Raw genomic sequence first — 136,818 nt, 5'->3', positions numbered from 1 at the left:
CAGAACCACTGGCTGCAGCACCCTCTGGGGAACACACCCAGCTCATGACACCCTTTGTATTCGTACAGCCCCAAACCCCGGCCAGAACGCTCAGGGGTCTGGGCCTCAGGCTGAAATATGAGCCCCTTTCCAATTGCGAACCACCAGCAAGCGCCGGGGAGCCCATTTACAAGGGAATGGGGGCCTGGAAGGGAAGGGGCTGAAGGATGGTCCAGTGGTTAGGCCTGGCATCAATTCCCTGCTGTGCCACAGACTTCCTGGGTGACCATGGGCAAGTCACTTACCACCTCTGCATCCGTCTGTACACTGGGGTTAAGAGCACCTCACCGGGGGGTGGATGGGTGGGAGGATAAATACATTAACAACGGTGATGTGGTTTGAGATCTACTGATGAAAAATGCCACATAAGAGCTAGATAATGTTATCATCAGGCCTGAGCCCCTGGGAGAAAACATAAGCTTTTAATGTGGGTTTTTAAAATGGGAAGGATGGGGGGGGGGGGCAGGGGGGATATTTCAGGGGCATCGGGTACCAGGCCTTAGGACCCATCACGGCCAAAATGTTGATGTTCACTGTGTCCCTAAACAAATTAACTCGACAATCGGTATCTTCTCACGAGGGGAAATAGCACTCAGTAGAAAAATGCAATTCAGGGATAGTGGAAATAAATTCAAGTCTTTAAAACTTTAGGACCAGATTTTCAAACTGTTTAGATGTACAACTGCTTGTGCAAAAGGTGCATCTAATTTGCATGCACAGTTACCGTGATTAGATGCACAGATTGGGCATGCTAATCCACACGCATTCTGCATGCCGTTGTGGTCCTAAATTCTATGACAAACCGGCCCGCTATTTCTCGTGCTGGGAACAGAAGCCAGCTTCACACACGAGGGAGCAAACCTCAAACTGCAGAGATGCTGGTCAGCAAATGTTGCCAGGACCAACAGGCTTAGGGGCTTTAGAACCAGTAATGCCAATTTACAGTCAATCTCTTCTTTAGAGGCGGGGCAGAAGACACAGGTGTTTCTGACAGGACACTACGGTTTTTCCAGCGAGTGGTCACGCCATTGCTTCTGGACAAGCTGCACGTGCCAGAGCCCTGCCGAGAGAGACCCCCAAGATTTGGACCCCGAGACTTAGTACCTTGGGGAGTTTGCCTTTGGGTTTGGGAAGCTTCATGCAGCAGGAGGCCAAGCCCGTATGAACCAGAAGCCAAAGGGCTGGCCCAAGCCTCCCGTGCCTGGCCCAGCTCTGATGTGGAGAGAGCTCATGCAGGCCTAGAGCTGCAGGAGGCAGCTGGCCAGAGATGCAAAGCGGGGTTCACAGGAATGACGTGGAATTAACCCTTTGTTTGTCCTCACCCGTCATTCGCCCCGTCAGCTCCTGCACAGCTAGGAGCCAACCGAACCCCAGCACCTCCCAGCACACTCAGCCTGGGCATCTGGCACATTTCCCTCCACCTTCCCCGGGGACGTCTCGGGCCCAGCTCCCGCTGCCTGGCACCTCGCGCCTGCGCTTCCGCCAGCACAGCCATTCTGCCCCGGCAGCAGCCGACACCCCCTTTGCAGGTGCATCAGCAGCTACGCCGGAGGGAAGGTGGGAGAATCAGCCCCAAGGGCCTAGCTTGGAGCATCCGCTCTGTGGGGAGCTGGGGGGGACAGGGAGTTGGGTCTGTCCGGAGTCACCCCCCAGAGTTTAAAATTGCCACATTTTGGAAAGAGAAGCCGACTCAAGCCCTTGCTTCCTCCCACAGCAGTTAACCCCCAGCTTGGGGGGGGGGGATTCCTTCCAGCTCCCAGGGGTGTTAAGCTCCTCCCTTGGCCACCTGATGAGCCAGTCAGCTTTCCACTGGGGAAGTCACCCTCAGCCCCTTACTGGCTGCTGACCCTGACCTCCCCTCTCCAGCCACAGCCCGACGGGAGCAGTGACCACAGTCTGCTGGGGACGTCACACAGTGGCCAGAGCAGCTCCCCAGAAAGCGAAAGTGGGGCCTGGTGGACGTAGGGTCCAGCAGGAGGGTCTGTCCCTGCAGCCCCGTCTCATGCGCCGGTGGGCATGGACACACAGCCGGCCGTAGATAACGGAAAGAAAATATCACGTTGCCTCTATACAAATCCATGGTACGCCCACATCTTGAATACTGCGTGCAGAAGTGGTCGCCCCATCTCAGAAAAGATGTATTGGAATTGGAAAAGGTTCAGAAAAGGGCAACAAAAATGATTTGGGGTGTGGAACGGCTTCCATCTGAGGAGAGATTAATAAGACTGGGACTGTTCAGCTTGGAAAAGAGACAACTAAGGGGTGGATCTGATTGAGGTCTATAAAATCATGACTGGTGTAGAGAAAGTAGATAAGGAACTGTTATTTACTCCTTCTCATAACACAAGAACTAGGGGTCACCAAATGAAATTAATGGGCAGCAGGTTTAAAACAAATAAAACAAAGTATTTCTTCACACAACGCACAGTCAACCTGTGGAACTCCTTGCCAGAGGATGTTGTGAAGGCCAAGACTATAACAGGGTTCAAAAAAGAACTAGATAAAAATTCATTGAAGGTAGGTCCTCAATGGCTATTAAACAGGATGGACAGGGATGGATGTTTGCCAGAGGCTAGGAATGAGCGACAGGGGATAGATCACTTGAGGATTCCCTGTTCTGTTCATTCCCTCTGGGGCACCTGGCACTGGCCATAGTCGGCAGACAGGATACTGGGCTAGATGGACCTTTGGTCTGACCCAGTAGGGCCGTTCTTATGTTCATACAAGTTCATTGTGGCATTTACAACAGCAATAGACCCTATAATAAATCGCTCCAGTCTATCAACAGAACCCACTTCACTGAAAAGGTAACCTCCCCCCCACCCACAGACAGCCCCTGTGATTGCCACGCCCCATGCACGCTCCCCTACCCGCCTCTCTGTTTCCCAGGTGTCCATCACCAGCAGCGTGGTCTCCTCCCCATCCACCGACAGGGTGCGTTCGTAGGCATCCTCTGAAACAAGCCAGATGCATCCAAGTCAGCCAGACTCCGCGTGCCCAGCAGGGCCTCCAGCCCAGGCCCAGGGCCGCTGAGCTCCGCAGAGGGAGAGTCTGCTGGCTGCTCAGGCTGGGAGGAGGCAGCACCCCAGGGTGGTGGGGCTAAACACAGGGCATGGAAAACACAACTGATCCTCTAGGCGAGGAACTAAAGCTACCAACCAGCCAGCACCATGGAAGGATGTGGGAAAGTGGTGAGGTCCAGGGCGATGCCCTGGCGGAAGCCTGGCTACTCTCCTGCCTTAGTGCTTGGAAGGAGGGGAAGGTGCTGGGGCATCTCACGGCTCTTCCCAGGTTCAGGACTCACTCACCCCCCTTGCCAGGTTATTTTTTGGCTTGTGGGGAGGCTCAAAGGTACCGAGGCTCCAGCAGGCAGCTGGACAACTGGCATTGACTGGACCCAGGCGGCTGACCCCTGATGCGTGTCAGAACAATCTCCCTCCCTCCCATGTTTCCATCTCAAACCCACTGAAATCCACAGCTAAGGACCCCCCAGTTTTCAAGGGGGTGCACAGTGTTACCTACAGTAGGTACATCAGAACTGAGCCACCGGTGGCTCTCAGCTGGCACTGTGCCCTGCTAACTTCCCCCTGCCCAGCCCCAGAGATGGGGAACGGCACTGGGGGCACGTTTCCCATGTTTGGCGGCACGCTCCTCGCTGCTAAGCAGTGGCTCTGCCCTGCTCCCAAGCAGTCAGTGCAGCCTCTCCACTGTGCCCCTTGGCTTGGGTTTACACAGGGCTTCTGCCCGCTGTGACCCACTCCCACACCCCAACCTCTGCCCCGCATGGCCCTCAAGAGCATTTCATTCCGCAGAGCCCCAGGAAGACCTGGGGCAGCCGGCTTGACACCCACGCTGCATTTCCCCCAGGGCAGGGCCCCTACCTCCTGGCTGTTCCGGCAGGTCCCGCTCTTGGATCCCGGCAAAGAGGTTCACCAAGCTGGTCTTGCCCACACCAGGGTCACCCAGCAGCACCACCCGATACAAGGATTCCCAGGAGCTGTCGGAGTCGGCCGAGTCCGATGACCAGCTGCTGCGCGGCATGACGGGAGCTTTGTCTCCAGGCTCGAAGGATGAGGAGTAGCCAAGTGGAGGGTGATGGGACTCACTGGGGTTAGGCCTCAGCTCACGCATCCCTGGCCTGGCCTGGTGGGAGAGGGGGACCGGGGTGCTGGCCCGTCTGCACACAGGGCCCTTGCCCCCTTGCTGCGTGTTCAGAGTCATCTTCTGCAAAACAGAAAAGGCCGAGCGACGGGCTTGTGGAAGGAAGTCTGGAGGCGAGCGCTGTGCTGGGGAGCTGGAGGTCCCTGTCTGCCTTTCCTCGCCCTGCTCTGCCTGGGATTCTCCAGGACTGGACCCGCCCCACCCCTGGGTGCCCTCGGAGTTTGATTACGTTCACCTTAGGTACAGAGGGGATCGTTTTCAGTTCCACTTCGGTTGGCTCCTGACTGGAGGCAGGCCCAGAAGAAACAAACATAAATCATCCCGGTCTCCTAACGCACTCCCCAGCCGCCCTGCGTTGTCTCAGCCAAACAACTTTTAAACTGGAAAAAAAAATCTGGAGCCAAAGACTCTTCAAAGCCCGGTGGATCCTGGGTGTTAGCCCGTCTCTGCTTCAGCTCCAGAGCAAGGAAGGCAAACGTGTGGGGGGAGGCAGGAGGGGGGTCTGATTGCTGCCCACACCCAGCGCCCTTTCACCCAGCTGGGATTGGGACACAAGTAGGGTCCCAGCAGCGTGGGAAGGGTTTTATTCAGGCCAGATGGAAGGAATAAAGGAGAGGCAGAAGGGCAAGGCGGCTGATCCATGGAGGAGAGGGATTGGAAATGTTCCCTTCGCCGATCTCACCTGCTGGGAAGGGGCTGGGTTTAGGGTGGGACCCACAGCTGCCAGCTTGGCACTGGCCCATGAAAGACCCTCGCCCCTCTGTGTCGGGTAAGGACAGGGAGGAAGCGCTGTCCCATGCGCTTTCCCGGCCTGGTTTCCCCACCCTATGAATTTCAGCCTGGCACCAAACCCCCAAGAGTCCCGATGCCATGGGGACAGCGGTGCCAACCTCCACCACATGGCACAGGCACCATTGTACCAGCCTGGGGAGCAGCGCACAGGAGGGGCAGGGAGGCGATCCCGACAGACACAGCGTCCTCCCACCCGGGCCAGGCAGCGCCAAGCGCCCGTTCTCCGCACCTGCCCCGGGTTCGAGGCTCCTCCAAGGAGTCCGGCCCCACCCGGGATGCGGCCCCAATTCCGGGGCTCGGAGGCTCCTTGCGCGGGTCCCGCTCCGGCCCTGGGAGCGGAGCCATTGGCGGCCGCGGGCGGCGCAGCCCGGAGCCCGGTCCTGCCGGGGAAAGGGCACCGCGCAGGAGGGCAGCCCGCTGGGGCAGGGGAGCCGAGCCAGGCAGCCGAGGGAGCGGGGAACGGCGCGCCCGGGGTGGAGAGTCTCCGGCCAAGGCTGAACGCCGGGAGGGGGCCAGGACAGCGCGGGCTGCCGGGGGGTCGCTGCGCTCCCGTGCGCCCCAGCTCTCGGCCCCCGCAGCGGAAAGTTTCTTCGCACAACTCAGCCCGCTCACCTCGGCGCCGGCCCCGCTGCTGCTCCGCGCTCCCCGGCTCACCGGAGCCGCTGTCCGGGGGCCCCCGACCGCCCGCAGCCCGCAGAACCCAACGCCCGGCCGCTGGAGCTCCCCTGCCTCATCGCGTAGCGCCGCAGCCGCCGAGCGCAGGGCTTTAAACCCTGGGAGGTGGAGCCCCCTTCGGCCGGTCCCGGGACCCTCCCCTGCCCGCCCGGTGCCGCTCAGAGCGGGCGGAGTTGGAATCCACTCCCCGAGCCCGGGCCAGCGCCGCGGGATCCACCCCTGCCCAAACCCAGCGCCTCCAAGGTCCGCCCCGCAATCCGCCAAGGGAGTCACTGGCCCAGCCCAAGGCTGTTCCCCCCAGGCCAGGGGTCTGAGCTCTGTGCCGGGGATCAGCTGCCCTAGCCCAGGGGCCAGGGGCCCACACCGGGCGATCAAGTTCTCCAGCACCCGAACACCCTGCCCCAGGCTTCAGAGGGGAGCCCTGGTAGTCTGTAGCCACAAAAACAACCAGGAGGCCGGTGGCACCTTAAAGACGAACGTTTATTTGCATCTGAAGAAGTGGGTTTCTTTACCCACGAAAGCTTATACCCAAATAAATCTGTTAGTCTTTAAGGTGCCACCGGCCTCCTCCTTGTTTCTGCCCCAGGCTGAATCCAATGCCCATCCCCTCCCCCAGCACCCACGGGTATATGCCCCCCCCCACCCCAGCCTGAGCCCCCTGACTTCCACACCCCCAGCTGGATCTCGTCACCAGGGCATCCACTCCACTGCAGCGCCCACAGCCCCTGCCTCAGGGACCTGCCCCTTCAGGCCTAATAATCTCAGGGCAGCATTCTAGACACCCCCCCCCCCCACATGACATGAGCGAAGATTATACCTCCAGCACCCAGCATAGCCCTGGACTATCCCTCTCCAGACCCTGTTGCCCCAGGCAATTAATACCATCCCTAGGACTGGGGTAACTTCCGCATCCCCGTAGGGGGCAAAGACAGAGCCAGCAAATGAAGTGGCCAGACAGGAGGATGATCCTTGGAAGGCTGCCTGAGCTGTTTCCCCAGCCAAGTGTGTGCCAGTCCCCTCGGTGGTCCTGGCACTCTGCTCCCCAGGGCTGGGTGGTCGTGTCGGTGATCCTGCCGTGTAACACGGGGCTGTAGATTTGACAGACTACTGCACGAAGAGCTGCTGTAACACATCAGAAGGCCTCCTGTCACCTTGGCTGCTACCACTCTAAGCACCTTCCTTCCTTCCTTTCCAGTCCTTAGTCGATTCGCATTCTCAGCCCAACACTGAGAGGTGTGTGGGTGAGGCTAGGGCACTGTCAACACACACCGTGATTCCTGTCTGGTCCCCGCTATGGTGGGGCCCAGCCAAGGGCTCTCACTTCAGCAGAGCTGGATCAGGCCCCCCAGGGACGAATCTGGGTGCAAAGGCCCCACTTTGGGTGCACTAGGGGCTGGTGTTGGGAAGCCAGCTCCTACTGTGGGTCTGGTTCAGGCTGCAGCCCCGGTCCAAGCTCCTGGGCTTTCCGATTCCTTACAGGGCAGCTTTCTCCAGGAGTGAAAAAATGGAGAAGGAACAACTCAGCAGGATTCTTCTTCAGCCTGCCACCCTTGGAGGAGATTCTCCTCCTGTGTTTGAAAGTCCATCCCCTATCAAAGGGCACTTCCCACCTTCCATGGGTGAGACAGCCCCTGTACCAGGCCTGCTCTCCAGGGCTCATTTTCTGCTAGTCGGCAGGGAAACCCCTTCCCCCAGCACTTTGGCTCTGGGAGTTTTCTATTAATCACTTGATATTCATATTTGATTTCTCCATCTGCTGAGCTGCTGCCAGGCTCCATCTAGTGGCAGACTGAATAGCGACAGAAGGTATGGTTATTTCACCAAGTAAGGAGTGGGACTCGTACACTGTAATACTCCTCCACCAATCCCAGAGCACTTGAGAGGAACGGGTACGTATCCCTGCCCTAGCCTCACCCACACACCTCCAGGAGTAAGGTTTTCAGAGGTGCACGTGAAATATCATTCTGATCATTACGGGAAGTGAGGCGGGCTCCCATCTTACAGGGATGGGGCTGGAGGAGAACCTAGCCAGCTAGTCTGGCTCTGTGTCAGCAAGGCTGTGAGGTTACATTTACTAGTGGCTGTAAAGCACTTTGAGATCCCGGCCTGATCCATACGACTGAAGTGAAAAGTGCTATTATTTTTGACAAATAATAAAAGGTGCCTGGAGATTTATTCTGACAGGATGAAACTTCAGTTACAAATGAAAGACCCACTTCATTTTTATTTCAAAACGTAGATTGAAAGTTGCAGGTTAAACATGCTACACAGTTATCCATCAACTGGTAGACTTCCCAGAGTGAATACTGTCAGAACCATTCAACCGTAAGCAAGACAGGGATGGGATGGGATGGACTCCACTACGGCCATAGGGCAAGCGACGCCGGCTGCTAGGAACGGCAAGCATTTGTACAGACACTGGAAGTGGAAGATCCTCATCCTGTGTCACCATTCTGTCCCCCTGACCTGACATTGCTATAGCTGATGGGGATGCAATTGTTCTGACAGGCAGCTGCTGGAGGGCACGTAGTGATAGCTGTTCATTGTTCCATTACTAAAGACCTCATCCTGGGTCCGGGCTTCAGCTCATCAGAAATCAAAATATTGATAAAAGTATCTTGTACAAAGGCGTTTTCCTGGGAAGGATAAAAAGGCCAAATTTGTTCGGATAGAACTCCCCTGGGCTTCAGGAATTAATCTGCCCACGTGGAACTGTGACGTTTTATCGGTAGGTGGCTGACACCAATGACACTCGGTAGCGCTGTAAGAATGTGAGATTGGGAAAGGGCTGTTGACAATAGTGACACCTCATCAACGATCCCGTTTGGGATCACACCTGGCTGCTTTAATAGAATTTTGCACCATATTCCTTCTAGCGAGATGGCCGTTTTCTGGCTTTTACCCAGCTTGGATCTGGCATGACGATGACACAATGAGTCCTGCATATTGTTCTGTGATGGAACTTGTTTGTCCTGACAAACCAAAAGCGGCACAGAGCAGAACTTCCTGAGAACTGGGATGGTTTGGAGAACTTGTCCATGAAGAGGGGGCGATTTGTTGTACAGCTCCTCATCCTGTTCTTGGCCCAGCTGCGTTCTATGATGACATAGCTCTGTGGGCAAGGCCTGGCCCATCCACCCACCTTTCCACTTCAGGTCCAAAGCTTCTGGGACTAAACGAAAACCTTCTCCTCTAAGGGGATATTGAGAACAATCTCTGTATCTGGCAGGCATCTGAGCAGAGAGAGGAGAGAGCAATAAGGAGAAAGTCAAACCATAGCCAAGGAAACAAGAACTCTGCCTCAGTTCAGATCAAGTGAGTCTTTGGGAGTGAGGTGGTGGGGAAGAGAAATCCTGGTACAATCAGGGCCAGAAACACATGGCCCTTCTCAGACATGCTGTACAGCCAAAACAGTAACTCAAGGGCCTGGACATCCTTTGTCCACCACTCATGCACCCTTCGCTATTGGAGGGTGGGAGGAGGGGTAGGACCAGAACCCCAGACTTGCTCAGAGGACAACAGCCCTTAAAAGCCATATTGGGTTCTCGTGCATGAGCCAGCGCCCAGACAGGCGACCCAGCCCACAGCAGCAGTGCCCAAGCAGTATTATACGTTAGCTCTGACTCACCCTGCGGAGCCCACTCTGGCATTAACCAGACTGGCCATCTCCTCTCTTCCTATGGGAAGATCACACATTGTAAATCAAAGTCTGAGCCCTGTTGCCTAGCTGTTCCCTAGACAGCATGCACAGGATAACCGAGCCCTAATCAGAGTCGGCAGTGGGTTTATGAAAACAGAACAATGTATTTAGCTGCGACTCTCCTTCAAGCCCAACAGACAAACGCAGAGGGGAAAAGCTTCACAGCGGCAGGGCCTTGTTAGTTACATCCACTCTCCAGCACACAGTGGGAGAAACGCAGTAAGATGAAATGTGACCACTAGTTTGTGTATCAACATCCTCATTAATTCTGGTTCTGTTCCGTGACACCTTCAATCCAGGCTTCTGTAACAGCTGGGAAAAGCTCAATGAATGACACCCCATGGCACTCAGAGGAGGTACATTTTTAAAGATGGGGAAACTGAAGCCCAGAGGGGTAAATCGCCTGATTTCCAGAAGGTCTGAACACCCACAATGCCCGTGGACTTCCCACACTGAGAAATCAGGCCCCACATGACTTGCCAAATGTCATACAATGAGTCCGTGGCAGAGCCAGGAATAGCTTCCCAAGTCTTCTGACTCCCAGCCATCTCTCACCTTCCTTGCTGACTAGGCTGCAATACTGATTCTGCACAAAAGGTGGACTTGTTCAGCTGTATTTCGGCAAAGCAGAGGCAGGGAACGGAGGGCGAGAGGAAAGAGGTAACGTGGTTTTGCTGCTTTGGCCACGCAGCAATTAGAAACAAAAATGAGTATGGAAAGGGAGGGACCCCCTCCAGCCTCTTGGCATCCCAGATCTCGTGTCCTGGGACACTATAGGCCTGTTCCGAAAAATCCAACCCTGTCTACGATCAGTTTCTGCTCTGCTGCTGCTAGTGGGGAGAGAGACTGAGCCCCTGCACCGCACTTTCCCCAACTCTCCCAGCTGAACATGGTCTGAACACAACTTTGTTTCTTCAGTGTCTCAGGGAAACCAATGGGCTAATCTCAGAAAACCAGCCCATTGCGAAGTCATGTGAAAAGTGTAAGGGAGGTCAGTGGGAAAGGTCTGTGGAGGAAACCGTGGTGATGGCTCTAGCAAAGGCGCCCAGCCTGGCAGGGCTGTGTAATCACCAAATGCCTGATTTATGATGCTGCAGAAACATTCCCACTTGGCCTTTCTTCTATTTTTAAACCTTTCCCAGTCACACGCAGTCACCCCAGCTCTACAATCTCTCAGGACTAATTAATTCTTCATTTTATCCTGCTTTTATCTGAAAAAAATTAAGTTAGACTAATATATCACCAGGCCGTTCAACTCTCCCCAACTTCCTGACATGTTGCAGGCGTTCCTTCTGCTTCACACCAGGCCTCCAAACTTCTGCAGTTGGACCAGGCCAAAGGACCGTCTTCTGCCTAAAACACGGGACTTGGAGTCAGGGAATCTGGCCCTATTTGCCTCTGTCACAGACTTATGGCCTGGGTTTATGGAAGACGTGGTTTTCATACAGTTCATGTGAATAATCTATGTATGCAAAATGGGGGGGAAACTGCAGGACTAATCTGCCTATAAAATTACTTTATGTGCAAAAATGGGGAAGCTAGAGGTGAAAAATCAGTGTGATTCACAGTTTGTTCACACACTCACTTTGCACACACAACTGCAATAAACGCACAGGCAAACAGCAAACGATTTCACATGCATTTTGCACACACACCTACAAGTTTAGACTGGCTGACATTCAAGACCTTAACCTCTTTGGGCCAAATGTGGCCCTGGCTTGCACCCTAACTGAAGTAAATAACCGATCAAGACCAATGGCCAGTTGTAACGTCACTTGACACTTGTTAATCAAGTTTCTATTTTAACCTGCATTACGTTTCCTTTAGATATTGTGGATCTGTGTTTATTTGGTGTGCAGTCAATCACAATCTGAGGTGTTATCACAATTGCTCTTTGCATCAACTGCACCCCAGTAGGTATTTGTGGGAGTAGTTTCAGGGCGTGTTAGTGCATCTCTCTCTGTTTTATGTTTTGAGCCCACACTCTTAGCCGAACCTTTTCCATTGTTCCTGGAAGTTAGAAGCCAGGATTTTTGTGAATGAGCTGGCAGGGCACCCTGCACATTGCTTTCAGCATTGAGTTTCTGTTCATCAATCAGCCACCAGTGAACTGGGGCCGGGGAGGGAGAAATGAGATTTGGCTTTTTGCAGCTCTCATCTGCCTTTGAAACCTCTTTAACATAGTAGGAAAATGGCCTACTTATCTTTTTTCACCCAGTATTTTGGGGGGGAATTTACTGTGGCTGTTCGAAAAGTGACTTTAGATAACCAGTGCATGCTCTGACAACTAGTCTTTTGGGACCAACATGGCTATGAATACACTACATACAATGAGTCTTTTGGGAAGGCCTGTTGGTCCCTTGGAGCCTTAGTTTTCCCAACTGGAAAATGAGAACAACAGAATACTTCCTTATTGTGCATCACAGGAGGCTTGTAAAGCTTTATTAATCCTCACAATCCCCTAGTGGGGAAACTGAGGCACAGGGCCGGGAAGTGACTTACCCAAGGTTGACAGTAAATCCGTATCAGTGCTAGGGCTAGCCTGTCCTAGTTCCTACTCCTGTGCTCAGGCCATTAGGCCATGCACGTCCCTTCCCCAATTGGATCTCAAGTAATGGTCTCAAGTTGCAGTGGGGGAGGTCTAGGTTGGATATTAGGAAACACTATTTCACTAGGAGGGTGGTGAAGCACTGGAATGGGTTATCTAGGGAGGTGGTGGAATCTCCTTCCTTAGAGGTTTTTAAGGTCAGGCTTGACAAAGCCCTGGCTGGGATGATTTACTTGGGGATTGGTCCTGCTTTGAGCAGGGGGTTGGACTAGAACCTCCTGAGGTCCCTTCCAACCCTGAGATTCTACGATCCAATATTATAATTAAGTTTACATTTTATGGTGAGGTGCATCGTTTACCTTTGAAGGCTGTGCAAATAGCTGGCTTGCGTTTCTTAACACCGAGGCGTTCTGAGTGGAGATTAACTCCCAGTGCACCAAGCAGAGGGTGACCTCTGAATACTCACGTTGAAGCTGGTGTCAGAAGGGCCTGTGGCTTGTCGGTCAATAAACTCTACTGCTTAGGAGATAAACGCAGGGACCTACTTGGGCCTGCGGAGCAGGACGTCGGCGAAGATCACCTCTCTAGGGTCTCTCACGCTCCAGCGAAGTGTCATAATGCTCTTTCGTAGCTCTGTGATGTCTTCCAACAGCTTGTGAATGAACTGAAAGAATTAAACCTGTGAGACTGCTCTTTAAAAACACCTAGATGACGAGAGCACGAAGGTACCAGAGAACTAGAAACATCAGAGGAGCTAGAGAAGACTGGCCAGGGCATCGGTCCATCCTCACAAAGCCAGGGCCGGAGTGTTCCCCACAGTACATTCTGCAGTGTGCCAGGGGAATCCCTGCTGTGCGCCTCAACATCCTAGGTGTACCCTAATAGTCCACTGGAAACTGAATGGCACAGCCACTGTACTGGAGGACCAGCAGCAAAGGGGTTAATACTCACTAGGCCAACACCCCTGCTGCTCCATGCGATTTCCTCCCAAACCTGCTCACCTTCTTTTGCATTTGGACTTCATTCCTGAGTATCCGATTGTTGACAGCCATCTGCTTCAGCCCCTCCTGATAGAGAAACGCCTTGTCCTGCACAGATAGAAAAAATAAACCAGCTGAAGTAAAAGACCAGACAGTAAATCCCAGTATGCATCTGGACCAGAAGAGAAGCAGAAAATAGCTGGGGAGGGCTGCAGCAATCACAAACATGATTGCTGTCCATGGCTCTCTTTGAGCTAACAGGCTCAGAAGAATGGGTTCACAGCTTCAATGGGAGGAAAAAGGGATATGGTCTCTCAGGGTTTTGGTTGTTCAAAAACCTGTACTTTAGAGCTGTCTGGGTATAATTTATTTCTACAATGCAACCCACAATGACAGACATGAAACCCTGCCACTTGCAGACCCTAGGGATGACCCAGTTGTATTTGCCATGTCTAGAATAACAGGTGAACTCCTCCTTTAAGGAATGCAGGCTGGGACAAATTCTGGGGGCCATCATCTGCTCAATACCCAATGAGATCATATTGTGCTGAATACAGGAATAGGAGTCAGTAATATTGGTGTTCTAATGCCAGGTGCCAACACAGACTAGCTATATGGCCTTGGGCAAGTCACATCACCCTTGCTTACAGATTCATCTGTGAAATGGGAATACTGATATTTTTCCACCTCACCAGGCTGTGGTGAGGGCTCCTTTACGTTTGCACAGAAGTCTTAAGTACTACCACATAAACAGCAATTGTACAACAGAAGTTTCCTATATCTTCTGAAGGGACAATAAAGTCTCATATTTTCAGTATTGTGTCTATTTGTGTGCTTAATGTGCTCATGCAATTACTGCAAATGTGTGTGCAATCTCAGTAATTGTGCAGACAAGTGACTAGTTAAACATCTATCTAAATAACATCAGTTCCATTTAATTCATTCCTTCTAATTGTGTGTGCAAATACCCATGTATGATTCTGAAAATATTGCAACATGCAAGGCTACAATTGCACACCAATGCGAAATCCAGCTCTGTACCTACAGCTCCCTGCTACTCCAAAGAAAAGCTCCAGGTAGCAACTAAGCTGGAGGCAGTAGTTCACTGTTACACCCTTGCATGTCCTCTGTACCACAGTGTCACTGGTGGGCCAAATCTGGAACCCCCTAGCCCTAGATGGCAGCTCCCAGTAGCAGTCTAGTTGGCAGGATAGTCCATTATCTTTCTCACTGACTTACAAGCATGCAAAGACAGATGCAATCCACTAACCTCTGCAACAGCCTGTAATATCTGCTCCTTCTCATCTTGCACCTTCTTTTCCAGTTGCTGCATTACTGTTTTGGCCAGATCTTCTATATCTTCCATTTCATCCTGAGAATCACAGGGATGGGTGGCAGGGAAACAACAGGATTATTAAGCAAGTGAACATCTGATTGCCTTGGTCATCCCTTCTCTTTACACACAGGGATAACAAAGGTTAGGAGAGGTTTCTTTACCTGCTGTTCTTCCTTCAGGTTTCGGATGTTGCGAAGCATAAAGGCTATCTGGACGGCTTTCACTGGGTACTCCTTGTCCATGTATGTTCGTAAAACATTGAGCTCTTCCTGGAGCATTTGCACCTTGGTGTTCATGTGATCCACCTGATGTTTCAGTTCTGATTAAAAGGCCAAGATAGAAAGTTAAGCCACAGAGACTCCTAAACCCCCTCTCTACTGAGTCTCCTGTTCAGTGGAGCCAAGGAAACTTTTGTTCTTCTGAAACAGAACCTTCTCTTTATGATGGTTAAATATTATGTTAGTCTAGTAGCCATGATTAGAAACACAGAAACTGCCAGACTGAATCAGACCAGTGGCCCATCTAATCCACTATCCTGTCGCTGACAGTGGCCAGTACCAGATATTTTCAAAGAAGGTGCAAGAATATGGAATAACTTGCTCATAGGGGAAGTCTCTTTCTAACCCCATCAGTTATGGTTGGTTCTGCCGTTGTAGGGTTTATAGCCCTTCCAAACATTTTTTACATGAGTTGACTGAGAGGGAATGTCCTGTGACAAGTATTGCAACTGCATGCAGTATCCCATGTTGTATTAAGTGTATGATTAGTTTGTGTATCACTGTGGGACAGGAATTGTGTGCAACTCCAGTAGGGAAAGGTTACTTTTAGCTCCGCCAGAAATTAAGAAGAAGTGGGGGAGAAGAATGATTAAGGTTTAAAATATATGGAGATATACCTATCTCATAGAACTGGAAGGGACCCCAAAAGGTCATCAAGTCCAGCCTCCTACCTTCACTAGCAGGACCAAGTTCTGATTTTTGCCCCAGATCCCTAAGTGGCTCCCTCAAGGATTGAACTCATAATCCTGGATTTAGCAGGCCAATGCTCAAACCACTGAGCTATCCCTCCCCCCTATCTGGAGGTTGTTAACACCTCCAGAGAGGTACCAACTGGGGAGGCTTGTCCATACTGGTTCAAACTGGGTTTTCCAGAGACCAACAGACAAAGAAAGGGCTTTTGGCATGAAAAGACTGTTTAAACTGACGCAGGGAAAGACTTTGGCCTACAAGGGCACCATAAGACTAATGGGTGACGCCTGGAATGTTTAAGGTGAGTTAAACGCTATTGATTGTTTTAATGATGTTTACTCTATAAATGCTTTTACTTGAAGAATAAATGTGCTTGCTTATGAGGAGCTGTGTAGTAACTTGTAACTGCTGGCAATGTACTGTTCATAGCCCACGGAGAGAAAGCAACACACAGGTGCTGGCCATCAGGCAGACTAGCTTGCTGGGGATATCACTGAGTAAGGCAAGGAACTGTGCAGCTTTAAAACCGAGTTAGAAGGGAGTGGAACAAAGGTCCCTAAGCCAGAGACAGGTAACAGCTGGAGTCCTGAGACCTGGCTGGGAACTCCTCGAGTGGCCCATGGAGGGGGAATACAGATGCAGTTACCCTGAAACTGTGACAGTCTCCATATACCAAAACTAATAGATTATCTTTAGGAAACCTAATCATTTGACGTTCACAACAACAATCTGGCATTTATAATCTAATGAAATGAGGAGTACTGGACAATGGGGTTACATGTACTATATTGACATTAGCTTAATGTAAACTATCCATTCTTACTCCTCAGGTTCTTTTCCACCATTTTTTCTGTTTCTTGGAGTTCTGCTCGTGCTACGCCAACTTGGTTCTGATTGGAGTCCCGAAGGGTCGAGATGACGGTCTACAGAGAGAGAAATCTAGTCACTGATTGCTGTACGCTACTGACAGACTATGAAGTGTCTAGCTGCAGGCTTCCTAATGCACCTCTCCCCATGGTATTTATTGATCCCACTAATAGCATGATGGAGTGAACTGCATGGTGCCAAGGCAGCACAGCTGCAAGCACAGGAGAGCTGCTCTTGGGAGTGACTTTGTGCTTCCCACCTCATGAGCCAGTCGAGGTCATGCACTTGATGGAGGGGACATGTTCAAGCTACTAGGAGAGGGTGACAGTTGTCACTTACTACACTATTGCTTCCTCATCAGAAAATCTTGCAGCAGCATTGCCTTTGGGATCGGCAAGGCAGCTGCTCCGCACACTCAGGGCTGTATCTGCATTAAGAGGAGGCAGCAGAATGCAGGTAGCTGGAGCATCTCTGGCTGCTGGGGGGCAGTGCCCAGTGGTATATAAACTGTGTAAACCAGAATGCTGCAGAGGAGCCTCAGGGCACAGGACTGTTCCCCCTTACCACTAGTGACGGGCTGTGTAATCACCACACAAGAGCTTGAACCTGCTCGGGTGGGATTAGAAGGAGCTGGGATTATGTTGGGATTCTGCCCATCTGACTTCACTGGCCACACCTAAGCCTCACCCCAAACATCTCATACTGCTGCAGCAGGTCTCTGGCATGCTTGGCAGTACTGGCATCTGTCTGTTGAATGTCCTGGGCTAGTCTCCCGTTGGTCTCCACAAGGGCGGCGCTGTGATGCTTCAGCTCATTTAGGGACTTTCTCTTCGACTTAGTCAGTTTCTGAAAGAATTTATGAATGAAAGATTTACAAATGTGTTCCACCTGCCATCCCAATGACATTTCTGTTAATTCATAAATAATGATATCGCCCTTGATTTACTTTGGCACCACAAAACCACCCAATAAACCTCCATCTTTTTGCTAAATTACATCACACCAATTCCCCCAACACATCCCTGCACCCACCTTCTTCACTGGCCAGCTGCTCTATCACTACACTCTTCCTCTAGTTCCTCCCAGCACCTGGGGCCTGATTCTCCATTGCTCAGCACCTTGTGGAGTCATCCGCGTGAGCACAATGGGAGTGTCAAATTGGTGCATGCCTCCAAATCAGAACAGCAGGCTTGGACATCCACTTTGCATGCATGCAAATGAGATAATCAGGCAACTCGTTTTTTTCCTCTCTTGGGACAACCCTGAATAACTTGAATGGTGTGCGCCAGCCTCCCTATAAATAAATCACAGCACTGGACATTTGCTTTACACACCTTAATAATTTTGATGTTCTCCAAGCTTTTAGTTACATCGGTCTCCTTTGCTGAGGTTTTCTGCTGAACAAATCTGGGACTCAGAGAGGATGCTGTCTTTGAAGGCAAGGATGAACTGGTACTGAATAGAACTGGTAAAACAGAAAATGCTCTGCACTTATTAAACTGTCCAGATTTAACACATGACAGGAATTGAATACACTTGCCATGTGTAGCTGAGAGATATGCTGTATAAGTAGGGACACTGCCAGCAGATCGAGGGACGTGATCATTCCCCTCTATTCGGCACTGGTGAGGCCTCATCTGGAGTACTGTGTCCAGTTTTGGGCCCCACACTACAAGAAGGATGTAGAAAAATTGGAAAGAGTCCAGCAGAGGGCAACAAAAATGATTAGGGGGCTGGAGCACATAATTTATGAGGAGAGGCTGAGGAAACTGGGATTATTTAGTCTGCAGAAGAGAAGAATGGGGGGGATTTGATAGCTCCTGTCAACTACCTGAAAGGGGGTTCCAAAGAGGATGGATCTAGACTGTTCTCAGTGGTAGCAGATGACAGAACAAGGAGTAATGGTCTTAAGTTGCAGTGGGGGAGGTTTAGGTTGGCTATTAGGACAAACTTTTTCACTAGGAGGGTGGTGAAGCACTGGAATGGGTTCCCTAGGGAGATGGTGGAATCTCCTTCCTTGGAGGTTTTTAAGGTCAGTCTTGACAAAGCCCTGGCTGGGATGATTTAGTTGGGGATTGGTCCTGCTTTGAGCAGGGGGTGGGACTAGATGACCTCCTGAGGTCCCTTCCAACCCTGATATTCTATGATTCTATGACATTTAGGAATGCCAGCCACAGGGAGTTTCTAATTCCTGCAGACCCAGGGCAAGTAACTTCAAGTAATGGTATAGGAGCACTGAATGGAAGCAGCTCACAGGTCTCCAGTCCTGACATTTTTCTTCTCAGCCTTTCCCAGAAGGAGTCACTGCAGAGAATGGCGAAGCTGTACTGGTTTTGGGGAAATTCTCAGCTCCTCTGGGCTCAAGCCGTCCCATCAGGAAGCACTGTTGGGACTGCAAGAGGGGACCCTGGTGGGCAGTGACATGCCATATGGTACAGAAATAGAATCGTTGCCAACCTGACCGCTTGCCTTTCTGGTGGCCAGCGGAGCTCCCTTCGCTTTTCTTGTCCTCACTTGGTGATGCGATAGGTGGCAAAGCTGGTTTGTGTGACACAGGTTTCTTCTTTTTTGCTTCTACCCGCTGCCACTTGCTGTAATCCTAAACTCAGCAGAAGGCACAAACAAGACGTTTACGGTGTCATGGGAGGTTTATGGGTGGTCTTCACTACAATTCGAACTTCCCCATCCTATTCCTCAAGGGAGTCTGGGAACCTCTCCACTGTGCCAGAGGGCTGGGCACCATTTGGGGAACACTCCCTTCAGGCCTTCTATCAGTGACAGTTTGCTAGCATATCTGACAGGGCCGGTCGAACATGTGCGTACATTCGAATGGCAGCCATCCACCTCCCAGTCCCCAGCCCTTCCTTCACCACAAGTGGCAAGGGGAGAGGCACTGTATAGGGTCTATTTATGCACTTCTAAAGCCCCCATCACCATGGTGTCCTGGCTCCAGCCCCCAGCCCCTCAGAGGAGTCCAGTTAAAGTGCCATTAGGGTAACTTACAATTGTCCCGTATTTATTTGTTATGTTTTGTGCCAGGGTGTTCAGGACCTTTGCAGCCATCTCTGGAGGCGGCTCTGGAAGAAAAGCAGGAGACGCTAGTCAGGTGGCTAACCCAAAGGTGACTTTATAATTACTGCAGAAGACCCTGGGCAAGTAACTTCAAGAAACGGTATAGGAGCACTGAATGTAAGCAGCTCACAGGTCTCCAGTCCCGGCTTATTTATTCTCAGGCTTTCCCAGCAGGAATCACTGCAGAGAATGGCGAAGCTGTACTGGCTTTGGGGAAACTCTCAGCTCCCCTGGGCTCAAGCCCTCCCAGCAGGAAGCACTGTTGGGACTGCAAGAGGGGACACTGGTGGGTGGGCAGTGACATGCCATATAGCCATGCAGACAAGTGAACGAGACACCATCCTGGGGTCCCCCCAGCACCTCCCAGGGGGAACCAGAGCCCATCCTGGGGTCCCCCCAGCACCCTCCCAGGAGTCAGAGCCCATCCTGGGGTCTCGCTAGCACCCGCCCAGGGGGAACCAGAGCCCATTTTGGGGTCCCCCCAGCACCCTCCCAGGAGCCAAAGCCCATCCTGGGGTCCCCCCAGCACCCTCCCAGGAGCCAGAGCCCATCCTGGGGTCCTCCCAGGGGGAACCAGAGCCCATCCTGGGGTCCCCCCAGCACCCTCCCAGGAGCCAGAGACTATCCTGGGGTCCCCCAGCCCCGCCCCCTCCGTGCCTGTCCTCGCCCCGGGCGCCCCCCCCGGCTGGTTCCTCCCCAGGGCTTCTGCTCCTGGTAGCAGCCGGGGCGGCGCGGAGCGGCGGGTCTCCATGGGAACGGGACGGAGGCGGCGTACGGAAGCCGGCTGGGGGGCGTGGCTCTCTAGTCCCGCCCCCCGGCGCTGTGCTCTGCGGGCCGGCCTGGCCGGGCGGACGTGGGGCGGGGCCACGGCTCTGCAGCGCCCCCTGGCGATCCCCAGTCGGCAGAGCGCTCCGGTCACTGCTGCAGCGTGCGCCCCGCAGGGGGCGGTTTGACTGAGCCCACACGGAGCCCCGTGTTACGCACGTGGCGCTGCGCTGGCCTGGGCTCTCTGTCCTGGTGTGGACATGGCCTAGGACAGGTTACAGGGTGACCAGATGTCCCAATTTTAGAGGGACAGTCCCGATTTTTGGGTCTTTTTCTTATATAGGTGCCTATTACCCCCCACCCCCTGTCCTGATTTTTCACACTTACTGTCTGGTCACCCTGCTTGAGGAACCTCGAGCTTGCAGAGTCAAGCGCCAAAGTTAGGAAAAGACCCAATGAAGCAGCAATTGCAGGGAACCTTCTGCCCAGCCCCCTGCAGCCCTGGGCTGGGGTGCAGCATCTTCAGAGGCTATGCCCCCTCCCGGGAAAGGTTAATTGAAATGGGCTTTAGAAAACCACGGGCCATGTATCAGAGGGGGAGCCGTGCTCGTCTGGTTCTGTAAAAAGCGACAAAGAGTCTGTGGCACCTTATAGACTAACAGACGTATTGGAGCATGAGCTTTCGTGGGTGAATACCCACTTCGTCAGACGCATGGAGCTGTGTGATTTGTGGGCATTGGACACAGGCTGTGTCCAATGCCACCCAAATCCATAGACAGTGTGTCTGTGTTTCCATAAAAACAACAAGGAGTCCGGGGGCACCTTAAAGATGAACAGATTTATTTGGGCATAAGCTTTCGTGGATAAAAAACCTCACTTCTTCAGATGCATTGTTTTTTACCCACGAAAGCTTATGCTCAAATAAATCTGTTAGTCTTTAAAATGCCACCGGACTCCTTGTTGTTTTTGTGGATACAGACTAACACGGCTACCCCCTAATTCTTGGCACCATGTGTTACCAGATTTACTGGATCGTGTGAATAACTTCAGTTACAAAGCCATTCATTTCTACACAGTTGGATTTATGAGTAATTTTTAAAAAATGTTAGAGCATTGTTAGAATCTAAACCTTTCCTGAGTGTCTGGTTTGTGTACAAGCGGAGGATTCATAGATTTTGAAGGCCAGAAAGGATTACGATTATCTACTCTGCCCTCTTAAATAAGACAGGCCAGGGAACTTGGCCCAATACTTTCCCAATTACCTGGGAGCTTTCTACACACAAACTTGCACCAGTTTAGTTAAACCAGTACATATCCTGGTGTGGACACCTTTACATCAGATTAAAACAGGTTATAATGGATTAGCTTGCCCCATAAAGACTTGTCTATGTGATAAATGGCACTGAAATAACAAAAGGGGTTGTAATTCACACCTGAGTTATTTCAGTTCAAATCTACATTTTACCAATATTGAAATAGGACTGGTGCTCTTACTCCGAAATGAGTGTGTCCACACACAGCCTTCCACTGAAATTATTAACGGTGTGAATTGTAACCCATTTACCTCATTCGGTGCCAGGTCAGGTCGCGTGTAGGCAAGCCCCAAATTGACACATTTTTAAGATTTAAAACGATTGAAGAGCATCTACACACAAGTGGCACCAGTTTAACTAAATCAGTTTAAAGTCACACCTGTCATTAAGCTGGTGCTACTTTGTTCATAAGCCTAACAAAACCTCTCTCAGATATAAATATGGGCTCTGTACTGCAGTCCTTATTCAGGCCCAACACTTAGGCCATGGCTACACTTGCAAATGTAGAGCGCTTTGGGTTAAACCCGCCTTCGGAGAGCGCACCAGGGAAAGCGCTCCAGTCTGTCCATACTGACAGCTAACAGCGCACTGGCATGGCTACATTTGCGGCACTTGAAGTGGCATTTGGAGTGGTGCATTATGGGCAGCTATCCCATAGAGCACCTCTTCCCATTCTGGCGCTGTGGCTTGTGGGAAGAGGGCGTGGGGCATTCTGGATCCTGTCCCAACGCCCCGTGATGCATCGCTTTGCATCTCAGCAATCCCTGTGCTTCCGTCCACATTTGGCGCCATCTTTCAACGGTTTCTGTGCAGAGCGCACTTTCTCTTCCCTTTCGGTCTGCGGGAATGGAGCCCGAACTGCATACCACCAGTGTGTGGTTTGCCTGAGGGAAAACCTCAGCATATGACAATTCAGCAGGGCCAAGAAACAGGACAGTCCCAGCAGTGGCCCAATCAGCACGTTGGTAATAACCTGTCCTGCGCCTTGGGCTGGAGAGGCTGCTCCCTTTGTCTTGCAAGAGGTCATTCGTAGCATTGGCTCCATCTAATCACTGCAGGGTTAGGCTGTGATCTCTTCTCACCTGTCTTCACACAGGATATCCTTTCCCTTTCCCCTTCCCATCCATGAGCACGTGAGCCTACCGGGCAGGAGATTAATCACATTTAGCTATATAGCATTTTATACCTTTAAAGGGCCTTACAACCCTTAGCTAAGGGCTTGCCTACAGGAGTAGTTATATTGGCATAATACCCATATAGTTAAATCACCGTAATTTCTGGTGTGGACACTTACTCTGGAATAAAAGTGGTTTTCTCCAGTTTAAACTAAACCACTTCCAAAGTGACATAAGCTAAACCAGGAAAAGGCCCTCTTTCCAGAACAAGAGTTATACAAGTACACACAAGGAGTTATACAAGTACAACTACAACTGGTCACTTTACACCAGTATAATTTCCTCTGTGAACAAGCCCTTAGTGATGATCTTCCACAGCCCTGTTGGTTGGTATGCAAATATTAGCCCCGGTTCTGTTACAGCACAGGGTGAGAATTACTTTCTGTTTAAATTTTATAGATGGGAAGCTGCGGCCCAGGCCCAGAGGCAAAGTGACTTGCCCAAGCCCAGAGAGGAGTCTGTGTCAGAGCTAGATTAGCCCCCAAGAAGTCTTAGCTCCCAGTTCTGTGCCCTCTCTGCTGTGAGTAGCTCACCCTAGGGTGACCAGATGTCCTGATTTTATAGGGACAGTCCCGATATTTGGGGCTTTTTCCTATATAGGTTCCTATACCCCCCCCCCCCCCCCCCCCCGGGTCCCAATTTTCACATTTGCTATCTGGTCACCCTAGCTCCCCCATGTCTGCTGCTGAAGCAGTGGGAGATTAAAGCCAAGCTAGCTAAGATAGTTATGCCCAGAGTTAGCACTTGGATCTCAGGCTCAGCTCAGGGGAGTTTCAGAGTTCACGGCCATGTGCTCGCTCGTTGTCCTTTGCAGAGCCCTGCTGGCTGCTGGGGTCGATCCTGCTCACCAGCTCCGTGACCAGTGGCTGCAGGGGGACAGCCCACGACCGGCTCACCTCCAGCACACCCTCGGGGTTGGCGCTCTCTTTGCTGTCGTACTCCTTCACCACCTTGGTGGTGGTCAGGGAGAGGCCAAAGACTCGCAGCCCACAATACTTTGTAAGGAGCATCTCGGGAGCAGTGCTCATTCCGGATTACCAAGGCAATCAGAGCTTCTGCGGTGTGACAGGGACTGAGTTTTGTGGGGGTCTCCTGGAGCATCCGGCCAGAGGGTCCTTTCACCAGCAGGGTCAGTCTGTCCAGCAGGGGAATGCAACCAGTGTGCCTAGGGCCCTGCACGAGGGATAGCTCTGTAGTTTGAGCATTGGTCTGCTGTTCTCTGCACTCACCCCCTCTGATCAAATACTTACCTGCGAGACACAGCGACCTGCCCGGTTCCGTCCAGCTCCTTCGCCTGGAGCTAGCCGGGCATCTCCTCGCGCTTCCTACAATTCTCGGGGTCTCAAGCAGCAAGGCTTGGCCCGTGCCCACCCCCTCCCACGCAGGCGTGGTACAGATACTGCCCTTCCCCCCACCCCGTGCAGAGATCCTCCCCTCACAGGAGCAGCCGGCAGGAGGATGGTGCATCAAGTGCTGCACTCAAGGCAGATTTGCCCAGGGCAGGCTCTGCAAAGCCCAGTCCCCCCAGGCCAATCCTCAGGGCCCCCGGGACACTGTTAGTGCCCGTTTACAGCAGGGCGGGGATCTTCAGGTGACTTGCGCCTCACCCCCCCAGCCCAGCCCTGGGACAGGAGAGATCATTAACCCTCTCTTGGCCTTTGTCTAGCAGGTGGGAGGAGCTTTCACACTCTCAGGTCCAGATGCCCTGGGCCCAGCTGGTGATGAGTTGAGCTCCAGGTTCTGCTTTATCAAAGCAGGGCAGCTGGCCCCCCCTCAGCTCCCAGATGCCCCTTAGCAAGAGCTTGTTTCTTCTCAGAAGTTGATGAATGACTTTTTGGGGCATGACACGGCCTGGGATCCGGGAAGGCTCCGAGTCTGAGACAGCCCTGGGTGCTGTGGGGTGGGGGTGGGGGGGTCCTCCCCCATCCGTTCAGCGCTGCCTTTGTTCCTTGGCTTTTTTACACATTAAAAAAAACCCTTTGTAGAATGGGGTGGGGGAGGGGATTGCAGCGATGAGCTGAATGGCTCCTTTGTTCCCTGGCCTGTCACTTACTGTCAGGTTAGTCGGGAAGAAGAGAGGGGGCGAGCCCTTAAGCAGCTGTTTGGGTGCGCTGACGTTTCCTTCTTCATGTTAATAGAGACTTTATTATAGTGCGGTGGGAGGGGGAGTGCCGGGGGCTGGGGCTGGGAAAGGGATTTTCACTCCACTCCTTTGCCTGCCGGGATTGGATTTGGTTCTTTTTTCTCTCCTCTCATTTGCAATGTGGCTGCCGATTCTTTGGCCCCTTTGTGATGAGTCTCTCTCCCGGGGCGGGAAATGGCAGAATGCTACAGTCTTCCTAGGCAGGTGTTTATGCCCCACTCAGCAGGATGGTAACCGAGTCTGGTCCTTCCCCTGACTTCCAAGTGAAGATGATGATGATCAGGATCAGTCATCAGGTGAGGGGGAAGAGGGGCACTTCCCCCTTCCTGAGCTCATCAGCGTGGGGCATCTGTTGCTGTAACGACCTGCAAATTGACACAAAGACATAAAGAGAGGACTGGGTGCAACCAGAATCCTTGCGAACAGTGACATGTTTCCAAGGTCAGACTCTGATTTACTATAGCAATTACTAACCAGGCACCAATCCCCAACAAGCAGGGCTGCAAGGAACACAGGGATATGGAAAGGACACGAGGGTGGGCCCAGACCGCAGGCTGTGATCAACGATCAGGCGTCCGCAAAGATCTCATCTTGCTCTGTGACCCTGCAGCTCTGAACTGTGCTGCAGCGTGAGAGACGACACGCCAACTGGGCCTTCCTCACTCCTGGAGCTAGAACGAGCCGGATTCTGATCTCCTGGCATTGCAGAGGTGCTGCAGGTTAGTCAGTGTCACTCGGAGCAGAATCCAGCCCAGGGTTTTACATCTAAACAGATACGAAAACAGAAAGGAGCAGCCCAAGTTCTCATTGTGGAGAAGAATGGGCCCAAGGAGTATCTGGGCAGAAGGGTGCCCTGCTTTCAATGCTTGAGCCACACAGGTTAGAAGAGGATGGTTTGAACCTGCCCTTGTTCACAATGGTGCAGAGTGAACGGTGCAGTTCTGCCCTCGCTGACACCCAGGCAAAAATGCCGTCTGTCCAAGTGACATCGGACTAGCTACTGTGCCGGGGCGTCTCACTTCTCACCTTGCTGCCACCTGTGTCTGCCAGCCCCTGCACCTTTCGCTAAAGAACTAGTGTGCAGGTAACCCGTGCCAAGGGGCTGTTAGCAGCTCCTCACGTAGAATAGCCTGAAATGCTTCTCCCCAAGCCATCTCTCCGTGCATACCCAGGCAGCTCTCCAAAGCAGCAAGCACCCCGACACAGCCTCTTCCCCAGCACGATACGAGGAGACCCTCATTCCTCTGCACTTGCTCACTCAATGGCACCAGCTTTATCCTTGTCCGGTTTTCATTCCGGGCAGCAGGCACTTTCCCATTGTCCTGCACCCTCGGCTTGGCAGGGTCTCCTTGGGTCGGGGGGGAGACAGAGGGAGGGCTAAAAGCAGGAGGATTTTGTTCTCTTTGTAAGAACCCTTCTCTCTCCTCTGGCTCTGGCTGCTCCAGGCCTGCTCCCAGGCAGCTGGTTGGTGCTGGCCTTATTTTCACCCATCTTCTCATTGCTCTCACCTGGCCTTCCAGCCAGCTGCTTCGCTGGGTCAGAAGTCAGCAGAGAGGCCAAGGATCCGAATGAGACGTGGAGGCCCAAGTGCCCTCCTGGCCCTTGAGAAGGTCTCTCCAGCTCAGGGCTGAAGCACGTTAATGAGGTGGCCTGGTGAGGGGAAGGCCAGGCTCAGCTGCTGCCGATGATGTTCCTGTTCTGTGGAGAAACGGCTCTCCAGGCTTTCCCAAGCACTGCCACCATCAGACACGCTCTCTCTAGCTGCCTGCTGCATCCTCTTATGCCACCTTGTTCGGCTGGTGACCTGGCTGTTCCGGGGCTTGAGGTTGATCTTACCATGACAGCAGTTTGACAGTCGTCCTGGAGCCGGTGCCTTGGGGTAGAGGGTTTCTTGGGCTTGGCTGATACACAGTTTCCATTGACTGCCCCTTGTTCTCTGAATCGGAGAGCCCCACTGATCTTCTCGGGACCAGTCACCAGTGTCGCTGCCTCTGTTATGGCCTCTCGCTATCTCCTCTGTCACCAAGGCAGACCTGGGGGAGACCCTCACCCCTGCTCCAGGCCCTTTATGCTGGGTAAGAAGTGAGGCTGCTGTAACTTGGAGAGGCCCCCAGGGCTAACTTCCACTAGGGCAGCCCAGCACTGGGAGGGTGCAAAGGTGGCTTAAAGCCCCATTCCGCCCTGCTCCCGTTCCCTCCCTCCGCCCCGCCTGTGATTTCTGTGCTGCGGCTCTCGCTCCTGGTGCTTTCACTCTCTCTTCACACAGGAGTCTGCCCAGCCCTACTCCTGCTGCATCCTCCTTCGGAGAGGGTCCCCGTGGGCGTGCCCAGCAGCAATCATTTCAGGGGACAGGAAACTGCTTCTTTTAACCGGGTCCTGATGAGACGTAATAGGACCAATCTGGGTGGCCAGTCTTGGTCTCAGTGGGGTGGCAGAGATGCTCTTTGGGCTCCACCTTGTCCAGAGACTGCAGGGAAAATTTTCGGTGACCATCCTCACTCCTAAGGATGGCGGCAGGCCCGGTGTGAGGATCCTCGCTTCTTGCCCTGGATGTGTCGGACTCTCCCTGCAGTGCTAGCCAAAGCACGGAGTTACCTTTTGGGTTTCTGGTGTCACTGCGGAGGGAGGGCCGTGCACTCCAAAGTCAGATGGCGAACAACGCGCCAGCTTCACTTATCCGCCACCCACCCAGCTCTGGTCAGATTTACCCCATCAGTTCGCTTCCTGCGGACGCCTGCAAAGCGCTGGCCTGGCCCTGCCGGATAAATGTATCCAGCCAGGGAATAGGCACCCTGCATAGCTGGGAGGAGAGAGCCTTGCTGCGTCAGGTCTGAGTTGAGGCGGGAGAGCTTGGTCAGAAAAACCTTGAAAAGAAGGTTTGCGTTTTCCACAGGTGGGGGGTGTCAGTGTCCCTGGCACAGCCCTGGGACCCGTTAATAAGCCCCCCGAGCCAGGGACTGAAGAAGACTATCGAGGGGGTTAAATTAATTAGCAGAGAAGCTGGGTCTCTCCCATCCTGAGATCTAGGTGTGTGTTCTCACTCACTCTCCCTCCAGATTGGGAGAATTTCTCTGTCCCAAGAGTCCCCCTGTCTCTGGGGATCTTGAGCCTCTCTCTCTCTCTCTCTCTCTCACACACACACACACACACACACACACACTCATTCTCTGTATGAGGCCAGCTGTTCTGTCCTGAGGCGATGTCTTCTACCTCCCACTATATTATCCTATGCCCTACGTGGACTAAACTCAAAGGAGATCATCTTTCCCTCAGGGCTCATTGCTGGGCCCTTTGCAGACCTGAACGCGCTGGAGTCGTTTTTCATCCTGGGTTTTTCCTCTGAAAAGCAAATTAGGGGAAAACTCCAATGGAGGCCTACACCCAGGGTTGACTTTGGCTCACGTCACTTTCACAGCCCTCTCTGCTCATTGCTCTGTCCCCTGTAATGTGCTATTTCCCCAGGCTTTGCGGCAGAGCGTGGACAGTCCAACACAACTCACTGGCTGCGTCTGCACAAGTGTTGTCCGGGAGATCGGGCGCCATCCTGCCGGTGGGAGCACAGACAGGGTGCTGGCGCTCTCATACCATCCTGCCTAACCCTGCTCAGAGCAGGGCAAGATGACACCCAGGGGAAAAGTAAAAGGTCCAGAGGGGCCTCTCAGGGTGCCAGCTACCCCTCCTCAATACAGACAGTGATCATCAGTCCACCCAGCACCCCTGCAACTTCTGTTCCAAGCCTTTACAAGCTTCAGCAAATGACCCTTCGCCACCCCTGCCCAGGTGGTACAGAGGGAAATGCCGCTGCCCCATTGTGCAGATGGCAGACAGAGGGTCAGACCCTCCAAAGTGGCCTCTACTACAGGCTGCTAAGGCCAGATTCTCCCGTCTGCAAAAGGACCTGCAAGCCGCCGGAGACTCTCCTGGTGCAGAGCGGCTCTCTGAAGCTGCACCAGCCATTCCCTCGCCTCTGGGATAAGGGGAGGGAGAGGTGCCCTGCGGGTGCCCTGTGGGGCAGAGCCTGGGCGTGATGGGAATGGAAGCGGGCATGGCAGAGAGCTTTGTTACCCCATATTCTCCACAGGCATAACGCGCCGGGGAAGTTAGAGCTACAGAAGGTCAACGAGCTGCCCCTGGGTCCTGCCATGTCACCACGTCACTGCTGTGGCAGGATCAGACGGGTGAAGAATCTGCACCCAGGGTCTGTCTGGCCAACTGCTGAGCCCCCACAACGGTCAGTGTAGGAAAGAGGAGCAGCAGGGGCTTGGCCCCTCTGCAAAACAGCTCATGGGGGCTGCAGATGGGCCTCCAAAATCCAGGGCTGCCAGACCTGGGGGCCGCTTTGGGAAAGGCAGCCCCGGACGCCTGGCCCCAGACTAGCACCACAGCCCAAGGAAGAAAGCAGGCGTTTGCGGTTTCTAGGCCTGTGACTGCTCACACCTCTCTCTGGGCCAACCCCCCAAGTCCTTGCTCCAGCCCCAGGCAGGTAAAACTCCATGAGCTAGGAGTGAGGGTGGAGTGGGACGGCCGGGTCTGCTGCTGGGAACGTAGCACGGCTTCATCTCGGAGCTGCTGGCACGAGCTGCAGGGCAGTGACCTCGCTGCAGCCCCCTCGCCCCGCTCACAGCCCTGGTCCCCCCTTTCTCTCGAGGTGTAAATCGAGGACAAGCCAGCAGAGGGCACCAGGCAACCAGCTCGGCTCCTGGTGACGGGTGTGAAATGGGAGAAGTCAGCAGAGGGCTCCAGTTCCCCACCTCGGGCCCTAGCAAGATGCATTAGGGCAGCAAAGCCGTGTGTCAAACCAGCCCCTCCTGACTCAACGTGTGCACTGCCTTTCCTCATTCCCCGGGGCCCGGGGGAGCTCACACAGCGATGGGAGAGGGAGGCCGGGGCTCCTCTACCCGGCTGTATTCCCGCCACAGCGCAGCTTCTCTGCCGGCTCCAAGGGCTCGCCCTGGAGATGGCACAAGCCAAGCCCCACTGCCCCCAAACGCCGAGGAAGTTTGGACCCAGGGCTGAACCTTGCAGCGGGCCGCAGCCTCAAAGCCAAGCCCCAGGTCCAGACAGCTGGGAGTTCCTGGTTACGTTCACATCCGGCCCTGAGCTTTAAGGCTTGGCCCCCATCTCCTGCTTGTGATGGTGCAATGGCAGCACTGCGAGGTCCCTGCAGGAGGGACGGGGCCGGGCCTGGGACGGGCCGCTGAGCTGAGCAGAGCAGCTCTCCCTTCTGCTGTCCAGATTCCCACCCACGCTAGCAATGACGCTGCAGTAGAACCCTTGCGCTTACAGGGCGCTTGGCGGCTGAAGCTCTCCAAGCACTTTGCAAGGGATCCCAGAAAGAGCCCAGCCAGCCCTAGCCGATGGGGCTCTACAACCATATTCGCTTTCCTCTCGTGACCCCACAGGACAGGGAGGAGATGAGACACTGCCAGGAACAGCCGCTGGAACTAGGATCCTGGACTGGGAAGAGAGTGACTGATCTGGCCCATCTGGAGCTGGGATCCCAGGAAGGAGCCCAGGAGCCAATGACCTGGAGATGGAATGCCCTTCGAGGAGAAGATTGTCACTCCGGAGTGGGGATCTCAGGGTCTGTGGGGGCGGACGGGAGAAACCCAGCCTCCAGGGGACTCCCAGCGCAGCAGGGAATCTGCAGTTCCCCACGTGGCCCGCAAATGGCCCATGAAATGAACCAACATTGCTCTTCCCCACTGCCCCAGTCTGCCCTGCTTTCTCCCAACTCACTGCCCCCGCCCCTGTCCCCAGCCCGCCCCCTCTCACTCCAGTCACACCCCTTCCCCAGCAGTGGTGGGAGCATGGAGCAGGACCAAGCCCAGGGAGAAGGCAGGAGAACCCAGCAAAAGTGGATGCAGGGGGCAGTGAAGGGGAACTTGGGGTTGGGTGCTGGAGGTGGGGATAGCAGTTGGAGATGGGGGGCTGAAGGACAGGGTGAGGGGGGCACAGGAGGGGGTGCAGCGGCTGGAGGAGCCTGTTCCCAGGGCAGGATGGGATGCAGAGAGAGGTCAGGACAGAGTATCTCAATCAAGGCAAGCAAATGTGGGATGCGGGAGGTACAGACACCCAAGAGCTGCCCAAGGACACGGTGTCTGGAGATGCATGAGTGCCCCAGGCCATGCCTCCCCTCCTTGGTGGAGTTGGGGGCATGTTGGGGAGCAGGGTAAGGCAGCCAGGATCCCAGGAGACCGCAGAATGACCCCTCCAGGGCTGTGGGGAGCTGGCACTCCCGGCTGAGCCATGCCAGCACTTCCCTGCCTCAGAATCAAGGCCCTGGTGGTAGCAATGCAACTAGTGTGAGCAGGACCTGGCGTGGCCATGCATGCCCAAGTCTGCAGGCAGGTGGAAACACACGGCTGGACTTACACTGGGGACAAGCTCAGACTGTTAGGGGCAGGAGAGTGAGGACGGTAACTGGGAAGCTTAACGACAGCACTGGCTGTTTCCTGGCTGACCGTATTAGCAGAAGGAGCCGGCTGGTTCCAGGGCTGTGGGTGACATTTCAGGAAGGCACCATGCGCACGCACACACTGCTGCTGGCTGGGGTCACAGCCAGGGACCCCAGGGGCAAGAGACCGGGCCAGCTGATGGAGGGGGAGCAGCATTTGAATGCTCAGCACTGGCGTTTGGTCTCCCCCTTCTGACTGGCATCGAAAGAACCAGGGAGGAAACCCCGCCAGTTCTTCCCTTGGTCCCCTGGCCAAGCGGCTTGTGTGCGGGTGGGGCTGGGGCCAGGCCCCCGCTCGCTTTGGAAGGCCCGTCAATCCGTGGCAGTGGGCGCGGAAGGCGCGATGACGGATTGAGGTTCTTGGCTGCTGCCTCGGAAAGTTTTGTCACGGGGCCTTGGCAGCGAAGTGCAAGGCACGAGCTCGCTGCTGCCCGCAGTGCAGGAGGGACCCCCGCCCGCCGCGCAGCCGGCCTGCAATTGGGGTCAGGCTGCTAGCCTCTCCCGGCAGGGAGGGGCTTCTGGTTGTCAGCCTCCCAGTACAGCAAGATGGTTGCCCAAACCTAGCCCTAGTGAGCGGAGGCTGCAGCTGGCTGGCTAGGGGGCGGCTTCCAATCACCTTTAACCCCTCGGTGGCCAGCCTGCAAGCTTCCCCTCTGCTGGGCCTTGGAAGATGGGGCTCTCTGTGCCCTGGTTTAGAGTTTCCCCCTCTACACACACACCAGTTTCTGCCTAGTAGCAACCCGGCTATGCCCTGCCCCGAGTGGCTCAGAACTCTTGGTTCTCAGGGATGGTCAGGCCCCCTCCTGGCATCGCTCAGAAGGTGCAGGGGGGCAGAGGGTGGGCCTACGGGTTACCCTGCAGCTTGGTGTGAGGCAGACATGGCTTGTGCTGAGCCCCTCGCCCCATGAGCTGAAAGGCTGGTTGTGATCCTCCCCGTGGCCCTCGGTGGGAGAGACGCCTCGGGTGGCTGGAGTCCCTGACCGTCACTGAGTCACGGTGCAGCTGCGGCTTCCCTGGAGCAGAGGTTTTCCGGAGCTGCATAAGGAGGTTGGATCCTCCGGTCCCACTCGTTCATGGGAATTGGGCACCTGAACCCCCGAGGGGTCACTGACAATTGCAAAAGCCTCCAGCTTCCCCTTCTGTACAATGCATGCAACGCTCTCTGGACTGCCGGGGGCGCAGTAATGGGCACACCCCAAACCTCAGGAGACAGGCAGATCAAGGGAACCCCAGTTAGTGCCAAGGCTTAGAAACCCTGCTCTTCAGAGAGCCAGGTACCATGCACCCCTGGCCTGGGGGCCCTCCCCAGGCTGTCTGATGCCCCTATAGGTACAGCCCAGGGTGGGGATGTTTGTGCCAGACCCCAGCTGCTAGTGACCTGTTGTCAGATGGGTGAGGGGTGTGCCCTGAAGAAGGTGGCCCTGAAACTGGGCTCCGCCTGGAGGGAGGTGGCCATGGGTGGAAGGTGGAGCAGCGCATCCCTCTCTCCTAGCCAGGGGAGGCTATGGGTGCATGGTTGGAGCAGCTTCAGAGGCAGAGCAGGAGGGAATGAGGAGGCCACAGTGGAAGGCAGAGGGCCAGGCAGGAGGTGGCGTTCCTCTGTTCAGAATGGAGAAACCCAGCACCTGTCCCCTCTACCTGCTCAGAACAAACCAACAAGCAGGCAGGGGGCCTGGTCCAGGCAGTGCCCTGGCCCTGAGCTGCAGCATGAAGCCTCTCCACACTCCTGCTGGCGTGGGCTCTGCGTGGATCCTGCGCGCTGGCCTCTGGGATCGGTGCTGAGAGGAGCCCTGGTCATATCTGTCCTCAGGTATCTAGCCCGCCTGCCGTTCCTCTCACTAAAATCAGGTGCCCTGCTGTGCCCGCCTTGCCCGTGGCTTGCATATTCCAGCTGTCCCAGTCTGGGCACAGCCCTGCTTGCGTCTCCAGCCTGACCATGTGCGTGTGTGATCACTGGCTGGAACCGCAGCACTTGTTCCTGTCCACTCTGCCGTTTCACACTTGAGTGCCCACAGACCCCTGCTTCAGAGGTGTGCTCTGCCCTCCCGATGGCACTGTGGCACTCACTGGTTTTTTGGGGGGAGAAACTGGAATATGGAAGACGAAGCTAATACTATGGCAGAGTCCCCCAGCCAGGCAAGGCAGGAGATCCAGCTGCAGGGGTGGCCTTGTGCTTAGCTCATCCTGCTGCTCAGAGGAGAGGGGGATTAAAGATGGAAAAGACCAGTCAGGTGCCATCCAGTCTCTCTCCCCAGGTTACAGGCTCATTGCTATAGGATCTCTGACGCTAGGGCAGAGCCTGCCATCTGGACCTGACCCAAATGGAACCTGACCAGACCCCTCAGGAGCAGATCGGACCCAAACAGAACCTGAGCGGTTTCTTTGGGTCCAAGGCATGAGGCCACATGATGTGAATGGGCCACGCAGGTCTCTATGGAACAAGGCTAATACGCAAGTGACTTTAAAGGGTGTGGGAAGCAGGACTCCTGGGTTCCATTCCCTGATCTGCCCCGCATTCACCGCATGATCCTTGAAGAGAGTCGCTCTGTCTGTCGGTGTCTCCATCTAGAGCATGGACCCAGCTCCCAGAGGGTCAATTACTGGTTGTGAGATGCTGGGAGAGGAGGTTCTGCAGAGGCCCCGAGGATTACGGCGCTTTGTAAACAAGCCAGCGGGCTGCCGGAGGGTCACTCGCTAGCAGGGCGGTCCAGGCGAAGTTTAAAGCAAGATCTCCCCCAAAGCCAGCTCTCCTCACTAGCACCACGGGCTCTTTGCGCAGACGCACCAGCCACCCCACTACAAGCCAGGAGAGCAGGTCTCGGCAGGTCATTTTGTTGATGAGGCACGAGGTAGAATAGAACCCAGCCTGCTCCTTCCTGCCTGGATCAGCCCAGTGGGGACGCCAGGGGTTAAACTGTGGTCATGCCAGTAGGTTAAGCCGTCAGGACTCAGGGCAAAGGGAGGGAGCAGCTACCTGGGGGGGGGAAGGAGAGGATCCATTCCGTTGGGCTGATTTACATAGTGCCCGGAATAAGAGGGGCTGTTTTTGCAGTCATTTTTCTGAGTGTAACTGTCTTTTTAAGGTGCCTCCCCGAGAGCAGGTGGAAATGGCGTGGTGGAGGGGAGGCGAGGGCAGGGCCTGGATACCCACTGGCTGCTGGGTGACACCACCGACAGCCAATCAGAGCATTGCAATTGTGACCTGGGTTCGAAAGCCTGGTGAGCAGGTGTCTCACAGGGTTACCCCCCGCTGCACAGGTTTACTTTGGGACGAGGCACCACCCAGCATCCCTGGCAGCCCGTTACCAGACACCCAGCAGGGCTGCGTCACATCCAGTCCCCATCCAGCTGTGCCAGCGGCAGCAGGATCTGGTGCATTCACACAGCTATGGTGGCAGCTCCACTGGTCTGAATAAACCCTGTGGGTTCTAAACTCCTCGGCTGCAGGTTGCTCTTGAGCTCTCCAAGGAGCACTGTGACCTGTCTCCCCCTCCCAGGTGCCAGCCTCCGCCAGGGAAAACACTGCCCCCTCCCTCTCTCCTGGACTAGGGTTCTGACCCAACCCGCTTCCGAGCTGCAAGGACCCTCCCCCTGTGCCAATAAGGGCCGGGCTCAGCATCAGAGAGAAGCTGGTTCAAGGTGCCCGCAGCCCAGCTGGTGGAAGGCAGATCCCAAAAGCACAGGAAAGCAGAGGAGAGGGTTTCAGAGCTGCTCACGCCAGCCCGCTGCCACTTTCTCTCTAGTTTAGAGGCTGCTCCCTTCCCCACCTCAGAGGGGATGCGCCTTCTCGGAGAACCTGCTTGCTTGCAGAGGCTGGCTCTGAACCGCAATGGAGCCAGTCCAGTGTCAGAGCAACTCTCTGAAGGCTGGCTTCCTGGGGAGGTTAAAAAGGGGTTGTAAACGAAGGGAAGGGCCCAGGGGCTGTTAATGAGCGGTGGTATTTTCATCACCAGGCCACCTGTTCAACTACACTGTTGGTCAGGAGCAGCTGGCAGTTACCTGAAGGCTGTTTGAGTTGTAGGTCCCTGGTCTGGTTCTTAGCAGGCAGGCGTCTACACCACCAAATCGCAGGACTGAGCCCCTTCAGCTTTGCTGAAACGCTCCTGCATGCTGCAGGTTTGGAGAGCGAGAATCCCAGAGCATGACAGCATCATCCCTGCCATGCAGCTCCGGGCACCTGAGCGAAGGATCCCCCGAAGGCTCTGGTCTAACAGCACCATCTCGGTCTTGCTCCTGCTCCTGCAACCCAAGGAACAAGGTTCATTTCCCTAGAGTGCGCCCGCATGCTGGCCCCAGCTCCGGTTCCCCCCAGTCCAGAGAGCAGGACTCCCGCACAACCCAGAACAATGGCTCCAGCTCTGTAGTCCCAGGAGCAGGACGTGCCAGTTTGCTCTGGGTGACAGCTCCATCTCTGTAGCTCCCTTGTTGCCTGCAGTCTGGAGGAGGAACGAGGTAGCAGTGACCTCCTGTCACCTCCATCAGAAGCCCTCTTATTTTTAAAACTGGACTTTGCCCTGGTGGGCATCAAGCAGGTGCCAGGGGAGAGCTTGCGTTTACACCGCTTACTCCAGAATGCCAGCTGGGGGCAGTCTGTGAGGCACCTGCTCAGAGCCATCACCCCGTAAAGCCCAGCTGTACACCTGGGGCATGGGGGTCCCTGGCGCTGTCCATGTGCTGGGTTATTTACTCTTACAGGGGACGACTTTGCACCCAGCTCTATGTGCAAGGTTTAGAAAATGCTAATGAGCATGTTAATTAAAATAATGCCAAATATATCAATTAGCCCTATCACATGACCTTGCTAGCCATGCTAGCAGGGCAGAGGTGGCTCGCGCTCTGGACTAATCTGCCTGTGCGGGATGAGCTCCAGAGAGCTGGAGTACAGCAGCAGACCCAGCCTGTGCCCCCCTCTGGCTCTGCTCCCTGCCCCCAATTCCAGGCGGTGTCTCTCTCATGCCATGCGATGCCCCCCTCTTGCACCACATGGCTTATCTAACCAATGACACCTGCGCCTGGGTCTTTCTGCCCAGGGCTGCCCAGAGGATTCAGGGGGCCTGGGGTCTTTGGCGGCAGGTCCCAGGGTGGAAGGACCCCCCACCGCAGGTCTTCGGGGCACTTCGGCGGCAGGTCCCAGAGCGGAAGGACCCCCCGCCGCCGAATTGCCACCGAAGACGTGGAGCGGAAGAAGCTCCGGGGGTCCGGGCCCCGCGAGTTTTCCGGGGCCCCCAGAGCGAGCGAAGGACCCCGCTCCAGGGGCCCCGAAAAACTCTTGTGGGGGCCCCTGCGGGGCCCAGGGCAAATTGCCCCACTTGCCCCCCCCTCTGGGCGGCCCTGTTTCTGCCTCTGAGTCTGGAGGACACGACCACGCCACACGCTGCTTGGGAGCCTGTGGCACCAGCCGCTCCGGGCTGCTGTACACTCCCCGCCCTGCGAGAGCAGGTGTCTGGCACTCCCCAGCCCCGAGTGGGGCAAGGCCACCAAGGAACGCCCAGCCCGCCCCACCCCCCAGATCTCCCAGCATTCCCAGGGGCTAAGGCAGCACCACGCAGCTTTGGCCCGTCCCCTCCATCGATGGAGACAGCGGGGTGGCCTGGCCTAACCTGACTGACACTGCGACCCTGTGCACCATGCCATCCTGTTTGGGGGCCCCCTCAAATGGGGTAACTGGGGCAAACGGCTCCCCCCCCCCCCATCTGGGCAGCCCTGCCTGGGGGAAATGGTCAGTTCAACCAGGACAGGGAGCTCGTGGGGACAATCCCACAAAACCCGGGACTGTTGGCAGGTCTGCCGCCGCCTGTGCAGGGAGGGCAGCAGGCCCCTTGTTTTCCTTTACAACTGTTGTTGCTACGGCAACTAGCTGCCTGGGCTTCGATGCTCTGCTAACCCGTCAGTCACCGAGGCAACCAATGGGCATCGGCTGTGCTCCCCGATCCTCTCAGGCGCTCGGGCAACCAATGGGCACTTCACCTGCCCAGGGAAGCCCTCGGTCACTGAGGCAACCCGTGGGCATGTCCTGCACCCAGTGCACCAAAGCCCAAGGGGAGCTCTCGGAGGTGGGGGTGATTAGTGTGGACATCTGGCGGCCCTGTCTGCATGCCACCCTAAGCTCCTGCTGGCGTCTCCCTGCCAAGCGCGCGCCACGAAAGGAATTGGGTTCAAAAAAGCTGCCCTGTTTCTATGCCTCCCCGCACTTCACCTTGGGGCTCTGTTAACCCTTCATACCCCCTGCCTGCTGAGCTGTCCCGGGCAGGGACTGGCCCTGGGCTAAGAGCCTGGGCCCCAGCCTGGAAGACTCTTGTTAGAGGGATGCTGGGCCCATGACCCACAGGGCAATACACCCTAGGCAGAACGGCAGTGCCTGTCCCCCCAGGACCGCATGCCCCAGGGAGCCAGGCAAACAGCGAAGCGTACCGCAGGGAAGTTTCCCCTTCTCAGACAGTATAGAAACGGGGGCATTGGGGAGGAGGCAGGGCTGTGCCCTTCCTTTGGCAAAGTCCACCTCATTCTTTATACAGAACTTTTTCTCTCCCTGAAAAATGCCTGAATGTTTCTACGCCACTCCCAGCCCCTGGGGCCCTACAGGGGCAGCGCAGGGCAGCCCCGAGAAGGCAAAGGGTCTCCGTTTCGGAGGGGTCACTGAGAAAAGAGTCAGGTCACATTTTTGTAACGCATCTCCCCTTGTGATAGACTTTTGGAGGCACATCCAGCCTCCTGCTCCCCGTGCCCCAACACCGGTGGTAACTCCCTTCCCCTCCCTGGCATCCCCTCCTCGCCCGGGCTGCCAGAACCCTCCCTGGCACCATGGTCTCCCTCTCTCTTTCTGGGACTCAGCTGCTCCCTCCCTGGGACTCAGCGCTCTGGCCAGGTCACTATTCAGTCCTCCGGTTCTGGGCTGCCCATACAGGCTGCCCGTATGCCATGTCAGGCAGTCATCCGGTCCAGGTCCGGTGTCCCTTTCCCAGTGGCTGGTAGGCGACCCAGGCCTGCCCGCTATCCCGGGTTCCAGCCCAGGGGGTAGTGGGCAACCATGCTCAGCTCAGTCTCAGACCCTATTGCTGTTTCCCTGGGCTCCCTCCTACCTCACTTCCCCATCTGCAGGCCCACCTCTAGGTCCACCAGCCCAAGCGTCCTCCTCTCCAATGGCTACTCCCCCCTCTCGGCTTCTTGCCGGACTCTACAGCCCAGGGCAGGATCCCAGGGGTTACTTGCCACCTAGAACTCCTCCTTGTCCCTAGCCACCTCCCTTTCTCTCCAGAGAGTGACTGCAGAGCTCCTTTTGCAGCCTCCTCCAGCTCTCAACTTCCTGGCTTTGTACAAGCCCAACCTGCACCTGCACCTGTCCCTTCCCAGCTGGGCTTTATCTTCAGTTAGACGTTAGCAGGCCCTGGCTCTCCTCCAGGTGCAGCCTATAAGGTTAATTGGCCCTTTTTAACCTGCCCAGCCCTTGTCTGGGGTGGACACCCAGCATACCCTGGTTCTGTGGCCATACACATCATGTCCCTTAACCACATTGCCATCTTCCACATGACAGGCCAATGTCCTTTCTCCGGGTGCACACCATCATTTCTCCACCCCCAGCAAGGTTGCCGGCTCTCCTCCTGAGGGTGCTGTGCCCTCTCCCGCAGTGCCCACTGCACACAGAGGTTAGGTCAGTCAGACGGATGGGCAATTCCCCAGCTTGAGCATTGTCTGAAGCGACCCCTTGGCCTTCTGCTCAGCACTGAGTGCTTGAGAACAGGTGCACTCATTACATGGGGGTCATGTGGACCAAGTGGTTACCGCAGAGTCAGGACTCCAGGCTTCTACACCCGGCTCTGCGTATCAGTGAGTCGCCTATTTCTCCCTGTGAGCCTGTTTCTGCATTTGTGAAAGGGGACAGCAATAAACGCAGCGTTGGCTGCCCTTCGAAGACCCCAGAACCCTCCGCTCTCGAACTCTCCACCAATGCACGTCCTGGCCCTGCCTGGGGGTTGCCCCAGAGATTCGTGGATTCGCAAGATTGAGCCAGGTCTGGGAACTTCACTACACGATGCCTGGTGCAATGCCACCAACCGTGGTCACTCTGGCTGGCATAACAGTCTTCAGTATCCTGTGTTTGATTTGGTTTGCGAGCAGTAATGCTTAGTGCTTCTGTGGCACTTCCAGTTCAAGAATTTCAAGAGGCTTTACAGATGTGACTGATTTAAGCCTCACAACACACCCGTGAGGCAGCTGGTATAGTTAGCCCTATTTTTCTGATAGGGAAACTGAGGCACATATTTGCTCAAGGTCATATGTTACGTGGCAGAGCCAGGGAATACAGCCCAGGAGTCTTGAGTGTAGCCACTAGCCCATCCTTCCTCCAAAGTGCTTGAGTTTGATGTCCCTCGATGAAAGGCACTATATGTTCTAAGTTTAATAAAATACATAATACAAAAATGGTTAAAGTAATATTTTACCATCACCGGCCCTGGGATCCTGGGAAATTAATTTTACAGGTAAAGAAGCAATTGTCAATAGACGGTATCTTTTCATGAGAATTTTAAACTAGTTAGAGAAATCTTATTACCATATTCCTGGCATCCTCGAAGGTGTTTGTACATTTCAAAGAGCTTTGGGGTTTACATGTTCCAATGTTAGTGTCACACGTCGCACTATAAAATTCTATTTGATTTTGATATAACACCAGTGCTCTGGTACTCAGAGCGATTACAAAGCACAGGGAAAAGGATTCCAGGATACCAAGAGAGTATAGAAAAACTGGTCCTCGAGGGCTGGGATGACAGTTTTATTTTGGGTCTGCATTTCCTGAACCACATCCTGCCCCTGTGTGTTTAACATCAGGGCTCTCTGTTTTCCAACCTCAGGGCCTGATCCCAAGGCCGACTGAAGTCAATAGGAAGGTTTCCATCGATTTCAGTGAGCTTTGGAGGAGGCCAAGATGCTAGAAGCTCTCTGTTTCCCACACAGAAGCTCTATTGTTAGCTTATGAAATATTAAAGGGACACAGTCAATTCATAAATCACATTTCCTTCTGAAAATTGTTTACCTACTATTGCTATAAGAGACACCTGAGATTGCTATAAATGAAAGAGATTAGTGACAAATATCTTTGTGCTCTGTTTTTGCCTGCTCACTGTGTTTACTTTGTGCATTTGACAGCACTTGGGGCACACTTTCACTGCTTCCAGGAGGCAGGTTCTCTGCTGTTTGTGTGGTGAGGGGTTTTGAACTCACACAGCATCAGAGCACAGGGTATTTATTAAAAGCGAGCTATAGAATCGTAACGTTCCAAACACTAGCAAGGAGAGTCAGGGCATTTTTAAAAACTGATTACATTTCCAGTATCCCTTTGAGCACCACAGGCTAAACTTCCAAACGTAGCCTGGAAAACTAGGCCTGTAATCTTGCATGTGCAAATGGGGGTGTGTGTGTGTAAATGCCTGCTTCTGCCCACGCCTAGTGAATGTGCAAAGTGGTGGAGACACATTGGCTTGAGAAAGCACCATATAAAAGTGTCCGTACCAGACAGGCGGGGCCAGATTCCACTCTAGTTTCCCGGGCGTAAATCTGGAGTCGCTCTGGAAATCCATGGACCGATGCCAGACTATCCCAAATACAGCAGAGATTGGTGTCTGGCCAGGGTATCATAGTCTGGATTAGATTACTACCATTCATGCACGCTCCATCCACCCCACTTCCTTCCCTTCACGCAGTGAATTCCCACGGCTGGACAGCAAGTGCTGAGGACCCTACCAGGCAGGCCCTGACCAGGCTGGGACAAGGCCAAGGTCACAGCCTCCCTCCTGCCCTCTGTCTAGTCACCCCCTGCAGTAACTATCAGAAGCAGGCTCCTGTGCCTTTAAGAGCCGCACTCCCCTCTCTGCCCCCCTACCCATCCCCCACCCTCATGCATCGCTTGCCTCCTCATTGAAATGGCTCCGCAGCTCCCAGGAGCTCTGGATGCTGGTTAGCGTCTGTTGCTGCGTCTGCCCTGCCGCCATCGGCATTGGCAGACATTGTGCTCAGGAAGCCCGACCCCCGCCCTGCCCTCTCAACGTTCGCCTTTCACCCTTCTCCCCCGCCACCACGGAGCCGGGCACTGGCGAGCCTTCGGGGCCTGGCAGGCATCATGGCACGGTTCACTGGCCTGGCCTGGCGGGAGACCCCTGCTGCACCGTCCTCCCACGTCCCGGGCAAGCTCACAGCCGGCCCCAGGCCCATCACCTGACCAATGGAGCTTTCACCCCCTTCCCTCCCTGCCCCAGAGATCCGTCTGCCATACCCCCTGCCCCCAACCACGGGCACATCCGTGCAAAAACTCATCCCTGACCACTGCAGCCCCCGTCTCTCTTTGCCTGCGGGACTGAGCAGAGCCAACCCCCCCCAGGCCCTCACACCCGCGCTTGGGAGAAGTGCTCTCCCCTGCTCTCTGCTGGAGTGGAGCGGGGCGGGGCAGGGGGGTGGCTGGCTCGCCCCGATTGTGCAGCAGGATTGGCAGCCGGGACTGTTCCCAAAGGGACCCGCTTCTTCCCCAAGAGCCCTGCTCTGACTGTGAAATTCACCATGGCTGGGCCAATGTGCTCAGATCACGTGCTAGACCATGGTGCAGGCCTTCCCCGTGGCTGGGGCAGGCTTGTCCTGGTACGGACTTTGCTCACCATAGCTAGTGGCAGTGAGACGCTCGTGTGAGCGCCCGTGTGTCGGGCTGCGGCAGAAGGGGCTGGTTGGCTCTGCTGGCACGCTGGCTAGCTGTGGAGGTGGCAGGCTCACGTGGAGGGTGGCGCGTTTGCAGGGCAGGCATGTGCCAACTCACAAGGACATTCTGGGGAAGATGACACAGACGTGACAGCCTAGCTGTCCTGCACACCTGTCCCGGCTGGGGGGGCCAGGGAGGGTGGCTCCTGCTGTAGCGGAGTGAGGAGCTCAGACGCCCCGAGAAGCAGACAGTAGCTGTAGCCAGTGCCAGGGCTTTTTGGGCAAGGCCCAGTGATTTCCACAAGGCAGGAAAGTCTCCCGCAATAGGCAGGTGCCTTGGGAACATCCCCGTTTTCCTTTCAGCCCCAGCACATTCCCGGGGTGGGCGGTTTGTCATGAGTAAGGCTGCGTGTCTGTCACGGATTCAGTGACTTTCCGTGATCTCTGTAACTTCTGCAGAGGCTGGTGCGACTGGCTCTGGGGCTGTCCGAGCAACTCAGGCAGCCCCATGGCCAGCCGCACCAGCCACTGCTGGGGCAGTTTAGTTGTGGGAGGGGACTCAGGCCTGGGGTAGGAGGTTGGGGTGCGGGATGGCACTTACCTTGGGGGGGCCTCCCCTGAAGCGGCCAGCATGTCCCTGCAGCTCCTAGGCGGAGGGGCCAGGGGGCTCTGCGTGCTGCCCCCGCCCACAGGCGCCGCCCCCACAGCTTCCATTGGCTGTGGTTCCCGGTCAGTGGGAGCTGCGAAGCTGGACTCGTGGCGGGAGCAGCGCATGGAGCCCCCCCGGCCTTCCCTCCCCCTAGGAGCTGCAGGGGCACAAGGAGCCAGGTAGGAAGCCTGCCAGTCCCGCCAACCCTCCCCACCCAGCACCAGCAGGGGTCCCGGGCTGCATGCTGCCACCCATTCAGCACCCACAGCGCCCCCTGACCGCCCCCTCAGAGCACCTGCAGCCCCTCGGCCCAAGTTTTAGTTAGGAGTAGATAGTACAAGTCATGGACAGGTCATGGGCCGTGATTTTTTTACTGCCTGTGACCTGTCCATGACTTTTACTAAAAAGACCCATGACTAAAACATTTAGTCATGATAAATATTACAAACAACAAACATTGTGCACATACCTAACAGCCTCATCCAAGGCTCTCATAGCCCCTTACTTGACCGAGGCAGCTGTATTATCCCCATTTTCCAGATGGAGAAACTGAGGCAGAGACAGGCTAAGTGGCTCACTCATGGTCACCTCCGGAGTCAGTGGCAGAGCTGGGAAAGACGCAGGTGTCCTGATCCCCACTCCACTGTTTAAGCTGTAGAGCAGCACCTTATTCGTGGGCACACGGCCGCCTCCCCGGCAGCACTGTCACAAGTCCCCAAGCCCCAGGTCCGAGACCCACAACAAGCTAGCGCTCCTCTGTTCCCAGGAATTAGCCCCCATGTGCCTACAGCTCCTGGGGAACCGTGCAGCAGAACACGTCACTGGCAGACCCTTTTTGTCAGAGGACTGGGCCCCTTTCCTCTGGTCTCCGCGTGGAGCAGAGCAGGGAATTCTGGAATCACTCACTAGCCTCTCTCAGGTGGGGGAGGGGGAGCCAACTTCTCATTATACCCCAGTCACGCTCCCAGATCCATACAAAGCTGCAATTACAGCCGGGAGCCTGTGCTGAAGGCTCTCCACTGGAGGATGGGGGCTCTGCAGCTGATGGGTTAAGAGCTCGCTGGCAGCCAGAGTCCCCCCCACAGCCCAGCGTGCACCTGGACTTGTGCACAGCGTTTGCACCACGGTGATATACACTCGGGGGGGGGGACGGTGCCAAAGGAGGCTGCAACGGGGCAGCCATGCTGCCTGCACAAAGCCTGCCTTTGCAAGCCGACCAGCATTGCCATATGCAAATGGGAATGGTAATAAATATGTATCAGACACCCTCCCACCTGAGCGCTCAGGCTGAGGTGCAATCACAGAATGCAAGCAGTGACTGATAAAAACTCCCTAACGCAACCCCCCATCGGTCCCGCCAGCGCCTCCACCCACAACATTAGCCAATACAGGCCAGATTTGCAAAGGATTCCACAAGGCAATTGTGCATTGATGATGTGCGTGTAATTGTGAGCATATTATGCACGTGCAAATCTGGTCACTTCCCTTGGAAATGAAGGGAACTGTCCAAGTGCAGGAGCACGTTTCCAATCTGCAAGTGTAACAGCCCTCATTGAGCATGCAATCTGGGTGCACAATTGTGCACACATTTATTTGCATGCTAAACTGTATGTTCAACTTGCTTGAAAATGTGGTGCTAAGGCTTCTTCAAAGCCCCGAAGGGAACAGCGTCCAAACTGAGCCTCTAGCAGGAGCTCGGTCCTATGCTTGGAGCCACCACTGTGAACGCACGCTCACACACGGAGTGGATGGGTCACCAAACAGTGCTTTAAGGAAGGCTTCAGAGCCCAAGGAGGGCAATCAACGAGCCCGGGAGCCTTCAGACAGGTGGGCCCTGCCCCTGCTGCTCCACGTAAAGCTTTGCGCATGAACAAAGCATGTTGCTGATACGTCAGTTGCTCTGTTGCATAAAGTGCCAAGCAGGCGGGATATGTTCCTAAATGCTCAATTGGCCAAACACGCTGCCACATTCACATGCACTGCAAACACCGGGGCTGCCATTCTAACATCCAGGGAGCTACACTAATCGAGCTGCAATCAAATAGTCCTGTTGCACCCAGAGTTACCCAATTTGCACGTGTAACCGAGAGGCAGTGGATACAAAGCCAACGTTTTTTACTAAAAGCAATGGGCCAAATTCATCCGTGGCCTAACTGCACTGAAGCTGTGGTGTTACGCTGTGCATGGATTTGGCCAAATGGTTGCACGTATGATTTTTCAGGCACACTTGTTGAACCTACATTTGAAGACGTGGCTGGTGTTGGTCCACTGTGTTCCCACGTCTCACCCCTTGCGACCCTCACACTCTGTGGGCTGGGTTGCCAGAGCGTTACACAGTGGGGCCAACACTAGTGATTTTATTGCATGTCTAGTGACAGCGGGTGTTTTCCTGAAAGACACAGCTCCTGGAGTCAGGTGATTACTTGAGACTCTCAGCTGTCATTATTTTTAAAAAGTCAGTTTCTACTCTTTTGCGGTTGCAGAGGAAAGCCTGAGCACACAAACCCCAGAACCTTGGAGGCAAAGCCAAAGAACCTAACGCTAAGTCAATTTGAAAACTCATGATTGTTAAAAGCCAGTCTCGTGACCCTGAGGCCTGACGCATGATTTTGGAATAGCTGGGGCTGGCAATGCTGGTTACACCCATTTTATGCCCCTAAAACTCCAGAGCTCGTTTCTCAACACGATGCCTAAAAACAAGACGTTCTTAGGGCTCCTACTGGTAAAGGCCAAACCTTGGGGCTGGGCTGGGCAGCGCCTGCAAATGACATCCAACATCTACACGCTGTGCCTGGGTCCGTCCCTGGGCGAAGGAGGGCGGCCAGGGGCTGCAAGTGGCTTCCAGTCAGGTCTGATCACCACTACTACCGATGCAAGCCTGGTCACCACCAGGGCGGGGCCAGGACTGCCCAAACTCTGGATCGGAGAGTTCAGATCCGGATCTTGACTCTGCAGCGTCGGCCTCTTTGTAAATAACAAGCCTGCAGTGGAGACTCAAGAACAGGAGATAACTGGATTCTGTCCATGCAGTTACCTCAGTCTCTAGCTTCCTGGGCTGTCTGTGGGAGTGCAACAATGAAACCAAGCCATACTGGGGCAGCTGACTCCTCCAGGGGGGATCAAACAGACACCAAGGAGATGACTCCTTAGCGCAGGGAATGAAAATGCATGGTGGGCTAGAAGCAAGAGCATCGTGTATGGTGGTTACAACACTCGATCGGGAGTCAGGTGTTCTGGATTCCAGTCTTCACCAATGTTCCCTCGAATTTTTCCCATCCATGTGCGGAATGAATTTTGTTATGTGCACCAATATGGAGGTGATGTGTGGCGAGGGTGGAGCTGAGGGGTTTGGAGTGCGGGAGGGGGCTCAGGGCTGGGGCAGAGGGTTGGGGTGCGGGGGGGGGAGGCGAGGGCTCCGGCTGGGGGTGCAGCCAGGGATGAGGGGTTCAGGGTGTAGGAGGGGGCTCAGGGCTGGGGCAGAGGGTTGGGGTGCAGGGGGGTGAAGGCTCCAGCTGGGGGTGTGGGCTCAGGGGTGGGGCCAGGGATGACGGGTTTGGGGTGCAGGCTGCCCCGGGGCCATGGTGGGGAGAGAGGACTCCCCCACCCCTCTCTCCTTGCCAGGGCCACCCAGAGGATTCAGGGGGCCTGGGGCAAAGCAATTTTGGGGCCCCCTTCCATAAAAAAAAGTTGCAATATTATAGAATACTATATTCTCATGGGGGCCCCTGTGGGGCCTGGGGCAAATTGCCCCACTTGCCCCCCCCCTCCCCCCGGGTGGCCCTGCTCCTCGCAGCAGCACCTGGGCTGGGGGGAGAGGTGCCTCTCCCCGGCCGCAGCAGCTCCGGGGCTGGGGGAGAGCATCTCTCCCTGCCACGGCAGGTCTGGGGCTGGATCCTCGGGAGAGGTGCCTCTCCCCGGCTGCAGCAGCTCTGGGGCTGGGGGAGAGCATCTCTCCCTGCCGCGGCCCTTGATAGGCTGCTATGCGGCCTTAGGTCCTCACTCTGCCAGAGACTCACAGTGTGACCTTGGGCAAGTCATTGCCCTGTTCCGTGCCTCAGTTTCCCCATCTGTAAAATGACGACAGGCCAAGTTCAGCCGTGGTGTAACTCACTGGCTGCAGTGACATTACCCCAGTGTGCGTGTGTCCCAGTAAGACCTCCCCCAGAGGGTGGGGTGGGCCTGCCTGTGGCATGGTTTGTCAAGTGCTCCGAGACCTTCAGCACACGGGAAGCAGCGAGCGCTATGAGCGCGTGTTGGGGTTGAGCGCCCGCTGCTTTGATTGTGCTGAGGGCTGCCCCGCTCACACCAGGAGAGTTACAAGAGACCAGGATGACATCGCTCTCCGCCCTCTGAAACCCCACTCTTTTCACCTCGCTCCCCGCCACCGCCCTCCTCTTCCGGGCCGTCCGCCCCTGCCCCAGGCCCCAGAATGGGTCAGTGCTTTGCCAGCAGAACCCAACTTGCAGTGGCATGGTTTGGTTTGACCTCCGTCCTTTGCCCGGTGTCCTCGCTGCCTGGGGCGGAGGGTAGGCTCTTCGGGGCAGGGACCGGGCGGGTTTCTGATCTCAGGAAAGAGCCACGCCATGTTAGGAGGAGGAGGCGGCGAGTCGCAAGGAGGGGACGCCAGCGACGACAAGGGCAATTCGCTTGCTTTCTTCTCTCACCTGTTCCCTTCCCCCAGAGCAGGGTCCCGGCGCACAGCGCTGTATAAACAGAGGCTTGGGCATTGCCCGCCAGGCTGCACCATGAATTTGGGGCTCCGTGTCCCCCAGGCCTGCGGCCATGTCAGCCCAGGGCTGGTTCAAATCCCAGGTAAGTGATGTGGGGAGCAGGGGGTGGGATCAGGAGAAAGTTTGACATTCTCTCTAGCAACCCCTTCCTCGGGGAAAGCCTATTGGGGGATGCAAATCCTTCATTCCTGCCCTGCACCCAATGACGCGCCTGCCTGGGCGGAGCCTCCCATTGACAGAATAAGCACCTGGGTGTTTACACTAGAGGCGTCTGATGGTGCAGCCCCCAGACTGCACACGAGGGGCGGAGAGCGTCTGGGGGAGCCAGCGCTGGCTGACAGCTCGGCAGAGCTGCAAGAGAAGGCACCAGAGAGAGAGAGACGGGGAGGGCGTGCAGACAGCATGCAGTGCGAGGCACTGGCTCTGGCTGGCGAGCAAGGCAGGCGCTAGGGTGCAGCGAGACAAGGAGCAGGCACCGGGAGGCAACTGGCTGGGAAAGAATAGGAAGAAAGAGCCGGCATTCTTTTGACCAATTTATTTTGTATCGATCCCCTTCCCCCTGCCCTGGGGGGCTCGTGCGCTGCTGGGCCCCCTGCATCGCTCCGGTGCAGTGCCGAGCCGGTGTGTAGCACCAGGAGAGACCGTCTTGGGGTTAATCTCACAGTCCATTGATTCAGGAGCCAGCCTGCTTCCCGGCCGGCCGGCGGAGTGAAACATCTCAGGGAGGCAGGGCAGTTTTTTGTAAAGGTGCCAAGCCACTTCCATCAATTTCCTCGCCTGCTGCTTTGACGGACCGAGTTAAAAGGGGGCAGACGGGCTGAAGAACCTTCCCCAGCCCTCAGCAAGCAGAAGATTCTTCCTCCTCCTCTTCTTCCGGACAATGAAAATAACCCTGGCTGGCGTTTAGCTTCTGGGAGCAATTCTTCAGCAGCAGCAGCAGCAGCAGCATGGGCCAGCAGAGGACCATGAGGAGCCGTGCGATCGAGTCCAAGAGGGAGGTGTGTCCCCAGCTAGCCACCAAAGACTCCCTGCTCCTGAAGGAAGCTGGCACCAAGGGCGAGCCTGCCTGGTGCAAGACGCCGAGTGGCCACATCAAACGGCCCATGAATGCTTTCATGGTGTGGTCGCAGAACGAGAGGCGGAAGATCATGGACCAGTGGCCGGACATGCACAATGCCGAGATCTCCAAGCGCCTGGGCAGGAGGTGGCAGCTTCTGCAGGACTCGGAGAAGATCCCCTTCGTCAAGGAGGCGGAGCGCCTGCGGCTCAAGCACATGGCTGACTACCCAGACTATAAATACCGGCCCAGGAAAAAGGGCAAAATAGGGGCCAGCAAGTCCCGGCCGAGGCTCCCCGTGAAGATAAAACCATCCGTCCTCAGCCGGGTCACCTCCAGCAGAAGGCAGCCTTCCAAGCATGACTCCAGCTGCCAGATGGGAGAGTCCGCACTCAAGATGGAAGAGGACCTCCTAGAGGTGCGGCTGTCGGAGACGCCCTTTGAGGACTGCCCGAAGGCGCCCGGCAAGGAGTTCTGGCACATGGTCCCTGCCGCGCGGGCAGCTGGGGAGAAAAGGAGCAAGACGGATGACTCCGTTGAGTCCCGCCAGCCGAAGGACCCAGAACCCACCGCGCAGCCCTTCCCGGAGCAGGTGAGCTCCCCAGAGAGCGGGTCCCCCTCCCCGATGTCAACCGCATCCCCGCCTTCCTCCTTCTCCTCCTCTGACGAAGAGCTGGAGGAAGAGCTCTTGGGTGTCCTGCCCGGGAAAGCCCAGCCGAGTGCAGCCTGCGGACCCCTGGACTGGTCAGTCTTCGACAAAGACCTCGACCTTTTCCCCTTGGGAGTCACCTCTCACTTTGAGTTCCCGGACTATTGCACTCCGGAGGTGACGGAGATGATTGCTGGGGACTGGCTGATGTCCAGCATCTCGGACTTGGTCTTTACGTACTGAGTCCCGCGTTCGGCAGGTAACTCTTTTCCACAATCAGGTCGTATCAAAAAACAGGAAGAAAAACCAGCTGTTTACATGCAGGAATCAGGTATTTTGCCTTGAACACATTCAAAGGCAGACACTCCCGATCACCCCATCCCCCGCTGCACACACCCACTTCTCCCAGCGCTAGTACAGTCGCCCTGCTCCGGTCCAGAGCCACGGGGGCTGCAGCTCGGTGGCTGGGCTGGGCCATCACCTTTCATTCCCGAAGCCTGGGGGAGGATGGGGCTTGACACGGCCTTTATTTTGCCATGAAATGTGACTGTCTAATCAGGTTTTCATTGTGAACCTCTCTTCTCCCGTCTCCCCTTCCCCCACCCCTGCTTCCAGCTGCTGCACAGCTCTGCCGCCATCCATCCCTCCACTGCTGAGAGACACTCCCCCCACTCCATCTCGCTTCGACCCCAGATTTTTCCCTCCTGCCCTCTCTTGCTAGCAGAGGCCACCCACCCCCTCCCAATGAATTTTCATGCCCCTTTCCTCCTTCCCCGCTCCTTTGCATGTCTGGGAATCACCGGTTTCCTTTGCTTTTATTTCAGTGCATTGTCAAACCTGCCTTCGTTTTTCTCCTCTTCCTTCGAACAGCCCTTGGGAAGAGAGCCCAGCCGGGTCCGCCCATCCCCGGGTTTATAGGGATGTCAGGGAGCACATACAGCTCACGCTCTCCCACCCTTCCGATACCCAGTTTTATTGGGGCTCCGGCGGGACAAGCCTCCGTCCCTGCCTAGTTGCAACGGCGCGCGCACGCTCCCCGCAACTCACTTTGGGAAAGAGCGAAGTTGCACGCACGTGATTTGCACGTGGATCCGAGAGGCTGTTGTTCCTCTCTCCAGACTCTCGTGCAGGCAACTGCGCCGTGCGGGGAGCCCATTGCGAGGAAGGACCCTGCTCCCTGTTAATACGGGACGTGAGCCAAAGGCAGGGAAAGCCGGCACATGTTGCTTCCTTCTGCGCCGCACCCCGATATGAGCACCGAGTGGCTGAGCCCTGAGCCCCAGCATTGCTGGCGATTCGCCCACACCAGCCCGGCGCTGCTCAAGATTCAGACTCAAGCTCCTGTCTGGTCTTGGCCAGCGGTGCCGGTCTCGCCCATGCCCCGTTCTGATGACTTGCCCAGGGTGAGGCGGCTTTGCGGGCAGTGTGCCGATCCAGGGCTTGCTGGGGAGGGGAAGCCACAGGGAAATCTGCCCTAAGCGACCACCCAAAAGGGACCAACAACAACAACAGAGCCAGATGCCTGGCTGAGCCGGGGCTGTAACTGAAGGTCGAATAAAACTGTCCTGCATGCTGCATGGGGATGCTTCACAATTCACAGTGCCTGCCTCCTTCTGTGGAGCTGGGCCTTAGGGCAGCTTTCCCTGCAGACTAGTGACCTGGGGCTTCCTGGCAGGGAATGCCCGGGCTGAAGGGCTCTTTGGCTCGGATTTTCCTTGCCTTTGCTAATGTCTCCTTCCTGCAGTAAAACCGCCTCCTCCTGCTGCTGCCTGGAAACATATGGCTGCAATGGCAGGTTCGGATTTAAAGGCACGGTACAATGCTGCAGAAGGAAGGAACCTTTCTGCCCAGGTATGAATGTGCTTTGTTCGGTGGCCCTAGAAAGGGCCCGCGCTGCTCCCTGGCCACAACCTGAGATTGGGGGGTGATGCTGCAGGGAGCGGGTCCCCAAGCAAGATGAAATCCCAGTTGGCTGGAAAGGGTGAGGGGGCGGGGCAGGTCTGAGATCGCGTTGTCCTGTTGGTGGCTTGGGACGGGACTTAGCCCTGAAGACACCCCACAGCTATCCGCCTTCAGCTCGCCAGGGTCTCCTCTGCCCTGGATCCCACCCCAAAGTGAGGCAGCCCCTGGGCCATCTCTCAGGAAGGGGAGCACCCTGAACACAGCCATGCTGGGGTGCCATATTGCTGCAGAATTCGGGGCAGGGCTTGTCCCCTTGTTTCTCAGCGGCTCTGTCTCACCTGTCCTGGGCTGTTTCTCAGGTGGCCGCTTGACTCTAGGTCAGAATTCCCCAGTGCCCACAGCTGGGAGGATTTCCATTCAGACTCAGCCGAAGCTCAGAGTCCGGAGTCGCTCGGGTATGAATGGGATCTCCTTCCCTAGGAAACTGTCTAGCCGTATGAAACAACATGATTCCAAAAGTCCAGGCTCTTAATGCCGGCATGATCTTCAGAGATGCCTAGCACCTACCACCTCCGCTGGGAGCTATGGGTGAGTGGTGCCTCTGAAAATCAGGTCCTGTGCAGGGCCACATGTAGATCTCTATTGGCTTTTGAGTCAACCCGCGATCCCAACCCGTGATCTAAGTGGCTTTAGTTTAAATGGCCCAGATGTTAGACTTTAAACGGGGACAAGTGGGCGTGTTCAGGAAGTCCTTTCCCAAGGACATTCCAACCCCCTATTCCCCAGCTGATCAGCTGAGCTCTCGGGATATTATAGATATGTGTGTGTGTAGATATGGATTCAAATTTATAAACTAGGTTTAAAGAGCACTGAGACCATAATGCAAATATGCAAAAAGCAAGGGATCCTTACTGAGCAGAACAAATGTTTCCCATATCAGCCTCACCTTTCCTTCTCCTGCACCGAGGCATGCAAGCCGTTAAAATACAATGCCGTGAACAGACCGTAGCAAACCAAATAAACCCATGGAAAGCCACACGAATTACAGATGCTGCCCGAGATCCCCTGCTCAAGGCAGCCCATTCACCTGCAGTGGCATGAGGCGGGGACACTACAGCCCATCTGCGTCACTCATGCAGAGCTTTTCCCCCGCAGCTTCCTTCCCCCCCAGGCAGAGGCCAGACAGGCCCATTGTAATGAAAACCCCACCCCCCTTCCCTTCCCAGCAGGGCACCTGGCAGGTCAATGATCCCCAAGGGTTTTATACCCACACAGAGGACGGCCTGCCTTTAAAGGACTTGGGGGGACTGGCCCTACCATCACTTCTGATCCTCAGGAATCCAGACGCTGAAGTGCCCTCTGCACATGCTGGCTGCAGGAGGGTCTGTCCCCTCCAGCGCTTTCCTGGACACCCAGAATCCTTTAGGATCTAGGGGCCTTCTTGGAATTTGTCTCTTTTCTTGCGTTGCATCCAAGCAAGGCATGAGACACCCTTGGTGGTGACTCAGCTCTGCCCAGCAGTGGCAGCCCCCGGGCGCGCCCTGCTGCGTGCAGGGCCCTGTGCTGGGCTGAGTCAGAGGTGGCCGGGTCTTTACCCAGTGCTGTAAATGGACCTTTCTGGGGCTGGTTCTGCCAGCCTGCTTCCAGATGTCACCAGAATCCACAGCCTGGCTGCCCTGGCGTCAGCCCTCCCAAGGTGAGGAAAGCAAGTCAGCAACTTGAGAAAGTAACATATCCCCTGAACACAGCCGGTGCTGGGGCTGGCCCTGTCCCAGTGAAGCCCCGGCCTTCAGGGGAACAGGTTCGGACTTGGCTGTTTGGAAGGAGAAAGTGTTGGCTGATATTCACAGCGATTGGGTGCTTTCAGCTCCCAACGCGTTCTCGTGGCAGGGACTGCAGGGTTGCCAGTACAGTGCTCCCAGGCAGGGCCTTCCTGCGACCCAGGGAAGTGGACCACTTTTTTTGGAGCAGGTGGGATGCAGGTTCTGGGTGTTTCACTCCCCAAAGCATGGCCCACGGACTCTCTTAGCTTGTAGGGATCAGACACTTCCCATGCACCAGTCCCTAGAACAATGGCCGTGGCCCGGAGGGTAACTTTTAAAATGAGCATTGACTGTTCAGGAATACGCCCGCAAACCCCAGGCTCTGCTGTGAACTGTCTTTGCTGCCAGCACCACCACTGCCCATGACCGGTGCTGTCCTCTGAGACCCCCAGCCTGCAAGCGTTCCAGACAGGCAGGTCCTCGTATCCGTTCAGAGCCCCACTGCATGGGGGTTTTCTCTTGCGGAGCAACTTGCAGGCTTGGGAATGTCCCACTGGCAGGTGCATGCAGTGACTCTCACCAGCAGGCCGTTCTGGTGCAGTCATGGGGCCCCGCCTGGCCTGAGGGGTTTGAGTCACAGATCACAAGGCAGGCGACACCCGAAGAGCAGCAGCATGCTCGGAGGAAGTGTGGCCAGAAGGGCTGTACACGGAGGGGCTCTGGGGGTGTGCTGGGTAAGGGGTATTTGCAGGAATAGGGGTAGCTGCTAGCTGGTGACACCAGTTGGAGGCAGTAGTTTGTAGGGCAGTCAGCAGGTGCGGTGCAACCAGCGAACACACAGCATCTGCCTCGCAGCCAGCCCGTGGATCTCATGTTTTCTTATAGCCCCCAGGTCTGTGCCAGTGGGCTCAGAGCGGAGGGAGAGCAGAACAACCAGGTCTACCGGGGCTGATGGGCTGCGTCTGTCGAAGACATTTTAGCCAGTGACAGGAGCCAGGGTTAGGAGCAGATCAGAGCACTGCAGGGGCAGTAACAGAGACTCAACCAGTGCCACCCTAAGGTGCATGGGCTGAGGTGGCTTGGCTGGGCGTGTGGGTGCTGGGGAGAGTATGTGATACACGTCCCGCCTCACCAAGAGCATCTTCTGCTCTCTGCCAGCCCAGCGGCTCAGAAGGCCTGTCGGGAAGGGGAGAGCAGAATGGACAGGGTGTGGGGGCTGCGTCCTCACCCCCTCGCGTGTAGGAAGAGGTGGGTTTCATTGGCCAGCTGTTTTCCCCTCCCCCATCCCTGCAGCTCCCAGGCATGGTAGGAAGCCACTCTGCTGGGTCCCTGCGCATGCCCTCTTGCAGACCCCTCCCCCTACTCTGTGTGTGGGGGGCTCAGGTAGAGGGAACTCCAGTCTGGAAGGATTACTGCAAAACACAGAGCAGAGCCTGTCCTGGGCCAGGCTCGCCTCTTCCTCTCAGGGGCTGCCCCCAGAGCTACAGGCCAAACCTGCCCTGTCCACCCCTGATAGAGCAGGTTCTCTCTGCCCCTTGCGGGGGATGCTGGGCTCTCCCTGGCCTGGCCTGAGAGATCCCCCAGGGAAAAGCAGGCTCTGGTTCCAGTCACTTTACAAACCATCAGGCTAAACCTTCCTCAGGAGCAGGCCCCAGGTAGGATCCTCTCTACAGGGGCCTGATCATAGCGGCAGAGCCCGGGCCCGGAAGGAGTAAGCGGGACGGTGGGGAGAGGGAAATTGCTACTCTTCAGCCTCCTTCCTCCTGACTTTAAGCACAAAGAGCATTTGCTTCCTCTCCGCTCCCCCTTCCTGTCGGCTTTTCTTGTTTTCCTGTGTCAGAGGAGAAAGAGTTGTGACCCATGGTGAACTGCTGTGACATGTGGTTTTAGTGCTTTAGAGACGCCCCCGCGATTTGACTTCTCTCTCATTCTATCGCTTGGCTAGTTTCTGCTGTGACGATCCTTTCCCCGCGTCCCTGCTGCTGTGTGCGCGCGTGTGTGTGTGTGACACATTCGAGTCATCGATCTAGATAAATAAAAACTTGTCTCAGGAACAAACTCCACGGATTGTGGCCAGCAGGGCTCTGGGGATGCAACCCCCAGCCCTTTTCCCAAACCTCCTCCCAACGCTTTACAGTTGTCAGCAGGTGTCGATGGAGAAAAACTCCAGCCTGCAAATGGTGCTACAAGCGCTCTGGGTTTTCTTTTGTATTGTTGTGTTAGTGACGAGGTTCCTGTATCTGTTGTCTTGGAGAAATAGGCTTTTAGATGAGGGGAATAACGGCACTTGGTACATCCGAACAGTGTGTGTGAAATGTCCCGGACTGGTTATGTGAAAGCTCAGCTGATGGTTATACTGATTGTTGTAACTATGGAATAAAGTGTATTCTTGGTCTGCCTCAGGTGCTCTTCTCACTCGGTTTGTGCCTCTGTTTCTGTCTCAGCTCACCTCCACTGCCAGCCTGACCCTAGTGTTACACCACTGGTTACAACGGAGTTACTCCTGATTTACACTGCCGTGAGAGCAGAATCAATCCCCCCTCTCTTTGCACAAGAACCCCTAGGAATAGCCTGCCCCTTTCTCTGATCCAGCCCGCTGAACCCCGGTTTACCAGCCCCACGGACACCACAAAATCAGCCAAATCCCGCAAGCCATGTGCTTACGAGTCCAAATAGCACCATCCACTCATACAGAACCATCACCTCCAGGGGCTTTACAAACAGGACCCACACACGCATGTGCACATAGGGCAGGGAGCGAAGAGGAAAACTATCCATTTGAAAGCGCAATGGAGACGTGTAAGGAAGCAGCATGTAATGGCCTGACTTGGACTTTGGCTGGGATACTGTAACGCAGTGGTGTACACCCAAGTTTCACTAAGTTACTTGCTTACAAAATCAGGCATAAAACCACAAAAGGGTCACAGCCACTATTACTGAAAAACTGCTTCCGTTCTCATTGTTCCCATAGGATTATAAAATACATCAACTGGAATATACATACAGTACAGTACTTACATTTCAGTGAATCACAGAGAGAGCCGTATAATCAAGTCCTTGCCTGAACTGTTAGTTGGTACTGACTTCACTAGTGCTTTTCCTGTAGCCTGTTGTAGAACTAGGCAAATCTCTAGATGAGCTGATGTCCCCCTGGAAGATCTCTGCGGACCCCAAGGGGACGTGTCCCCTGGTTGAGAACCACTGTTGTAACTCACTCAGAAGGCTGATGGCTGGAGCGAAAGGCCAGCCCTTTTCACTAACCACATGAGCACTCAGATCAGTCTCAGCATGCCCAGGTGCTGGGAAACTTCTCGTTCGTGCTAGGCATGCTCCGAGACGTCATCACGGCTCCTAGCAGAGCTAACAGTACGGACGTGACTCACTACCCATTCTAAGAGGGTTAAATGCAGGGCCCAACGACTCCTGCGCTGATCTACTACTGACTGGGGGGGAAAGCACCCGCTAGTGAATTGCCACCAACTGCAGTGGCTAGATTTTCCTTAGCGGTCTCCCATCCAAACACCAGCCAAGCCCAGCTCTGCTCAGCACAAGGCACCACCTAGCTACTACCGCTGCGGCCGAAAAGGGCGACTCTCACTGTAGTTCTGCTGCACAGACACTTCCAATGTAGAAGGGGCAAATCCCCAGGCTCTGTCTGCAGCAGTGCCCTAGAACCAGGAGCCGCACCCTCCACAGACACACCCGGAAAGCTGGGAGAACAGAAATCCCCCCCCCCCTCCAAAAATACATTACAAATCTCGCAGAAACGTTTTCGTGAATTTCATTGGATTCTGGGTCAAAATTCCCTTTTTGTGGAAAATTTCCTCCCCGCTCTCCATGCCGACCGTCTCCAGTCCCCATTCATTCCCTCCCTGGAGCTGTTCACAGTAGTTCAGTAGAGCTACATGCTCTGCTCCTGTCTTATCCCTGAATGTCCCCATGTCCAGCTGTAATATGCCCCTTCTCACAAGAGCTCCACACCAGAGCAAGGGAGCAGAGAGCCACATTCCCAGCCCCAGCCTCTGCTTGCACCATGGTCTCCTAACTTTGTGCTTCCACAGCGTTTTCATCCTGGCATCTCAAAGCACTTTCCAAAGGCAGGTAGGAATTAGTATCCCCCCCTCTGACAGGCAGGGAAAGTGAGGTTCCCTTTCACATGCATACGGTATTTCATACCACTATATGCAGCATCACGGAAATGCAGCCACCTCTGGGGTATAGGGCAGCAGACAGACAGAGAGCTGGCATTCAGCCAGGGTTGGGGGGAGTTCTGCTCAAGGAAACCATTGGAACAGTGCCGGGAATTCTTTCATGCCCACACAAAGCAGACGAGACCTTGGTTTTCAGTCTCTGATGAGGCACCTCTCTCTGTGCCACAGGAAATTGCATGGACACAGGCCTGTGCTTGCAGCTGTTCAGGTGTTTCCGACCCGAGGCTCAGGTCACTAGGCCCTCCCCGGGAACCTGCTACCTCTTTCTGCGTGATTCATCAACACACAGGGGTGTATGGAAACCTCGCAGGCAAAGTGACGCAGCCTTTGCATTGCACCCACCACCAGCCTCCGTCCTACGGGGCAGAGGGTGCGTTACAAGTGTCTCAAGGGAGCCAGACTGTACAGGGACCCAGCTGCCTCTAGTCTCCTCTTCTCCTTCTCTGGCACCATCCCCCAGACCTGCCTGAGCATCACAGCAGCCCAGGGCAGGGTCCCCCCACGCTTCTAGGAGACCAACAGACAGGAAACGAGGCTGCTGCTGTGTGGTTCACGGAGACATCTGCTGGCCAGCGGGGGTAGCAGCTACAGACAGGACGATACCTTGGGGGACGGTAACAACCCTCCACCTAGGGAAAGGGGGGGAGTGAAGAGGAAACTAGACCCTGAAGCAGGTCACAGGGCCCTTTATGTCCCAGAGGCTCCGACGGTGCCGCCGCCCAACAGAATCACTTAAAACTCAACCCCCGGCCCCAAAGTCCCTCCACTCTTAACGGCCAGAACTCCGGGACAGGCCCCGTTTTTAATATAGTGAAAAAGCAAATTCTCCCCCTGAGACAATGTCTGGGATTTGCTTCTCCCATTAAAATAGCAAATTACGTGTTCGTTGTTTGCTTGGCGGGGAAGGCTGGGAGCTGAGAGAAGAATAAAGTGTTGAGTTACCTTTAAAGGTGCGTGCAGTCTGTGCGGTGTCCTCTGTGTGCCGTGTATGCACACACGCACATGGTAAAGGGGAGGGGGCACTCAGCGGCTGGCAGGACTGTGTGCGTGGCAAACAGGAACTCAGTCACCAGGTCTGGCTCGAAGCTGAAATGAACACAGATGATTTTATCAAATCAGTCCCTTGAATAAAGCCTGACGTCCAGCCAAAGTGCCCTTTGGGTCTCAGTGTCACTGGGGTCTGGCTAGTTAGCAGCTGCCAAAGACCCAGCAGGGGGCACAATACCTTGGTTATTGTGGGTACCACAAATATAAACCTTTTTTGAAAGAAAAAGAAAGAGCTTAACCATGGAAAGGGTGGATTTTAAAAACACACCAAACCCCAAACGTTTAGACTCTGCTGGACTTTCCCTGTCCTGTTGTAACAATTCGAGGCCTAAAACTCACCCTCCTTTAAACATCCGTGTCAAACACCAGCCCAACTGTCGTCAGTGTCACTTGAGTACTAGACACGAGCCCAGCCCCCTTCACCTGTTACACAAGACAGGCTCCAGCACCCAGAGCCTGGAGAGACGCCAAGGCTGGGAGCTGGGTTTGCCAGAGCAACCAGGTTAGAGCAGGCTGGGTAGTGCCAAGGGCAGGGAGGTAACCCTCAGCCTCCCGGTGGCAGGCCGGAGCACAAAGGGGCCTGAGGGACCCGGAAGACACGTCGGACATACCAGGCAGATGGGAGAGCAGTCCAGGGAAACAGGCAGCCCAGAGGCAGAGGGGCTGGAGCCTTTCCCTGGGTTGCCGACTGAAATCAGTCCCGTGACAGCAAGGATTGGAGGTCGCTTATGTTGCCATCGGGCCCCCGTCTAGCAGCCGGTGTTCTCGGTCTGCCCCACAAAACCCACCCCTGCGGTTAGTGCTCGCTAGTCCGACGTGTGGGCAAGGCTTGGCAGAGAGGCCTGGATGGACTGGGCTGTGGGGAGGGCCCAGCTGTCCTGCTTCCCCGGTTCTCGGTGTGCCTCGCTGCAGCCTGCAGCCACTCTCCCCAGAAGCAGCAGCTGGGGAGGGTAAGAGACTTGCCCATGATCACACCGTTGGAGCTTGGACTAGCATCGACCTCGTGGAGGCCATGGCTGAGATCCTGGCTAGACTGAAATCTATGGCAAAGTTCCCATTGACTTCAGTGGGGCCAGGACTTCACCCCAAGCCACTAAGTACCACACTCCCCTTCCTTGGCTAGCTAGCAAGGCAGCATTGTTGTGCCTTCTGGGCTAAGCACTTCGCTCAGAGCTTCAACCGCTGTGATCCTTCGATGGGGACGTCTGACTCGACAGGTCAGGGTATCAGTGGATTGGGATGGGGGTCCCTACACGGTGTGTAGCCTGGCACACCTGGGGGGGGCAAGTAAGCTAACCCCCAGCAGCAAACTACTCCTGTTTAATGTCCCCAAAGAGTACTGAGACGCATGGGGGGAAGGCGCCGGAGGTTCTAATGAGGTTTATTTGCTCTCCTCCGAAGCATCAGCGGACCAGACCCGATGGCTTGAGCAGCTCCTGTAGGATCTCTTGCGTGTTCATCCTTCCAGAGGGGCTCAGGACACCCCTACATCCATTATCGTTGGGGTGGCAAGAGCCTCCCAGCTCCACCTTCCAGAACCAACGGCCTATGAATGTCAACTTCAGCATCCAGCGAAAGTTGTCTCCGTGGCAACAGGGCGGTGGCGCCGGCCTATGACTCATGGCAAACGAGCCGTCCCCTGAGCCAACTGCCGAGAGGCTCCGGGAAGAATTGAAAAAACTCACCCCTGCCGCAGATAAAACCCATGTGGAAATAATAGAGCCATTCAAATCCCTTTAGAACTGCTCCGAAATTCATGGCTGGATTAGGCCGGGCAGCTGGTCTCTTGTCTGTATCCAGTATTAGAAAGTTATTACACCAGCTGGGGAATTACAGGATTGGGTGAACTGCAGGGCAGCTCACGCCTCTGAGCCACGTCCTCTAATCCCACCGCATTTACATAGTAAAATAAATCTGAGCACAACAACAACAACCACAACAACGGGAGACTCGAGATCCAAATACACCCCTCTGCCCCGGAAGCCTTGTCTCCAAGGCGCCCGAAGGAATTAACACCCAACTCTCTTGTTTTCATCTTCTCCTCTGCTCTCCAAGCAGCTGTTACCAAGGTGACAGCAGGACCAAACACGTAACCAGGGGGCTGTGGGTCCCTGCTTGGCTGGATCTAACGTTTGCTAGGGATAGGTCCCCCAAACCAAATCCCCACGACATTTTGAGGGAGCTTGGATCCAGATCAAACCCCCAGCATCTGAATACCTCAAAACTTTATTTTTTTGGAGGGGAAAAGAGTAGATTCCAAATGTTGCATCCCGTCCCATGTTATAATAAGCCAACCCAAAGGTCAGTTTTTTTCTGTAGTCTCCCCAGTCCAGTTATTTCCTCTTCCTTTTATATTTCTAGCCCCTCAGTTATTCCTTTCTTCTCATGTGCCTTGCATCTCCCCTGGACTTCACACAGATCCTTTCCCATCATCCATTCCTACTGGGAGAATGAGGAGAAACGGGTCTTTAGAGACTTGGAATTAAATTAACCATCTCTCCAACTTCCACTCACCACACTCTCTACAAAGCCCAGTTGAGCCCTGTGAGTTAGCCTCTCTATGGCTCAATTTCTGATCTCACACTGGATTAAATCCAGAGTGACTCCAGATTATACCCTTCCAACCAAAAGCAGAACTTGGCCCTAAATTTGGAAGGGTGCTAGTTATGTCCAATCTACATTTGAGAGCTGAGCCCCACCATGACAAAGCGTAAGGCACGTCTCTGTTCTGAATTCCTAGTGTGCTCGATGTTGGGCAGCGACTGAAAACTGAGGTCCAAATGATCCCGTCCGGTCAGTCTGGAAACACTTTTGTGCGGGCTCTGCCATGATCAGCTGCAGAGATCTGCCAGCCAGAAGGGCCCATTAGGATCATCTCAGCTGAGCTCCTGCAAAGCACAGGCCTGAGAGTCTCCCCCAGGGATTCCTGCACCCAGCCCCTCGTCGCTGGCTGAGCCAGACCGTCTCTTTTAGAGACATCCAGTCTGAGCGTAACGGCTCGCATTAAAACTCTGTGTTCGCCTTTGAGTGGAGAGAGACGGACCTGCTATCCCCAGCCTCAGGCGTGGAGGGCTGGGCACGGCCCCTCTGCTTCTGGGAGTGTCACAAACAAGCCAGTGGGCTGGACGCTGTAAGCAAGGCAGGGAGTTGGTAAAGTGGGGAGACAGTGACAGCAGCAGCAGCGTAACCTGCTCCCTGGATCCCCTCCCGACATCCCCCCAGCTCCAGGCGTGCAGGGAGGGGGCACGCAGGCAGACAGAGCAGGACCTACAGCCAGAGCAGATTGTACTCCCACAGCGGGTTCCCGGAGCGGCGCAGTGGTGACCGAGCAGCGGGCTTTGGCCCTGGTTTTCGTGCCCCAAAGGGCACTGGGTTATTCTCAGTGCAGCAGCCACCATGACTAAATCCCTCCCCCACTCAATGCCCTATGAATGCTATGCCACGTCTCTGTGCCTATGATGTGCCCACTTTCCCAGTAGGCATCAGTGTCTCTGGGGTGCCCAGCCTCGTGCTGGGTCCCAGCTGCCCAGTATCCAGGATTGCTCGACCTCAGAGCAATGGGAGGTAGACTCCTGGGTGTGCCGTCCGCACCCCTGGGTTCACCTGAGCATCCTAGCAGCAGCTCAGTTTCCTCCGGGTTTGTTAGCAACAGAAAGTTTCCAAACCCACCGTAGGGATGTTGTTTTAGCAACCGCTGTGATCGGCTGAATGCAGGGTCAGAATTCTGCCCCAGCAACAGAGCCTTTGAGAGGCCATGTGCTGCATGCTCACAGCTCCTTCGATGGACCGCTGCAGCACGCCCAACGGGTGCCCCTTCGCTGCACCATCTCTGCCCAGCACTGGCTCTGCCCCAGACGATCAGAGCACAGGGAGAGTAGCTGCAGATCATTCCTCTTTGCAGGGCACTCAGTCGCCAGGCAGGAACATGGAGGGGGGTTGTTGGCAGGAGAGGAGCTGAAAGAGAAGACTGGCAGGCTGGGGAGACAGCGCAGAAGTGGGAAGAATGGAAGAGAAGGACCGGGGAGAGAGAAGGGGGTGGAGAAACACAGAGACGAGGCCTTCAGGAGAGAAAGCCATTAGGACCAAAAAGGGTCTCTGTGGCTCCAAACTTGGGGCCAGGCCCTGCTGTGTCACCCCGCCATGCTGGGGCTCCCCCGCTCAGAGCTAGGCGCCATCTGTCCCTGCGCAGGCTCCGGGAGCAAGGAACATTATGTGCCATCCAAGGGCAGGGAGCTGGGGAAGGTGCTACCAGCACCACATCAGGCCAAAACGCAGCCCAGACAGCCAGCAAACCTGCGGCCGGCCCTGGCTATGCTAGAACATTGCTTCTAAGGGAGGCCTGGAGACCTAGTGAGCTAGAGCACGGGCTGCAGGCAGGACTCCAGGGTTCTAGTCTGAGCTCAGGGAGGGGAGCGTTGCCTAGCAGGGGGGTGGGGCTGTGCGTCAGGCCTGGGTTCTAATCCCAGCTCTGCCCTTTGCAATGTGGTTCCTACAGAGAGGCCATGCTTGGTCAGTAACTGCTGGGTCACTGGGCAAGCCCCAGGGGAAGGCGATGGATTTCGAGGGAGCTGCCTTTGATTTGACGGCACAACAGGAAGCTGTGGACATGCCCTCGAAGCTACAAGCTGTCAGTGAAACTCCACAGCCGAGGGAGATTCTCATCCCTGCCAGCCTGGCTGGGCTCTCTGGAGAAAACTATGGCCCTGGGAAGCCCAGCAAGGGGGCTGCCGGATGCCCTGGAGGCTGGACCAGCCATCACACCCAGAGGCCTGGAGCTGGATTGTACTCTCAGGGATCCTAGACCTGGGTTTACACCAGTGTCTCCGAGACCCGAATCCTGCCGGGGGGCAGAGTCTGACGCTGCAGGCCTGCCCTGCCCATGAACCGTAGGAGACAGCGGCTCTCCACTCTGCCCCTCTCATCTTGCCACCAACGTGGCTGCCCTGCCAGCCAAGATGGGCCCTTGCTGAACCACCAGGCTGGGGTCACGCTCTGCCTGGCAGCCCCCGGCACACCGCACTCCCCAGCGCTGCGACTGACGGCTCCTCCACATGCTCCCATCTCCTCAGACCCGCTGACACACACAGCCACGCATCCTCTCTCTTCCTCTGACTCAGACACTGCTCAGCTCCACGGCTGTGCGTAGCCAGTCTCTCACAAGCTTCTGCTGGCTGGGAAACGCCAGGCAGATGCTGGGCTAGCCGGCCACTGCAACAGGTAAACAGCTCTCTCTCCATCGCCCCCTCCTCGCTGCTCTGCCTGCCCCCCGCAGCCCTGCTCCCTCCCCTTTCGCCCCCTCCAATTCAGCGGGTGCTGCTGAGCCCTTTGGAGAAGAAAAATAACTCCAGCTCCCGCCGGCCGCCAAACCCTGGCACGAGCCGGCGCCCTCTGCTTCCCAGCCAGCCAGAGAGAGGAGGCGCCCGTCGCAGTTTGGATACCGTCGGAGCAAGATCTGTCGTCCCGCTACGCGTCTCGGTCCGGAGGGCGTCCCACAAGCAAAGGGGCCATCCCCAGAGGAGAACCCAGAGGGGAAAGGATGCGCTAGGAGCTCAGCCAGCGGTAAGGGCAGCGGGGGCAGCTCCATGAACTGCCGCAGGTTACACCACGGGGGAGGCGGCTTGGCACGGCTCTGCCAAGCAGGGCACAAGGGGAAATCGATGGGCTAAAATCCTGGACATGTATGGAAGTGCAGGAAGGAAGGGGGGGAGCGATCGGCGGGGAGGGGGGTGTTGGGCGTGAGAATGAGATGCAGCGTGGCAGACAGTAGCGTTTACTCGCCTGTGACTCACCAGCCAAGGAGCGGGGGAGATTTTCTGATGTCTGGGGCCAACAGGGTCCCCTCACAGACACTTCGTGCCTGGACATGGGGCTTCTCGGTACAGGAGCGGGAAAGGAATGACAAACGCCCCAGTGCCAGTAACCGGGCCACAAACCCAGCATCGGGGTGTAGCCCATGCGGGTAGGGATGGATCGACTGGCCGGAACTGGGGCAGGGGGTTATTCCCAGGCTGCTGCTCCTCAAGGATGGGAGGTGCCTTCTCGGATGACCCTGTGCTAACCACCACGGCCTGGCAGACAGGCCCTGTGGGTGCAGGATCACCCTCCGCCATGCCAGGCCCCGTGGCATGTCTCTCTGGCTGGGCGATGTGTCGGTGCTGAGTGCAAGGCCCCAGCCAGGCCTGGGCTCCCTGAAATTAACACAGACACTCAGGGTGCTGGACAGGGCTTTCAGCGGGGGGGGGGGGGGCACCTCTCAGAGCAGCCCCTGGGTGCGACTCCGGTGACTCCACCAGGGTTACTCCAGCGAGGAATTTGGCCCCTAGATCCTTCTCAAACCCCTCCCCCTGGGACTGAAGGGGTCCCCCTTCTCCCCTGCCCCTCGTCCCCCGCAGGGAGGCTCTGCCATTTCCACCCCCTCCCCACACACCGGCTCTGCTGTCAGCATGCCCAAGCCCAGTGAGGCAGTTCCCATGGCAATGCCCAATCAGCCCCACTGCAGGCGGACCCGGTGATTGGTGGGGAAAGGCAGGACAGGGTGGGTGTGAGCGCTATAGGAAAAGTGTGTGTGTGGGGGGGGGATTGCTTCAGCATGAGGAGGCAGAGCCGAGTGCTCCCAGCTCCTCCTCCTCCACTCACTCGATTGGGTAACTGGGGATACCCTGATATAGGGCCCAATTCTGCAAGCAGTGGAACTCCTGCAGCCCCACTGTGCTCCTAGCAGGGGGCTGGGCCCATAGGAAGGATGGAGCCAGTCTCTGTTCAGCGGCAGGGCCGGCCGGTGTTTGGGACCTAGGAAGGGTCCCCCGATGGGTGGGTGCACCAGAGGTGTCAATCTCAGCTCCCACGAAAGCCAGTGACTCTGGAACCGATCGCCAGGGAGCGCGGGCACGTGACGGTCACGCTGCCCCCCGGCTGCCCCAAGGCTTGCAAAGCACAGGGCTGCAGGTTCCCCCAACGTCCTGGTGGGAGGTGACCCAGCAATCATCTCATTGGCCCTTCCCAGGTCCTGCAGGCTGATTCTGCCCACAGGACGATGGGCTCCGGTCCTGGCCAAACCCTCCTTGATATCAATGGGGCAGGAACCTGACGCTGAGCAGGGGAGCCGTGGGAGCAGGGTCTTGGCTCAGCAAGGGCTGTCCCTGCTCTGAAGGGCCCAGTCCAGCTCCCCATGGGCCTAGGATATTAGGCCTGACTCACTGAGAATGCCCATGTCTCCTTGGTACCAGCAGGAGGCGCTCTCAGGAGGCTGAGGTGGTGGTTCAGAGCTGTCACTCCTGTCCCCATGCCCGCCCCTCGGCTCCCCATCCCCCCAGATACTGTTATCCCATGCCCTGGCCATTAAGCCCTCAGCTCTGGCTAACCAGATCCTCTCTGCCCCCAGCTTTCAAACATCACGTCCTGACCAAGATGAAGGCGAAACTGCTCCCCGGCGTCTCCAGCTGGGCGAGGGCTCTGGGAGCCCACCCCACCATGGGAGGGAGGTGGCACCCAGCTTGGTGGTGTCCTGCCCCACAAAATGGGTGGGGGCATGCTCAGAAAGAGCAGGGGGAACATTCTTCACAGCTGGGGAAACTGAGTCATACTGAGATTTAAGTGACTGGCCCAAGGCCACTTGGCTAGGTATCAGCACAGCTTGGAACCCAGGAGTCCTGTCTTTTAACCACTAGGGGATGCCCTCTAGCCAGACACAGGGGACAGGACATGAATGTCTGGCTGAGGTCGTGTCCTGGCATCCAGCTGGGGATGGGGCCCGGATGTGTCTCGTGGGTATCCCTGATGTGCCGTGCCCATGGGGCAAAGGGCTAGCTCTGCTCCTGGAGGTGTTCACGTCCCCGAGCTTAGCATCAGCAGCGAAGGCACGTCCTGCTGAGCGTTCTCAATCCCCTCCACAGGCCCCATGCCTGCCCGCGACCAGTCGTGTGGCTGCAGCCGGGGACCCAACGTGGAGCGTGGGAAGTGGTACGGGGTCCGCTCCTACCTGCACCTCTTCTACGAGGACTGCACCGGCGCCGGTCTGGCTGATGACGTGACCGAACCCCCACTCTCCCGTGCCCATGGCGGATGGCCCTCCCTCGTCTGGAAGGTAAGAACCATGTCAGCATCATTAGCCCCTGCTGGGAGGTGCTCTGCTCCCAGAGCCTGGGGTCAAGGGTCACTCACCCTATCTGGGTGTCACCTCTGGGAAGGTCACGCCCCATCCCAGGATTTCCCCCTGAAACTCTCCAGCCCACAGTAAGAGCCTGGGTTCCTTCCCCTCCTTCCCGGTTTGGCTTGCCTGGCGTGTCCTGTTCAGGGACCCGCTCTGGCCCCGCAGTTAGGAAGCTAGACACCCTCCCCCAGGGTCAGAGGAGGATGAGGCACGGCACGCCGGAGATGCCGGACAGTTCAGCCGTCAGCGATCACCCAGCTCTCTGGATCGCACAGTTGTCCGGCTGAGAGACCGTGCAGGCAGGTACGGCACCGGCCTCCCCCTCACAGCTCAGCCAATGCAGCCCTAGCCTGCCCCTCCCCAGGACCTCTCCCCTTCGTGCTGGCAAGCAGCAACTCCATCTAGCCCAGCCCTGGGCCTCTGCTCAACCCACAGACTCCAAGGCCACTGTGATCAGCTAGTCTGACCTGTCCAGCACAGGCCCTGGGACTTCCCCGAAATAATCCCTGTTTGAATTAGAGCCGATCTTGGAGAAACCATCCAATCCGCATCTAAAGCCGGCTGCTGAGGGAGAATTCCCGCAGCCCTCAGTAAGTTGTTCCCAGGCTGAGTTACAAGCGTGCGCCTGTCTAGCGTCAATGAGGCAGCGAAGAGCCGATGTCTGGACACTGGTCACTAGGAACCGCTGTGGACTCAGAGGAGAAACCACCCCGCCCCCCACGCTGTCCCAATCCCAACTCCCCCTTTTATCGGAGGGTCTCGACTCACTTCCCAGCACTCAGCCCTGGCAGGGAGGGATCCTTAGCCCCTTTTTAGAGAGGAAGAAACTGAGGCACACACAGGCTGAGACCTGGTTGTCTCAGGCCAGAGGGGGGTGCAACCCAGGAGTCTTGACTCTCTGCCCCCAGTTCCAACCTCTTGCATGCAAGCTGCCCACCACGCTACGGCCCTAAGGTGCAACGTCTCGCTGCTTCCCAGCTAGTCAGAGAGGAGGAAGGAGCTCAGCGCTCAGGAGGATTTCAAGCCAGGGCTTCCCACCTGGTCATGTGACGGTGAAGGGTCACCAGGTCAACTGTGCAGGTAGCCCAGAGATCAGCTGACATCTCCCCCAAATGAATCAGTCGGCAGCACTGGATACAATCCAGCTGCTGTGCTGACATGGTCCCGGCCCTCTCCTCCCCTCGCTCGAGTCCTCGTTGTGCCCCTGCAGAATCAGAGACGCCCCAACCCCTGGCCTGCAATGAAAGCGGGGGCCCTGGGCACAGAATCAGAGACGCCCCAACCCCCGGCCTGCAATTAAAGCGGGGGCCCTGGGCACAGAATCAGAGACGCCCTATCCCCCGGCCTGCAATGAAAGCGGGGGCCCTGGGCACAGACTCAGAGACGCCCCATCCCCCGTCCTGCAATGAAAGCGGGGGCCCTGGGCACAGAATCAGAGACGCCCCATCCCCCGGCCTGCAATGAAAGCGGGGGCCCTGGGCACAGAATCAGAGACGCCCCATCCCCCGGCCTGCAATGAAAGCGGGGGCCCTGGGCACAGAATCAGAGACGCCCCATCCCCCGGCCTGCAATGAAAGCGGGGACCCTGGGCACAGACTCAGAGACGCCCCAACCCCCGGCCTGCAATTAAAGCGGGGGCCCTGGGCACAGAATCAGCTCATCGGGCAACATTTTCCATGGGGGGCAAGAGAGAGACTCTTTAATGAGTCTCGCTGATCAGCTTCTCAAATGCCTAATTCAGGGGCCCTACCAGCTGGGAATTTGAATGTAGAGTCCAGGCTCTAGCCGCTGGCCACAGGCCTTGGGTTACTGCCTAGGGCTATCCGAGCTGGGCTATGGACTAGTGGGTTATGGTGGGGTCCTCGCCGTGGGGCTGGGGTTGTTAATTTGTCTTAGGTGCGCTGGTGCCAGGCGCTGCAAGAGACAGTCCCTGCCCCGAAGAGCAGTCTAGAGACAAAGGGTGGGAGGGGAAACAGAGGCCCAGAGCGGGGGAGGGAGTGCCCAAGGGCCGAGCCAGGACTAGCAACCCAGCTCTCGGGGGTGCCAGGCCAGTGCCTAGGCCATTCTGTCCCCATCCCCCGTGGTAGAACCTTTCCTCTCGTTAGTAGCACGCTGACGGAGCCCTTTGCATCCCGGCCCCCAGGTGAGTCTCTCAGCGGGAATGCTGCTCTTGCTGATTGGAGCCGCAGCGCTGGCCACAGGGTACCTGGTGCCCCCGAAGCTGGAGGGCATCGGCGAGGAAGAGTTTATGGTGCTTGACCTGCAGGCGATGGCCTATAACCATGCCCTGGTGACCTGCAGACTGGTGGGCGCTGTCCTGTGCGCCATGGCCGGGGCCCTGGGGGCGGCGGGCGCCCTGGCGTGCGTGCTGGGCAGGGCTGCGCGAGGGGGCGAGGAAGAGGAGGAGCAGCAGCTATCGCCCATTCTGCGGGACAGCCCCCTGAAGAAGCACAGCACCATCATCATGCCACCGGCAGCAGCAGGATCACCGGCTGTGCCCTTCGGCGCTTCGCAGATACAAAACATACAGCCAAAGAGGGACACACAGCGCCCCCTCCTGTCCCCCTCCACCACCGCACCCACTCCCTGAAGCTAAGAGCTCTTCTGTCTCCCCCGTGTTACTGCCACACCCGATTAACAGCCCCACTGCCCCTGGCTCTAAGGAGCCCCGACGTGTCACCATTCAGCGCTAGCAGGAGGAAGGTGTGTGCAGCCCTTGGACCCCTTCCCGCTGCTTCATCTGCAGAACCTGGGGAGGGGTGTGGCCTGGCCCCCATGTGAGAAGATCTGAGAACTGCTGGAGGTGTCTTCTGGCCAGGCCACCTGGCTCAAACCAGAACAGAAATGCCCCTGACTCAGTCTTTAAGCCAATAGGATCATTTCATGCCACATCATCTGGAGGCGGGGCTACAACTGCAACCTATCAGCAAGAAGGAAACTGCGTTCGGAGGTAGAGATGGAGTGCGATTGGCCATCGCCTAATGGACAAAGTCCCAACTTTTCTGTGGTCCACCTTCCTCTGCCCTGCTTCCTGGTCAGCTGTAACCGATGAAAGTGTCTGAGTACCGGTCCAGCAATGTCCTCCTTCCATGCTGGTTCAATAAAGATACAAAGAAACTCAGGTTCATCATCAGTCATTTCCGGCATGACTTTGTCACAATCCCATGAGCCCTGGGTTTCACACGACAGCACCCTTCACCTTCCACCCACTCCCACAACTTAATTCAATTCTATGCTTAATCAGATCACCAAATCATTTGACACAGCTTCCACCCTTTAGACACTTGAAAGGGGTTATTGGCTAATCTGATCAACGGTTACAGAGGTCAAATGCCATTCAATTACTGTTTAGAATATGTTTTTAATGAAAGGCAGATGCAGAATAAGGTTCTGTTAATGACTAGGGAGGAGAATGAAACATGCAGAAGGTGGAAGAGCCCAAGGAAAACCCCACAACACTCCTGCGGGACTCCAGCACAAGTCCAAGCAGGGCTAGTTAGACGCTGCTATTGACTTTGGCCACATTCTTTTCTCAGATATGGTGAGGCCACTCTACTGACGTCAGCAGTTTTGCACGGGTACCACTGGGAGTGGAATTTAGCCCTTTGTAAGTAGCACCCATGACTTGGGCCTTGATATTCCTCTTACCTTCAATGTGCATCACCTGTTCTGTACCCTGAGGGTTGGGTTTTTGAGACAGGAAATTCCTCTAAATCAACCCACTTTCAGGAACAGTTTCAGTTTTGACAAATGATAAAAATGTTTCCTTGAAAAATTCTTGACCAGCTCTACCCAGGAGTTGAAAAAGCATGATTCAGAGCCCCCAAGATGGGGAGAATGGCTTAAATCGTGGGATTTTAAAAATAAAAAAGGTGTGTTCTTTTTATTTGCTTACTGGTTTCGGAGCCTTTAGGGGTCAGGTTTGCATGCTTTTCTCTGCAACGGTGGGATATAAATGTTATTTTCTTCAAGTGAAAGCTGAGAGTTTCATATAATCACATGACTCCAGGAGCTGGGGACTGAAAGAAAAGACCAAATATCGTGAGACTCGCAATCAAATCATGAGAGTTGGCAGCAAGGTTAATTCAAGATATTTGTTAGGAGACTCTGTCCCGTCCTGGTGGAAATGGGCAATGACTTGACCTCAATGATTCAAGCCTTCGCCACCTCACAGCTGGACTACCGCAAAGTAATGTACCTGGGCATGAAGTATTTAGGAAAGTATTGATTTAGTATTGATTTTGCAGGGCCATGGGGCAGTTCAGACCCGTAGCCCATTCATCCAACTCCCCACCCTCATCGGGGACTTCTGGGTAAATGGGCCAGGTTCAGCCCCTGTCCACCATGGATAAGTTCAGAGGCTGAGTTCAGTCCAATTGACAAGAACAGACTCGATCCGAAGGCCCCATTCAGCACTTCCTGGATTGGGGCCGGCTTCAGTGCCCCAGTCAGAGAGATCAGGGGAATCCATGGCCCGGGGCATGTGACACACACCAAGGGAGGGCGTGAGCAGGCAGGGAGCCCAGGGGCAGGGAGTCCTAGAGGATTATGTGAGCACTCCCTGGTGAGCACAGCCCGCGCTGGGCACAGCCACCCATGCCATGTCCGGCCCTGGAGGCGTTCCTCCCCATTCTGCCCCCGTACCCCAGACTGCCCCATGTTCCCAGGCCTCCCCCGAGCAGAGGCAGGAATCCGGGCAGCTCCTTTCCCGCACGTCACCGCCTGGTGGAGCTGTGTGCTCAGAGCTCGGAGCTGGAGGCATGGCAGTGCCAGGGCTCACTGACAGCCGGGTCCTGAGGACACAGAGCCTGGGAGCAGTTTTCCAGAGAGCAGCAGAGATCACCTCTGCCCAGCGCACCAAGCCCTGAGCTCTGGGAGTGCCTCACGCCTGCCCAGCTGGGCCCATTACCTGCCCAGTTCTCGTTACCATGCTGGAGCCGGGGCGGTCTCCATGCAGACCCCAGGGAGCAGCAAATCCCTCGCAGCTCAGGCTTCCCGGGCTCCCTGACCAGGGAACTGACCTGGGAGAAACATCCCGCTTCTGCTCCTTATCCCTTGTTCCCTGATCAGTCGGCTCAGCTCTGTGACATGGGACCTGACCTCCCGGGGTAATGGAGTCAGTACTGACTGCTGTGCTGCCCGACCTGGATCCCTCCACCTCCAACCGCCCCCGGCACCCCCCCTGATAGCGTCACTTTAATGCAGGTGGGTTTTATTCATTGCTCGGGAGTAAATATGGACACCTGGGGCAACCCTTTGCCTCCTGCCCTGTTTGCCAGCCCTCGCAGCCCCTCCCCTCGGTCCCCAGGTAAGTACTTTGTACCATGCTAATGACTTGCTTCCACACCCCTTCCATCCACAAGGATCCCATGGAGTGGGGCAGTTTCAAGGATGCTTGCAACCTGGCTGGTGCTCATTGAGTCTCCACAGAGCCTACAGGGACCACTTCCAGCAACCTGCACACATGGGGCCCAATCTTCACTGGGGGCAGGATCAGGGCCCCGCAGCCCATTTTTGCAAAACTCTGCATCCCACAGAGGCCATGCGATGCCCCGTAAGATCTGGGTCAAGCTCTCCGGAGAGGGTCCGTGCAGCATGCGATGAAACGTGGCTTCTGCAAAGAGCAGTGGGAGATGCTAGGAAAGTGGGGAGAACGGGCCTGCTCAGGGGGAAGGGGATCGGGAGGGACTGCTAATCTCAGATTTCCTGCCTTCAGCTCCCTTCCCTTGAGCCTCGCCCCCAGGGTGCAGACAGGGTTGGCAAGCCCCCGGGCGCGAAAGTGACAGGCCTAGTCCCTGAGTGACTGAATGAGGGAGGAAACAAAAAAGTGAATGAAGAAGGAAGTGAGAGAGGGAGGGGCGTGAGGGCGAGTGGAAGGTGACTTCCAGGGCATGGGAAAGAATGAATGAAGCAGCAAGTAACCGGAGGAGTGAGTGAAATAGGGAAGGAAAGAAGAAACAGAGGTGACGTGGGGGCCAGGACAGACGCAAGGTCACGTGCCCTCCCCCTCCGCCCCCGATTTCTGCCAGGGTTTCTATGTCCTGCCCTGAACCCTGCTGCATTCCACCAGAATCTTTAAATTGTGCCCCCCCCCCCTGTCGTTTCTGGAAGAGAAAGAGCAGGGGAGGAGAAATCCAGAGCAAGGGCCATCCCCAAGCAGGCTGGGGGTCCTCAGAGCTTCCCCTGGCATGTGCCAGCACTGTACACGGGCACACAGCCCAGACAGGGCCCTCCGGAGAATGGGTGAGGGAGGCAGGCAGCTCCTGGGAAGGGGGCAAGGAGGGTGAGGCAGCAGTTGTGACTGGCCAGTCCCCTCCAGGGTCTGGCTCCCTCAGTGCAGACAGGACGTCCTGTGGCTCGGCCTGGATCAGGGGGAGACCCCGAGAGCGGCCTGCGGAAGGAAGCGGAGCATTTCCTCCTGCACACGCGGCAGTGGGCAGTGGGGGAGGGAAGGGAACCAGCCCTTACGGCCCCCAGGGCTGCACAGCCCTGACAGCGGCTCTTCCAAAGGGCTTTCTGCCCCGGCACCCCCCAATCCGTTACCCAGGGAGGAGCCGAAGAGGGCCCAATGCCGCTGCAGCTCAAATCCTGCACCAGCTCTCTCCCGGCTGCTTCCACAGCATGCAACAAACGTGGTCACATCAACCCAGTCCCTCCGCTCCTCCACAGCCAGCTCCCAGGCCCCATTCCCTACTGTGACCCCCATGGGAGTGGGGGGGATGCATGCGGCTCTGTGCTCCCAAATGCAGCCATTGCTCCTTCGTCATTGCAGACAGGCCAATGGTGGGAGAGGCCAGGTATGGAGCAGAGGTGAGATCCTCCCCCCACACACCCACACCCTGTGCAGTGATGCCTGCTGGGAGGAGATGCAGCTGGGAGAGCCTTTGTAGCCAGTGCTCCTGCCCCATGCCCTGCAGTGCCACCCGCTGGGAGAGGCTGGCAATGCGGGAAGGTGCAGCTCTCCCCTCCTCTCCGCTCCCCAAGGAGCAGGAATTCCCAGCCATTCCCGTGAGCACACTTCTGGTGCCGCAGCGCTACGCCATCCCGGCCGTGTGCACGCTGCTCCCGGCGAGGCGCGCTGCCTTGGGCGCCGGTGCTCGCCACGGGGCTGCTGGAGCGTGCAGACGCAGAGCTTGGCCGGAGATGAATGGGAAAGATAAAAAGAGCTGCTGACCGAGAAGGCTGAGTCAGCCAGCAGCTCCCAGCAGCCGGGGTCATGGCAACAGCTGCGCGAGCGGAAGCCGGGCATTAGCCCTGACACTGACATAGGCTTGACAGCGCCTCCTGCCACCCTCAGTGACAAAACTGCCAAGCTGAGCGCCCATAAGAGAGCGAAACCGACTGGGCCCCCCTCTCCCACCACCCTGCCATGTGCTGTCAAAGGCCCACCCGTCTGAATGCAAACACCCCAGTTTGTCCTGCACCCCCCACCTTGGGCCGTGCTGCTGTGCAGGGAACAGATCTGACAGGCAGCAGGGAGCTATTTCTGGGTCACCCACAGCACGGGGTGGGGTCCTTTCTTTGGAGAGATGCTATTCCGCTCCTCCGGCCCCAGAGACATGCTGTCCCTCTGTCACGGAGTTCCCGGGCGATGCTCTGGAACTGCTCCCTACAAAGCCAGTCAGGATTCTGGTGAAGTCTCCTCTCTGTGAGCAGACTGTCTTCAGGGCAAGAAGCTCACACGGCTTCACCTTCCTGGGTCTGACCTTGGAGCATTCAGCACCCTCTGCCCCTCCGTGCGCTTCCCACAGCGAATCCGCCCAGGCGGGGTCCTGGGAAAGCCAGAGGGTCCTGCACCCCCACTTCGCAGTCAGACGTGACTCTTAGCCAGCCAATAAAACAGAGGTTTATTAGATGACAGGAACACGGTCTAAAACAGAGCTTGTAGGTACAGAGAACAGGACCCCTCAGCTGAGTCCATTTTGGGGGGCAGTGAGCCAGACACCCACATCTGCACTCACCCCTCGTCCCCAGCTAGCTCCAAACTGACTCCCCCTCCAGCCCCTCCTCCTCTGGGCTTTTTCCTTTCCCAGGCCAGGAGGTCACCTGATTCCTTTGGTCTCCAACACTTTTAACTATCACCTTGCTGGAGGGAAGGGCCCCGGCCATTAGTTGCCAGGAGACAGAGTGTCCGCCATTGATGCACACTGGCCTTTATCCCACCACCTAGAGACTTAAGAAATGCATAGGGGAAACTGAGGCACCCCTACAATATTCAGAGGAAACATTAAGAACTGTCCCACTTCGTCACATCGTGTGATTCCATTGCCTGGGCCCTGCTCACAGTCTCTCCAGCATTACAGACAGGCCCTGGCCTAGTTTGGCTGCAGGAAGGGAGCTCTGAGTGCTAGGACGGGAGAGGGGCTCATCCCCTGGGCAGGCTTCCCCATTTCTGGAAAATAGGGTCTCTGGGAATCAGGCCTCAGGCAGGCTCCTCGGGGGAGGAGGGACCCGCTCTGGCAAACGGAGCCAAGAACCTATCTGAAGACGCGTGGCGAAAGCCAGCGGACTGAAGGGGGGCAGTAGCTCAGCGACGCAGCCCAGCTCCAGACTCCACCGTTGTCGCCCATGTGCAAATATGGGCTGTGGCTTCACACGTGTGTGACGGGAGGATGGACACGCCATGCTCTGTAATGCACAGCAAGCACACCCCACAGTGCACCAGGGTCAGCGTCAGTGGTGGGCACAGCAGAGGGTTAGCGTGTGTGCACACCTCCACTCCTGGTGGTGTTTCTCTCCCAGGCAGGAGCTGCATTGTGGAAAAATTGGAGAGAGTCCAGCGGAGGGCAACAAAAATGATTAGGGGGCTGGAGCACATGACTCATGAGGAGAGGCTGAGGGAACTGGGATTATTTAGTCTGCAGAAGAGAAGAGTGAGGGGGGATTTGATAGCTGCTTTCAACTACCTGAAGGGGGGTTCCAAAGGGGATGGATCTAGACTGTTCTCAGTGGTGGCAGATGACAGAACAAGGAGCAATGGTCTCAAGTTGCAGTGGGGGAGGTTTAGGTTGGATATTAGGAAACACTATGTCACTAGGAGGGTGGTGAAGCACTGGAATGGGTTACCTAAGGAGGTGGTGGAATCTCCATCCTTAGAGGTTTTTAAGGTCAGGCTTGACAAAGCCCTGGCTGGGATGATTTAGTTGGGGTTGGTCCTGCTTTGAGCAGGGGGTGGGACTAGATACCTCCCGAGGTCCCTTCCAGCCCTGAGATTCTGTGATTCCCCAGGAGACAGCGAGCAGCCTGCAGGGCTGATGGGGAGCCCTTAGTCAAGGACACTTGCTAAAATGCGTCAACTTTCATCACCTTGTGTCTACCTGGGCCCCCCCAGACTCCCTGCCCTGTGCTCCCTCCACTGGCCTCAGCTGTGCATTGCATTCGCCATGACCACTCTGTTCAGCCCGCTGGGGTTCCCATCCCCTCTCCCGTCCCTGGGCCTGAGTCACTCGCTCCTGACTCGGGAGCAGCCCAGGCTGGCACAGGGTCACTGCCAGCACATCCGCCCGTTTCCTGCCCCTTGCCCCAGTGCAGGCACACTGCAAATCACTGCACAGCTCAGCTTCTTCCTGTGCCGCTGCAGCATCCCCGCACCCCTCCGAGCCGCACGGGGGGGGGGGGGGGGGGAGGGCGCTGGCACCGTGACAGGCCCAGCTTCCTGGTGCCAGCAGGCTCCTGTCCCACCAACAGCTCGGCAGGGGACCAGGCACTCTCGGAGAACAGCCAGGGGATTGCGTAACCCGAGACGAACTCGCATGGCGTAATCACACTGGCAGTTTTGCAATGCCTCCGGTGTGCCACAGGGCAGAGGTGTCAAGCCCAGTGGAGTCAGGCCCCAGCCCCGTCGAGGCTGGGTACAGGGCAGCTGGTGCCTGGGTACCACTCTCCATCCCTGGGCACAATAAGAACCTCCTCCCAGGCCGTGCCAGGGACTGGCAGTCCCCACCCCCGTCAGCCAGTTACAGGAATGGCAGCATGAGGCATCTGGCTCCAAACCCACCTACGCATGACCATGCCTGCCTGAGTCAAACCCGTCACCCCAACAGCTACAGCCCCAGCCCCCGCGCACCACCAGGCGGGTCCGATTCCAGCCCCGAGTCACCATGGGCGAGGCTTTGGGCATTGCACCCCGATGGTGCCCGCGTCGGAGTTTAGAAACCAGCGGTTCTGGCAACTGCAGCATCAGCACCAGCAGCGCAGGCCTGATGTCAGCCCCACTGTTCCCTGCTAGGTCTGCGCTTCCAGACCCACCTCCATCTACACCTAGCAGCACCCCCAAGACACCAAGCCCCCAGACAGCTCCCGGCACAGCCCTGCAGGCTGCCGTCCTGCCACTGCCCTGGTGCCAGCAGGTCCAGCCCCTTGGGAGCTGGGGAATAGCTGGGCAGGGGGAGCGGTGGTCCCTCGGAGGGGGGAAAACAGAAGCTGCTGCTGCCCTGAGCCTGGAGTGAGCTCCTGACCCCGAGTGCGTGGGAACGCGGCAGTCCCAGGGGCTGCGTTGGGAAGCGGATGTAGGAGGCTGGGCGGGCGGCGTGGGAGTCGACTTCCCGGAGCAGGGAGGGGGCATTCCAGCCGCAGCGAGGAAGGCGCCCGAGGAATGCGCTCCCTGTCCTGGGGCCCCGCCAGGCTGGCTCACATTCCCCTCGGCTCTGCCCCTCGCTGGCTCCTGGGGCGAGGGGTGCAGTGGGAAACCTGCCTCCCAGGAGCCACTGCCAGGGGCCGGCTTCTCTCCCACCCCCTCGCTGGTGCTGTGAGGCCAGTTCTAGTAGGCCCTGGGCCACACCCTGCGCATCCAGCACCGTCAGCCTCCTCCCCACTGGCCCTGCCTCCTGGGCCGCGTGCCCATGGAGTCCATCCAGAACGCACAGCTCAGATCTCCCCCTAGCCTAGACCCTGCCCTCGGACTATGCCCCCCGCCCCCAAGCCCACCCCTGGCTCCCCCTCCTCGTCAAAGCCCTCCACAGCTCAGCCCTGCCCACCCCACGGCTGCAGGGTGAGCTCCCCATTCGCTCTGCCCACCATGCCAGCCTGGCTCACCCGCTCCTCCCTTCATGCTTTGTCCCATGCTGCCCCATGTGCCTCGGGATTTGGGGACCCCCCCAAAGCCATCCCCTCCCCTCCCCCTCATGCCTGCAGGGCTCTGGGCACCGCAGGGCGGGGGGAGGGAGCTGCTGGGACCGCAGCTGCTGCTGCTCATTGGCTAATTACACCAAGCCACTGGGCATGCAGCCTACCTGGGTTTAACCATTCTGGGGTCACTGTTACCCCACCCTCCTGCTCCCCCTTCCCTGCATGTTGGTTTCATCCACCTGTTAGGCCTTATTGTGAGCTCTTTGGGGCAGAGAGTATCATTCAGCGCATGTGTGTCCAGTGCCTGGCATGATGGGGCCTGATCCAGACTGGGAGCTGGGGCTGCTGGCAGAACAACAGAGCCGTGGAGCCCCTCGGGGTTTGTGTCGCAGCATCCCCGGGGGACCCTTACGAAAGTGGACTCTGGCCAGCTGCACCCCACAGCTCAGGATGGGCGCCCTAGGAAAGCCATGGGGGGAATCCCAGGCGAGAATCACACCGAGGAGAGTTTGCCCTCCAGCTGCGTGGGGATGGGAGGGGGTGAGATCACATCTTTGCAGATGGCTGGCAGGAAATGTCTGAGTTTCTTCTTGTGGCTGGGAGTGCACGTGGCTGTGACTAAAGGTGCAGTAGTACGAGAACGCCGAGTGGTGCAAATAACGGCACATGGATCTGCACAGAATTGTCTATAGATGTGGGCACAGGGCTGCTCCTGGTGTGTGTGTATTAGTTAGGGCTGTGTGTATTAGCTAGACAGAGAGAGAGAGAGAGACTGTGTGTGTGTGCACACGCGTGTGTAGACACAGGGCTGGGTGCACTCGCTGGTGTTACATGTACTGGCACATGTGTGATGAGCTCACTCCTCTGTGGATAGGTGTGTGTTTTGAATGTGTCCATGGAAACAAGTGCTCCCCTGGGAGGAGCTGGTGTTTGGCAGCAGCTGTTTGCCACCAGGTCAGGGCCTGAGATTAGGAGTCAGTGGGGCCTGTTGCACAGAACAGGGAAGCACTGAGCGAAATGAGCCGGGCCACGTGCCAGAACCGCGGTTGTATAATCCGCCAACCAGGCCACAATCCTGAGAGGTTCTGGTGCAGCACAGGGGGCTTGGCTTTTCGGCTTCCCTGTTTAAACAGCGCCTAGCAGAGAGGGCACGGGGCTGCGGGTTCTAGTCCTGCATCCAGCTGTGACCTCAGGCAAGTCACTGCTCTTCAGTTTTGCCGTCTGTAAAATGGGCACAACAGCCACCGCGTCACCAGGGCCTGGTGAAGGCCCATTTGGAAAGCTCTGAGATCCTGCGATAGGAAAGACTCTAGAAGCCCAGGGTCGGCCTCCCCTTTGCTGTCTCTTTTCACTCAGTTGCGTGTTCAGCGGACAGTGCAGGTCCAGACGGATGTCCCCCTGGCTCAGTGTCCAGGGCCTTGGCTCCTCCTAGCGCTGCAGCTCCAGCAGTGTCAGGCCGGGCGGCCATGCCAGGCACTCTCTGGAGCAGCAGGGGTTGCCTAGGGTTACCATTCGTCCGGATTTACCCGGACATGTCCTCCTTTTGTGTGCTAAAAATAGCGTCCGGGGGGAATTTGTAAAGCACTCACAATGTCCGGGATTTCCCCCCTCCTCCGGCAGAGCAGAGCGAGCGGCTGGGAGGGCTGCAGGAAAGTCCCGGGCTGGACTCCGGAGCAGCTTCCTCCTCCCACCCCCCCCCCCTGCATTCTGAGCCGGCCGGCAGCTCCTCCTCCTGCAGCCCGCTCCGGCAGCCCTGTGCAGGGCCAGGGACCGGGTTTTGTTGTGCTGGGGAGCTCAGCCATGTGTCCGGCTGGCACAGAGCCCAACACCCTGTTCTGAGCAGCAGGGTAAGGGGGCCAGGGAGGTTCTGGAGGGGGCAGTCAAGAAACGGGGGGGGGGGCTTTTGGAGGGGAGTGGAGAAAGTTTTGGGCAGTCAGGGTACAGGTAGGGGGTAGGGTCCTGGGGGGCAGTTGGGGGGGGGGGTCTTAGGAGGGGGCAGTTAGGGGACAAGGAACAGGGAGTCTTAGGTAGGGGGTGGGGTTCTGGAGGGCAGTTAGGAGCAGGGGTCCCAGGAGGGGGCAGTCAGGGGACAAGGAGCGGGGGGGTAGGGGGCTGGGAGTTCTGGGGGGGAGCTGTCAGGGGGCAGGAGTGGGGAGAGGGATTGGAGCAGTCAGGGGACAGGGAGCAGAGGGGTTTAGATGGGTTGGGAGTTCTGGGGGGGGCTGTCAGGGGGTGGGGAGTGGTTGGATGGGGCGTGGGAGTCCCAGGGGTCTGTCTGGGGGTGGGGGTGTGGATAAGGGTTGGGGCAGTCAGGGGACAAGAGGCAAGGAGGCTTAGATAGGGAGTGGAGTCCTGGGGGGCAGTTAGGGGCAGGGGTCCCAGGAGGGGGCAGTCAGGGGACAAGGAACGGGGGGAGGGTTGGGGGTTCTGGGGGGGCGGGAAGTGGGAGGGGCAGGGGCGGGGCTAGGGCGGGGCTCCTCCCATCCTCTTTTTTGCTTGTTGAAATATGGTAACCCTAGGGTTGCCTCAGTGGCTTTGCAGTATCCATGGACAGCTCTGGTTGTCGGGGAGTGAGGGAGGAGCCCGGGGCTGCCTTTAGGGATGGGTCAGATGGCTCCATCGCGGTCCCGGGGCTGGCTCCCAAAGGCGCTGGCACCCCACCCAGGCCGCAGTGGGGAGCGTGGGTTCGGAGGGCAGCAGAGGCCGTGCAGCGCTCTGTGCCCCATGCAGTCTCGCCCGGGCCTGGGAGCTGAGCAGAGCTGTACGGGTCGAGGCTGAGAGATGCCTTCCAAGAACGAGTCAGGTGCTGCCGGAAGGGTGGTAGTGACTCCGGAGGGAGCTCTCTCCCCGCTGAGCCAATGCCCAGCCTGGTGCTAGGAGGCGCTGTCTGACCTAGGGCCCAGCCTCTCACTCGTTCCCAGAGATCCTGGCCCCTAAGTCCTGGGGAGGGATAGGAGCCCCGGTGCCCTGGATTCCAGTGCGGGTCTCTCGCCGCCTAGCTTCATCGCTGCTGCAGGCTCCATGTGACAAGTGATTCTTCACGGCTCCTCCCAGCCCCCGCTCCGCCACAGCATACAAATAGGATGAATATGTTCAGTAGATCCTAACCTTTGCAGAGAGATGTTACATGGCATGAGACAGAGTCCAGTTAGGTCATAGATACATTCATAAGCAGATTTCCATGAAGCAGGATGGGGGGCACCGTCACAGTGCTCATGGGCAGAGCCGTGCCCAGCCGCACCAGCAAAGCCTTCCTGTCGTCTGGGTCTCCGCCACTGGGTGCGGGGCCTCCCCCGGTGCAGTGCGCAGGGGCAGGCGCGGGTGCGAAGTGCTCCTGGCCCGTTGGCCTGTGTGCGAGAGACCGAGCCGCTCCTCGCAGAGCCGGCGCGAGGCAGAAGCAGACTAAGCAATTGCTTAGGGCCCCGAGCAGCTCAAGGGGGCCCCCATTTGCTTTTTATTATGGGGGGGGGGCGCATCCAATGGGCTAGCACCGCCTCTGGCTCCTCGCATACCCCTCCTGATGCAATCCGCATACCTCTGGCAGAGGCTTGGCTGCTCTTCGGAGAAGAGGAGGGGCTGCTCCGGGCTGAGCTCAGGGAGGCTTTAAAAGGGCAGGCGCGGAGAGGAGAAGGGAAACTCGGGGAGGGCGGGGGAGTGGAAGGCAAAGGGAAACTCGGGGAGGGACGTGGGGAGTCCTACCCTGGGAAAGACAGAGGGGTTTCTGCCCCTACTCCGACTCCCTTCCGAACAGCCACTAGCCTCAGCCCCAGCCCCCTACCCTGAGCCAGCTCACCCTCCCTGCTCCCTGCCACAGGCCAGGCAGACAGTCCACTCAGTACAGAGGAGACCTGCGGGGTCCTGGACTCTGCCGACACCCTGCTGGCGCTCAGTAACAGACATCAGTGCAGCTGATTCTGGGGGACGGCTGTTTGTGTTTGCCTTTGGGCCTGGGTTTCATGTGGTTTGCACAAGTGATGGGGGCATCTGGTCCCTCCTGGGAGGCTCTACAGGGAATGTGCAGAATCAAAGGCCGGGGCTGAAAATCTGACCCACAAGTTTTTTATCCTTTCATTAAGGGGCCATTAGATTTGCAATGCCACAGCCTGATCCGGGCAATGCACAGGGCTGGGGTTTGGGCCCCACTGTCTGAGCATAATGCGACTGTTTTACCGTCCTGGCACCACTGGCTGTTCCGGTTTGGCTGTACGAACTGGTCATTGCGCTGCCGGGCTGCAGCGTGGAGCCAGAACGTTCCCCAGGGCATAACTCCTGAGCCCTCCTGTGGGCCAAACGCCCACTGACCCCCGCTGGAGTTTGCCTGAGTACGTGGGGAGTCGTGTTGCAGGGGGAGTTGAACAAAGAGGGGCTTCCCGGGCAGGGACCTGTCTAGTTTCTGCTTGAGGCCTGGCTCTTTGGGTTCATCTCCTCACACCACGGTAAGGATGGATTCAAAACTACATGAGAGCTTTTGGCCCCGTGGGTAAAGTGCTCTGTGCTACCAGTCACCTACCACTGAGGCCCGGTACGACCGCACTGACTCCTCATGCTCACCCGGTTCTGACTCCCGCTGCACTGTGCCACTGTAATCCCGGGCGTGCTCCCCACCGCTGGGAACCACAGCAGAGCAGCCGCCCTGGGGAAAACGTAACGCAAAGAACATCACTCGGCACCTGCCATTCCAGCACCGACCAGAAGGGGGAAGGAGCTTTATCCCTGCTTTGAAGAAGAGACACAAAGGGGTCAGGTGACTTGCCCAAGGACCCCCAGCGGGCCAGTGGCAGAGTTGGGATTAGACGCCAGGCCTAGGATCTCAGCCAGCGCCTGCTCCTCCTGAGTTGCTGAGGGATAGCGCTCCAGAAGCCAGGCCTTTCTGGTCCCTCTCACGGGCTGCCGGGGATTATGGGAGAATCTTCTGAAATCAGCCCCTCCCGAACCCCAGCATCAGACTGCCTAGGCCTGAGACTCCTCCCCTGGTGGGGAGTCAGAGGCAGTTCCCTTCGGCCCTCCAAGCCAGCCCTATCTCCCCTCCCTCCCCTGGGCGTTTCCCAGGAGGTACTGAGGCTGATACAAGTGTTTCTATGGTACGTAGGAGCCAGACAGGAACGGGAGCTGCCATCCTGGGGCCTGTCCTGATGCTAAGGTTCTGCTTTCCCCACTGCAGAACTTCAAAGGCTGGGGACTCTGGAGGGATGTGGGGTGAGAACAGGGCATGAGGGTCCGAGCCATCACTCGCTGCATGAGCCAAGCAGGTGTTTGAGGTTCTCCGGGGTCCAGATGGGTTCTGTAGGTCCCTTTGCATGTTCGGATTTGGGGTGGGGCTGGGCTGGGCAGTGCCAGGCGGGTACCAGGAGAAAGGCAGGTCTGTCCATCTGTCCATTGACAATCCATGTCTCATGGTAGTGCCTGCATGTGTGGCATTTCTGTCCCCGCTCCGGCAGCAGGAGCGCTGGCAATCTCACCCTCTCCCTGGGCCGGGTCTGGCCCAGCTTTCCAAGGTTGAGAGTAGCAGAGAGGGACCCCTGATCAGCCCCCTGCCAACCCAAACACCCCCAAAGCCTGGAGGCATTTGGAGCCAAGCTCTGCAGCTGAGCCCTGGCCCTGTAACAGGCTAAAGCAAACCCCAGGCTTCCGCCGCGGCTCCGGACCCGAACGTTAGAATCGTCTGCTCTGCCCAGAGTCAGGAAACCGGACACCCTGCACTGTACCGTGGCTGTCACGGACCCGTGCCCATGACTGCGTCCGAGGCTACCCTTGGGGGATTGCGGAATAGGGTGTTCAAGGAGCACAAGCAGTTACTTGGCGGTGGGCATTGCCCGGGCGTGGAGGTCTGAAGGCTTGTGATGGGGCAGCAGGCACTGCCAGCAGCCTGATCTGTGGTGCTCCTAGGGGCAGGCGTTCCCCCAACCCCCGGCAATGGGAGATGGAGAAGCCTGAGGTTTGCTCTGTGCCCCTGTGACGAGGCGACGGATCACCCGGCGGCGCCTCCTGCTGGTCGTCCAGGGAATTAGCTCACCAGCCTCCAGAGCGCTCTTCTGCAGGCCGGTGTCTCGCCTGCCGCTGGCCCCCGCTGCCCCTCCCAGACCCCAGTGCCCCTTCTCTCTAGGTTCTGCCCCCTGCAGTACCCCACAGTCTCACTGGGACTCCCCTCCCCAGGGAACCCCCAACCTCCCCAGGGAACCCTCAACCCTCTATCCCCACCTTGCCTCAGTCATGGGCTACTGCCAGTCACCGTCTAGCTCCCACTCACCGGGGCGGACTGCAGTGTAATTGCTACTCATCATCGGCAAGGGGGTTTTGAACCTGCTGCCTCTGCCTACCCTTGGGCTGCCACCCCTTCTTGGCCTTTAACAAGGCCTGGAGCCTGGGGGTTTTCCAGGCTGGAGCTCCCCAGCTCCTCTGGCCTTCCCCCAGCCCTGCTCCACTTTAGGTACCCTGCTCAGCTCCCAGCAGCCAGGTCCCTCCCTCTCAACAGCTAGAGAGACGGTGTCTCTTGGCTTCTGGCCCCAGCCCTCTTATAAGGGCCAGCTGGGCCCTGATTCAGCCAGCCTCAGCTGTGGTCAGCGACCCACTCAGCTTCCCCAGCCGTTCTGAATCCCTCTGACCCTGCCGCAGCCCTCTCCAGGGCTTCCACCCTCCCAGGGCCGGAGCGGGGTGATCACCCCCCTACAGCCCCGTTGCCATTTCAGAACGGACATGGCAGCACCTCAAGGGGAACTAGTCAGCCCGTGGGTGGGTGAGTGTGAGCAGATCGGGCGCTCAGGAACCAGCTGCCCAAGGCCTCTCCTCTGGTGTGTCACTGAGTGTCACTTCCAGGCCCGCGTGGCTGCAGGCAGCATCCTGGGGCGTGCTGGTACTCTGCATCAGGGCTGAGCGGGGCGAGGCAGCCCGGAGAGCCCCACTCACTAGCCTGTAGCGGGCCCCTGCTGGGGCTGGTATCCGTTCCGGGCAGAAGGGATTCATGAGCTTTCTCCGCTCTCAGGGAGTGAGTGGGCCGGCCCTTCCTGTCTGGTGGGGAAGGGAAGTGCCACAGTCGTGTGCTCACACCGTCCGCATCTCCCCACCTAGTGCAAGCTGGACAGCTTCTGACTACACCAAACCCGTCTCCCCTCCATTAGCTCGTGTGCTCTGGATAATCCCCTTTGCTCAGGTCAGTCCGACAATGATCTTGCAGCATCCAGGGCAGGGCAGTGCTCGGAAACGCACGTGCTGGCAGCAGTGCCTATGCCAGGGTGCCCAGCCTTGCTGCTGGGAGCAGGGGGGTTGGGCTAGTTTGCAAATCAGAAGCACTGCATTGTGGAATGGGGCTACGGGGAGCAGCCGAGCGGCTGAACCTGCAAAGGTTGTGGTTTCCCATCTGCACCAGGCGCACTGCTGCTGTGCTGACAGGGCCCGTATCCAGCTGTGAGAGGAGAGACAAGGCCATTGTCAGCGTCACTGGTCCTGCCCCACCTGAGCTAGAGACCTTGTCCCCCTGCAGAACGATGGGGATGGCAGACGGGTGGGCACGTGGCGCCATGCAGGAGCTGCAAGCTCAAGGCATTGCCGCCAGCGGTTTGTGGCAGTGGCTTGTCTCCTGGGCCTGGCTACACCGAGAGAGCGTGGCCCAAAGCAGAGCCTGCAGGAGACGCCCCGGACAGCACACACTCGCTGGGAGGCCACAGAGCGACAGCAGCAGAGAGACGCTTCCTGGGCGAGCACGGGCTGCATTCCAGACACAGGACGGGTGGAGGGGAGCCGAGCAGCGAGACTTTCTATTTCACCAGCAATGAGACGGGAGCCTGGATTTCCCCAGGGTTTAAGAAGCTGCCTCGCCTCAGAGGCCATTTGTGGCAAAACCTGGCAGTGGGCCAGCCTAGATAAGGTTTGAGGAAGTTGAGGGGTTTCCCAGCTGCGCCCACGCCCTCCCTGGCAGGCCATCACTGCTTCCCCGAACGGGAGAGGGAATGGAGAAATCACACCTCAGCCTCAGCTCTTCTACCCCTCCCTGGCTGCCTTCCACTGTCAGACCCAGCCCTCTGCACTGGCCTGCGATGAGCTGTGATCCCAGACCTTCGATGCATCATCTCCCACAGCAGCTCGCACGAGCGATGCTTCTGCACTTTCCTGGAATCCAACTGCTCACAGCCCGTCGCCGTCACTTCCAGCTGCCCAGCCGGGATGGGACTGCAGGCGCCTGCACCAACGTTACCTTTGGCTAGAACGCTGTGCCCCGGCAGGCCAGAGGCCCAGGGCAGAGCAGGCAGACGTGCCCCCAGCGTCTGCCTGGGGCCGCTGGGAACCGCACAGAAATACCGCGCAATGCACCATCCATGCGGGCCCGGCACATCGCCCTCCGCACGCAGATTCAGGTGCTGCAGCAGCACCAGGACTGGGGGAGGAGTCCGGAAACCCCGTGCCAAACCCCCCAGGACAGGCAAACGCTGAGCAAGGTTTGTGGTTTAGGAGGGGGAGGAGGCAGCCAGCCCAGCTCCGTCTCTCCTTTGTCGGGAAGGAGCCATCTGCTGCCTCCTGCCACCCCTCCCCAGTGGGATTCCCCTCCTGGAGGAACGATGACTTTCCCACTGACAGCTCAGTTCCTGGTAACAGCCCCGATGAGGCCATTTTCCAGTAAGGGCCAGAGGCGGCGAAAACACTTTCTCCAATGGAAGTGGCAAAGAGAGCGAGAAATCAGGAGAGATCCCAGGCACCTGCGACAGACTCGCTACCTGAGACACTCACTTTCCTGCCGCATCCCCCTGCCCCTTAACATTGCCTCGGGGAGGAAGGGCCCAGACCAAAGCCCCAAATCAAGGCACCCTGAATCCTGGGCAAGATCCACATCTTGGCCCCATGTCTGTTTTTAAAGTCTAGCGTGCACTGGAAGGCAGTTGAAAGACAGCATAAGGGTGGGGGGTGGAGGGGACTTGAAGGAAACCAGTTGGTTTGAAGTGTTCTGAGTTCGACTATCTAGCATCCCTGTGCACCGTCCGTGAGCCCTGGCTTGGCACCGCAGGCTGGCTTCCTGCCGCTCTCACCCACTGCCCCACCTGACCTCTGCCTGGGCACCCTGCCCCTGTGCTCTCCCAGCCCTCCTGGGTCCACAATGAGCCCGCAGCAGCTCCCGCCCTTCCAGCAGGTCCCATCCGTCCTGGACAACATAATGGGACTTGACTGATAACGAGTTAAAGGAGAGTAATGTAATTAATGCCCATCAACGGGGGGTTCTGGAAAACAGCCTGTCAAACTCACTTCATAGCTTTTTTGGTGGAGGTTGCAAATTTGGCTGACAAAGGTCATTGATGTAACAGACACGTTTGACTTGGGCCCACACAATGTTTGGATAGACAAACCCAAGTGTGAGGTAAAAATCAACGTGGCGCACATGGACTGGATTACAGCCGGCTCACTCGTAGGTCTCAAAATATAACTGTCAATGGAGACTTATAGCAATGCCAGGCTGGAAGGGACCTCGAGAAATCATCCAATCCAGCCCCTGCGCTGCGGCAGGACCAAGCAAACCTAGACCAGCCCTGACAGGGGTTTGTCCAACTTGTCTTTAAAAGCGCCAATGACAGGAATTCCACAGCCTCCCTTGGAAGCCTGTTCCAGAGCTTAACCGCCCTAAGAGTTAGCAAGTTTCCCCCAATATCTCACCTGAATCTCCCTTGCTGCAGATTAAGCCGATTAGTTCTTGTCCTGCCTTCAGTGGACATGGAGAACAATTCATCACCGTCCTCTTTATAACGGCCCTTAACAGACTGGACAGCTGGGATCAGTCTCCCCTCGATCTTCTTTTCTCAAGACTAAACATGCCCAGTTTTTTTAACCTTTCCTCATCGATCAGGTTCTTTAAACCTCTGATCATTTTGTTGCTCTCCTCTGGATTCTTTCCAATTTGTCCACAACTTTCGTATAGTGCGGTGCCCAGAACTGGACACAGGACCCCAGCTGCGGAGTCGAGCTGGACAATTACCTCTGGTGTCTTATGTACAACCCTGCTGTTAATACCCACCAGAATCATACTAGCCCTTTTTTGCAGCTGCATCACACTGACAACTCCTATTCAGTTTGTGGTCCATTCTAACCCCCAGATCCTTTTCAGCAGCATGACCACCTAGCCAGTTAGTCCCCATTTCGTAGTTACGCACTTGATTTTTCCTTCCTAAGTGAAGTACTTCACACTTGTCTTTATTGAATTTCTTCTTGCTGATTTCAAGCCATTTCTCTAATTTGTCTGGGTCATCAAGCAGGTGACAAAACCATCACTGATAAAGTTTGCAACTGACACAAAAACTGGGGGAGTGGTAAATATCAAAGAAGACAGGCCACTGAGTCAGATCTGGATGGCTTGGTAAGCTGGGTGCAAGCAAACAATACACGTTTTAATGTGACTAAATGTAACCATGCGCACCTAGGAACAAAGATCGCCGGCCGTACTTACGTGATGGGGGACTCTACCCTGGGAAGCAGGGACTGGAAAAGATTTGGGGGTCCTGGTGGATAATCAGCTGAACATGAGCTCCCAGTGCGACACTGGGGCCAAAAGGGCTAATGCAAACCTGGGATGCATAAACAGGGGAATCTCAAGTAGGAGCGGAGAAGTTATTGCCCTTCTAGACAATAACAGCGGCTGGAATCCTGTGTCCAGTTCAGGTCCCACAATTCAGGGAGGCTGTTGATAAAGTGAAGCGGGTTCAGAGAAGAGCCACGAGAATGATTAAAGGATTAGAAAACCTGCCCAATGGGGATAGATTCAAGGAGCTCCGTCTATTTAGCTTAAGAAAGAGACAATTAAGGGGTGACTCGATGCCAGTCTATAAATACCGACATGGGGAACAAATATTTAATAATGGGCTCTTCCATCTAGCAGAGAAAGTTATAACACGATGCACTGGCTGGAAGCGGAAGCTAGACACATTCAGATGGGAAAGAAGGTGTAACATTTTTAACAGTGGGTAATTAACCCTTGGAACAATTTACCAAGGGCCGTGGTAACACCAGACTGGATGTTTTTCTAATAGAATTTCTCTAGGAATTATTTTGAGGAAGTTCTCTGGCTAAGGTCCCTTCTGGCTTTGGAAATGCTGGTCCTCTCCCTCATCTCCAGGTTCCTCTGTCCTACAGCCTGCAGGGCTTAGCCAGGCAGATGGTAGCAAGCCCTGAGAAAAGGGAAGGGAAATCCCCTCCCTGCTGCACTGTGCGATTCCAAGCCTAGGGTTCGACGAGTTATCAGCTGAGTGCAGCAGCCCTGAGGCGCCAACCACAAGCGGCTCGTCCCCAGGGCTCTCTGCTGCAGTTCTGCAGCCAAGTCACCAGCACCGTCCCCTGCCCAGCATGCTTTCAAGCCTCTGCTGAAGCGTCTCTCTGACTCACTACATCTGTTTGTTCTTCACCTGCGATACAGTGTCCCCCCCGCCCCCCACATGACAGTAGGGATGGGCCCCAAACACCTCTGAAGCCTGCAGAGTCCAACCCCAAATTGGGAGGTGCCCAAATGCCAGCTCTGCGTCCACGTCTGGCAGCGTGGGCCCCATCACTGTGAAGTTCCAGCCCTACCATAGCGTGGCAAGAACCTGCCTAAAGGGCCTGACAAAGCCTCCTACAGCACCAGGCATCTACTGGCTTCTCCACGTACACACTAACTCCAGCCCTGAACAAAAGCTCTGGAGGAAACCAGCCCTTCCACTGGCATGGTCCAGCAAACAGGGCAGGCAGGAGACCGGGCTTATCGCAGGCTCCACCACTGACCCACAGGGCGGCCTGGGGCAAGTAGCTGCGTTTCTCTGTGCCTCGGTTTCCCCATCTGGACATGGGGCTAGTCATACACTTAGCGAGCCACCTTCATAAAGCGCTCTGAGTCTATGGATGGAGAGCGCTAGCCCAATACCATACTATTACCTCAAGGAACAGCCCCGCTGAGACCGTGATCACCAGGATTTGGCTGCTGGGCCAGCTGGGATGGCTCAGAAGCTCCTGTGGGCTACGTAGCAAAATGCAGCTGACTTCTTAGGGCTTGAATCCTGGCAGGAGTTTTGCACCAGAAGAGGCTGGAAGCCAGGGTGAGGTGCACGGGCACAAGCTCTGCTCGAGACCAAGGCAGGGCGTCTCTACGGGGGAAGTGCCCCGGCATAACTATCCCGCTCCAAGCCCCAGGATAGGGGGAGCAGCGGGGAGCAAATGCATTAGTGGGCTCTGCTACCTTCCCATTCAAGCGCTTCGGCCAGAGATGGTAGGTCTGGAGCCGAACAACCAACCCTCCTGGAGCTTTACAGGCGCCTTTGACAAGGCTGTCATGGGACGACAGAGGGGGAATCGAACAGGAAGCCATCCTCCCTCGCACTCCCCTTCCCCGGAAGGTCTGACAGCCATGCTGCGGCGCCTGCCCTCAGGACCAAGGTGGAGGCAAAGCCCACCCAGGGACGGCAGGAAGGGGCCGGGCCGTGGGAGGAAAGGGCTCTGTTTATCAAGTCGCAGGGTGTGGCAGGTAGCCAGGAGCCTGTCTGAGCAGCACGCTTTCCTCTGTCCGAGCTTCCTGACAGTGCTGGCTCCCAGTCCCTGCCTCATCCCTTCTGGAGCTGGGCGAATCACGCGGACAGCCCAGACCGAGAGGGGAAGCCGGCTCTGACCCAGGGCTGCTCACTGCATCTCTGCCTCCAGCTCACCTTCCTGGGGTGGTGGATTCCCTCTCGGAGGAGACTCTCCTGGCCACGCCAGATGGGATGTGCCCCGAGAACAGCCTGCAAAGGGCAGCCTTGCGCTGACACTACGCCAGCTGAAAGGGGCATGGCCACATGGTATCCGGGGTCAGAGGCACCTGGTGACCCTGGGGGGTAGGGGTAAGTGAGGCTGCGCTGTACACAGCTGGGAAACTGGCTGCTGAAGCCTCATGACTAACCCGCCGGGCACTGGTTGGTGCTGGGAGCGTGAGCCCTCGAGCGCTGGAACGGCTGGATCCTTAGGCCTGTTATTCCACAGGGTTGTAGTGGGCGCGGGTGATGGAGGATGGCATTGTCTGCCCCAGCACAGCAGCAGCCCTGTTCTTCCCATGGCCAGCAGCATGGTCTAGTGGATTGAATAAGGGTCTGGGAGCCAGGCACTTGCAATATCTCATCCCAGCTCAGCTACCAACTGGGCTGGTGACACGGCTCCTGGGTTCTGTTCCTGTCTCTGTGCCTCCGTTTCCCCAGCTGTCCCATGGGTGAAGTGTCCCTCCCCTTCTTCATGGAGTACTTCAGCGGTGCACTGTGCCGAGTGCTGCTATTCTGATCCTGGGATGTGTTCGGCTCATTTGCCTTGGAGACTTAGCCAGATTGTTACCTATGGCATTGCCTAGTGGTTAGAGCAGGTGACAAGAAGACATGGGTTCTATTCCTAGCTCTGCTGCTGACCAGCTGTGCGCGCTAGGGCAAGTCCCTTTCTCATGACATGCCTCAGTTTACCTAGCTGTAAAATGGGGATAGAAACTTCCTCATTGTAAAGTGCTTTGAGATCTTCCAAAGCCAGGAGAATGGCAAATGGTAGTAAGGGATTGTGCTAAAATAAAGCGCCCACTGTAAGTATGATCAGCTTTTCGTTGGTGACCAGCTCTGGCGGCAGATCATTGCTCTCGTCCCTAGGAGAGCTGCTTGAGAGATTTCACCCTAGTTAGTGGTCACGAGCTATTCTCCGCGTCACACCTCGCTCGACTCACGCAGGACACTTTCCCTTAGACTTTAGTGCTAATATCTCCCCCCTGCTTCTCCCCCAAGGCCGGGGGGCGGCATTACAGCTCGACGCCCCTTTGGAACCCCACGGCAACTGCCCCCAGATAAGAGCTAAATCCGCATGTCATCGGTTAGCAGCTGGTGTCAGCCATTCACAGCGATAACTGCTGGAATCTTGCCAAGCCTGTGCAGGACAAAGGCAAACAGGGGCCTGACGGGACGGGACGGGATGGGCGGTGCTCACAGGGAGGGACAGGTGGGGGGCAGAGCACCAGTGGCACTGGCAGTGCCAGAGGAGGGGGTGGGCACAGTAATTGGCCCCTCAGCAGCAGGAGAGGGGACACTTTCAGGTTGCTGGGGTGGCACTTGGTGCCAAGGCCCCCAAAGCACTCATCTGCCAGCCAAACCCAGCAGAGCCTGGAATCTGCTCCGAGACCTCCATGATGGGCACAGCGTAAGACAGACAGACAGACACTGCTGAGGTGCCTCTCAGAAACACCCAACGATTACCCCCCGCCCCCAAAGCGGGCTCCCCCAGGTCCCCAACCAGCCTCCAGCACCCACAGGGCGAGCCATCCACCCTCCCCTAGAGACATCCCTGAACAGAGCAGGCTGACTTTTGTATGGCAGGGCCTTGGTCATGTGCTGCCCTGCTCCTTAAAGGCACATGTGGCACCTGTTGCTCTATGCACAATCAAATCAACCTGGAGAACCCAGCAGGGCACAGCTGGGTCCCAAACAGCTGGGTTCACTGAATATATGCAAACAGGCGTCCTGCTGTCTGCCTGGTCTCTGGACACTCTAAAACGAAGAGCACAGTGAGGGCCACTAGAAGGCTCACCAACTATTTAAAGGGACACTGCCCGATTCTTGCACACTATAGTATGTACCCTCTCTTTTAAAGATGAATCTCCCTCCGTTCTTTCCTACCTCACTGGGAATTTGCTGGCTCCTTTCCTGGTCCTCTGGAACTCGCTATCTTCTTGGAACTTGTCTAAGCTAAATCATTTTGGGTCATCTGCATATGTTGCCACCACACTGCTCCCCCCTTTCCCGCTTCATTAACAAACCACATAACCAACACCAGGCGTCCTCGTAGGAAACCTTGTGGCACTTTGATCACGATGGAAACTGACCCCTGCGCTGAGACTGTCTCGGGGATCAGCTCAGCTCTGGCCAATTATGCTTGCTGTTTTTCAGCGTGGATTCAAGGGAACATTTCCGGAAGGAAACACAGCCATTTGCTGCAGCTCATCACAACAAACCGTACAGGATGGAGGCAAAATTCCTCTGAAAGGAACTGCACAATATAGGAAACGCTCAACGATCCCACTGCCCCCACGTCAGGGAAGTGCCTTGCACGGCTCTTCCACTGGGCGTATTTTAAATCTACCCTGGAAGGTTTTTCCATAACGTTGGCAGGGATTTGCGGATCCCCAAACACACACGGCATCCCTCTACTTTCTATGCACAGCACTGCCGCCCCCCAACCCAAGCGCACTGGCTGGGGCTCCCTTGGGAACCCAGCCGTGTCATCCTGTAATCGGCTGGCGTGGTTGCTGAGATGTGCTCTCTCTCCTCATCTGCCCCTAGCTCCCGCTGTCCCAGGGAATAAGTGAATGGGACTCGGAAACAAAGATGGGGGCTCCCTCCCATTGTGGCACAGTCAGAATGAAACCTACAAAGATCTACTCTGCACAATGAAAGGAAATGCTTCCTCTGCCTCCCTCCTCCGTCTCGTCCTGCTCCGTCTGTGATTCCATGATCACAGCAAACTCCTGCTAGATTCCAGCGGGTGTCCAGGGCCTGCCAACATTAACCCCCAGCGTTCCCCATCGTGCTTGGCTGGGCTGGTCAGCTCTGGGCTGGGTCAAAGTACCTTGCGTTTACTTGGCATTCTACAAAGAAAGATCATAACAAAGCTCATCCGACAGGGCAGGTGCAGGAACCTCTGAGAACTAGCTGCCAGTTCCTCCCCTGGGAGTGACTTCTGCACCTCTCATGGCAGGGTGCCTGGTAACAGACGTGACAGCTTCGCCTTGGCGTGAACTATCAAAAGAGAAACAAGGTTGCTGTCAGCAGAGGATAGGAGTCTCTCCTTCCGCCAATTCAGTTTGATCTTGCCTTGACGTGAGATGTGAACCCAAGGCGCTGAGCACTTAGGGTTCCCTCCCAACAAGACTCTCAACAAAAGTCAGAGGGTTTGCCCTGGCGTGCTGGCGGATTCCAACCCGGGTCGATGCATTCTGCCTCAGCTACAATCCTGGGCCCCCGTGTTCAAGCAAGACGATTTCAGTCTGGGGCAGGTGCAGAGAAGGGCTCCTGGGATGGTCAGGGGATCAGGGGCCTATGGTCTGAGCTGGGCTTGGTTTGCCTAGCAAAACGAAGGCCGAGCGGGGATCTGACCGCTCTCTACAAACACAACTGGGCTAAACACCAGGAGGGGGAAGAGCCGTTTAAGCTAAAGGGCAATGCTGGCACAAGAACAACCTATGTCCTAGTGTAGTGCCATAAACAGTGATTTGCACCGGGCCGGCTCACCACGGGGATTATGACGTGTCAGCACAACTAAAGCGGAAGGCTGGGATCCGGGACGCTGGCTGGGAGCGGAAGCTCAGGGCTCCAGTGGCTTTGCCGGGTGGCAAACATGGAAAATAATTAGAAAGGGAAAGACAAAGACAGGGGGCCTGGCGGGACGTGCCCGCTCTGATTCACCTTCAGCTGCTCTGCACTGTGGCACTAATTGTGCAGCCATGGAGCTAGACCTCCCCTTCACCTTATACTCAGCCCGGTGCGCTGCTGGCCGGATAATGCCACTGCTTACTCCCTTCCCTGTTTCACCTGCAGGGGTGGCATGAGCGGTCCCTGAGTCCACCCTGCCGACATCCAGTGGCTAGGGCAGTGGTTCCCAAACTTGAACAACCTGTGAACCCCTGTCACTAAAATGTCAAGTCTTGCGAACCCCCTCTTAAAAATGAAGATTTCCAGGGATTTTCTCCTTTACCTGAGTATAAATGATAAAAGCAGTGATCTTGGTAATATAAAATTTGTTTTTATGACATGCTTATTACACACTCTTTATTATTAATTATTATTTATCACTACAGTATTGTTATTACATTATGAAAACGGCAGCACTCTTCCAAGCTCTCACTTTCGTAGCTTGTATCACTTTGAATAAGCCTGTTAGAAGACAAGGTTCCTAGGTTTCATCAAGGAGTATCAGATGGGAAACAGCAGGAAGGGATCTAAGAAGCCAACCCAAAGAGTTCCTCCTACACAAGCATTCGGGTCTTGAGCAGTCCCGGCAAACAACGCACATTACAACAAAGCTTAAACTTGTTCTTCATCATAATTTTATAAACAAGACTAGCTGCCTATTTAATTTTAAAACCAGCAAAAAATACCCACCTCCCTTTCCAGTTCGTATAAGGCGTCTTGAAGTGTGATAGAGATGCTGGCTTTGATCTGCTTAGCTCTTGGAAGTCCAGGGGCTCCGGGCTGCTGGCCCCGGGCTGCCCGGGGCCCCTAGGGACAGCTCTGTCCGCCATTAGGGAATTTTTTTCCTGAGAACCCCCTGTAACATTTTGCGAACCCCAGTTTGGGAACCACTGGGCTAGGCGGTAGGGCGAGGAGGTGGCAAGGGCAGGGGCAGGCCAGTACACTCCCTCCAGGGACACAGGACCTGCTTTCCGGGTTGGAGTTGTAGAATTGCAGGCCCAGTTTTGTGCACGCATTTAGCACGATGGTGGTGATGGGGGCACGATCAGGATAATCGGACGTGCAAATGGACTCGGAGACCTCTCAGGAGCAGGACAGTTACGTGCTGCTGCGTGGAAGTGTCTCCCAAGACCCGTCTCCTCGCTGCCCTCTGCTTTGGGGAGGCAGTTCCACAAGCGGGTGCAGACAGACCAGCAGTCCGTCACGGTGGCCTTGCACGGGTGCAAACAGCAGTGCAAGGGGCAGGGCAATGGGGAAGCAGGCGCGCGGGGGGGGGCATTCACATTTCAGCTCATTTTGCACAGGTGCGGGACAAAGTGCAGGAGGAGGGGCAGAGCAGGGATCACTAGTATTTCTGGGCTGTAATATCCTGATTCTGCCTGTATATAGGGCAGTGCTGTGGGCAGACATGGCCTCCCCCGGCACAGAGTTTTCTAGCACCCACCCCAGATATTTTGCTTTGAAACCAGGCACCGACCCACTCGAGCCTGGGCAGCGGGCGTGCACGCGGTGCTGGAGACACCCCTCATTCTCGGAGCCGGGGGCGGGGCCGGGTCAACCTGCTGCAATCCGGCTGCGGGTTTGAGTAATTCGAGCCCGGGAGTGGCGCAATCCCACTCGGCGGAGGCCGGGGTTATTGCGAGTGTGAACCTCCGCGTGTCGTCACGGCAGGAAAGCGGAGGGGGCGGCGCTGCCGCCGGGGCATGTTGCAATCCGGAGTGAGTTCAGCGTCAGCCGCGCCGGAGGAGAGGCGAGCGGCGGGCGGCGGCGGAGCGGCACGGGGGTGGGGCAGCCCCGATTAGCTCGGGTTTACATCATCCGCCGGGATCTGGGGCTCGGAGCCAGGGGGCCGGGCGAGGTGAGCCTCCCCCGGCTGCGCGCAGCCAGCCCCGCGAACAAAGCGCCCGCCGAGACGAGCCGCAGCCCCGCGCTGCCCATCGATCGCCCCCGGCCGGGGCTCGGGGCAGGACCCCCGGAGCGGAGCAGCCCGGGACAATGGCGGGTCGGGGTGTCTGAGACTCCGGGATCGGCCTGCGGGGATCGCTCCGGAGCGGCAGCCAGCCCCGCGCCTCTCGCCCGCCCGCCCCCCGAAGGTAGGGCACCCTGCTCCCCGGGGCGGGGGTCCCCTCGGGGCGCGCTCCGGTTCCACCCGCCCGGGCTCTGGGGGAGCCGCCTTGATCGCCCCGGGCCCCCGAGATCGGGCCGGCAAGCGGGGCCACTCTGCTGGCGGCCGAAGGCGAGCGCCGCCCGTGGGTGCCCCGGCCCCGGGGCAGCGCGCACTGGGTAGGAGCGAGGGCGGGATGCCCGGTGCTGCGGGGAAGGGGGGTGCCAGGCTGGGGGTGCCCGGTGCTGCGGGGAAGGGGGTGCCAGGCTGGGGGTGCCAGGCTGGGGGTGCCCGGTGCTGCGGGGAAGGGAGGTTACCGGTGCTGCGGGGGAGGGGGTGCCAGGCTGGGGGTGCCCGGTGCTGCGGGGAAGGGGGGTGCCAGGCTGGGGGTGCCCGGTGCTGCGGGGAAGGGAGGTTACCGGTGCTGCGGGGGAGGGGGTGCCAGGCTGGGGGTGCCCGGTGCTGCGGGGAAGGAGGGTGCCAGGCTGGGGGTGCCCGGTGCTGCGGGGAAGGGGGGTGCCCGGTGCTGCGGGGGAGGGGGTGCCAGGCTGGGGGTGCCCGGTGCTGCGGGGAAGGGGGGGTGCCAGGCTGGGGGTGCCCGGTGCTGCGGGGAAGGAGGGTGCCAGGCTGGGGGTGCCCGGTGCTGCGGGGAAGGAGGGTGCCAGGCTGGGGGTGCCCGGTGCTGCGGGGAAGGAGGGTGCCCGGTGCTGCGGGGAAGGAGGGTGCCAGGCTGGGGGTGCCCGGTGCTGCGGAGAAGGGGGGTGCCAGGCTGGGGGTGCCCGGTGCTGCGGGGAAGGGGGGTGCCCGGTGCTGCGGGGAAGGAGGGTGCCAGGCTGGGGGTGCCCGGTGCTGCGGGGAAGGAGGGTGCCAGGCTGGGGGGTGCCCGGTGCTGCGGGGAAGGGGGGTGCCAGGCTGGGGGGTGCCCGGTGCTGCGGGGAAGGGGGGTGCCAGGCTGGGGGGTGCCCGGTGCTGCGGGGAAGGGGGGTGCCAGGCTGGGGGGTGCCCGGTGCTGCGGGGAAGGGGGGTGCCAGGCTTGGGGGTGCCCGGTGCTGCGGGGAAGGGGGGTGCCCAGCACCCCCACCCCCGTTGGCAGCCGTTGTGTAGCAGTGACTCAGCGGCAGCCGCAGCAGGATGGTGCAGCGCTGGCTGGGAGGGTGGAGAACAGCACCAGGCTGCCCCCTAGAGCAGGCAAGGCCCAGTGCAGGCTACCGGCCTCACCTGGCTGCTGTGGGGGCTCACAGCTGGGCGGGGGCCTCTGCTCTGTACCTGTCCTGCAGGCTGACCCCCCCCCCCCCCCCACCATCAGCAGACACACACTCACCACCATTGTTACACCATGAGACACACTCACTATCATGACACAGACACATGCACTCACCACCATTATCACATGGAGACATACACACATTCACTCACCCCCCGCTTATTGCCCTATTAAACACACACACACATCCTCGTTACACACCGAGACACACTGTCATGACACTGACACACACACTCACCATTCTTACACTATGAGACACACATGCACTCACTATTGTTACACGATGGGAGAGACAAACCCATGCTGTCATGACACACACTCACCATTATTACACTATGAGACAGTATCATTACATCATCAGACGTGAATGCACACACACATCCTCCTCAGACACGTACCCGCTGGCGCTGGCTGGCTGGAGCCTTTACTACTTTGGACAGGACATCAGTGGGTGGCAAGTTTTGGACAGAAATACTTCTCAGTTGGCTTTGGATGAACTCATGTTTAACTTGGGGCTTTGTTCCCTTCACTGTAGTAATTCTAGTTACTCAGAGCAGCTGTTCTGAGTGCCTAGGTCTTCCTGGGTAGCAGGGTGGCACAAATCTCCTCCTCGGGGCATTGAAGCAGGTGCTTTTGGCCCAGGTTTGTGCAGACTCTCATGTTAACACTGCATCTGATGCAAACAGAATACTTAAGGCTGTACAATTGGAAATGGAGAGCTAAAGACAGCGCATGGCAGGTAGTTGCCGCACCCAGTACATGTCTGTATGGGCCAGGAGCTGGGGGTGCTCGCAGCATGCTAGAAAACAAACCTGGGTTCCCAGAGTGGCTCTGTAGGAAGGAGATAGACCAGGCAGAGCAGGGATTTCCTGGGTTTTCTTTCTTGAAGCGACTAGTTTCGCTCTGCAGCTGCAGCGTGACGTAACCCTTCCATCGTCTTGTTCTGCAGATGAGTCTAAACGTGCAGGCGATCCCTGTAGCGTCTCCACTGAGGAAGAAACGGCTGGACTTTGAGGATACCCCTGACTCCGAGCCCTCAAAGCCCAAGCACCCACGGTTGGGTCCCGTGTCAGGACTCACCCCATGCCTGCAGCCCCTTGTGCGGTCCCCTTGTGCCGTGGAACAGGACTCCAGGGTCTTGCAGATTGGACCGTACATCCTTCTGGAGCCCAGGGAAGGGGGCCGCTGCTACAGGGCTGTGCACAGGCACACGGAGGCGGAGTACAGCTGCAAGGTACAGCAGGGTTTCTGGTGCCAGTCTCTGCTCCCCCCCTACAAGGAAATCAGAGCCTGGTCTTACTGGAGAGTACGTGCCCTGGGGAAGTCTGTGGGCTTCAGATCGTTTATGGGAAAATGCCACGGCACTTCAAAGTTTCTCCATTCCCAGCTGGGGTCCCCCTCAGGTTTATCAACTCCCCTTTCCAGCCTGTTGTCCAATTCTCGCCCACGTCCTTCCATGAGCGGACAGGGGATGGACGGACATGTATCTTCCCTGCCCAGCATCAGAGGACGAGACCCACACTGCGGCTGGTGGGTTCCTGGTCCATGGGTCCCCTCTCCTTGCGTCTCACATTCCTCCTAAGCAGTGCTGTCCCCTGGTGGCTACATTGTGAAATTTAAGAACCCTTGGACATCATGGCACACGAGAGTGAGGTACGATACTGCAGCTTGGAGACCCCCTGCCCCCACTTAGACAGAACCCTAGATCCCTTGCGGCAGCAGGACTGTAGACAAGAGGGAACGATTGCCCTGAGGCCTGTGCACGGCCCGGACCGCACCAGCCCCACGCCTTTCTTTCTGGGCTGCTTTTCCTCATGCCCAGTGTCGTTTCTCTTTTAGGTTTATCCGGCAAGGAGTTACCCGGAGACGATAGCCCCTTACGGGCACCTCTCACCCCACCCCAATGTGGCCCAGGTCGCTGAGGTGATCCAAGGGGACCAGAACGTCTACGTCTTCTTCCAGCCCGGCGGAGGTGACATGCACAGCCACGTCCGCCGGTGCAAGCGCCTGCCCGAGAGAGAGGCCGCTGGGCTCTTCCGACAGATGGCCGAGGCGGTCGCCCACTGCCACGACCACGGGGTCATCCTCAGAGACCTCAAACTCCGCAAGTTCCTCTTCGTGGACAGGGAGAGGTGAGGGCTGGCGTCCAGCTGAACCCTTCAGCATCAGGGGCCCCACAGCGGGCTGGATGGGGAGCAGGACTCCGGGGTCCAGTGCCTGGGAGCCCAGGGCCATTTTCCTCGTCCATACGATCGTTGTGCAGAGCCCAGCCGAGGCTCTGGAATGAGCTCTCCCTGCGTGCGGCTGCAACAGCCTTGCTGGGACGCAGGCTGTCTGACCCCAGGAAAGCCGGGGGAAGGGAGAGACAGCAGCTTATCAGGGCTAGTGGAGGGAGGGGTTCCTGGGCGTAGCGGGAGCCTCACTTCCATTCGAAACCTGTTTCTCTAGCCAGGCTGAGCCCACAGGCCCCCTGCATGTTGCAGATGCTCCTGGGGCCTCATGTTTTGTGTCCCCGGGGCCCCAGGTCACAGCGGCATGGCAGTGAGCGAGCAGACCCCTAGAGTATAGCTCAGGGTCGTTCTGGCTGCAGCTTTCGCTCTGGGCCCTGTTCCTTGCATAGCTCCGCAGAGGTCTGCTTGTGCCGCGGGGAATTCAGACCTTTGTATCCTTCCAGAGCCGCCAGGGCTTCGCGCTAAAGCCTCCTCCGGTGGCATCTCCCTCCAATCCTTGTCTTGGTCACTGAAGAAGTTCGTTCCCACCTAGTTTTCTGGGGCGGTACCATTGTCTCGTGCTGGGAGGCAGGACTCCCGGGGTCTGGCTCTGTGGCCTACCTCCCTAGCACGGTTGGACTGCCCAGCGGTCGACAGGCTGATTTACTGGCGTTTTCCCTCTTTCTCTGCAGCACAAAGCTGGTGCTGGAGAACCTGGAGGACGCCTGTCTTCTGAGCGGCCCGGATGACTCTCTGTCGGACAAGCACGGCTGCCCGGCCTACGTGGGCCCGGAGATCCTCAGCTCCAAGAACTCTTACTCAGGGAAGGCGGCTGACGTGTGGAGCCTGGGCGTGGTGCTCTACACCATGCTGGTGGGGCGATACCCCTTCCAGGACACTGAGCCCGCCATGCTCTTCAGCAAGATCCGCCGGGGCGTCTTCTCCATCCCGGATGGCCTCTCCCCCAAGGCCAGGTGCCTCATCCGATGCCTCCTGCGCAAGACCCCGGCTGAGAGACTGACGGCCCGGGAGATTTTGCTCCACCCCTGGCTAGCGAGCGGTGGTGCTGCCTCCGAGGATTCCTGCACAAACCCCTCTGGGGAGCAGGGGATGGAGCAAGTTGTGCCAGACACCTGGAGCCAGAAGGACGAGGAGGAGGAGGAGGAGGAAGATCTGCACAGTTAAGCATTCAGAGGATCCCCAAGGATGCATTACAAAAGGGGCCCTCCATGCCCCCAGGGAACCTTAGACTGTCGGATGCCCCAGGCGAGCTGGGGCTGGTGACTGTTTGTCTAAGGGGGGGCTGCTGCTCAGATTGGGATAACGCTGTGGCTGTGTCGGCCCCAGCAGGGCCCAGATCCAGGACTTGTAAACCCAAGTGCCTCAGAGGGGGAGCTGTGGTTGTCCAGGCGCGTGTCTGAATCCTGCAGAGCGGGAAAGTGCCTTAGCCTCTGACACGGCGATTCAGGGCGGACGGGACTAAACGGGAGCGAGCCCCGAGCGAGCCCTGGTCTAGGGGCCTCCCACTTACTCGTGCCAAAGAACTTGTTCAAACTCTGATCACCAGCAGCGCCCTCCCAGAGGGATGGTGCGTTTCCCATTCCCAGACATGGGGCTCCGGTGGCAGGGAGCGGCTAGGGAACCAAGGCAGGCCCTGGCGTCTCCGTGTTCTGCACCAGTCCATGTGGCTGCGTAGAAGCAGGATGGGTGCAGAGGGGGCTGAGGTCTGATACCAGCTTCCTGAAGTGGGGGGATTGGGGGGGCCCTTTCCCAGAGGGCACAGGCCAGCGGGCATGGGAGGGTGTTTGAGGAGCTCCTTGTCTTGTCACCTGGGAACTGTGAACTTTGCTGCAGCCAGGGCAGCGGCTCCGGGGGGCTTGGAGGGTAGAGAGGTTAATGGGCAGAGCAGAGAAGGGAGAGGGGGATGCTGGGTGGGAGCGTGAATAAGACGGGGGAGGGGGGCAGGGTTCCAAGGTCACGTCACAGCAGAGCCCAAGAGCTGGACGCAGCCTGTGTAGCCCTGTGGGCCACCTCCCCTTCCCTTTGTAGCTGTAGCCCGTACAGACTACAAGTCCCAGCATGCAGTGCTCACCCCGGAGCAGAGGGGAAGGGGACACGCTATGCTGGGGTGGGGCACAGGTCTATGCTAGTAGGAAGGGTGACTACGGCCTGCCCCATTTGCCAGGCATGGTCCTTGGGCTCCTGGCAATGAGCAAATAAAGCCCCTGCCCAAGCTGTTCCCGGTGGGGCAGAGAGTGAGCCCTGGCTGGCGTGGGGGCACTATGAGGTCTCTGCACTATCATGCCATGTAGCCTCTCTCTCCCCCCCCCATCTTGTGCTGTGACTGCAGCAGGCTGCCTTGGCTCTCTAACCTGCCCACTGGGGACCCTGCCCTCTGCTCCACCCCAGGAGCCCGTGCCAGGCCAGCCCTGCGCCATCCCTTCAGGCCAGGGGGCGGGGGGCCGGCCGCAGCCCAGAAGAACTTTAACCATACGTATCTCAGGGAGTTGTGAGGCAGCTGGTTTCTGGGGAGCGGCCGGCGTGCGCAGAATGGACCGGCCTGCTCCATCCCACTTAGCCCTGCCGGGCACCTGCCGCTCTCCCAGCGCAGGCCCGGGGCCTCGCCTCGCCTCTCCCGGAGCTGGGCCTTCGTAGCGTGCGTTTTGTACCCCAACCATGTGTCGACACTACAGGGCCCAGCCCAGGACTCCTTTGTACACAGCACCATGTGTCTCTTTTTCTGTCCTTTGACAAATAAAAGGTTTGTACCACTGGCTCCTTACCTGAGCGCTGCTTGGAACTTCTGCGCCCGGGTGCAGCAGAGATGGGCTCTGGTTTGGGTTTGCAAAGGCTCCTGACTCCGTGTGAACCCAGCCTATGCAACTCAAGGGGATTTGGATAAAGTGTTCCTGGTCTGGATCCACCTCCAGGACTTGTATTCAGATTCAGACCTCTTTGTGAGTCTAACAACCTGCCCCTGCCAGCACCAGGCCTGAGTGCTTCAGCAGGATGGCCAGTGTCCCCTGCACCCTGGCATGTCTGGTCAGGCCGAGCTGGTTCTGGGGCCAGGCGCAGGAGAGCACGGGGGGGCGAACGGAGGGCTGTGCTTAGACCCCTCTGTCTGGCAGAGTAGAGGGACAGAGGGGTCTAAGCCGGGGTCTTCCCCAGTCTGCAGCAGGAGCTCAGTCAGTTTTCCCCCGATCTCCAGTGGGGAGAAGCGGGTTGTGAAAGCTGCAGAAGGTCGTTCCACTCACCCCTCGGATGGTCTAATCCTTTCCCCAGAGAGATGAGGAGACGCGCTACCTGCGAGGCTGGTTTCGTGCCATGCCGGGGCCTGGGTGCCTGGGGGTTGGAGAGGAGGCTGGGGATCATTTCCAAGCCAAGCTTGGCAGCCCTGGGGCTCTCTGGGCTTCGCACTGAGGAGCACAAGCAGAGCTGCCGGGACGCAGCCAGGCGGAGGCACTAGGGGAGAGGTGCTGCGGTGAGATGTACCTTGCACCGGGGCTAGGGGCAGGACTGACGCACATCCTGCTCTCAGCGGCCCCCGGGAACGGCCCCCGGTTGGGGTGGCAGGAGAGCAGTTTGGCCCGTGGGAGGGGGTGAAGGATGAAGGTTCAGAGGCTGGCCATGCAGCTGCGCAGGAAGGGGCAACGGGCCGGTCCTCAGCCCAACCCGGCCGGTGCAGGAGGACAGCAGAGCCCCCTCGGAATCGCTCGCCGCTGACCCATAACCTCTTGCATTAGGTGAGGGGACATCATCTCCTCCACCTGCTGCCCGGCGTCCCTGGGGCTGCTCCTGGGTTCGCCCCTCTCCCCTTGCCTCACTCACACTTCCCTTTGTTTGCTGGTAAGTACACAGCCCTGGGCTCCCTCTAGTCAGCCAGTCCCAGCCCTGGGGCTCCCCCTCGTACAGACAGACCCAGCCCTACCAGCAGGCCGTGTTGTCTTGCTACCCACATCCCTGGGAGCTGGGACTGAACACCCCACGACTAAGTCAGGGCTTCTCCACCTGCCTGTTCCTCCTGGCTCAGCGTGCGCAGGGCTGGGGGCCCGGTACGGGAAAGGGAGAGAAGCCCTGATGTGAGGCCCAGCATAGAATCGCAGAAATGTGGGGCTGGAAGGAACCCGAGAGCTCATCCAGTCCAGCCCCTGTGCTGTGGCAGGACCAAATAAACCTAGACCAGCCCTGATGGATTTGTCCAACCTGTCCTTAGAAACCCCCAAGGAAAGGGATTCCACAGCCTCCCTCGGCTGCCTGTTCCAGAGCTTCATCACCCTTAGAGTCCGAAAGCTCCAACCATTTAACCTAAACCTCCGTGGCTGCAGATTACGTCCATTCCTCCTTGTCCTGCCTTCAGTGGACGTGGAGAACAACTGAGCCGATTCCGGCCTCTTTATAACGGCCCTTAACACATCTGAAGACTGATACCAGGTCCCTGGGTCAGGCTCTCGTCTCTACACGAAACGTGCCCAGTTGATTTAACCTGTCCGCACAGGTCAGGTTTTCTAAACCTTTTACCATTTTTGTTGCTCTTCTCTGGACTCTCTCCAATTTGTCCACATCTCTCCCAAAGTGGGGTGCCCAGAACTGGGCACGGGACTCCAGCAGAGGCCTCCCCGGTGCTGAGTAGAGCAGGACAATGACCTCCCGTGCCTTACGTACAACTCTCCTGTTAACACCCAGGAAGGATTTAGCTCTTTTCACAACTGCATCACATTGACTCACGCTCAGCTGGTGAGCCTCGGTGACCCCCAGCAGCACCACCACCACCTAGGCCCCATTTTGTAGCCGGGCATTTGATTTTTCCTTCCTAAGTGTCAGACTTGGCATCTGTCTTTGCTGAATTTCCTCTTGTTGCAGCTCCACGGAAGGTGACCCTGGGGCTGGATGGCGCCGCAGCTCTCACTAGGCCTCCCAAAGTCCTGTCCCAGCCTGCCTCAACTCCCTGCCAAGCCCTGGGATGGCGCCTTCAGGGCAGGCCTCCCCTTCCCTTGCTTCAAAGCCCAGCATGGCTCTCCCCAGGTGGCTCGCGGTGAATGGGAATCCCCGGGAGGCCGAGAGGGTCGGAGCCACTGCTCCGCAGCCTGTGGGTGGGGGAGCACCTAGTGATTCCTCTCAGCTGGCCGGCGGGCCGCGCCGTGCCGCGCCGTGGGAGGGCTGGGGAGCTGCACTTTCGGTTTCTGAGTCCCCTGCAGCTGCTTCTGCGGTTTTGTTCCTGTTGCTCTCAGCCCAGCCCTGTTTCAAGGCCTTGGCTTCACTTCCTCATCTCTCCGCTTCTGCTTTCAGTTTTCACTTCACTCAGTGGTGAGCTCTCAGCTGGCCCTGACCCCTGCCCAGTGTCTAGCCCCTGGTGCAGGGCTCCGCGAGGTAAGTGAGCCAGCCAGGTCGGACACTCAGGGGGCGGCTTTTGCTCTCCAGCCTGGCGGTGTGGGTTTTTCTGTGCCTGCCAGGCTTCCCTGCTGACGAGTTCCTCTTCCTGCTGCCGTGTGCTCGGGGGAGAGGTCTGTCAGGCCTGTGCAGAGCCACATGCAGGGACCGCTTGCTCACGTAGCCTCGGGCCGACCGCCTTGCGAGCAGCACGCCTGGAGTCCAGCTTCCTGCTCCGTGGGCCAGCGGGGGCTGTGGTCGGGGCAGAGCCCCGGCTCGGCGAGCTGCAGGGCCTGCAGTGCTGACCAGGGCGGCTGGCAAACGTGGCTGGGGTTGGAAGGTCAGCGGGGCAGGGCTTGTACCTGCTGGGTGGTGCCCAGCGCCCAGCTCGCTGTCAGCGCTTTCCTGGCCTCGTCCATCCAGCCTCCGGCAGGAACGGGGATCAGGGTCTGAGGCATGCAGGGCAGGGACTCGCCTCAGCACAGGGGGGGCCTGCAAGACCCAGCAGGGCCATGGCCTGAAAGCACTGCCTGCACCTGGGCTGATCCAGGGCTGGGCTAACGGGACTGACTCCTGCAGGGAAACAAAAGTGCCCTCACGCCCGCTGGGAAAGCACTTTTAAAAGGAGGGCCAGGCAGCCACTGGGCCTGTACGTCCGCGCTGGGACAGCACTGTTGCGGCCCGCCCGCCCTCGCTTTGGGAGCAGGGGGCTGCTGGGCCCAGCGTAGCGTAGAGCGGGATGGAGCAGGCGTAATGCGCACCGGAGAACACAAGAGGGAGCTCTGGGGCACGGGTGGGGAGAGCTAAGCGGGTGCATGGCTAGTGGGAAGGGAGGGTGCATGTGACCCTACCCGGGTCGCTTGCCCGGGCCACGCCAAGCCCAGCACAGAGCCCCGGGGAGCCCCGGACTCTCCCGCTGCCTTCGGGGGAGGCTAGCAGCACCGCGCCCTCGCCCTGGGTGGCTGGGCTCCCTGACGGGGGGATGCAACGGCTGCACCGGGCCCCTGGCATCCAGCCCCGCTCCCCCAGCCTGGGTTTGACATGCTTCTGTTTGCTTTAAACAGCCCCGGGATTCTGCTGGGATGGGGACGAAATACATGGAGGAGACGACGAAGAAAGGTGGGGTCCGTGTGGGGGTCCAGGGAAATGCCCACCGGTGCACGGAGGTTTGGCCTGGACATCCCTAAATGGGCATGCTGCAGGACACGCTGGCGGAGATGGGGGGCAGAGAAAGCAGATGTTTGTCGGGAGGGGGATTCATTGTTCTGTGAGACAGCTCAGTGTGGGGCTGCAGTTTGTTGACGGGGGTCCCCCAGAGCCATGGAAGGACCGCCCAATCTTTGCATAAATCTAAATAATGATATTCGTCTATGGTAATTAGCAACTTGGGCTGCAAACAGCTCCCAGCAGCTCCCCTGCCAGGCCCTAGATGGAGCCCACATGGCTCTTTGAGCAGGTCCTGCCCTGGCCCTGAACCAGGAGACCCCCCAGTAGGGCCCAGTCCAGCCTGGTCTCTTGTGCTCAGCAGAGGAGCTGGCCCTGAAGCTGGCTAAGGCCATCGAGGGCGGGGACAAGGAGCTGGCGCGGGAGTGTGCTGGCTGGCTGGCCGAGCAGCGGGCGCCCGTGACGGTGCAGGTGAAGCCGGAGGCCTACCCCAAAAAGGAAATCAGGTGGGTGTCACCCGTGGGCCTCGGGGCAATGGGGATGGTGGCCAACCGTGGTCATTGTCCTTTTAAAGGGGGTGTTAGGCCACTGCTCCAAGAGACTCCATGGCAGGCGCTTCAGGGGACTGGGGTGTGGCCACTCACTCCCAATAGTGGGTGGGATCCCCATTGCAGCTCTTGGGTCTCCCTCCTGTGGCCCTGGCCTCCTTCACTCCATACACCAGGGGCAGCTCCAGTGTGAGGTGTGACCCGGCCAGGAGGCGATGGGGTTTGGCCCCCCTCTACTGACTAGTCCACAGGAGACGTGAAGGACCTAGGGCATCCTCCTGCCCGGCCCCTGAGCATCTGGCCTGGGAAGCTAGCCCCCGGTCCCTCCCCTACTGTTCCCCCTCCCTCACAGCCTCAGCTCCCTGCGCTGCTGGTGCAATGCTCTGGGCGGCGGGGCGAGCTCCTGGGGCAGCGAGCTGCAGAGCCGGGGCCTGACCCGGTCTCTGCGCTGTGCGGTGGCGTGGCTGGCTCCAGCCGGGCGGCGCGGCTGCCTGGCCTGGTGCTCTGGGCAGCGTGGTAAGGGGGCAGGGAATGGGGGAGGGGGTTGGATAGAGGGCAGGGGAGTTTGGGGTGGTGGTTGGGGCATGGGTGTGGATAGGGGTCGGGGTGGTCAGAGGGCAGGGAACGGGGGTTGAATGGGGGCAGAGGTCCCGGGGGTCAGTCAGGAAGGAGAGGGGGGTTGGATGGGGCAGCGGGGGGCAGTCAGGTGCGGGGGGATCCTGTGGCAGTCAGGGGACAGGGAACGGGGGGGTTGGATGGGGCAGGAGTCCCGGGGGGGGGGGGCTGTCAGGGGACAGGGAACGGGAGGTTGGATGGGGCAGGAGTCCCAGGGAGGCCACTGGGGGCGAGAAGCGGGGGCGGGGGGGTCAGATAGGGGGCAGGGGCCGGGCCATGTCTGGCTGTTTGGGGAGGCACAGCCTCCCTTAACTGGCCCTCCATACAATTTTGGAAACCCGATGTGGCCCTCAGGCCAAAAAGTTTGCCCGCCCCTGACCTAGGGCTTTGGTTCCTGCGGGGGAGGCTGCACCTGTTGCTCTGATGGTCCCTGGGTCAAAGCCCCTTCTCAGGTCTGCAGCTGTGTGGAACCAAGAGGTGGGCCAGCCCTGGGCTCCGTAGGGAAGAACGAGGCGACGGTGTTTCCCTTCCCAGGAGGCGACTTGGGCCGCGTGAGCACGATGGGAAAGACAGAAAGCCGGAGCACGTGAGCTGGAGGCTGTGACCGAGGCAGGCGCCGGGAGCCATGCACGCACCTTGCGGTGGGACCTCGGGGAGGGCAGGAGGGACACCAGAGCCGCTCTCACTGCCTCTCTTCTTTCAGCTTGTGGGTGGGAGTGGAGGACGCCCAGATGACCACAGTCCCCATCTACCTGCAAGTCAATCCTCATATGACTTTGGCTTCTCTGAAGGACATGGTATGGGCCTGAGGGCTGGAGCCGGGGGCACTGATGGCATGAAGCGTGGGGTGAGACCCTGCGGCCTCGCACAGGGCGCCCTGCAGGGCGTGAGCAAGGCAGCCCCACGTGTCACCACCTCCAGGCTACACAACGGAGCAGCAGAGTGAGCCTGGAGGCGGGTCCAGGCTTAGGCCGGGGGCTCCCGAGAGCAGGTGTGGACACCAGGGCCGGTGGTCTCTCTCCACATCCCAGTCCACGAGCTGCTAGTGCGGCCCTGCAGCCCTCTGCTCTCTTTGCCTCGAACGCTGCCAGCCGCCGCCGCGTGCCAGGCATTGGCTGGTGTGCACCGGGGTGTGTGTGATCACCGGCCTTGCAGGCGGCAGCCGCCTCGTGGGCTGCCAGCTGTCTGCGGTATCTGTCGTGTTACTGACACCCCCTGCCTGTCCTTCCTGGGCTGCCCTCTGCTCGCCTTGGTTCGTGCGGCGTGATCTGCTGGCACCTGTTGCCGGTGGGCGCCAGCGTAAGGTCACGGAGTGACTGCCCGCCACAGCACCCGGCGGTTCTGAATGAGGCCCTCGGTGTCTCTTCGTGTCTCCTGGCCCAGGTATTCCTCCACTACGGCTTCCCACCCAGTGTTCAGCAGTGGGTGGTGGGCAAGAGGCTCCCCGGAGACCAGGAGACCCTGCACTACAACGGCATCCAGCGAGATGGTGACATGGCCTATCTCTACCTCAGGTCTGCCAAAGAGGCCAAGCTCAGCAAAGAGACATTCCAGAGGGAGCGGCAGCGCCGAGTCCTGGCAGGTGAGGCTGGGGGAGCGGCCGCGGGGAGCCCCAAAGGCAGAGCCTGGCGCTGGGGAATTCCAGCGGGCAGGAAGCAGAGGGGACTGCTGGACTTGCGGCTGAGGATGGCTCCCCAGGGCAGAGGGCCAGCGCTGGTCTCAGGAGGAGACGTCCCTTGCGGGGCGACAGCAAGAAGCAGGCGCTGAAATCCGGGGCTGCACCGAGTGCTGGCTCTGGAGAGCCGGCCAGAGCGTGTGGGAGCAGCAGGGAGATCCGTCTCCTGGCAGCAACTTCCTCCCTCTCTCCTCCCTAGAACTGGGCTTCGGAGACATCAGCCTGCAGCCTCGTGGGAGCCAGGAACCGGCGGACGCGGGGCTCGGAGCCGGGGCGCAGGAGCAGGACAGCCTGTGCATGGAGGAGCTGAGGCATGAGCTCTCGCAGGTGGAAGCCGCCCTGCTCCCTGAACCCCCCAAGGTAAGAGAGCCCCAGATGCAGGGCGCCAACACCCCCCCCTCCCGGCTCGTTTCTTTCACCTCCCGTGTCCTCACCGTGTTCCTAGGTCGGCTGGGTCTGTCCGAGCTGCACCTACGTCAACAAGCCCACCCGCCCCGGCTGCGAGATCTGCTGCAAGGAGCGGCCCGAGGACTACGCGGTGCCCCCGGCTTACCAGCCGGACGAGGAGGAGCTGGCGAGGATGAGGAAGGAGGAGGAAGCTATGAGGCAGTCCCTACAGGTTGGAGGCCGGGACGCTGGGGAGCCGCGGCTGCTCAGTGCCGCCACTGGCTGCCGGGGCAGATCCTGTCTTGTGCACTGTCGCCGTAAGCAACCGTTGTAATGTGGCTCCTGGTGCAGCACCCTGCCCTGGCTCCACTAGGCTGGTCCCTTGGGGCATCTCTTGGCACAGGGTTCCCTGCACAGAGACTGACCAGGAGGTGAGGATGGGGGGCACCGGTTCTTCCCTTCTTCCTCTAGGCCAGCTGCACGCCCGGCTGGCGCCGCTCAGCTGCACAGGACCCTGGGGCGCTCGTCAGGGGAGCTGCCCTCATGCTACACCGGTTCTCCCCGCGGCTCATGGGGCTTGTCTAGCCTGTGGCAGGAGGACTCGGGAGCGCAGCGTTACACTGAGCTGGGAGGCACGGGGCGGCTAGCACCGGCCTCCGTCTGAGCTGGGCAGGGAGAGCCACGCTGGCTCGGGAGTGAGAGAGCGGGCCCTGCGAGGGGGGCCCGTCGCTCCCAGGCTGCTCCGGCGAGGCAGGGGCCCCAGGCAGGTCCAGCCGCTCACGGTGCCTCCTCTCCAGCAGCGGGGCCTGTAGCCAGGAGCGGCGCCAGGGTTTTTGGCGCCCTAGGCGGGGGTCCTTCCGCGCTCCCGGTCGTCGTCGGCAATTCTGCGGCGGGGGGTCCTTCTGCGCTCCCGGTCTTCGGGGCACTTCGGCGGCGGGTCCCGGAGCGAGTGAAGGACCCGCTGCAGATTGCCGCCAAAGACCCGGAGCGCGGAAGGACCCCCCGCCTCCAAATTGCCACCAATACCGCCCCCCCAATCCTGGCACCCTAGGCCCTGCCTGTAGCCCAGACCTCGTCAGGGCTAGCAGCGGAGCCGCGCTCTGCACCAGAGCCAGACGAGCCTCATTTCCGGGCTCTTTCCAGCCTCCACGCCGTGCTGCCGAGGGGCCTGCCCCAGCTGGGCCCTGCTGCGGGGCAGGGAGGCGCAGCCCGCAGCGCCCAGCTGCAATGGAGCCGGAAGGCTGCAGCTGCGTGTTGCTCCTGGTTTTAAGGGAGCAGCGTGGGGCGCGGCGGGCTGGGAGAGCTCCCGTCACAGGGTGGGCACGCAAGGGAGAGGAGGCTGAGTCCCTTCTCCCTGTTTATTTGCATGAAGCTTTTGCAATGACTCCAAAGGAGCAGGCCTGAGCAGGGGAAGGAGGGTCCAGGCCCTGCCACAGCCTCCCTGGGGGCAAGTCACTTATTGATTGGTTGAGGCGCCCAAATCGTTTGGGTGAGCTGGGCCTTAGTTCCCCTCTGGACAGCTCTGAAATCCATCGATGGCTGGAAGTCGCTGCTGGGATACTAATGACTTCCCCTCCCCCATCCCACTGGCCAGGCTGGGGTGGGGCACCTCGGGCACCATTTATCGGAGACAGGGAGGGAGGCTGAGAGGACACTGAAAACAAACCCTGGTTTGAGATAGGCTGGAGGAAGCAGTAGTCCCCCCTGCCGCTGAATGGGGCTCCCCACCTAGCAGGCGAGCACTGGCTTATTGTGACTTTGTGCTCATAGCACCAAACTGTGCGACTTCACTAATTCCTGCCTTTGAGCTTCCAGCATTGTGGGGTGGCCAAGGCGTTGGCTTGATTCCTGGGGTAAGTCAGAGCAGCCCAGGGGCTACTCTAACTTAAATCCAGGCTGTAACCATCCCTAGGGGACAGACTGGCAGCCCAGAACAGCTGGAGCACAAAGCATGCTGGGGTCAGGTCCCTTCCCTTCCCGGGCCACTGCTCGGGGAGGCCCTTTCACTGTCCCTGCAAGCCTGGGGAGTCCCCACTGCACAGAGCATTCAGCAGTGGGGATCCAGCTGGTTGTGGGCTGCTGGGGTGGCGTAGAGAGGCCAGGGCACAGCCCCGTAGGGGTCAAGGTTCCTGATAGGAAATATAAGCGAAGTGCCCCACCCACCAGCCCCTCCTGTTGACACTGGCTGTTCTGTCTGCCTAGGTGACAGAGCAGCAGAAGATCGAGAACTACCAGCACATCCTGCAGGTGGACAGGCAGAGCCTGGTGCCTGCCGCTGAAGTGATCGAATGTCCCATCTGCTTTGTGACCCTGCAGCCTGGAAAGGGGGTGACCCTGCGGGAGTGCCTGCACTCCTTCTGCAGGTGGGTCGGCCCTAACCCTGGCCCCTCTCCCGCCCAGCCGGCCTGTGCCCGGGAGCCCTGGCCCTTTTCCCGCCCAGCCGGCCGGCCTCTGCCCCGGTTCCTCTCCTGTCTGGCTTCTGCCCTGGGAGCCCGGCCCCTCTCCCGCCCAGCCGGCCTGCGCCCGGGAGCCCTGGCCCCTTTCCCGCCCAGCTGTCTGGCCTCTGCCCTGGTTCCTCTCCTGTCTGACTTCTGCCCTGGGAGCCCCAGCCCCTCTCCTGCCCAGCCGGCCTGCGCCCGGGAGGCCCGGTCCCTCTCCCATCTGGCCTCCACCCCAGGAACCCTGGCCCCTCTCCTGCCTGGCCGGCCTGTGCCCAAGAGCCCCGGCCCCTCCCCTGTCTGGCATCCACCCAGGAGCCTTACCTGCCTCAGACCCTCCTAGGCTTTGCCAGCTGGTTTGTGTCTCTGGGCTAGAGCGCCTGGTTGCACACCCCTGGCTGGAAGAGCTGCCCAGCTGGGCTGCGCTAAGACAGACCGAGCATTCCCGCGGCTCACTTGCCAACAGGGAGGGCGTCGGCAGGGTGCCCCGTATGGCCAAAGATCAGTAGCCCGACAGGGAACTAGCCTGGTTGAATCATGTTAACAGGCTATGCTCCTGCATTAGCCTTCTTAGCCTGGCCCAGCTGTGTAGGGTGGACGGACTGGCCTCGGCTACTCAAAAATCTATGAGGATCCCATCAGCTGTGGGGAGCAGGGGCTCTGCCAGACAGGAACTGCTAGCAGGAAGGAGGGGGGGAGGGAAAAGTAGTGTGTCAGGGCCCCTCCCCCACCATGGTGTTCATCACATCTTAACCCACCCCCGCGGGGCCCAGTCACGGGTGGGATTGTGCTCCTGCTCGACCCAAAGGCTTCAAACCGGCCCCTGAGTAGGAGAAAACGGGACTGGAGACGATGTGCTGGGCGCTGACGGGCCCCCGTGCCGGAGCAGGGATACAATCATCACCACCCTGCTCCATCGTCTCTGCTACCCCCCTTCCAAGCCCTCAGCCCTGCTCGTTTATGGGCACCTGCCATCAATTAGCCACCTACCTGCAGGGGCTTTACCGCCAGCCCTGTGCCCTGCAGCCACTAACCCTCTGCATGACAAGCCCCCACCCAGAGCGATTGGAGATGGGCAGGCACCAGCGGCTGTGCTGCCCAGCCAAGGGCTTCGAGTCCCTGGCAGCCAGTGCCCCTCGATCAGCTGGGAGCTTGTTTCAGGGCAGCAGGGACCTGGTGAGGGAGAGCTAGGAGCCCCCTCCAGTGCTGTGTACCGCTCAGACCTGTGTACAAAGGGAAGCTGATTGCTGGGGTGCCAGATTACGTACAAGTCCATCCCCCTTGGGGTGCCAATCGCTGTTGTAATCCCCTCTGTACCCACCCAGGGACTGGGGGCCCCAGGCACGCTGGGTACGCTCCCCTGGGTTATCCATGGGCCCGGGCTGCTGGGGGGATTCTGCTCCTTACCTCAGGCCTGGCCCCTAGGTGACCCCATCCAGCTCAGTCTTCAAGCAGCTTGTGCCTTGCTTGTGTCTCCTCTGACCCCGGCTCCCTCCAGGGACTGTCTGAAGGGGACGATCCTGAACAGCCTGGAGCCGGAGGTGCCCTGCCCGTACATCGACGAGAAGTACTCCTGCACGGGACAGCTGCTGGAGCGTGAGATCAAAGCGGTAGGGGCCAGGAGCAGGAGGGGACAGAGCCAGGGGTGGGGTGGGAGCTGCAGGTACAGCTGAGGCTGGATACAACCCAGGAAAGCGAGGGCATGCCAGCGTGCCCGGGTCCCGTAGGCTGGGCTAGGGCAGGGAACTGGGGCGGCTATTTTGTGAGGGAGCAGGGGGAGGCGGGGCAGGGAGAAGAGGATGGGGCTGTTATCAGTCACTGCCAGGGGACGGGCGAGTGTCTCGGTGCTGATGGAGAGGGTTGGGTCCCACTCACAGCTCCTGAGTGCTGCCGAATACCAGCACTTCCTGGACCTGGGCGTCTCCATCGCCGAGAACCGCAGCCGGTCCAGCTACCACTGCAAGACCCCGGATTGCCGGGGCTGGTGCATCTTCGAGGACGACGTGAACGAGTTTGCCTGCCCCGTGTGCCAGAAGGTGAACTGCCTGCTCTGCAAGGTGAGATGCCCCCTGCCTCCGCCCCACCAGCTTCCCAGGCCGAGAGGCCAGGACGGGTGGAGGGGAGTTCAGAGCCCGCTGGGCTCTGCGAAGCCAGGTGCCATGGGGCATGGCTGTATTCGGGGAAGGGGTGGGGGGATCCAGCTTTAAAGCAGCTGGTGGCCTTTGAACTATGTGTGGCAGCAGTGACCAAGCTCACGAGGCCTGCATGGCTGCCCCGGAACTGGCGAAGGCCGTGCCCGGGGCTTTAGACGAGCCCGGAAGGAGCGGCCTGTTTAAGGCACGTCCATGCAGCCCTAGAGCCATGGTGTCACATGCTGCCTGCCATGGTCCCTCCGTGCAAGGGACAGAGGTAGATGGAAAAGAGAACAGCATTCCTAGAGGTGCTAACAGGGCCAGTGTGAACCTGTGCTGTGGCCTTCGCTCTGCCAACAGCAGCCCGTCGCCACGGCCCTGTGCTCCATCCTTCTCTTGGAGCCAGCCCCAGCTCACTCTGCTCTTCCCCTCAACTCTGGCCACTTATCCTTGCCCCACAAAAGAGGCTTGGAATGGGTATGCCGGCCCTGCCCTGCAGTGTGAGGGGGTGCCCCGGGGTCCCACGCCATCTCCGTGACCCAGGGTTGTGTTGGAGGAGATGTTCCCCTACGCACAGTTGCTGTAGCTGGGGGGAGGGGACCTGTGCTGGCCCCTGAGCCGGGGAGCAGCAGCTGGGACACACGGCCAGGCAGCAGCACCTGCTCCAGGAGGCGTGTTAGAGCCTGGTGAACTAGCAGGGTGCTCTCCCCAGGCCATTCACGAGACCATGAACTGCAAGGAGTATCAGGACGACCTCAAGCGCCAGGCTCAGGACGACCAGGCTGCCAGGCAGACCACCGAGATGCTGACGGTAAGAGCCTGCTCTGGCCTGGCCCTTTTGTGGGCAGAGCGAGGCGGGGGGGACAGGGGGCAGGATAGGAAGGGGCTGCAGCCTAGCACTGAACACCCAGCCAGGGCGGCACAGCAGATTTAATGTAAAGAGGCGTGTGACCATTCTCAGCCCTCGCTGCGGCTTTAGGAAATGCCCTGACCAGGCGGATGGGGAGGGGGTTGTAGAGAGTGGGAGATAAGGGAACGCCCCAGCTTCCCACTGCCAGACCAGGGGAATGTGACTGCACCAAGAGGGCTCGCATGGCTCGGCTCCTGGGCATTCTGCTACCCGGTGGGTGCAATGGTCCAAAATGAGGGAGTATCGGCTTTAGAGAGCCAGGTAAAGCGACCAGGCCACTGATTCGGAGCCCAGCCGCTAGCCCCATCAGCTGCAAAGGGCAAATCCCAGTGAGTGTCTTAGGTGGCACTGCTGGGGATCCAGATGGGAATGGGAAGCCGGGGCCATCAGCTCCCCTGTGCATGTTAGCATTGCCCTCCTCTCCTTTCAGCTGATGGTCCAGAGGGGGGAGGCCATGCACTGTCCCACCTGTAAGATCGTTGTCCAGAAGAAGGATGGCTGTGACTGGATCTGCTGCACTGTCTGTCACACGGAGATCTGCTGGGTGACCAAGGGGCCGCGCTGGGGGCCAGCGGTAGGTTCGGAGCATGAACCAGCATGTGCGACTGTAGGTTCGACCTGGGGAATCCTGCCATTCTGCGGAGTCGCTTGCCCCAAAATTAAAAGAACCTGCCCAACACAAGCCCCTGTGGCTCTGCCTTCTCAAGTCTGCAAACAGCCCAACCCACATGCTCAGAGGCATGAACCACTGGACGCAGCTGGGCTGTTCACTCTGATTGTGACCATTTAAATGACCGCCTGCTGCTGCACACAGCTGGCCCTGGGGATGCTGGAGTGGCTGGCAGGGGTGCAGAGCCAGCCAGGGCTGTCGCGGCTCACAGCTCAGCTGGCTGCAGAAGTGGGGAGTTACTTCCAGTGCTCCATTACATTTTCCTTCCTCTCCCACCTCACAACGGGGAGGAAAATGTGATTTCCCCCCCCCCCCCCCGTGCCAAGAGCCTTGCCTGCCTCCAGCCTGCCCAAAACTCAGCCCTGCCAGCAGCCTAGCGCGCATGCCTGGCTCCCGGTCCCACGTCCTGACGGCCTCTTACCCCTCCCTCCACCGCCTGCATGTGCATCATCTCTCCTCTGCTTTCCTCTCCCCAGGGCCCGGGCGATACCAACGGTGGCTGCCGCTGCAGGCTGAACGGCGCTCCTTGCCATCCCCAGTGTCACAACTGCCACTGAGCACGCAGAAGCCAAGAGGAAGGAGGGGGCGGCCGCTCCCTACACAGTGCTCCAGCCCCGTTGGGGGGGCACACAGCTCCCCTCGAGCCCCTGGCTACTCTCCCCACCATGCCTTCACAGCCTGGGGCCAGGCCTGTCTGTTGCTGGCTCCCTGAGCCCACCACAAACTCATGTGTCCGCTCGGGGAAGGACTGCGCAGGTCAGCAGCCATGGGGCGAGCGGAGCGTTCCTGTTTCGTGGATTGAAGGCGGACTTAGGAGAAGGCTGGGTGCTGGCTGCCCCGTGCTGGGAACCCAGTGCCCTGTGAAAGTTGAGGGGGCCCTACCTCACAAGCTGCTCCCTTCGCGTGTCCTGCTGCAGCAGCTGTGGAGAAAATGACCGGGCTGGGTTGGAACAGCAGGCTGGGAACATTCGGGCTCCTCTAGTTCATGGAGGTGGCAGGTACATTAGTGTCCCTCAGGCTTGAAGGAGCCCTTCCTCATCCCTTAGGGAAAAACATGGCTCCCCCTCGCCTACAGGTCAGCATTGCAGCCTGAGCCATTTCGCCAGCCACAGGGAAAAGGGTTTTTGGTGCCCCGCATCTCCCAAGTGGCCAAGCAGAAAAAAGGGCCAGCCCCTCAGAGAGGAGCAAAACTGCTGAGCAGTGCAGGGGATTGCCTGGGCCACCACCCCTCCACCTGGCTCCAGTTACAGCCTCCAGCCTGCCCGCTGCAGCCCATTGGCACGTCTCAGTCAGCTGGTGCAGCAGGCCCCAGCCCAGCTGGCGTGCACGGTCCGCTCCAGGGCACTGGGGACAGACCGGGCAGTGTTGGGTTCTTAGCAGGCAGCTTTCGTTGCCCTCCACCTGGATTTACAATAAAGAGCCGCAACTTTTGGTCTGGAAGTTTGTGTGTCGACCCAGTGGTGCTGTGCCTGGTTATGCAGATATGGCATCTCCTGAGAGGCAGGTTTAGCCTGCCCCTCGCACATCAGTGGGTTGTAGACGTAACTGCCAAACTAGGCCAAATAATTCCTGCTGGGGAGGGGCTGGTGTCTGTCAGCAACTGGTCTCACTGTGAAAGAATCTCCACACAAGCTGCCAAGTCAGCATCACTCCATTGCCGTCCATGCTGATTTATCCCAGCCGAGGAGCCAGTCCCCTGGCTAATGCCTGAGCCGTGCACGAGACCCCCCTGGGCTCCTGGCTATTCATGGGTAAATCCCACTTCCCTTTACAAGATCTGGCTACCTGGCTTTTCCTTCGGGGTGAAGTCCGACTCCCTTCCTGGCCTATGCTGCTGGATAGCAGAACGCTGGTAACTAGCTGCTGTTGTGCAGGGGTGGGCTGCGTTTCACCAGCGGATGAAGTGATACGTCCAGTTTAACATTCCTACAACATAAACTTTAAACGTGATTATGAAAATTACTTCTTGAGAGGAAGTCACAGCATGCTAAAAATAGCACCAGCCCACTCTAGCAAACCGCGTGCCTGAAACACGTCATGGAGCTGGGGAGAGGCACACCAGCAGTGTCTGCAGGGCTGCTAATGAACTCAAACCCAGCTGTAGATGGTGCTGCCAGGCTGGGGTCAATGGGAGACGACTGGATGGGTGCCACACAGCCTCCTTTCGAGGTGGCTAAGAGTGACATGGGCAACATGACCAGCATCTCTGACCATGGCACTAAGTGCATTGCCTCCCTGCTCGCCCGCCCATTCTCTCGTCCTTTCACCTTCCTCAGTGGCAAAGAGGGAACTAGAAACAATGAAGCCCCTTGAGCAGCGACACATCTGAGTCAGTGGCAGAGCTGGAAACAGAACCACAGGGTGACTCACTCACTGCACAGCACGACCAGCTCCAGGCTCGGGAGAGACAGAAAAGCCAATTTTGCACGGCCCAAGCTGCAAGCCACGTGCCTGGGCAGCCAGGAGACCTGCTAGCCCCGAGGTGCACTCACACGGGGGGGAGGTATGTGGTAACCGGGTATTGCTGTTTATTTTACACAGTTCTGTACAAAACAGCATTTACATGTGTATACAAGTCTTTATACAGAGTAAACCACCTGAAGAGAACAGTGTCTTTCAGCAGGGGCCATCCTGGCCTCCTCCATGAAGGTGTGAAAAGAGAATGAAACAGTTACGTTCCTGGAGAGCCAGAGTGCAGGCCAAGCGCACCAGCTATCAGTCTCCAGGGACCCTCAGCCACGGAAGGGTACTAAAGGCTCAGTAACCCCTCCAGGCGGGAATGGGCTGGAAACCGCTCCGAGCGTGAAAGGCAGGGGTTCACACTTAGGTGTGGGAGGTGTCTGACTGGATCCCCAAGCTATGGCGTTTTGATCTGTACACGCAAGGGGAAATCACACAGTGCACACAACACTCAGCGCCACAACAGGTCCCTGCAATGGCACCTTGTCGCTTCACTAGGCGGCAGAGATGTTTGTGTTTTTCCCTCAGGAGTCAGTAACATCAAGTCTCCTCTTCCCTGTGTGTGGTGGAGGACCAGAGAGCTGGAACAGGCACTCATAGCCTGTAACTGAAGCATGGACAGAGGGTTTCGACCTTTAACAAAGATCTTTCCTGCCAGCTGCATCTGGTGTTGGAGCTAGAGGTGTTAACAGGAAAAACAATGTTAAAAGCCGACTATACCTCTCAACTGCTCAGTATTTGCTCCTCGATACCTGTGATATCAATCCTACCAGCTCTCTAGTTGCCCAGCATCTGATAAGCAAAGCAGGTGAGACAAGATCTGAATTTCTAATGTAAAAAAAACAGCAGAAAGATTTTCAGAAGGGGGAGGGAACTCCTTTCCAACTGCCTTTACACAACAGAAAAGGCCAAACCCCCCCACTGTATTTTAATTGTACAGGTCAGGCAGGATTTGCAGAAGCCCCTGAATTAGGAGCATAAACCCCACTGAATGGGACTTGTACTTTCAACTCACCTCAGTGCTTTGGAAAAATCCTCCCACACACTCCCTCTTCTTAATTCCCTGCCTGGGCCTACCACAAACCACACCAAGTTAAACAAGGGCCAAACACTGCAGAAAGGCTCATCTCTCTTGGGAGCTATATAGGAAGGTATCTTCTGTCTCAATGAGATCAACTGCAAGCATCCAAGGTGCCCCGGATGGAACCAGGGTCCTGGGTTTGTATTTAGGCAAGGAAGGTAAACCATGTGAGAAAATAACCCCCGGGGAGAGCGCCCTCCTCTTCTAGAAGTGGTTTTTTTTTTTTTTTTTTAAATAAAGTGCTTCATTTAACAGCTCTTCCCATACCCCCAACTCCATTTATTGCAACGCAGAGGATGCCACCAACAACTTCCCATTGGTTGGGCAGCCCACTCCCCTGCAGCCAAAAATTGACAATACCTTTTACACATGCAGCATGTTAGAAGACATGCTGGCCAAGGGGAGGAGTGAGTGCTTGATCAGTGATTAGCCAGATGTCACTAGAAAGCAAGGTGCCCTCAAAGAGGGGCCAACAACAGAAAGGGGAATGGTGCAAATTTCCTCCTTGCTTTTTTGTTTCTTGAATCAAAACATACCACAGACATCAGCCACTGCAGAAGCAAAGGGCAATTTGTTTGCTCAGAGCCCTGCTCCCATCCGATAAAGTTATGCTTGTATAAGGTGCGCACTGCTGTTATCTAGGCACTATTACTTCCTTACGCTGCAGTTCTGAAGGGCATGGTGCCTTCGGGACTGAGAGCACAGTCAGAGTAACTCAGATATAAAATTGACTGTATTAAGAATGAATAAAAGGCTCTAGATTACTGCAGGGCACAAAGCTTCTAGTATATTCAGATTTCCTTAACTCTTCAACCAACACCTAATTTCCAGGTGTGTAACTGCTGGAAACAGGGACAGATGGCATTGGGTGGGATGCAGCAGGGGACAGTCAGTCACCTGGGAAGCAGTGGGGCAGGGTAAGGGCACTTGTGGGAGGGGTTAGCAGCAGTGGAGGAGGAGGAGGTAGAGATGTGTAGTGTCTATTGGCTTAGTTTAAGTCGGACAGTACTAGGTGCTTGGAGGTTTTGGGGCTGGGAGGAGGAGAAGCTCGCAGCAGATCTGGTGAGCGGCTGGGCTCTAGGCACCTGGGGTCAATTTCTGGAAAAGTCACTGACCTGCAGCATTTTAAGGGTTGACGTGAAAGTCTGAACAGTTATTTGGCGAGACATTTTAAAGGGGCTTCCAGGGGCAATGGCTTCTGTCCTGCCGTAAGCTATTTTGCATGGTGGAAAGCATTTTTTTATTTTAAAGGCTGTGTTTAAAAGTTAGCAATTGAAATGGCTTCTCTAGGTGTAGTAACAGGAGCTGGTGTGGTCTGGCAAGTAACTGTTCACACCTGGGGCAAATAATTCACACTCAGCCCTGCCTTATCTTGCTGAACTGAAAGAACCAACTACGCTTACCACCAGTCAAGTTGGTGTGGCTGGCTGAGAGCTGACCTCTCTCCAGCAGACCAGAAAAAGCCCATAGATGTTCCCGCCTGTAAACATACCAGACTGGGGAGATTAGGACACTAACTTAACTCATGCAGTTATACAGTAGTGACACCCTTGAACCCTAATGTTAGTCTAGGGGGTCTATTCCCATGAGAGGAATTTGTGAAGAGGGCTCTGCTCTACTAAAACATTGCCTGCAGAGCAAGAAAACGATCCAAGTGTTGGTAAGTCCAGGACTCTGCAGAAAGCGGAGTGCTCGGGGGGAGGGCAGAAAGGGATGCTATGGGAACCAGAAAGCTACTTACACCATTCGTCAGGAGTCTAACCTCCCCTACAACCCACTCAGTTCCCAGACTGACTCCTCGTGCAGATGTGACTGCTCATCTACCTGAAAATATTTAGTCGTTTCCTCTCCCATTACACTCTGGGGAGAGAACGTCAGAGTGCTTCAAGAGACCGACACACACGCAGCCCTGCAGGTGTCCAGCCACTGGGTGTGAAACCTGACCTGCCAGGCTGTTCCAGGCATTGTCAGCTCAGGAAGTGTTCGCTTCTAATTCCTCAGAGTAAGAGAGGAGGAGTTTCCTTGCTGCTCAGGGAGGCGAGAACAAGGTGAGCATCCTCACATGGTGAGCACTGCTGCTGGGCCAGTCCCCCTCCGCCTCGGAGACAAAGGCAAGTCGTGTTAAGGAGGGCAGCAGGACTAGAAAATTCTCGACACCAGTCATCTTTAGACAAGTCCTTTCAATAAAGGAAACACCGTCCTCTCCTGCCATGGCAGGACGTGATCTTTAAAGTGGCAGGGCACCATTCTCCCTCCATCAGGGGAAAATCTGCAGTTCGAACTTGGGTGCCCATTCTAGTGCACTCTTCACCACGGCAAGAGCAGCTGCCCCCAGTGCCACTGTCAGCCCCATCACTGCCAGCTTGACAAAGCGGTTGGTCCTTGGTTTTGTCAAGATGGATTTTGTCCGTTCCTCCACTCGGAGCCGGTCCCTGAAGCGTTGCCGCAGCACAGTGTCTGGTCTCTGCTGGGCTGAAGCCAACTCAAAGTCTTTAAAGGTGGAAGCAGCGGTCCTGCAAGTGAAGAGAAAAGGAGCTGAATGGGTCCTTCTGCACCCAGACACTCTTGGCCCACAGAAAACTGCTCCAAGCAGGATGAGCATTCCTCAGCACACTCCACTCTGCCGGCTGAACGAGAGCGATGCAGGAGCAGGGGACCGCGGCCCTACACTGTCCCCAAAGCAACTAACTGAAGTGCAAAGAGAAATGTTGGTAAAAACCACTGCTCCACACGTTACTGCCAATGCCACGGGGACAAAGCCAGAGGGCAAGTGACTGCAAAGGATGGAAACCGGTGTTCCAAACAAAACCTGAAAGAGACGTTTGTCATGGAAAAGCAGCACTCTGGAGTAGTGAGGCCCTTTCAGCTTTGCTGGTTTGATTAGGCATTAACAGAGCATTGCTAACACTTTAAAATAGTTCATGGAGGATAGGTCCCTCAATGGCTCTAAGCCAGGATGGGCAGGGATGGTGTCCCTAGCCTCTGTTTGCCAGAAGCTGGGAATGGGCAACAGGGGAGTACCTGTTCTGTTCATTCCCTCTAGGACACCTGGTATTGCCCACCATACAGGATACTGGGCTAGACGGACCTTTGGTCTGACCCAGTAATGCCGTTCTTATGTTAGTCAGCCCTTAAGTACTGTTCTGCTGGTGTTGTAGCCACCAGCCCCAAGAACAGTTCATCCAACAAAGTGAGAGTATCATCTTAATACCACATTCAAACAAAGCTCTGTTATCCCGACCAACTGCTACGGGGTTTAGATTTGTGTGGGGACCAAATGGCAGAGAGGAGCTTGGGCTTTTGGACCCCAAGACGATGAATCCCAGCCCACAGAAGGAATGGATCCAGCAGAGAGGGGGCAGCATAGGGAGTGCCAAGGGAGCGAGGAAGCTGTCAGGGAGTTTGTGCAGAAGAGGGAAAGGCAGAGCCTGTTGGAATGAGCCAACCTGTATGGCTTGGCTTGGCTTTCTTTTAAAGAGCTGTGACCAGGTGAAATGGAACATTCTGCCTGCCCAGGTCAGAAGCACGAGGATTTAAAGCACACGCTCTGATCCTCGTCATACTCCATTCCTGCGAGCACTTTCTGAGATGGACACTGGGCTTCCCTCCTGCGCTGCGCTAATGCTGCGTGCTGGGAGTCGCACAGGGAAACTCACCTCTCAGCACGCTGCTGTGCTGCCTTCCTGGCAAGCTCCGACGGAGGAAACTGGACGAAGAGATCCCCAGCTCTGCTAATCAGGGTCTCGTAGGGAAGGTCCTGTGGGATCTGGGACAAGAGATGGTGGACAGAGGCCATGTCGCAATCGCAGTCCAGAACCTCCTGCTCCCGATATAGCACTATCTGCAAAGGGAAGGAAGAGCAGCTCAGTGCTCTGGGGTAGGATGGCACCCTTTCTGTTTTCATTCATGACTGCCACCTCTAGGGCCTGGAAGGAACTCGGCCTGCCATGAAAAGGGACCCCCCGATTCTTAATGAATTCCAGGATCCAGCCTGCAGGTGCATAGGAGACCTAGTAAGTTCCCCCAGCTGCTCTGAAGCCATGAAAAGCTCCTGCCGGAGGTGCTGTGGCTGTGGGAGCAGTCCAAGACTCCTGAGCCAGGCCCAGTCAATATCTGAACAAGGCACCCTGGGGTGAAACTGCTTTGGAAGCGACATTTGTTTAGGTGGCGCTCAGATAAATGGCACATGGACACAAATCAGAAACCTGCTTGCAACCAAGCCCTTACTGTAAATAATGCCTTGGTAAGTCTCCATCTCAAATTGCAGTGACAATGCCAAGGAAAAGAATTCCAGTCAGTATTGCACCCAGGGTCTGCCCAACACATTCACGCCCTGCTGTAGTATGAAACAACAGGCTTAAGCTTGCTGTATGTCCTGCCTCCCTCTTAGCCACACAGTGCAGACATGTCAACTGCCCTGTATGGGAATAGCAGGAAGGTGAATACAGCTGGGATTCCACTCCCAGGGTTCAGAGATCGGGGCAGTGGGCAAAGAGAGACATGTGATGTTCTTCACTAAAAACACGCTGAAGTCACTAAACCCCATTCCCTCGGAAAGGGCTTTAGGTACACCTGACACTCTAGATGGAACAGGGTTAGAAGCCAATGCTGAATTCACTAGCCCCATCTGGGTAACTGTTAATGGTACACACTGGTTTCATTCATTTACAAAAATCACAACAGGATACCGACCACAGCAGCAAAGTAAATGGGCATCAGCGGGTGACATGCCAGGAAGAAGTCATACAATCGCACCACATGTCGGAAGTCAGCCAGGACATGCCCAAACCAGGTGATCAGCCAACTGAGTGCAAAGATGGTCCCCACTTCAGCACTGTGCAAATAGAAGACATCCAATTAGACAGCTCACCTGCTACCAGAATCTCCTCGGCCACACCTCTCCAGTGTGGATAAAAGTACCTTCTGGTGATCCCTTAATGCCAGGGGTTCCTCCATTTCTGGTAAGGGACGGGCCATTGGCCATCAGTGATGAGAGGTTAGGGCCCAGCCCATTTCTGGTAAGGGACGGGCCATTGGCCATCAGTGATGAGAGGTTAGGGCCCAGCCCATTTCTGGTAAGGGACGGGCCATTGGCCATCAGTGATGAGAGGTTAGGGCCCAGCCCACTACTATAACTGCCCCTCTCCCCCCGACAGACATGGAAACGCACAGTGACTGCATCACATACACTCAGGTGCATCTTGGAATGTCACCTGTAGCCGAGGATTCCCTCAGTTCCCAGATCACCACCGCCTGGAAGCGGTTCATTCAGAGAGGACACAGTTCCATCACAAAGGTCGGGAGTTTGACCCCGGAGTCTCTCTTCAGGAGGGTTTTAAAGAGAGTGATGTGTGCTGCACTCATGTATAGCAAACCGCACGGTATGCGTTACAAACCTGCCAGCAGGGCTCCCCACTCTGAAGAGTTACCAGCCCCTGGGAGTCTGCCGCCAACATCACTAGAGATATTGCTAGCACAATGAACAGCGCAGCCATGGGTCTAGTGGGCAAGGGACTCTGAACAGAAGTTTCCCACCTCTGCTTTTCTCTGGATAGGTCCCCGCCTTTCCCTTGATTTCAACCCACCGCCATTTTTGAAAGGTGCCCCAATTATCCTCAGGGCCAATGATAAACTGCAGAAGGCCCCCAGGGGAGATGTCTCAGCGCTCACAGAACTATACAAATGAGGCAATCAGAACTGACTAATTAGAACTGTGTCCCACACCAGCTGCTAATCATTTTGTCATGCAAGCACAGATGATAAGGGGCCAGGGTGGTGATGTTACAGTATGACCCAGCCCTCAAGACACAGTGTAATGGCTTCAAAAGCAAGGGGCTGCGGGAAAACCAAGGGCCACAAGGGTTTCCTCATTTATCAGCGGTGGGGCCGCAGCTCCATTCTGAGGAAAGCACCGCTGTGCTGTGCAGGTCCTGACCCAGTTGAGCCACACAGTGCCTTGGAATAACACCACGAGAACGGCAGGGCTTGGCTGGGAGCTGCCAATGAACCCCGTGAGAAAGGGAAAGGTTTGGTGAATCTTGACGAACCTTTGCATGAAGTCATGGAGTTCAGGGTTCACCTGGTCTATAATGGGCATCAGGTAATTTAAAATGTGCTTGGTGTTGTCCATTGTTGGGTCCATAAAATCCCTGTCACAAGACAAACATAAGCTCCATCAGGTAACAGTGTCATTCTGGTCCCATTCACCACTGTGGGTGCACAACACACAGAGCAAGTCAGAAGTTAAGACACACTTGCAACCTAATTGACCCCTGGGGTGGGGGTGTCCCTACAACTGCATCTCAGGGAGTTCTGACCCTGTTGCATCCCACCCCTTCCTGAGATCCAGCCTCACAACAAGTAGTCAGAAAAGAGCCAGGGACTCTGCCCTAGCACACCCTCTTCCCTGCAACAGCCACCTACCGCTAGCAGTAAGAACTAACCACTGGTCTACACACAGCCTTGCACCGAAATTACAGCACTGATTTTATTCACACCTTTTGCTACGTCCGTGCACACCTGAGTGCAGATAGGAAAATAACGTTAGCACAAGCCTAATGCCTTCCCAGTGCCAAGGGTTGTAGCCAACAGCTCCCCACTGGGGGACTGGAGAAGACTCCCTTCAAAACCAGTCCTATTGCCAGAGGCTGACTTCCAGCCTGGCTGACACACACAACTCACTCAGACTCAGATTCTCCCACGGTACCTGGCCATGCTCACCGCTAAGCAGGTCCAAGACAGCCTATTGCACTGTATGAAAAGTGAGCCATTGCGTGAGGCCACTCTGGGGGCAGCCATGGAAGTGACAATGGAACAGGCGGTCACAGGAGGGGCTATGAAGTGGGTTTTTCATTTACAGAGGCAGTGCATTCCACGATGACATTAGAACAACCAGCCCTCAGTTCAGCTTTCATATCATTACCACTGCAGTTTCACAGCACCCCAGGCCTTGTTAGCACTGTCGGCTAAAAGCAGCCAGTCTATTCACGCTTTGCTTTTCAGGCTCTAGGCGCTTCTTTGTTTTCCCTGCATTTCCAGACTCTTCCCTATGTGAATGGCAGGAAAGGCTTCTCCACAACATGCGGCTTCTGACAGGGAAGGCAGGCAGGAAGCTCCTCGTCACCCCACTCTGCAGGAGACGCGCCACGCGTGCCCAGCTGAAGTACCTGAGGTGGTGGGTCGAAAGCTTTTCCACAAGAGCAGTCGCCAGTCTCTCCCCCACGACCAGCAGAAAAGTCACCACAATGTCATGGTAGCCCTGGTAGTAGTGCAGCTGGGGGTTGCGCTGTAAAACCTGCAGGATGCTGTCGATCAGTTCTTCCTGGAGCCCTTCCCTCTGCTCATCTGGCATCCCTGTGGGGACAGCAGCAGATGGGCCTAGTACAAGGCTGAGTCAGAGACCTGACAAGGCACCTGCCACGTACTGTGTCAGTCAACCCACAGAATCCCAGGAGCAGTCTAATCAGCTGTGCCATGCAGAGACGGCCACAATCTCAATGTCCTGACAATTGTCAACCAACCCTATCTGAGCGTGGGGCATGGTGCCGTGGTCTGAGCATGGGACTAGAAACCAGCAACTCCTGGCTATTAATATTCACTTTGCAAGGCTGAGGAGGATTTACTAGTATTTGTGAAACATCTTGAAGGCTAAATTCCACTCCATGCCTGTAAGTGCTGAGGATTTTAATTATTTTGAATATTCCAGATGTCCTAATTAAACTAACCCCCTTTCATGGAAACTGTGCTGAGTTTGTAAAACTCACGGAAACCACTGCACTGCCCATCTCTAGACAGGGTTCTTCTGCCCACTGACAAAAGCATCTTTGGAACAGAACGCCATGTGTAGAGAAAACCGTATCCACCTTTTGCCAGGACCCGTTTAAGTAGATACAGTGCCCCCCGGCAGAACAAGCTTCACAAAATCCCAAGGACAACACAAAGATCTTTTTTTGGTCTATTATGAATTCTAAGCATTGTCAGAATATGGCCATTCAGAAGCAATATGGTGTTAGCAGAACCTCGAGCTACAGGGATCTGCATGGTATCTACAACACACTGAAGATCTGAATATACTGACTGTTTATACAAAGGAAAAAAAGCAAGCCGTGAAAAGCAGTTTCTGCCCAGGAGCAACAAACAGCTGCTCTGCAAAGTCAGGTAACTGCTAGTGTAAAAGGGTCTAGAAATAGCACCAAGCACCAACCAACCGTATGAACTAAGCAAAGGCAAGGTTTTGTTATTAAACATTGAGAGCTGTTCTAGGTTGGTGCATGACAGTCACTGGAAGGAACACGCTTTAGCAATGATTAAAAAAACCCAAATCCACGTAAATCATTCGTGAACTCAGGCTCCAAACCCAGACATGTTTCAGCCCAAGACACATGTAGGAAAATGGTAAACCCCTCAAACGCCGTACACGAGTCTGTCGCATCCTATGAACAGCAGCAGAACGGCCAGGGATGGCTATATCTGAGTCAGGCCTCTCTAGATACAGGGCGAGTTTTAACTGTACCAGATGGGCTGGCAGAATGAGTCAGCAAGTTAAGGGCGAGAATTTAGTGTGGAAAGAACATGCTGAAAAACAGCTGCAGTGCAAGCCTGCAACCATATCTGAAATGGGTGTTGCTGCAAACAGGTCGGAAAGGCCTTTCCAGAAGAGACCATTTCTATGGGCCCCTGGAGTGCTGCTCCTGCAGATCTACTGTGGCCCCTGAAGTGAGATGCATCACATGGAGGTGTGGGGACAGGGAGCTCCTGGTGCACATGGAGCTTCCCTGCTATAAACAGGAAGACCATCTCACCGGGTGGGAAGCGGCGCAGGGATCGCCTTACATCCAGTAACACCTGCTGGTAGTCGTCATTGTCCTCCCGCAGCTCCTTTCCTGATGGAGAAAGAAGAGCATTACAAACCCACCCGGGGCACTGAGTAGCATACAGAGTGCATTAGAGGGAGCTGGTTCAGAGAAGGACCCTGCACAAGTCAAGGGCATGAAATTTAGGCCCCAAACTGATCAAGTTCCCAATTTTAGATCCCCATTTTCACTTGTTACACATGAGCCCAGTATTGCTATACATTCTGGCACTGTCAATACCAATTTATGACATTCCAGTGCCAGAAAACAGGGCACGAATTTCTTTTGTACAAACATCATTTTAAGATCCTTACATCATCATCTTTCCTTTGTCATAAATCTTTGCCCCATCACCATACCACTGGAGTAAGGCAGAATATAGCTTTAAGACATTACATAGGGGTAGAGGCAACACCACACAGTTTAATAAATAGAAATTGAGTGAAATTAAGGATGGGTAGCTAAGATATTTAAAACACGTAAGTGGAAGAAATCATTACCGTGCCATAAGCCACGCACACAACTGTATGGAGTGAACATTAGTCCCCAGTCTCCTGCAGCTCTGCATTTTTAATACAACCCTAGCTACTCCAGGACAACCAGGAATGCACCCTTTTGAACAGATACTTCTGCTCACAAAAACCCATCTTACTCTCTGGGGGCTGTCGAAGTAAAAACTACTGCATATGGAACTCCTCCAGGTCTGCGTATCAAGCAAATTTTCCCTGCCTCGGATGTGACTTATTCTATGTACAAGCTTCAATTTACAGTAATTTGGCCACTGATTCACCCACGCCTAGGACAGGAAGGTCCATTTAGTATTCAATAAAGCCAAGCTCCCATTCACGATAAAGGTAATTAAACTAGATACGTTTGCAACATAGCAGCTTTTTGCTACTAGTTAACGTGCACTTTGCAAGAAAATTACACCAGACCGCAACAGCTGTGTTCCAAACACGCTTACTTCAATCAATGTGGCCCACCAGTAAAAGGGCTCTTACAGTGCAATGGAAAAATAAAAAATTCAGGTCATTCCTGGATCTGCTATTCATATCATTAAATATGTAACGCAGGTGAAACCACGGAATCGTTCTGCGCCACAAGTATGATTCTCAAGCAAGCGCAATGGAAAAGGCATCTCAATTTACATGAAGAAAACGCAAGTTAAAAACAGCCCAATTCAAGCCCTATGTATGTACAAAGATCACTAGAGTTTTTCCCAAAGCAGCAAAGAAAGGGCTTCTCTGTACCTGGAGCAGGAGGCAGATCATCCGTCTTCACGTTGAGAAGCTTTGGCCATACTTTGCAACGAATCTCATCTGTCAGGAGACCCCCTTCACTGATCGCCATTCGTCTGAGTGCAGCCACATCAATGGGATCGCTGTTCAGGGCCTGATAAATCTCCGCTACTTTCCTTTTCTTCTTAGAATTATACTCTGCAAGAGGAACAAAAAATAAAGTTTCAGGATTACAGCTATTGTCCAGCATGCAAAACGAAGGCACAGACTGGATTAGCTCACAGATGCAAAGACCATGTAAAAAAAATTGATCGAAAAAACATGTTGGGTCACCCCGGCTAGAGATGGGAGGCGCCTAGGAGATTATTCACTCTGCTTCCCCTGCAAGGGCAGATTATATATGACCTATCATCACTGGATACCAAGAATCTTCACCAAAGGCCACGCATAACAACGGCACTTTCACCACTTAAAGTGCCAACTCCACTACCCTGCTACCAGCTCTGCAATTCCTTCACGCCCTGTGAGATCTCACTGGAATACAGGCTACTGTTCTTCAGATGACATATGAATTCTGAGGTGTCAGAGACGCAATCACTAATGTTCTACAGTATCCCTTGTCCTTCAATTCTAATGTCAACAGAACTGCCACTGCACCTGACCCAGTCGTTACTATTCAAAGCCACTTTGCAACTGTTTGCCTTCCCCTGCTGGGATGGCTCAGCTTGCAGCTGAGGTGTCAAGTGTTTCATAAGCCTGGTACTCTGCATTGCTACTGGCTGGCAGCTAGACTCTAGTATTGTTGAGCTGAGCTTACCCCAAATCAGTACCTAGAAACATCACGTAACTGAACATTTCCCCAATGCTGCCATATGTGCACAGGAACATTCACATTAGAATTACACTCCATTTCCATACAGATCATACCTACCCACCCTTCTGGAGTGTTGCAAGGATTTGCCAATGAATATCTGTAAAGTGATGTCAGGGCTAAGTACTGTCAAGCAAATATACCACGATGCCTTTATAGGACATTTGATTTTCAGGGACATTAGGTGGGGAAAAGAATGACACACACAATGCATGTAGGGAACTGCTTATTAACAGGTTAAAGGCATTAGACAGGACACAGAAATATTTCCTTCCAGCAGATTCCAGCGTGGCCATATTTGCAGTGGGGGACTTGCCAGCACCATGCTATGTGGGGAAAGAAAGGCAGCTGAGAATCAGCTGATTTCCATATCCTTTGGCAGCAAAATCCTTCCGTACGCGTGAAGGTTTTGTTTGAGAGCCATAGTTCCAGTGAGTAAAATGAGAGAGTACATCTAGCCTGCCTTCAAAAGCTTTCCCAACAAGCTCATGTTTGTGTGGCTTCCAGTCGAAACCCCACTCTCACCATCCATTACATCACCCCTTTGATCTGAACGGCATTAAACTGGCACTAAGTCAGTCTGGATGGGATTTTTTGGGGGGGCAGATGGACAGGGATGGACTAAATCTGGCCTAATGGAGAAAACGGTTGGTTTTCCCACCATGCTTTTCCTCACTGTCGTTTACAGCAACCCTTTGAACATTTGATATCAGAAGTGTTTCCTCCCCACTGCTCTTCCACCCTTGTCTGCTATTAGAGAGTTGCTCCTGAGTGCTCAGTTTATAGCATTATGTTCTGACGTGTCTGAATGAGAGAAACGGACAGGATGACAGGCTTTTCAAACACCTCCAAACAAGTCAGTAGCTCAAGTGGTGGATGGTACCCATCTAAACAGCATCCCTTTCAAAACTCATTTTGTATAGCTTGTTTTTCAATCAACATGTAGTTCTGCTTAGTTTTTGATAGGTCTGCAACTCCCTCTTAAGTAACAAGTCACCTGATGCCAGTAAACAGAGAAAGTTATCAAAACCTTATCCAGTAATTCTACTCTTCCTGTATTTCCTTTCTCCTCCCTGCTGCACACCAAGGTGTTAGTGTGTGAACAGAAGTTACCTCCTTTTACTCAGCTACTGCCTACTGAAGTCAAGCTTTAAAGTCAACACAAACACTGGACTGACACATAGTGAATGAATCAGGAAGGAGGAAAGAAAGCTTATAAAAGAGAACGCTCAAAGAATGTAGGAAGCAACACCCAGGAAAGAAAATATATGCTGCACTGGCCTCCCCCACATTACATTATTTTTAAAGTTGAAAGCGTGAAAATTGAGAACGGTTGCGTGGGGGTGGAAAGAATGCATATTTTCAAACATGTTTTTGATCCACCAACAATTTCTACTCAAGTCCCTAGCAAGTATCAATCACCACCACCTTGTCTGAGAGAAACGTGCAGCCAAAGGGATGAGGTAGGTTTTGCTAGACAAGTAATTCCAGGTCCTCCATAAAATAAGGCTCAGTTAGATTTTGTTTCTGTCCAGGACTAACGATGGAGCTCAAAGCCTGTGATAGGTGCTCTTTTACACAGTTGTACAAATAGACAGCTAAAGAAATAAATAAAACAAAGGTGCAGATGATCCCCTAGGATGCTAAAGGGCTATATAGAGATGGGCACATGTACCAGTGTCTGATTTCAGTAATTATGCTGAGAGAACTCTACAATTCCAATGGCATGTGGAAACAGAAAGCATTGGCACCGCATTGATAATATTTAACACCGAGGTAACACTTTGTAAAGATTGCAGCACTCCTGCGATGGCAGCAAATATTCTCCCATTTTACAGCTGGGGAAACTGAGGCTAAGGGAATGGTCCAATGCTGCACTGGGAATGGAACTTCTAGCCCTCCGTTCAAGCCACAGTCATGGAGCCCGTTAATCTCGCAGGCAATGGAAGAACAATTATATTCTGCTTGTCAAGACACAAAACTAAGATTGCCCTATTTGACTTGCTTTCCCCCTAAGTAGTCATTGGGACTACTCGCGCTTAAAGGTAAGCATGGGCACATTTGCAGGACGTGCGCACATTTGTGTTGCATCTGAAGGGAGGTTTTTACCTCACGAAAGCTTATGCCCAAATAAATCTGTTAGACTTTAAGGTGCCACCGGACTCCTTGTTGTTTCTGTGGATACAGACAAACACGGCTACCCCCCGATACTTGCAGGACTGGGGCCAACGTCACAAATAGGAAGAGAGTGGGTGTATTTGTATTTCAGAGGCACACTTAGGGCCCTATGGCGGTGGGTGGTGCACAAACACAAGACACAGGGCCCCAAAGAGTCTGGTTCAAGGCAACCAAAAGGCAACAGACACCAGGAAGGACGGGGGATGAATGGACGAGGGCAGCAGTCCTGAAGCCAGACCTGAACACAGTCTAAGTTACTGGCTATAAATACCCTTGGAGGGTAACAAACCCTTCGCCTGGGTCATCAGTGGTGTGCGCCTGAACTCCTAGTTCTGCTCCACTCGCCTCCCTTGGGCAGCCCCCTTGGGGTACAGCAGTCGAGCCCCCCCTGCACATTGTTACACAGCACCTCCCGCCAGAAGCACTCAGCGGGGTAAACAACTACCACATCCCCCCCCGGGCTACCACCGCCCTTCGGGTGCTGCAAAGGGAACCGGCCGGGTTGTCGCGGGCTTGTCCCTGCGCCATGGCCAGGCCAGGCCAGCCGCCCCCGGCTCGGTTCGCAGGCGCCCGCCGCGGGAGGGTCCGGGCCCAGCGGGGCAGTGGCGGGGCTCACACCCGCCAGGGGAGGGCCGGGCCCGCTACAGACCCCCGTGACACGGGGACAAGCCGCCGAACCGCCGCCGGGCTCGGGGGGCGGAAAGCTCGTTTGTACGGGACTTAGAGCCCGGCCGAGCCCCGGCGCTGGGCCCCCCAGCCGAGGCCGGACCCCCGAGCGGCGCCAGGCCCGGTGGGGGCTGGGACGGGGGGGAGGGGCCGCTCGCTGAGGCAGGCCCCGGCCCGGCCTGGCCGCGGGGACAGCTGGGACACGGGGGCTCCGAAGGGGCGGGGCTTGCAGAGACCCCTCCCCCCAGGCCAGGGCCCAGCCCCCAGCCCCCCGGTACCGTGCGGCGCGATCCCGTCCGGCGGCGGCGGCCTGCGCAGGGACATGGTCTCCGGGCGCCGAAGCGCATCCCGGGCGGGCGGGGCCCGGCTCCGCTTCCTGCGTTAGCGGCGCGCGGCCGCCGCTGTCATCGCGCCGAGCGCTTGCGCGTGAGGCGCCCGTCCCAGGGCCAGGGCGGAAGGGACCCGTAGACGCCACTGCGCGTGCGCCTAACGGACGCAGCCTCCTGAGAGAGTCCAGCCTGCGCGCGCTGCTTCTCGCGCTCGGTCCCGCCCCCCAGCGCGGCACGTGGCTGTGAGCAAGTCGGTGCAGGGCGCGGGGCTGGGGCAGCCGCTGCAAACCCGTCCCTCGTGCACGCGGAGCGGCGGCGGGGTACAGGATAAACCCAGGGTGAAAGCACGCACGGGCCAGCTCCAGCTAGGCAAGGGACGGGAACTGACCCGCAAGATGCAGAGGTCGCAGGGCCTTCTGCAGCGCTGCTGGCAAGGAAAAGAAACAACCCGCAAAGCTTGCACGGGGCGGTAGAATGGTGACACGGACAAAGCTTTACCCAAAGCTAGCACTTTTACATTACATGCTCCAGCCCAACACTCAAACCCTGGTACAAACCAGCCACTTACTATCCAGAGAAGGAAGAAGATGCTTTTCAGGATTTGTCACAGCCTGTGTTAACCCAGATCCCAACACAAGTGTCTAGGGATAATTTGAACACAGGTTAGACGTAGCAATGATGGGTTGGATTAAGTCGTAGGCAAGTACAGCAGAGGTGCAGAGATAAAGTGAAATGGTGAATGATTAGTAGAAAATCATATTTAACAACCTAGTGACGGGGAACAGTATTCCCTCAAAGAAATTCATAAAGTGACAAAGCCCCAGAGGGTAGTATGAAGGACGAGGTAGATCACATCTGCATTTCAAAAGAAGTTCTAATTTGTTAGCAGATGTAGAGAGGAACAGATGTGGGCAGTAGCCATAACCTTACTATCATTAAATTGAAGTTCATGTTAAAAAGGATGAAGAAGGGTAGAAGACCGCACCCATCAACAGCACACTATTAAAAGACCCAGACATTAAGTACAGTTCAGTTTGTTGAAACCCGGCTTCAGTTTATTGTAGTAGAGACAACTGAAGAAAATCAAGACATATGCTCTACAGGAAGCTATCAGAGCATACGACTTAGGACTGTCTTTGCCATTTCTAACAGCAATAGAGTCTAGAAAGGGAAGGATGGATTAGCAATGTGATTGGGGTAGCAGTAGAAAAGAAGCTAAAGCAAAATCTCTTGAATGCTAAGACTAAGACATAAGCAAGTGGAATACAATGACCGGGTAGAGCTCTGTGAGATTAAAAAAAAAAAAAAAAAAAAAAAAAGAGTACTAGAGGAGATAAAAGGGCATATATAAGGTCAAAACATGTCAAGAGGCTGACCATGCTAGCCAGAGTGACCTTACAACCTTGTATAAGGATCAAATATCAAAGGAAACTTTAGCAATAGTGGAAGCCCTCTTAAAGATGCAAATAGAAAAGACTTCTAGTGCAGAAGAACAAAGGGAAAGATGGGCAAAACATTTTCAGGCTGTTTTAAACAGACCAAGCCCAAGCAAAATTACTAGACATTTGTGACAAAGACCTACCGCCCGAGTTTGGTATCTGTTTAGGAGATATTATAGTGGATGTTAGAAAAGCCATCACTAATCTTAAAAATGGCAAAGCACCAGGAGAGGATATTACTGGAAAGACACTTAAAGCAAGTGCTGAAACAGCCCACAGACTTTCTTGGGGGTTTTCAAAAAATATGGATAGAAGAAAAGAATCCATTCCACTGAAAGAGGCCTTTTAGTAAAATTGCCAAAGAGAGGTGACCTTACCAACTGCCATAGCTGGAGAGGAATCATTACTCAGGGCCTAGGAAATAATGCATCCTGGAATGTATCAAGAAGCAAATACAACTCCAACTTAACCTGCTTGTTCCTCTCTTTCATGATCATTGAGATCATGCGCAGACTATAATTGTTATTCTCAGAACAAAGTATGGAGTGGCAAGCACCTCGTGATAAGTTTTCTTGATTGCACACAAATAGCCTTTGCAAAATTATGTATGCTATGGAATACCAGCAAAACCAATTTGAATAATTAAGGCTCTATATGATAATTCTGAACATGCAGCCAGAGATGGTGACAATAGCCAACAGTTTGCAGCAACAACTGTAGTAAGGCAAGGGTGTATTATGTCCCCCCTATTGTTTCCATTCATCATTTGCTATGTCAGGAGGAAAGTAACCGCAGAAGGCAACCAAGTAATTTTATGGGCAAATGATCAATCACAATTGGATGACTGTTTTTCGTGATGACATCGTCCTGCTTAGTTCAACACATAATTTAATGGAAGAAAACACCGTGCTTTTGGCATACACAACAAGAGAAGTATGTTCATTAACAGGAAGACAAAATAGATGACTACTAATGTCCCCAAAGCATTCAGAGTAAAAGTAGTAAGTCACGTTACCTTCCCAGGGAAGAATGTGCAATGAGGGTGACACCATGGTAAATGTCAAGCAATGAATATCAAAAGCAGCAAACAACTTTCATAAACTTGGAGATTTGGAAAAATGGCCAGATTGACACCAACAAAAATACGAATATTTAACACCAGCATCATGTCTGTCCTTTATGGAGCAGAGTCATGGAAATCTATAAGAAAATTGATAAGATTATTTCATTCCAAAGAAAATGCCTGTGAAAGTTCAGAGTTTCTTGGAAAGAGTTTCTGCAAAATCAGAAGTTCTAAGGAGAGCAAACCAACCTAAAGCATCAAATATGGTAAGATGACAAAGATTATCACATTTAGGACATCCTTTAAGGATGCCACCAACATGACTTCCACATCAAGTAAAGTCCACATGGACACCACCTGGAAAGGGAGAGGGTGACCCAGAGAAACATGCGCAACAGAGAAAGAAGCCAAATCCATCAACTGACACCCAGAAGGGCTCCTCTCTACAGTGCGAACGAAGATGAAAATAAGCAAATTGACCATCAATGAGACTGTACCAAAACAGATGTCACTTAGTTGTATTAATATCTTCTATAGCAGAGTTAGCCAGCCACCCTGGAATTTTTTACTTCTAATTTGCTTTAATTTTTTCCTCCCTTCTCACATTTCCCCTCCTACATTTCAGGCCCAGTTTAATAGTACACCTCTACCCTGATACAACGCTGTCCTCGGGAGCCAAAAAAATCTTACCGCGTTCTAGGTGAAACCATGTTATATTGAACTTGCTTTGATCCTCTGGAGTGTGCAGCCCCGCCCCCCGGAGCGCTGCTTTAATGCGTTATATCTGAATTCGTATTATATGGGGGTAGAGGTGTATCATGCATTTACATAGCACCTCATCCACTAACACCACTTTACAAAAGGGAGTTCTTGCAGGTATGGACTTTCTCCAGTGTGTATTTGTACAGCTTCTGGCCCTGATCCTCACTGGGGCTTCTTGGTGTTAAATTTGATTGCATCACTTGCCATTTAAATGCAGCCAGCTCTGGGTTGTAATGTGGCAACTCTTTAGCAGCACACCAGTAGTTTAGGCCAGGAATTAAATCCCAGATCACCAGAAACTCAACATTTGCTTTGCCAGACAAAGATCCCTTTTCAGTTAACTACAGATCCTCCATCACATTGCTTGTGTTCCTGAAGTTTCATTCCATGGATTCAGAGGAAGGGCTCCACACACTCCCAATTCCAGAATTGGAGAGTCACTGCCTTAATCCAGCTCAAACCGCAGGGGCAATTTGGGTGGAAATAGAATTACTCGAATTATCCCCACTCTCCTACACAAAACCTAATACTTTCGAAGACCAACGTAAGGTTTTTAGTGACCACAAATGACCAGGACATTTGTTTTCATCCTTCACCCAAGTGACAGTGTTGCCAGCAATAGTGTGCCCCTAATCGCCACAGAGACCGACTCAGAGGAAAGAATGCACCCGCCAAATCACCACTTCCTGCAGCACCTAGATGCTCTTTGGAGGCCTCCATCCAAGCTCTGACAAGCCAGGACCTGCTTGCTTGTGAGAGCTTGGAAAAACCAAGGCACAAAGTGGCACAGGTACAGAAGATGAAAAAGTACTGTCTGAGCAGGGCACAAGTTTCCGCAGCATTAGAATGGATACAATAACATTTCATCTTTATTTCCTTTTTTTGGAAGACACCACTGTAATTTGTGTAAAATCAAAGCAATTTAGTATGCATGTGCAACTAGCTGCAGGTTACTGTACTGCTCACTCTGTGGTGGTGATTTTGTTTCAATGTTTTTATTAAAAAAAATTAAAGACCTCCATGGCACAACTTCTTCCCAGCATGGTTAAGTTTAGTTAGAACAATTACAATACAATTACAACCAATAAATCGAGAAAAGA

At 56.4% G+C, this 136,818-nt stretch overlaps 7 protein-coding genes across 19 annotated transcripts in view; 4 read left to right on the top strand and 3 right to left on the bottom strand.

The window, feature by feature from the left end:
• The window catches only part of REM1 (RRAD and GEM like GTPase 1), a 10,657-nt gene extending 4,773 nt beyond the window's left edge, over window positions 1-5,884 (bottom strand). The window contains exons 1-4 of one of the 3 annotated variants that reach the window (XM_042842607.2): window positions 5,605-5,884; window positions 4,436-4,580; window positions 3,921-4,263; window positions 2,910-2,992 (exon numbers count right to left, since the gene is read on the bottom strand). In XM_042842607.2, the coding sequence (XP_042698541.2) occupies window positions 2,910-2,992; window positions 3,921-4,263; window positions 4,436-4,513 (504 nt within the window). In that variant the 5' untranslated portion in view covers window positions 4,514-4,580; window positions 5,605-5,884. The remainder of the gene's footprint in view (window positions 1-2,909; window positions 2,993-3,920; window positions 4,264-4,435; window positions 4,581-5,604) is intronic. The other 2 variants (XM_024108914.3, XM_008172180.4) reach the window with 2 other exon arrangements.
• A 1,939-nt stretch (window positions 5,885-7,823) lies between these two features.
• On the bottom strand, window positions 7,824-35,013 carry C13H20orf96 (chromosome 13 C20orf96 homolog). 3 transcript variants are annotated; one of them, XM_065566291.1, is made up of 11 exons: window positions 34,991-35,013; window positions 19,070-19,143; window positions 18,524-18,665; window positions 17,401-17,531; window positions 16,754-16,912; window positions 16,023-16,122; window positions 14,393-14,550; window positions 14,166-14,267; window positions 12,917-13,003; window positions 12,461-12,579; window positions 7,824-8,900 (listed from the first exon to the last, which is right to left on the bottom strand). In XM_065566291.1, exons 2-11 carry the CDS (start codon window positions 19,127-19,129, stop codon window positions 8,840-8,842), a joined length of 1,119 nt encoding a protein of 372 aa, XP_065422363.1. In that variant the 5' UTR covers window positions 19,130-19,143; window positions 34,991-35,013; the 3' UTR covers window positions 7,824-8,839. The 3 variants fall into 3 exon arrangements, with proteins under 3 accessions (XP_065422363.1, XP_042698544.2, XP_023964684.2); XM_042842610.2 differs by lacking the exon at window positions 34,991-35,013 and adding an exon at window positions 19,796-19,954; XM_024108916.3 differs by lacking the exon at window positions 34,991-35,013 and adding an exon at window positions 19,269-19,328.
• Window positions 35,014-46,913: 11,900 nt separating this feature from the next.
• SOX12 (SRY-box transcription factor 12) lies at window positions 46,914-54,817 on the top strand. Its single transcript, XM_024108917.3, has one exon. It carries the CDS (start codon window positions 47,995-47,997, stop codon window positions 48,994-48,996), a length of 1,002 nt encoding a protein of 333 aa, XP_023964685.1. The 5' UTR covers window positions 46,914-47,994; the 3' UTR covers window positions 48,997-54,817.
• A 7,969-nt stretch (window positions 54,818-62,786) lies between these two features.
• NRSN2 (neurensin 2) lies at window positions 62,787-68,942 on the top strand. Its single transcript, XM_005304900.4, has 3 exons — window positions 62,787-63,235; window positions 65,569-65,759; window positions 67,969-68,942. The coding sequence occupies exons 2-3, from the start codon at window positions 65,574-65,576 to the stop codon at window positions 68,413-68,415; spliced, it is 633 nt and encodes a 210-aa protein (XP_005304957.2). The 5' UTR covers window positions 62,787-63,235; window positions 65,569-65,573; the 3' UTR covers window positions 68,416-68,942.
• A 26,041-nt stretch (window positions 68,943-94,983) lies between these two features.
• TRIB3 (tribbles pseudokinase 3) lies at window positions 94,984-101,647 on the top strand. Of its 4 annotated transcripts, none has more exons than XM_065566288.1 (4): window positions 94,984-95,013; window positions 97,613-97,897; window positions 98,503-98,795; window positions 99,566-101,647. In XM_065566288.1, the coding sequence occupies exons 1-4, from the start codon at window positions 94,999-95,001 to the stop codon at window positions 100,056-100,058; spliced, it is 1,086 nt and encodes a 361-aa protein (XP_065422360.1). In that variant the 5' UTR covers window positions 94,984-94,998; the 3' UTR covers window positions 100,059-101,647. The 4 variants fall into 4 exon arrangements, with proteins under 4 accessions (XP_065422360.1, XP_065422362.1, XP_008170404.1 ...); XM_065566290.1 differs by lacking the exon at window positions 94,984-95,013 and adding an exon at window positions 95,023-95,153; XM_008172182.4 differs by lacking the exon at window positions 94,984-95,013 and adding an exon at window positions 95,043-95,388.
• Window positions 101,648-101,803: 156 nt separating this feature from the next.
• RBCK1 (RANBP2-type and C3HC4-type zinc finger containing 1) lies at window positions 101,804-118,256 on the top strand. Of its 5 annotated transcripts, XM_005304902.5 has the most exons (13): window positions 104,110-104,240; window positions 105,305-105,359; window positions 105,766-105,910; window positions 107,271-107,364; window positions 107,951-108,149; window positions 108,442-108,602; window positions 108,688-108,861; window positions 110,832-110,992; window positions 112,566-112,677; window positions 112,945-113,124; window positions 113,912-114,010; window positions 114,540-114,683; window positions 115,256-118,256. In XM_005304902.5, the coding sequence occupies exons 2-13, from the start codon at window positions 105,323-105,325 to the stop codon at window positions 115,334-115,336; spliced, it is 1,587 nt and encodes a 528-aa protein (XP_005304959.2). In that variant the 5' UTR covers window positions 104,110-104,240; window positions 105,305-105,322; the 3' UTR covers window positions 115,337-118,256. The 5 variants fall into 5 exon arrangements, with proteins under 5 accessions (XP_065422356.1, XP_065422355.1, XP_005304959.2 ...); XM_065566284.1 differs by lacking the exon at window positions 105,766-105,910 and having other exon boundaries at window positions 101,804-104,240; XM_065566286.1 differs by lacking the exon at window positions 115,256-118,256 and having other exon boundaries at window positions 105,769-105,910; window positions 114,540-115,249.
• On the bottom strand, window positions 117,286-132,580 carry TBC1D20 (TBC1 domain family member 20). 2 transcript variants are annotated; one of them, XM_005304903.5, is made up of 8 exons: window positions 132,404-132,580; window positions 128,423-128,608; window positions 127,122-127,202; window positions 125,487-125,673; window positions 124,368-124,469; window positions 123,013-123,154; window positions 121,977-122,161; window positions 117,286-120,833 (listed from the first exon to the last, which is right to left on the bottom strand). In XM_005304903.5, the coding sequence occupies exons 1-8, from the start codon at window positions 132,447-132,449 to the stop codon at window positions 120,578-120,580; spliced, it is 1,185 nt and encodes a 394-aa protein (XP_005304960.2). In that variant the 5' UTR covers window positions 132,450-132,580; the 3' UTR covers window positions 117,286-120,577. The 2 variants fall into 2 exon arrangements, with proteins under 2 accessions (XP_005304960.2, XP_065422359.1); XM_065566287.1 differs by lacking the exon at window positions 132,404-132,580 and adding an exon at window positions 131,731-132,205.
• Window positions 132,581-136,818: the final 4,238 nt, after the last annotated feature.

The sequence above is a fragment of the Chrysemys picta genome, chromosome 13 (genome assembly GCF_011386835.1).
Source record: "Chrysemys picta bellii isolate R12L10 chromosome 13, ASM1138683v2, whole genome shotgun sequence".
NCBI classification, from domain to species: domain Eukaryota; kingdom Metazoa; phylum Chordata; order Testudines; family Emydidae; genus Chrysemys; species Chrysemys picta.
Note: the sequence above shows the minus strand (reverse complement) of the source record. Positions and strands in the feature narration are given on the sequence as shown.

Excerpts from the sequence above, each read along its gene's own strand:
- SOX12 (XM_024108917.3), top strand. The coding sequence starts at position 47,995 with ATGGGCCAGCAGAGGACCATGAGGAGCCGTGCGATCGAGTCCAAGAGG.
- TBC1D20 (XM_005304903.5), bottom strand. The coding sequence starts at position 132,449 with ATGTCCCTGCGCAGGCCGCCGCCGCCGGACGGGATCGCGCCGCACG. Across the intron at positions 122,162-123,012 it reads CCATTTACTTTGCTGCTGTG|ATAGTGCTATATCGGGAGCA; the intron begins GTCGGTATCCTG and ends TTCCCTTTGCAG. Across the intron at positions 120,834-121,976 it reads GCACAGCAGCGTGCTGAGAG|GACCGCTGCTTCCACCTTTA; the intron begins GTGAGTTTCCCT and ends CTTCACTTGCAG.
- TRIB3 (XM_065566288.1), top strand. Across the intron at positions 97,898-98,502 it reads AGGCGGAGTACAGCTGCAAG|GTTTATCCGGCAAGGAGTTA; the intron begins GTACAGCAGGGT and ends TTTCTCTTTTAG. Across the intron at positions 98,796-99,565 it reads CTCTTCGTGGACAGGGAGAG|CACAAAGCTGGTGCTGGAGA; the intron begins GTGAGGGCTGGC and ends CTTTCTCTGCAG.
- RBCK1 (XM_065566283.1), top strand. The coding sequence starts at position 103,910 with ATGGGAATCCCCGGGAGGCCGAGAGGGTCGGAGCCACTGCTCCGCAGC. Across the intron at positions 108,603-108,687 it reads TGCTCCCTGAACCCCCCAAG|GTCGGCTGGGTCTGTCCGAG; the intron begins GTAAGAGAGCCC and ends CCGTGTTCCTAG. Across the intron at positions 112,678-112,944 it reads TGGAGCGTGAGATCAAAGCG|CTCCTGAGTGCTGCCGAATA; the intron begins GTAGGGGCCAGG and ends TCCCACTCACAG.
- C13H20orf96 (XM_042842610.2), bottom strand. The coding sequence starts at position 19,889 with ATGGAGACCCGCCGCTCCGCGCCGCCCCGGCTGCTACCAGGAGCAGAA. Across the intron at positions 14,268-14,392 it reads ACCTGAAGGAAGAACAGCAG|GATGAAATGGAAGATATAGA; the intron begins GTAAAGAAACCT and ends TGTGATTCTCAG. Across the intron at positions 13,004-14,165 it reads TATTACAGGCTGTTGCAGAG|GACAAGGCGTTTCTCTATCA; the intron begins GTTAGTGGATTG and ends CTATCTGTGCAG.
- NRSN2 (XM_005304900.4), top strand. The coding sequence starts at position 65,574 with ATGCCTGCCCGCGACCAGTCGTGTGGCTGCAGCCGGGGACCCAACGTG. Across the intron at positions 65,760-67,968 it reads GGCCCTCCCTCGTCTGGAAG|GTGAGTCTCTCAGCGGGAAT; the intron begins GTAAGAACCATG and ends CCCGGCCCCCAG.